Below are 144,179 nucleotides of genomic sequence, written 5' to 3' on the forward strand. Positions count from 1 at the left end.
TTGCAAGATACAAAAAACACAGATATGAAATACTATTTCTCTGAAGTTTTTTTTTTTTTTTTAATCTTCCTGCATCAGCAGCACCAAACACAGATCTGATAGACCTACAGAGGCACTGTAATTCATTGTTGATTTCTTAAGATTACATAAATTTGTATGCATTGTAAATTACATATTAGTTCCTGAGATACCTCCTCTTTCTGGTAATTAGCATTCTTTTAAAACTTGAAATACGCTGTAAAAATGAACTGATGGAACATTACATGGTAGCCTATTTAATCTTCCATTCTTTGTCTAGTAAATTTGGCCAAGTTATTTAATCTCTTTGGGCTTCAGTTAACTCACTGAGGTAATATAATCTGAATATTAATCCTTAGATCCCATCTCTACAATTCTGTGACTTTATAATTTTCTAAGTTGACTATTTCTTCTCTGTCTCATCTTGTTTTTAGGAAATGTTGACACTCAATTGGTAATCTCATGCAGACTCTTATGCCTAGATTTTCACCAGCACACACCGTACAATGCTTCCTCAGCCAATTCTACCTCCCCAGCAACTTCGGCAGCCTGAGCCTGTCCAGTTCTAAAGGACAAATCGAATGTCAAACACTGACCTCTCCCTCCTTGCTCTGCTTCTCTGAGATTATACTCTCAGATCAAAATAAATTCTGGTCTATTAACCTAAATGTCATGGAATAGTACCTTGTTAAGTATGGAAGGCAACAAAGACACTTTCCTTGACCAAATTTTAATCGGGCTTCTCTGAGCCCTATTTTCAACTATGCCTAGACTTTGGCCATCATGGCCCTGCTGGGCCTGCCTACCTCAGTTTTAACAGGAAGCCTGCCAAGTCAGTTTAATGAGAATTCACCCCCCTACACACACTCTTGATATCTGGTCATCCTGGCCTGCCTTCAGTAAAATGCCGTTAAGTTTATTTCAGCAAGAATCTCCTATCCTTTGGGGATATTTCTCTTAGTAATTTTTCATCCACTGACCCAGCCCCTCATTCTGCTTATTGGCTTTATATCCCACCTGTCCTTCATGTACATAGAATTAAACCCATTTCCATACTGAGGTCTCTTTTTTTCCTGTTGAAATATCTTCTGAATAAAATCTGTGTCTATTGCTTTAACTACAGTCTGGTTCTGGTTATATTTGACAAAGAGATATTAATTATCTGACAATCAAATTATTTTACAGATGAAGAAATCAAAACCCAGAAAACATTAATGATTGTCCAATGCTTTTAATACAATTAAAGATATACCCAAGATTAAATAAGGCCTCCTGATTACTGTCCGATGTTTCTTCTCTTAGAGTACGTACCTTATCCATTTCTTAACTTCTATCCTGGGTATATTCTTGATGTTCCTTTTGTCTCTAATAGGTAAAAATTCCTCAAGGCATACTATCTCCAAATATACTTACATTTTGGTTGATACACAAACTCTTTCAATAGAATAGAGTGGTGAAAACTGGTCTTTGAGAGCCCTGCCACCCTTTTTCTATGATAGTGAGAGTGTCACCTAGAATATGACCACATGATTGGCCAGGCATTAAGCACTGTCAGCTAGGTGCCCTTTATTTCTCCAATAATATTTATGTTTTTATAATGCTGAGAGCATTTGGGTTGCTTACCTAATTCTCTCACATTTTGTTTCACCACGTATATAGAGGAAGAATATTTTAGTAATCTATTTATGGTTTAGTAAGAGTATTAGTCATCGGACTACAATCAATCATTTTATTGCTTGGAATGTTACATGTTAGAGATAAAATGGACTTTGGTGAACATGACTTCTGGCTACCTCTTTTTATATAAATGAATCCTGAATCTTAGGTAACTCCCTTCATTCACTCTCCAGCTACCTATATGCAGCACTCTGTTTTCCATGTGAAGGCAACCATGCAAGCAAATGATCTAGAAGGGCTGACTGGTTGAGTGGATGGATGGGTGAAGCTTATGCCTTGCATCTTTCATTTTCCCTATAGTAGAAATATTAATTTATGCTAACAGACTCCTTTAATGAAAACTCAACATATTCTGAAATGACCAGCCAGTTAGGTTTAGAGATTCAGTCTGTGCAGGGTAAACAAAGGTGAATTTTCAACTTCTCTAACTGGCCTGATGTTAAAAAAAAAAAAAAAAAAATGAGTGTGCTAAATGTGGAGATAAGATGAAAAAACTGACAGGAATAACTAACAACATATATGTGATGAACATAAAGTAAAGGTCAGAGGTGAAAATCAAAATTAAATATAGGAATAATTAAAGGAAAGATAAAACATAATAAATATACCCATGACTTAGGGTTGGATTACATTGTAAACAAAGAGCAGTTTACTTTTAGTCAAGGTATCTGTCAAATGCATTTTATTGTTTATAACTGATGATTGCCACTTCCTCCAAAATTTCTCCAGTTCCATACATTTAAGTTGAAAGCAAGGCATTAATCCAGTGCCTGCTAAATGTGCCCCCATGGTCTGAAACTCTTGAGGCTGTACATTCATTACTCCACACCTGGGTGTGGAGGAAATTCTCCTGCATTTCCTAGGCCGTGTTGGTCACTGGATCCACTGTTCCTCACTGCACTCTATGCAAACCTCTAAATTTTTACTGTATTATATAATTTTCTCATAAACTCCTATATTTCTTATATACTATATTGCAATAATATTTTACATGCTTTTCTCTTTTACTATACTATAATTTATTCATGGGTAAGTCTAGATTTTATTTGTATTTTTTTATCCACATGACGTCAAGGAATAGTTCTGGTTATTTGGTCCTTCACCACCTGCAGAGTCCCCACAACAATCTCCAAATATGATTTCTACAAATCCAACAGATCTTAATATTAGCCCATCTGAAAGAGAGAATAAGCCAGAGAGAAGATAATCATATCGAAATAATAGAACATAAGAATTCAAGTTCAATGAAACAGATATCATGAAGAAAATATAAAATAATTTATTTTTTTAAAAAAATCTTCAGAATATATTGAAAACCTACCTATTGGAAAACACCCGGGTGTTGGAGGAACCATTAAAAAATATCCTTTTGAATGCATTAATTATATTAAGATACAGTTCATAAAACTACTTAGGCTAAAATAAAAAGTTTTCCTATTGTATTGAAGCCAGAGTGGTAAGTGATCAGAGAGCCCGGGAATACTATTGGAGCAAGTATTGTTTCCTGACACCTGGAGATTTGGGGATTAATAACACTTTGATAAAACTAAATTAGGCTTTATGTCCATAAGAGTGGGTTGAACCTGATGTATACTCTCTGTCGTGCACAAATCCAGAATTTTGAAGGAGTTACACTTTCAGTGACACTATAAGCTAGAAAAAAATCCACATGTTAGGAAAATATGTCAGAAGTAAAGCCTACCTATTTCCATGGCGCTTCTAGATGAAAAAGTTTTAAGAATAATAAAATAATTATTATATTAATAAAATATAATCATAGAAGACTCATAATTTATTATATTAAAATTTAATATATAAATTATATAAATTTTATCTAGTAATTTGTAATAATACAACTCTATTGGCATAGAGTTGCTTGTAGTAATCTCTCATGATCTTTTGTATTTCTGCAGTGTCAGCTGTTACTTCTCCTTTCTCATTTCTAATTCTATTGATTTGAGTCTTTTCCCCTTTTTCTTGATGAGTCTGGCTAATGGTTTATCAATTTTGTTTATCTTTTCAAAGAACCAGCTTTTAGTTTTATTGATCTTTGCTATCATTCAAAATAGAAAATATTAACAGACCAATCATAAGCACTGAAACTGAAACTGTGATTAAAAATCTTCCAACAAACAAAAGCCCAGGACCAGATGGCTTCACAGGCGAATTCTATCAAACATTTAGAAAAGAGCTAACACCTATCCTTCTCAAACTCTTCCAAAATATAGCAGAGAGGGGAACACTCCCAAACTCATTCTACGAGGCTACCATCACCGTGATACCAAAATCAGACAAAGATGTCACAAAGAAAGAAAATTATAGGCCAATATCACTGATGAACATAGATGCAAAAATCCTCAACAAAATACTAGCAAACAGAATCCAACAGCACATTAAACGGATCATACACCATGATCAAGTGGGGTTTATTCCAGGAATGCAAGGATTCTTCAATATACACAAATCTGGCTTCCCTGGTGGCACAGTGGTTGAGAGTCTGCCTGCCGATGCAGGGGACACGGGTTTGTGCTCCAGTCCAGGAAGATCCCACATGCTGCCAAGCAGCTGGGCCCTTGAGCCATGGCCGCTGAGCCTGCGCGTCCAGAGCCTGTGGTACACAACCAGAAGAGGCCACAACAGTGAGAGGCCTGTGTAACACACACACACACACACACACACACACACACACACAAAATATATATATATATACGCAAATCCATCAACGTGATACACCATATTAACAAATTGAAGGGGAAATACCATATGATCATATCAATAGATGCAGGGAAAGCTTTCAACAAAATTCAATATCCATATATAATAAAAACCCTGCTGAAAGTAGACATAGAGGGAAATTTCCTCAACATAATAAAGGCCATATATGACAAGCCCACAGCCAACATTGTCCTCAAAGGTGAATAACTGAAACCGTTTCCACTAAGATCAAGAAAAAGACAAGGTTGACCACTCTCACCACTCTTATTCAACATAGTTTTTGAAGTTTTATCCACAGCAATCAGAGAAGAAAAGGAAATAAAAGGAATCCAAATCAGAAAAGAAGAAGTAAAACTGTCACTGTTTGCAGATGACATGATACTATACATAGAGAATCCTAAAGATGCTATCAGAAAACTACTAGAGCTAATCAATGAATTTGGTAAAGTAGCAGGATATAAAATTAGTGCACAGAAATCTCTTGCATTTCTATACACTAATGATGAAAAATCTGAAACTGAAATTAAGGAAACACTCCCATTTACCATTGCAACGAAAATAATAAAATATCTAGGAATAAACCTATCTAAGGAGACAAAAGACCTGTATGAAGAAAATTATAAGACACTGATGAAAGAAATTAAAGATGACACAAACAGATGGAGAGATATACCACGTTCTTGGATTGGAAGAATCAACATTGTGAAAATGACTCTACTACCCAAAGCAATCTACAGATTCAATGCAATCCCTATCAAACTACCACTGGCATTTTTCACAGAACTAGAACAAAAAATTTCACAATTTGTATGGAAACACAAAAGACCCCGAATAACCAAAGCAATCTTGAGAACGAAAAATGGAGCTGGAGGTATCAGGCTCCGTGACCTCAGACTATACTACAAAGCTACAGTAATCAAGGCAGTATGGTACTGACACAAAAACATAAATATAGATCAATGGAACAGGATAGAAAGCCAAGAGATAAACCCACACACATATGGTCACCTTATTTTTGATAAAGGAGGCAAGAACATACAGTGGAGAAAGGACAGCCTCTTCAATAAGTGGTGCTGGGAAAACTGGACAGGTACATGTAAAAGTATGAGATTAGATCACTCCCTAACACCATACACAAAAATAAGCTCAAAATGGATTAAAGACCTACATGTAAGGCCAGAAACTATAAAACTCATAGAGGAAAACATAGGCAGAACACTCTATGACATAAATCACAGCAAGATCCTTTTTGACCCAACTCCTAGAGAAGTGAAAATAAAAACAAAAATAAACAAATGGGACCTAATGAAACTTAAAAGCTTTTGCACAGCAAAGGAAACCATAAACAAGACCAAAAGACATCATTCAGAATGGGAGAAAGTATTTGCAAATGAAGCAACTGACAAAGGGTTAACCTCCCAAATTTAAAAGCAGCTATGCAGCTCAATAACAAAAAAACAGAAATCCCAATCCAAAAATGGGCAGAAGACCTAAAATGACATTCCTCCAAAGAAGATATACAGACTGCCAACAAACACATGAAAGAATGCTCAACATCATTAATCATTAGAGAAATGCAAATCAAAACTACAATTAGAAATCATCTCACACAGGTCAGAATGGCCATCATCAAAAAATCTAGAAGCAATAAATGCTGGAGAGGGTGTGGAGAAAAGGGAATACTCTTGCACTGCTGGTGGGAATATAAATTGATACAACCACTATGGAGAACAGTATGGAGGTTCCTTAAAAAAATACAAATAGAACTACCATATAACCCAGCAATCCTACTGCTGGGCATATACGCTGAGAAAACAATAATTCAAAAAGTGTCATGTACCAAAATGTTCATTGCAGCTCTATTTACAATAGCCAGGACATGGAAGCAACCTAAGTGTCCATCAACAGATGAATGGATAAAGAAGACGTGGCACATATATACAATGGAATATTACTCAGCCATAAAAAGAAATGAAATTGAGTTATTTGTAGTGAGGTGGATGGACCTAGAGTCTGTCATACAGAGTGAAGTAAGTCAGAAAGAGAAAGACAAATACCGTATGCTAACACATATATATGGAATCTAAGAAAAAAGTAAAACGTCATGAAGAACCTAGGGTTAAGATGGGAATAAAGACTACAGACCTACTAGAGAATGGACTTGAGGATATGGGGAGGGGGAAGGGTAAGCTGTGACAAAGTGAGAGAGTGGCATGGACATATTTACACTACCAAACGTAAAATAAATAGGTAGTGGGAAGCAGCTGCATAGCACAGGGAGATCAGCTCGGTGCTTTGTGACCACCTAGAGGGGTGGGATAGGGAGGGTGGGAGAGAGGGAGATGCAAGAGGGAAGAGATATGGGAACATATGTATATGTATAACTGATTCACTTTTTTATAAAGCAGAAACTAACACATCGTTGTAAAGCAATTATACTCCAATAAAGATGTAAAAAAATAAAAAAAATAAAAAAATAATAAAACTGCTCTAAACAAAAAGACATATATAGAAACACACATAGACATAAAACATAAATATATATATGTGTGTGTATCTATATATACCTTCTTTATGTATATAAAAATGTTATTCCACACTAACACTCATCTAAAGAAACCTGGAATGTTCATTTTGATATCACACAAAGTATATTTCAAAGCAATAATGTTACCAGAGATAAACATAATGATAAATGAGTTGATCAAGAGGACATAAACCAAAGTTGATTCTTTGAGACAATCAATAAAATGGATAACATTCTAGTTTTATTAGGAAAAAAACAAGATGGAGAGGGGAGACACAAATTACCAATATCAGGAGTAAGAGAGGTAACATCACTATACATTTTACAGATATTTAAAGGATAATAAAGATATGTTGTAAACAACTTCATGCCTGTGAACTGGACAACTCAGATTAAGTGGAAAATTTCATTGAAAAACAAGAACTACCAAAAGTGTTCTCTATAGCTAATAAACTAAATAATCTTATTTATAATAAAAATATTAATTTTGTATTTTGAAACTTTCCAACAAAGAAACCTACAGGCCCAGATAACTACTTTGGTAAATTCTACAAAATATTTAAGAAAGAATTAATGCTAATTTTAAACAACTCATGTAAAAACTTGAGCATGACTTCTGCTCAGCAAGGTTAACATTACTTTGATGCTAAAACGAGACTAAGACTTACAAAGTAGAAAACTACAAATAAATATCTCTCAATGCAAAGATTCAAGATAAACTTTTAGTAATTCCTACAATATATGATATGAGAATGAAAATATACCATGATCAAGCGTATTTTATCTCATGTATTGATGGTTACTTTAATATTTGAAAATAAATCATTCAATTCACAAAATTAAGAAAATAAAAAGTAAACTCATATAAGCATCTAAGTAGACACACCTGAAAATTTTCAACATCTATTCTTGATAAAGTCTGTGAGAAAACTAGGAATAGAAGGAAACTTCCTCAACCTAATAAAGGGTATCTATGAAAAATTGCATATTTAACAGTAAAAGACTGAATACTTTTCTCTTAGGATAAAAAAACAAAATAGGGATGCCACCTCTCAGAATTTCTATTCCACATTGTACCGGAAGTTCTAGTCAGTACAATAGCACAAGTAAAATAAATAAATGCACCTGATTAAAAAGAAAAAAAAGTTAAACCTTTTTTTATTTGCAGATGAAATATAAATATGGAAAAAGTCTGATAATATCTACAAAATGTTACTAAAACAAATATGTATATTTAGTAAGGTTGCCATGCAGAAGAATCATGTCCAAGAAACAATTTTACTTTTACATACTGGCAACAAAAATTGAGAAATTTAAAATTTAAATTATCATTTACTATATTGCCAAAAATGTAAAATACTTAGGGTTAAATCTGGCAAAAGATTTATAACACCTGTATGCTAAAAACTAAAAATCCTGAGTAAAATTAAAGAACACATAGACAAAAGGAGAGATGCTTTGCCAATAAGTCAGAAAACTTCCCACAAATTAGTGTATAGATTCAGTACAATCCAAATAAAAATTCCAGAATTGCTGTAATAATTGACAAGCAAAACCTAAAATTTCATAGAAATGCAAAAGCCCTAGAACACCCAAAACAACTTTCAAAAAGAAGAGTAAATTTAAAGGACTAAAACTACCTGAATTCAAGGCTTATTATAAATCTACAATTATCAAGATAGTGTGGTCTTGATGAAGAGATAGACACATAGATTTAATGATCAAAAGAGAGTCTGGAAGTAGACCCACACGTATATGGAGAACTAATTTTCATACAAGGCACAAAGGCAATTCAGTGGAGAACGGATAGCTTTTTCAACAAATTGTGCTGGAAAAATTGGATATTACTTACAAAGAATTGAACGTTGATTATTATCTTATACCATATACAAAAGCTAACTCAAAATTAATCATAGAGTTAAAAAAAAACCCAGCAAAGTATGAAACGTTTACAACATAGAGCTCCTTTGTGATCTGAGATTAGGCAAACAGTTAGATTCAATACAAAAGAACAAAATATAAAAGACAAATTGGTAAATTGGAACTGATCAAAATTAGGAACCTAGGCTCCTTGATACATACTGCTAAGAGAATTAAAACACAAGCCTAATTTTCTGTTGGCAGAAAATAATTGCAAGACATATCTCTAGTACAAGACTTTTATTTAAAATACAAAAAGAAATCTTGGAATTCAATAATAAGAATGGGAACAATCAAATAAAAATATGGACAAATGATTTGAACACGAACTTCACCAAAAAAGATGCACAGATGACAAATGAGTACAGGAAAAAAATGCTTAATACCATTTGCCACTAGGAAAATGCAATTTAAAACCACAATGAGAAACCTCTATACACCTGTATTAGAATGTCTAAAATTAGGAAGAGGTTGATCATGTGATAGAACTGAACTCTCATACACTGCTTGTGGGGATATGGAACAATACAACTATTTGGGAAATTGTTTGGCAGTTTTCTAAAGTGTTAAACATTCATCTACCATATGACCAAGACATTCCAATCCCAGGTATCTACCCACAAGAAGTGATGAAATCATATGTCCACACAGGGACTTTACATGAATATTCATATCATCTTTATTTGTAACAAACAAAAAACTTATGCAATCCATATGTACCTCAAAAGGTGAATGGTGAAACAAATTGTGGTATCTCTACACAGTGGTATACCACTTGGGAATAAAAAAGGATGAGGTATTGATGCAGACAACAACATCAGTGGATCTCAAAATAATTGTGCTGAGTGAAAGAAGCCAAATAATAAAGAATACTTTATTCTTTATTTATACATTTATATTCTTTATTCTGAAGAATAGATGAACTCAGTGGGGCAGGAAAAAGGAATTACATATGAGCACAAGGAAATTTGAGGGAGTGATGTATCTTGATTGTGGTGATAATTTTGCTTTTGGATATGTATTTTAAAACATCAAATAGTACATTTTAAATATGTGCAGATTGTTGTATGCCAATTATACCTCTATAGAGTTGTTTAAAAAAAGTGGCTACTTCTTAAATCATTTTAAAATTTAGTGTTATCTCTTACTTAAATCAGAAAAGGATAGATGATAATTTAAAAAAAAAAAAAAGGCATATCTATCTAAAGTCCCCCCAAATATTGTTTACTTTTACATAAGAAATAATTATATGTTAATTATTACGCAGGTCATCTTCTAAGGTACGAAATATTGTCACATGAATCATATTACTCTTATGAAAGATGGACTATTATTTTCATCATACTTACTTTTATACATGAGGAAACTGAAATATGGAGTGGTTAAGAAACTGACTCAAGGTCAGTTAGCTGGTAAGTGATAAATCTCTTATTGAAACATGATATTTGGACTTTAGAGTACTTTTATATAACCACTAAAGTATATAGCCTGTGTTAGAGAAAATGGAATCCTGCAGCGTGTTCATACATACACATATGTCACTTTGAGAATATCCCAAGAATATGAGGATATTTTACAAATTAAAAATCTATTAATGAAATTCACTACTTAGCATATCAAGGGAAAAAATCCTATATAATCATCTGAAATAATAAAAGCATTTGATATTATTAAACAATGTTTCACGATTGAAAAAAATCTATGATCTTTTAACAAACCCATTCCTCATGAAGAGTATCTACCAAAAAAATTTAAAAAAATATTAAACTTAAGGGTGAAAAATGGGGGGAAAGTGGCAGAACTGGGTGGTGATGGTGGGTTGAATTGGGAGATTGGGATTGACATATGTACATCAATATGTATAAAACAGATAACTAATAAGAACCTGCTGTATAAAAAAATACATAAAATAAAATTCAAAAAAATAAAACAAAAAATGGTGAAAAGTTTAAAAATCTTACCATTACTTTCAAAAGCAAAAAGAATGTCCACTATTAGTACTTCAATGGTGTACTAAAGGCTTTGGGTAGTGCAGTCATGTAATAAAAATATCAATAAACAAAGCATAAAAGAATCAAAGAGATAGAAAGAAAAGTATCACTATGATTGTTTATATAAAAAAATCTATGATAATCAATAGACACTCTATTAGTAAGAGAATTCATCAAAACTGCTTGTTTCTGGTTAAAGACCTAAATGTAAGTCCAGAAACTATAAAACTCTTAGAGGAAAACATAAGCTGAACACTCCATGACATAAATCACAGCAAGGTCCTTTTTGACACACCTCCTAGAGAAATGGAAATAAAAACACAAATAAACAAATGGGACTTACTGAAACTTAAAAGCTTTTGCACAGCAAAGGAAACCATAAATAAGATGAAAAGACAACCCTCAGAATGGGAGAAAATATTTGCAAATGACACAACTGACAATGATTAATCTCCAAAATATACAAGCAGCACATGCAGCTCAATATCAAAAAAACAAACAACTGAATCCAAAAATGGGCAGAAGACCTCAGTAGACATTTCTCCAAAGAAGATATACAGATTACCAACAAACACATGAAAGGTTGCTCAACATCACTAATCATTAGAGAAATTCAAATCGAAACTACAATGAGGTATCACTGCACACCAGTTAGAATGGGCATCATCAGAAAATCTAGAAACAACAAATGCTGGAGAGGGTGTGGAGAAAAGGGAACCCTCTTGCACTGTTGGTGGGAATGTAAATTGATACAGCCACTATGGAGAACAGTATGGAGGTTCCTTAAAAAAATAAAACTAGAACCACCATATGATCCAGCAATCCCACTACTGGGCATATACCCAGAGAAAACCATAATTCAGAAAGACACATGCACCCCAATGTTCATTGCAGCATTATTTACAATAGCCAGGACATGGAAGCAACCTAAGGGTCCATTGACAGATGAATGGATAAAGAAGATGTGGCACATATATACAATGGAATATTACTCAGCCATAAAAGAAACAAAATTGAGTTATTTGTAGTCAGGTGGATGGACCTAGAGTCTGTCATACAGAGTGAAGTCAGAAAGAGAAAAATAAATAACATATGCTAACATATATATATGGAATCTAAAAAAAAAAAAAGATTCTGAAGAACCTAGGGGCAAGACATGAATAAAGACGCAGATGTAGAGAATGGACTTGAGGACGCAGGAAGGGGGAAGGGTAAGCAGGGACGAAGTGAGAGAGTGGCATGGACATATATACACTACCAAATTTAAAATAGCTAGTGGGAAGCAGCCATATAGCACAGGGAAACCAGCTCTGTGCTTTGTGTCCACCTAGAGGGGTGGGATAGGGAGGGTGGGAGGGAGATGCAAAAGGGAGGAGATATGAAGATATAAGTACACATATAGCTGATTCACTTTGTTATACAGCAGAAACCAACACACCATTGTAAAGCAATTATACTCCAATAAAGATGTTAAAAAAAAAATTGTTCCAGAAGAAATAACATAGCTGCTATTGTCAAAATTATAAAATTTGTTTAGGAAATAATACAGAATTATATGGGGGAGGTCATTAATAAATTTCTGTATAGCATTTAATAAATGAAACAATAAATAATAAATAAATCTGAAAATATAAAGAAGACTGCTTGTTTCTGACTCAATATATAAAAATCAGTCATTTATATATACCATCCATTAGAAAATATAATTTTAAATTGATGGCTTTTAAAATAAAAAAAAGTATGATAACAATGATTAAACTTATCTGAAAATATGTCAGAACTTCATAGAGAAAATTATAAAGCTTTATTGAAGAAAGCATATGTTGTAAGGTTGAATTTCCCCCATAACTATGTATTGATAGACTTCCAAAAGAAATACAACAAGATTGTAAATTTATCATAAAATTCATGTGGTAAAACTAAGGGCCTTGAATACACAAGACAATTTTGAAGAACAAGGCTGATACCAGATATCAACACTTATAATCATATACCCAATTTCATTACATCTAAAATATATGACTGTCAATTAAACTATATACCTGAATGTTTACTAATATCAAACGTGCATAAACAGTTACTTTTATACTTATTAAAAGAACTCTTAGGCTTACATGTACATGTGTATGTGTGTATGTATATACATATATACATACACACATACAAACATATACCTGTGCATACATAAAAAGAAAATTATAAGTGCAATAAATTGACTAAGATATTATGGAAATATTTTCTCATTCAGAGTCTTAATCTTCTGAATTATTTTTCCATTCAGAGTTATCAATGCTTATGTTTTTTTTTCTTATATTACCATTCTTTGTTTCATTAAAAGTGCTGGTGATTCTCATTTCCTTAAAAAGTGCTTCACTATTATCTCCAGAATTTTCACCCAAGCTGCAGATACCTGTTCTTTAAGTTTTAATGCTGGCACTTTTTTGATGCTACCAAAAGGTATCAGTAAAACATTTCAGACAACTTCTGGGACACATATTTTTTCCTTAAATAATTCTTAAATGATTTATTGACTGAAACATTGAGGAATTATGATTATCCTTTCATGCCACCAGGAATAACAACTAAATTAATGCATAAGTAGGCACATAGCATATTTTCCATCACAAATGTCCTCTGGCTTAGAGTGATTGTAAGATGCCATCAATTTTAAGGTGTGTCCTAATTGTAGAGATGTTAAAATATGAAATATATATATATTATGAGTGTTGAAATATGGCACTGTAGAAAAAATTTAATTCACATTAATCAGTAGAGAATGGATTTGTGTTATTCAATAAATAAGATGTGTTCATGTGTGGTTATTGCATCATGATTAGTAATAATAAAAATTAAATTAAAAACCTGTAAACAATAAAAATACCCAATATCTGCATGATGGATAAGTAAATTGTTGACCATTTCTAAATAAAATAATTTACAGAGGTGAAACCAAATGAACTCTAGTTTGTTTTTGTTTTTGTTTTGTTTTTTCCTTTAGCGGTACGCGGGCCTCTCACTGTTGTGGCCTCTCCCGTTGCGAAGCACAGGCCCAGCGGCCATGGCTCATGGGCCTAGCCACTCCGCGGCATGTGGGATCCTCCCGGATCAGGGCACGAACCAGCGTCCCCTGCATCGGCAGGCGGACTCTCAACCACTGCGCCACCAGGGAAGCCCTCTAGTCATATTTTTGAACGTAGATGTAACAGAAACAAAAGCAAGACAGATAAATAAATTATGTAAATTAAAATGACAGAATAAACAGTTAAAATGAATACAGCTATATATAAAACATGGTTAAATCTCAAGCATATAACACTGAGTGAAAATATTATGTAAAATATTTTGAAAAAATATATATTTTAATAAATTATGATAACATAATTATAAAATTAAAAAAAAAGACAATGCCATAAATCGCACAAAGTACTTAAAGTTCTATATAATGGTATAGAAAATGAGGGCTTGATAGAAAGGAAGGAGGAAGAGATCTCAGGCAAAGGGAATAGAAAGAGAGAGAAAGGCCACCTGTACTAGGAAAAGAGGGAACTGTGGTGATCCTCTGAGGGAGATAGATTAGTTTCATGCAAGTATAGAGATAAGAAGAAATATTGCCATATCCATGTAACTACATACTTGAATTTCCAACACCAATGTTTTGCATGATCTCTTTTCCAATGGCTTAACTGATTCCAAGGAATATATGACCAATATTTAGATGGAAAACACCATTGGTGCATTTTTTATGGCATTTTCTTATTTCATAAAAGTTGAATAATTTTATTTCAAGTCCCACATTGAAGACACAATTGTGCTGGGCATTGTGACTTAATCTTGGTATAACAGAATCTTGTTTAGCCATTTATCTCAATAATATGTATTTACCTCAATAATATCTCATTTATCTCAATAATACCCCAAATTCTCAAGTTGAATGTCTTAAGTTGAGTAGTCCCTTTCATCCTCATTATTGTGTTTATATGCCCGTGTAGCAAAGAAGTAGATCCTAAAGATTTTGTTCATTCATCCTTGAAGGTTGAATTAATATTAGTTCCTTTAAAGAACAGAGAGCAAGAAGAATTCCAGCAATAGCAGCCTGTTTGTCTCTTTAAAGACTTTCTTCTGTTGAAGCAGAACTTGCAAGGACTGAGTTCAATGTTTGCCTTAAAAAAAACATAATATTCTTTTCTCATTCCTTTTGCCCTTACTGTACAAAATTTGAATCACACATGAACCAATTAAATTATAAAACAAAAACATACTATAAGCAATTTCACCCTCACATACTTTAGTAGATACTAAAATATGTAAACTACTTCATAGTTTAAAATATACTTTCAGTTATACTGTCCTATTTGGCCCACAAAACAACTCAGTGACAGAAACTAGACTGGTATTATGTTTCTTGTGCTAAATATTATAAAAATGAGCTCTTGAAAGTTATTATTATTTTTTTTAATTTGACATGAGGGAGTAATGTCACAAACCATATAAAACTGGGAGATCTTGCAAATATGTGAGGATATTAGCCAGGAAAAAGTACATTTCATTTGTTTCGGTTTTTTTTTGTTCAACAATTCTTCAGGATTCCGAATATAATCTAGTGGCTAAATCCAAGGAAATAGCAAGTAACCACTAACATTACCTCTTGGTTTGCAAACAGGCCCCAAATACAGAGGCAGCCACTCCAGATTGGTAGCTGGCGGTATTAAGAAGAAGGGAACTTACACTGGAGGCTTGTCTTGTGTGCCTCAAGACTAGTAGACCATGCCCCCACCTGCCAGATCCTTAAGAGTTTATAGAGAGACCTTAATGGGGTTCAGTCTCCTACACTGTGTAGATGATCTCACCAAACCATTACTCTCTCAAGGCTGCATCCTTGAAGCCATCTCCCACTGTGGGAATGGTAGGCAGAAGGTGCATTCCAAGTATGGGGGAGAGGCGAGGGTTCTCCTTTTGCCCAGGTCCAGTTCTGGGGCCAACAGGCAGCCATGTCCATTTGATGACTTCCTCCAGCATTACCAATGACTCAAATAATTTGAAACACTTCTCTCTGGAAGACTGTCTTCCATTAATTGTTCTCTAAACCTTTCATTATTTATATATCTCAAATGTCTTTCTTTAAAGAGGGCTTTGGATTTTCCAGGGTAATTTCAGGATATCCTAAATTAATGAGTGTTGAACAAATCCAAATGATGCTTGAGTTGAATAGAGAAAAAGTTGAGAGAAAAGTTTTTTGATAGGTACAGGCTGTGTTGATGGCAGTAATTAGAGAGCCAGCTAATGTCCAGATCATACATCTTTTCTGGGAGCATCACTGACCTTTCAGAAGGGATGCCTTCAGAAGATCTAAGTGTGGGGCAATACTTTGGGGTCAGCTGAGTACTTGGCATAACTGCTCAAGATAAGGTACACAGATTGGTCGAGTGCCTCTCATCCCACTGGAGTAAAGGTGTGCATTCTGATATCCTCTACCTTTCATTTCAAAACAACTCAGAAAACTGCCTGGTGTCTAGCCCAGCTCCCATGTAGTTGGTATGGAAAGATCATTGGGATGAATAGAGAAACATGCTGAACTAGTTCCTCTTCTATTGATGCTTCAGGAGTTTTCCTGGAAGTGAACCTGTAGTCATTCAGCTTTGTGTGTATCTGCTGTGACAACTCTATCATAGGTATAACTGCCTCCTTTGGTAGTGCCCATGCCTGTGAGTAGCAGAGAGTACTAGAAGTGAGCTCTCAAAGAATCCTTCCCCCATTCTACTGAGGGATGGTATTCAGAAAGGGTTGAGGCTGATTCCAAAGCCTTGGTTCAAGATTTACACCTACATAAATAACTTTGGATGGACAAGAGATTTATATCTTTACTCTGTATATCCAATGCCTGCCCCCCTCCTGCTCAGCCCCCACACTCATAGCTCACCTCTCCCTTCTCCTGTAGCTGTCTCTAGATTGGAACTGTACTCTATGTGTTTGTTTCTTTTGTATTCTCAGCAGAGCTGTGTTTCAGTTTATTAAGAAGCTTCAGTTCAGTGGAGAGTAAATGTGAAGTGCTATTTTTCTCTAGTCACTGCTTTCTACTATATTCTGTCCACTGCCCCATCCCTTCCTAAGACCTCAGCTGGATCTCAGGGCTTTTGTTCAAACTTTGTCATCACTTTCAAACATTAAACATGCAGTCCAGTTAAAAGTTCCAAACTCCATTTCGTTCATTTCTTTTTCATTTATTTCTAATCTGATCTTTATGATTTCTTTCCTTCTGCTAACATTAGAGATTTTTTTGTTCTTCATTCTCTAATTGCTTTAGGTGTAAGATTATGTTGTCCATTTGAGAAGTTTCTTGAGGTAGGATTGCATTTATATAAAAAGAATGAAATTAGAACACTCCCTAACACCATACACAAAAATAAACTCAAAATGGATTAAAGTACTAAATGTAAGGCCAGGCACTATCAAACTCTTAGAGGAAAACATAGGCAGAACACTCTATGACATAAATCACAGCAAGATCCTTTTTGACCCACCACCTAGAGAAATGGAAATAAAAACAAAAATAAACACGTGGGACCTAATGAAATGTAAAAGCTTTTGCACAACAAGGGAAACCATAAGCAAGATGAAAAGACAACCCTCAGAATGGGAGAAAATATTTGCAAATGAAGCAACTGACAAAGGATTAATCTCCAAAATATACAGGCAGGTCATGCAACTCAATATCAGAAAACAAACAGCCCAATCCAAAAATGGCAGAAGACCTAAATAGACATTCCTCCAAAGAAGATATACAGTTTGCCAACAGACACATGTAAGGATGCTCAACATCACTAATCATTAGAGAAATGCAAGTCAAAATTACAATGAGGTATCACCTCACACCAGTCAGAATGGCCATTATCAAAAAATCTACAAACAATAAACACTGGAGAGGGTGTGGAGAGGGTGTTTGTGGGAATGTAAATTGATACAGCCACTATGGAGGACAGTATGGAGGTTCCGTAAAAAACTAAAAATAGAACCACCATATGACCCAGCAATCCCACTACTGGCCATATACCCTGAGAAAACCATAATTCAAAAAGAGTCATGTACCACAATGTTCATTGCAGCCCTATTTACAAAAGCCAGGACATGGAAACAACCTAAGTGTCCATTGACAGATGAATGGATAAAGAAGATGTGGCACATATATACAATGGAATATTACTCAGCCATAAAAAGAAACAAAATTGAGTTATTTGTAGTGAGTTGGATGGACGTAGAGTCTGTCATACAGAGTGAAGTAAGTCAGAGAGAGAAAAACAAATACCATATGCTAACATATATATATGGAATCTAAAAAAAAAAAAAAAATGGCTCTGAAGAACGTAGGGCCAAGACAGGAATAAAGATGCAGATGTAGAGAATGGACTTGAGGACCCAGGAAGGGATAAGGGTAAGCTGGGACGAAGTGATAGAGTGGCATTGACATATATATACTACCAAATTTAAAATAGATGGATAGTGGGAAGCTGCCGCAATGCACAGGGAGATCAGCTCGGTGCTTTGTGTACACCTAGAGGGGTGGGATAGGGAGGGTGGGAAGGGAGGGTGGGAAGGAGGTCCAAGAGGGTAGAGATATGGGAATATATGTACATATATAGCTGACTCACTTTGTTATACAGCAGAAAATAACACACCATTATAAAGCAATTATACTCCAGTAAAGGTGTTAAAAATGAATACAGACTCTGGAGCCAGACTGTCAAAAAAAAAAAAGTTCCAAACTCAGATCTGATTTAAATTATTCTCTTTCCCTCTTCCAGGCGCAGGTGGGTTTGTGACTCAAGGGAGTGGCAGTAGAGGTTGGTGTCTGTCTTTACACTCTTCTCACTCCAGATGGAGTCTGTGGAGTGGGGGCATGGTCTTAATCTGGGACACCCCTCTCCCTCCGTTTCAGGAACAAAATTTTATTGTGCTTGGATGCTGGAAGTAAGAATTAAGTAGAGATTTTTTTGTATACAATTTGATTTTTCATGCTCTTAGAAAGGAAGAGAGGCATTTGTGTCTTGCTTCAGCCAGAAATGGTTCTATCAATAGCTCCTAGCCTACAGCTATGCATTCCATGTAAATGTGGGTGGTCTGCTTGTGTTTTGGAATTGTGCTAGGCCTCATCCTGGTCCCCTTTGTCACCAAGGACACCCATCAAAGAGGGTCAGCCTTGGCACACTTTACTCTTGCTACCATGACTTCATGTCCTCCTCTAAGCTCTGTGATCCTTCACATGAAACCCTGTATGCTCTTGGGTTCTCTTCTGTATCTTCAGTGGTTTCAGGGAAAACTATGTTACACTTTCGAGTCATACTGCCATTGAAATTGCTCTAGTAAACCACTGCCTTCAGAAATCTGCAAATGAGAATCCAGCATCTGCCTCTATACGCTCATAGACCCCCAAACCCTGGGGATCACTTTAAAAGTTAAGAAATTTCTCATCACACTGCTCTGCACGAGGCATTTGGACTGCAGTTTCCATAGCTCAGAGAGGCCATTTCTAATTAAAATGTCAGTATTTCTTTCCAAGTAATACTTCTGAGGTTCCCCTTCACTTAGAATCTCTTCACCAAGAGTGGGGGCGTATAACCTCTCACCACAAATACTGCACTTCCAGCCCCTCCTACTTCCTTAACTTACTTCCACAATCTTGTGATGTTAACAGGAAATCAGGAGACTTGCTGAGAGGGTTGGTGGTAGCAGAATACACTCTGCCACCTTTTAATGAGCTCCAAAGAGCAATTGGCCCTGAATTTTTGCTGCAGCTCTTGTGAGATTAGTATTGACTAATCACCCCTATTTGTCCCCAGCTTTGGGGCCTACTTACAATTCTAGAACAATAAGAGAGATCCCAAATCATCACGCTATTTCACAATTGTACATAGAAAGAAGCAAGATCGGTTGTTTATTCTAAGGTTTCCTTGGATAAGAGAAATTTGGAGAAAGCCAAAAATTCTGATTCCTAAGACAAAGTCCAAAATTACCTAAAACCCAGGGGAAGCTGTGCTAGGGTTCCGCAAGTATGTTCTGAGTTGAGGACAAAGCATTGTGAGTTAGATTAGCCCTGATCAAAGAGCCAAGCCTTGTGGGTAAAAAACTATTGGCCAAGATGGAATCAGTCTACTTTCTCATTGCATGTATATTAGTACTGCTTAAAGAATTGTATTTCTTTATGTACTCTCCGATATTACATTTTTGTACATTGACTTCCTCATAAAGGAGGGTCTTTCTAGCCCTGAGCATTTATGCTTCTCATAGTTCTAGTATAGTCACTTGTATTTTGAAAAATTGTTTTGGTTTTTACATTTAATATACTAAATCTCAAATCTTATGTTATGCTAAAATGTTTACACTCTTCAAATAATAAAATATTTGTGTTGATAAACAATGGAAATTATTCTCATTACCTATATATCTTATATTGTACAAATAAAATCATTTAAAGGGTAATATGTCTAGCTTCTTTGTAATCATACAAATTTAATTATTAAATTGAAAAAAATGTATATTTCTGGAGACAGGAAAATAGTTATTCAGTCTGAATCTCTTTCTCTTTTTCTCGCTCCCTCTCCTCTCTCATGTTTTATATATTTATATATACTTTGTAAATATGGTTGTACATATATATATTTGATTCACATACAATATGTATAATTATATATAATATATAATTTGATAATACATAATATGATAGAGAGAAGATGGAGAGATCCCTCTCTCAACTCTAAAACATTGTAGTAGTTTTCAAATCCAATTAAGTGATAGATATATACAAATGTGGTTACAATAGTATTTGATTTATAAGAAATCAACTGGCATACAACTCCTGAGTAAAACCCCTCTTGCATTTGGGACAGTCACCTATTTTAACATCCTATGCAAGGATGTTCCAGTTATGAAAATATTTCCTCTTAGCTCCAAATTCACTCTTCAATACATGCTCTGCAACAATGAATGGAGCGCCTCAAGAATTTCTCCTTTACAGCAGGACAATGTTAAACTTTCTCCTGAACAGGTGCTAGAGGACTATCGAAGGAGAAAAGGGCTCTGCTGTGGATTTTTGGCAGACTAAGTTTGGTCAACAGTGTAGGTGTGAGGACAGCCTATGGTCCTCTGCCATGACCATGGACCTAGAAGGTGTAGTTTCTCAGCAACATTGCCGCTCCAGCCTGGACCAGTGATCACTCTCTCACAGACCTCCCTCAGTTCTAGGCCCTCCACTCTGGATGGAGGGCTGATGAACAGAAGCAGCACTGGGAATCAGGGTGGAGAAGAAAGCCAAGATTGAAGTTGGAAACCATAATAAAGGACATGAGCCAAAGAGGTAAGGTATAAGGAAAGAATGGAAGGTAGAGATAGGTTCAGAGAGGTCCAGTCAAGGATGGAGAGGAGACTGTTCAGGTAACTAAATCCTGCTTAAAGGACAAGGAGCAAATTGGACCTTTCAAATGCAATCAAAGCAAGAAAGGATTGCTCATCGAAGGAGCTACACCTCACTGAACCAACACATCCTTTACTGATGTTTCCTGAGCATACACTTTGAGCAAGCCATTACGCTAAGTACATCACAGGTTCCAAGTTAACAAGAAAATAGGCCAGCCAGGAAATCTCTTGAAGTTACATCCAATCTTAAGATTTATAATTCTACTTCGCATCAGTAATAATTAAATGAGATTAAAACATAAAGCAACTTCTTAAATAACATTTAAGATAAAATTTCATATACATTCACATCTGAATATAATTTATTTGAAGAATATAGCACAAAATAAAACTACTGTGGTAAGTTGCTAATAAATCACATTTTCTCTTTTTAATACACTGTTTCTGTGTCAAAGGTTTTACAAGGACTTACATAAGACATGGGTCTGGCCACCAAGGGACATAGAATTGGGTTGAGCAAAATATATGTTAATTTAATAATCAAGTGACTTGTTCTAATAATACATATCAAAGATATTCAAGAAAGAGGGCTATTATTGGCTGGTTTAATAAAGAACACTTCACTGAGGGGGCAGGGATTGGGTTGGATCTAAAAGAATTGGAACCTGGAGAGAAATTTAGTTTTTCTGAAGAGAACTAGTTAGACCTTATAGAGGGTTTATCAGAGTCTGTAGAGGAAACTATGGAAAATCAGATTGGAAATATATAACGGCTCCACACTGTGGAAGATATTTCTAATACTATTAGGAAAATTCAATTTGTCATTGTAGCTGACTTCAGTAGCTTGATAATATATGAATAGCTACTAAGAGCTTTCTGTGTTTTCTACAATTTCTCCCTCGTTTATTTGTTTTCCCCTTATCCCTGGATAGCACCTTTGCTACAGAGGGATATATAGCTCCAATAAGCACTGAGTGTTTACAATTCTCTCGAGTTTATTTGTGCATTGGCATCATTCCCTCTGTTTTACAAGCAGGACTTGTGGTGCAATGTTTGGCAGCCATCACATGGGCAATGAGTTCAGTCTGTGCCTATGTCTCCAGATCGCGTTTAGATTGCCTTGCCCTGAAACACATTCTACCCTTAACCTGGCTGAATGTGAGTTCCCTTGGCCTTTGATTTCACTTTCTCTACTTGAGACTCATGGCTGTGGGTTTGGCTGACTGTTTAGGACTTTGCCCTTGTCTATTAATCTTGCGCTGAAACAGGAGCTTTCCTCAGGGGTTGTATGCCAGTTGATTTCTTATAAATCAAATACTATTGTAACCACATTTGTGAATATCACTTAATTGGATTTGAAAACTTATAGAATGTTTTAGAGTTGAGAGAGGGATGTATCTCTCTGACCTCAGATGCAAGTCTTTCAAGGTGAGCCTGCCTCTTCCCTATTCAGGCGATATCTCTTTGCTTCACATGCCCATGAAGAAATCAATGTGACCTGCAGAACTGCTGAAGCTGGGAGATGGAAGGGGTCTTCATTAGGCCAATCCAATCTCTAATCGGATCTTCTCCAGTCGGCAGTAGGTGATGTGGAATTATTACTGGTCTGCTGATGGAGGAGGCCTAAGGAACCCTGAGGAAAGTGGATGCTTCTCTCCCTCCTCCAATTACCAAGGCAAGCCCCCCACCAAACACCTGGTTTCTCCCCCCCCTACTGCCAAGCCTCCTCTTTCTCTTCAGCACAGGCAACTTCTGAAAGCACCAATACTCTGGGAAAGCTTGTTTCTAAATCTCCAAAAATTTGGCTCTTTGTAGAGTGCTTTTAAAATTTCTCTCTGACCTATCCTTAAAGAAGTGAAGGTATTACAGCTATGCTCTGAATTGTTCTTAAATGTCTGGTTATATGTAAGTAAAGCAATCCCTGTCCTGATTGTACCACTGCAAAGGACACATGGTGTACAGGGCCTGCAGAATGTTCTTTTGAATATCCTACAATAATCTGAGGATGTATTTCACCTTTAGAACTGTTAAATAATTATGTATGGTCAAGCCTGGTATAAAGAATTTAGTGAAATAATGTAATTCTGAGTCAAAAACTGAGTTTACTTTTTAAAACATGGTTAGGATTTATAAATTGGCATTAATCTCTTACATGTCATCATTTCTGAGACTGGATCTCAACTCACATGGCAGCTTCAAGACCTACACTCCATAATGCACATAGTGTCCTGACAATGGGCATCCTTATATTATAACACTTATTATGTTGTATAATAATTGGTTATTTATATATCTTTCTCTCCATCTAGACATCTAAGTGACTCTGTCATAACCATCTTTGTGCAATGTTTGGCATGTATAATGTGAACAATAAATATTTAGTAAATGTATAAAATATTGACCAAGAATTACTTTAGTGAAAATGAGACAGTTAAATAGGTCTGTGGAAGTTTTTCAAAAATGTATTTATTTTTCCTTTGGCTGATATGATTGTATGCAATTTTCTTTGTTTCTCCTGATTACTGTCATTCTGTGCTTTCCAAATTTTCTAAAAGGAACATGTATTATTCTGTTAAATCAGAGAAAAGAAAGTTAAAAATTAAGAAATAACATGTCTGTAGTGATATAAACAGTTTTACAGCTGTAATTAAGAGAAAGCATCAAGTATAATCAAAAGTGTGGTCAGTTTGGAAATGTCAATGGGTCTGCTATTTCTTTTCTCTCTTGCAGGCATTATGTGTGTACAGTCTAGGAGATACATAATTCACAGATGGGGATCTTTGAGGGAGGATGATGAGTGCATGCTTTTTTTTATTCTTCAATGAAATTACAAATCTACTTACCTAAAAAGAGTTAATTTTTTGGATGCTAGACAGATTCTTCCATGTGCCATACAGGTGAAGTTCTTTCAGCTTGCTTACTAGTGACAATCCAAATGAGATCATTGGAAAGCTGACCCTTAATGGGAAAGATTTTAGCATCTTCCTTTGCCTTCAGTCAGTCTCTGCATGCAAATTCAATTTGAAAATGAAAATACAGAACTTTCTCCTTCATGGAATGAATGATCCTCCAGAAGTTCCCTCTATCTCAGTCACCCACACAGTGAGTCAAAGAAACAAAAACACACAAAAAAACTTTAATCTACTAATGCAATGGCAAGTCCTATTTTAATTATTCCTTGTGGCTTGATTTTTGATCTTTTATATAATTTAATGAACATCAATTCTGAGAGAGCACTAATAGTTCACTCAAGTCTTTTGCAAATGTTCTTTTAGCTCACATGCACAGGATTGAGACCAGTCAAAATGGTCAGCATTATAAGCAGAGTCCCACCAGCCTCCCTGCCTCTGTCATCTTTCACTGAATTGTTCCTTTCCTGGGCCTCTCCAGGAGCCCCATGCTGCCCCATTTCAGATATGATCAATGTATGCAGCCTTCCTTTCCAAAATTTTCTCCCATTCTATTTATGGGGTCTGATCTCAGCCTGTCATGTGATGAGAAATTCTTACACATTTGAGAATTAGTGAGCAAGGTTTAAAGTTCTAACCTTGTGGGCCCATTCTTTCCTGTGCCCTGAAGCTCCTAGTCCAAGGATAACCTCTGACTCAGTTTCTAATCCAAATGCAGAATGACATCCTTGTGCTCAAGGAATAAAGCCCAAAGCACTCAATAAATTGGCCCAAGGAAAGTTCTTCAGTCTTATCTCCCAAAATGCCTCTTTTACAACTCTACTGACCAAGCATCCTGTGCACTTCTCATTCCTTGAAAGAGATGGTTACCTCATGGGCACATGTTTTGATGTTTTATTCCTTCAGTGCTCACATTTCTACACTCACTCCTTCCTCAACATTAACACTTCTAAATTCAGCACAAATGCTTGCCCCTTTTAATAGACTTCCCTCCTCTTTCCTTAGGATCATAGAATGGTTCCCTTTTCTTCTCTCCCAAAGCACTTTCCTTTATGACACTCTTCATTTATTGACTTGAGTTATAGTTACGTAGATGTATAAACCCACTAGATTTTAAATTTACAGAAGATGGTACTACTTCTTTGTAGGTACTTGAAGATTAATATAGTGGCTTGACCATAGTTAGAGCTCGACTAAATTTTAGTGGAAATTCAGAATTATTTAAATATTATCTTAGATTAGTCAACACTTATTTGATAAATAAAATCCTAATAATAGAATTTCATATGTTTTAGGTAAGGGAAATATTTTGGGACTATTTATGTTTTTCCATTTTGGATTTGAGAAAGTCGTATTATGAGTGACTTCTTGCTCTTCCAAGATATGAGGCAAGTTCTACACTGTGTGCTATGGAGGTTCTCTTTATATGGACATTCAGTGAGAACACATGAAGGAAAAGCTGGTAAAGGGAATATTCCGTAGCTTTATGGTTCCACATAACTAATCATTAGGTAAGTACAAATGAAGACTTAAGGTTATGGAATTTACCAGTTACCTAACAAATCAGAGGTGTCCATCATCATGAAAGAGAATCTCCTTAGCGGAGGAACCATGTAGTCAGTGTGTTGAGAAATAAAATGAGGAAATTAATATTTGAAATATTCACAAATAGCTTATAACAGTACTTGATAGAGAGCAAACACTGTATAAGTGTTTGCAAAATAAAATAATTAATTCAAAAAATTTAAATAATTTTATTTATTTAACCACTTTAATGGCTATTATGTAACCATTCTTACAGGTAAGCTGGATGATATGTGTGATGACTGTTTCAGGGGACTGACCTAGCACTTGTTAAGGCTTCGGTGTAATGAAGTACTATACACATTTAGCTTAAGGATGGTAATAGAATGAAATTGACTGGAAACAGAATTTACAATGAAGACTAGGGATTCTAAGAAGAGGTAAAAATAGGCTAGAACCAGATTGTGAAGAACTGTGAATTGATTTCAATACTAAAGAGTTTAATTGTGTTATGTAGATTCAGCACACAAAAGATCAATATGGAAAACAAAGGGGGCATAACATGCTACAAAACTGCCCATATCATTTCCTGGTGAGAAAAAGGGCTCCTGAAACCACACTTATTTTTTATGGATTAATGGAATTGCTGAAATTGAAGGAATTGGGAGATATTTATTGGATCAAGTCTTTCCAAACACAATAAGGAAACTGCAGTTCAAAAAAGTTCAATGATTTCATGAAGATTCACACACTGGCCAAGTGACAGAGTAGGGACCACAACCCACATTTTACGTCCTATAGTCCAGGTCAGTATTCCCCAGTCCTCATCATCTGATGGAGGTTATTAAAGCCAGTGATAGTTTCATGAGCCCAACTCAAGCCACACAGATGACTCCTGAACTCTTTCCTTTATCAGAGATGGATATGATAATTAAGAAGAGCTTAGCAAAAGATATCATGGTAAGACAATAAAAACAACTGATGTATTTATCTTTATGTCTATGGACAAGATACCACATTAGTCATCAGAATAAGGGAAGAAACGAAGGATAAAAGACAAGTTTCTCATACATCCTAGTGTGTGTAATCACCCTGATTCAGCTTACTACACAGGCACACACACACATATCCACAGCCAAGCTCACCTCTTGTCTTCTGGACACTCACAATGATTATATGCTTCCTCCAACCCAGGAAGGGAAACACTATAACCAGAGAAACAATTCTATTCTCAAGATTAAAGACATATAGCCTAAGAAAAAGACTAAAGTCCATTTCTTGTCTTTCTTCATGAAATCTTGTCTCTAGCCTCTACATATTTTCATTGCTCTTTATATAATGTCAATTCCTGTCACAACCATCACTGATAATTGCTATACCCACTTGTAGATACTGCCCAAAGTTTAGGCCATCACTTTTTTTTCATCCTGTTCCCTACAATTTGCTAAGACTTGGAGGAGCAATTGCATATGTGTAGAGATCAGCCAATGACTGCTACCCCACTCTTATAAAAGCTATAAAATTTTACCTGCAGAACAACTTTTTCAGAAATAATTTCATTTTGGTACTCATTTTAAAAACTTTCCCAGCTATAATGAGGTATAGTTGACAACTAAAAATTATATATACTTAAGGTATATGACGTGATGTTTTGATATCCTTATACACTGTGAAATTACCCCATCAAGCTAATTAACGTATCCACCACCTTACATAGTTAACTTTTTATTTATTTTTTCTGTTTTTTGTGGTAAGAACATTTAAGATTTACCTTCCTCGCAAATTTCAAGTATACAATACACTATTAGCTATAGTCACCATGCTTTATGTTAGACCTCCAGAACTTATTCATCTTATAACTGAAAGCATGAACCCTTTCACCAGCATCTGTTAATTTACCTCAGTCAACAACAAACCCTGTAACTACCATTCTACTCTCTGTTTCTATGAGTTCAATCTTTTTTTTTTTTTTCTTTTTTTAGATTCCACATATAAGTGAGATCACACAGTAATTGTCTTTCTGTGTGTGGCTTATTTCACTCAGCATAATTCCCTCAAGCTTCACCCATGTGATTGCAAATGTCAAGATTTCCTTCTTGCTTATATCTGAATAATATCCCATTGTGTGTATATACCACATTTTTTTTTTATTCATCTGTTGGTGATCATTATAGGATGTTTCCATATCTTGGCTTTGTGAATACTGCTGCAATAAACATAGAAGTGCAGATATCTCTTAGAGATCTTGATTTCATTTCCTTTAGATATACACCCAGAAGTTGGACTGCTAAATTATATGATAGTTCTATTTTCAATTTTTTGAGGACTCTCCATACTATTTCCAATAATAGTAGTACCAAGTAACAATTTTAAGAGAGCTTTAATAGAGAGACTGTCCTTTTCCCATTGTGTACTTTTGGTGTCTTTGTCACTATTTTCTTTTTGTTTTTTTAATAAAAGATTGACTTCTAGTTAGGCTACAGTCTTTATTTATTTATTTTTATTTTTTATTTTTTGACACAGGCAGGAGAGGTTTATTCCACACACAACCACTTCCTGGCAAAATTACATGTTCCAGGGTGAGAGGGAGTGGGCCCCAACAAAACTCCAAATCCTTCAGACTTTCCATCAGTCAAATAATTGTAAGCATTAATAAACTTAAATAAACGATGTGTTTCACTTTTGTAGGGACTTAACCTATTTCATTAATTTATTTCAAGTTTCCCCTAGCTTTTTCATCCAGCAGATTCATCCAGGGATTCCATGATTTAAGTTCCTTATCACTCCTTAACCCATACATACCAGACCTCCCTGCTGTGTGGGAGGGACACAGGGGTGTGCTTCTTCATTTGTTCTTTTCACAAATGAACAAATTTTCACTTGAAAGAAATTTCTATTATACCAAACTCAGTGAGTCTTTAGAGATTCTCTTTGTCCCATTTGTTTTAAATACGCCTGGAGATAAGTGAGACTCCAGATTGAAAAGTCTCCAGAATATTTACAGACTGAAGCTTGATGTTGTTAGACAAATATTCCAAAAGAGAAAACAGGGAATGAAGTAATAAAAATAATTAAAATGAGGGTTAAGGGAAGAAAAGTGAAGATAAGTGAGTATAACAAAACATGTAGGATTTTGACACCCTCTCCCATCTTTAAAAGTCCATACAGAACATCTTCAAAGCTACTTCATCCCTTGAATTGGAGTAAGCTAGTATTTTTGAGTTGATTTTTTTGAGGCTGAGAGTTTAGGACAAAAAAATACTATATTTTACATAGAAGTTTAGAAAAGTAGCAGCTCAAGGAATTTATTTTCTAGTTTAAGGAAAAAAAAAGCTAAATATAAATTTACATGAAAAATTTAATGCCCAAGACAGTCAAGGGCAAATGAAGTTTTAGCAGCTAAATCATATAAAGCACGATGTTACCGTTTAGTTAATGTGAATGCCTATGCCTATCTTTGGCTCATTTAGTGAGCTGAAAATTTTTTTTTCAAACCCTTATATGCATTTCCTAAGTTTCTAGAATAACAGAATACTGACACATATGATTGTACCATTTCATATTTGTCAAAGATGATTCTGAATTTTGCTAAAAATCACAAAGGAAACCAACAGTCCCAACATTAATAGTTCTGATAACCCCACCAAAGAGGAAATACGAAGAGGAAATTAATCTGAGAGTCTGTCAGGGCAGAAGTGATTTCAACAGAAGACACTCAATATTCAGCCCTTCTGGACACTGGCTGATCCTCATTTTTTCCCAGCTCCTTCTGGACCTTCTGGACCCTCTTCCTTCTGCTTCAGTGACTGGCTGCAAGGCCAGTAGGAAAGGTGCTTGGATTCAGATGAGCAGGATTCTAGCTGTGGCTGCTCCACGTTCATTGGGGTGGCAGCCTCAGTTTCCACAGCTGTCAAATGGGACAATAATACCTGCCCCAGTTCCTCCACTGGGACGTTGCCAGCATCACCTAAGAACACGTTGTCCCAAGACAAGCCAAAGCCACCATTACTGGGCGAGTCACCAACAAAACTCAGCTTCCGTTCCCTCTCCCGGCAAGGCTGGTTCGACCTACAGTCAATAGGAAGCTCCTGGGGCTGGGACAGGATCCCTGGATCGGAAGGAGGCCAGACGCGAGAGTTTCTGGACAGCGATCAGGCTGGTGATGAGGATGTTAGTAACACCGCCCTGGCTGGGCTGAGATTTTACTATCCACGACAAAGGGTGCAGAAGCATAGTACTGAAGAGCAAATAGCCAACCCCCCAAACTCCTGTACACCCTCAGGAAAACAAAGCCCTCGGCACTACAGAGAGCGGGGTGAGGGGAAAGGAGAAAGGCCGAGGCACCCCACCCTATCTTCCACGGCAGCCGAGCCGCAGGTTCCGCGCGTGAGGAGGGTGCGCTGTGGGCCTGCTTTCCGTGTGGAGAAGCGCCTCCTCCTCACGCCCCCTCAGCCTGCGCCGCCTCGGGAATCGGCCCCGGACCCCGCCGCCATGTTGGGTCGGGTTTAGTGTCCTAGGCTACAGTCTTAAAAGATATAAATTGATTCAAATCTGTGACAAACAATGAAGTTTCTGGTAGGGAAATGCTTGTTTGTGTCAACTGATCGGGACAATTGAAATGCCAGAATTCTTTAATTGTCACTTATATACAGTATCCCAGACACAACAGTATTCCATCCTGATTAATTCAGCGATTAACCTTTTGCTTTAAGGACAGGCTTTGGAGACTTTTAGTTTTCAGCAACACACGTCATAGAATATGAAAGTTTGTACTTCATTTTAAATACTACAAAAGCCAGTGAACTAAGAGGTCTTATATATTTTAAACAATGATATGGTATAAAACCACATTAAAAGATGCTAACAATACAAAGAAACTCAGGGAGCGTGCCTGATGAGTGTTGAAAGCAATATGAAGTATAGCTAAGGCAAAGGAGGTTTCAGCTTGGGATAGAATTTTATAAGATAGAGATTAGAATTTGGAAAAGGAGGACTTCTAGATAAAGAAAAAGCATCATCCAAAGGTTAGAATTATGTTTTGGGGAGTGTGAATAAACTAGTGTAACTGATACAGCGTAGAAGGTAAGTTCAGATTCCCTGTGAAACAATATGCAAATATGACAAGGTCATATGTGGGGGCAATGATGGCATTCAAAAAAGCCAAGCTGTCAAACCATTTCTCTGTCCTTGCAAAAGAGTATGTCTGTCAGAGAGTTGTAAATGAGTTGAATTCATGTTAAGTCTAGGCAGACAGGAGGCTTGGAAACAATCCAATGCATGCGACTGAAGCTTGCCATCCATGGCTTTCTTGATGCTCTTTCTTTTTTTGGGAATTGTTTCCAACCTCTGCTCTGATTATCTACATCCTCTCTGCTCATACTTTAAGGCCTATCTCCTCAGCATCACCTTCCCTACCTGCTCGACCCTCAATGATCTCTCGATTGTCTGAATGTCACTAGTTATGATGCTTGATTAAAGAAGTTTTAAGATTAATTTAGCAGTGAGGAATCGCATGAAGTGAAGAGGGCAATGCAGAGTGACAGAAAGGCCATTTAGAAGGTTATTTCCATATCCACATTTGAGGTAATGAAAAGATGAACACAGGCAGAGAGACTGGAAATGGGAAAAAATATGTTAAAGAATCCACATGAATTAGCTATTGGAGAAGAAGAGGGCAAGAAAGGAAGAAATCCACAATTAGTTTTTAAGTTTGAAGAATTAAATTGACACTATGAAGAGATTCCTAAGGAAGCAGATATACGAAGGAATGAGTCACAAGAAGTGGCTGGAGGCAGACACCTGGAATCTTAAAAGAGGATGCACTCAGGGAAAGGTGTTGAAGCTGTGGTGGTAGATTGAGGTGGTGGCTGGGGTTGGGACCCTATAGTGCTTATATAGGTAAGGACCAGACTTTAAGATGTGAAGGTCATCAGGTTAATCAACCTGCCACTTAGTTAATATTAATCGATTGATAACTGTAATACTCCTTTCAATGTAGAGGGAAACCTAAGTCCACACCACAACATTTCAAAATATTACAAAAATGCAAGAACCACCACAAACACTGAAACTGAAAAATCCACACTGTGACATTAGTGGCAATAACATTTTTCTTTTCCTTCCTTTCTATTCAGTCATTATTGGGACTTTGAACTCAGAAAGTCCACTATCTAATTTTACTGTTTTCTGGAATTGAATCTATGCTCTTAAATAAACAGTTTCTCTTCTCTGTTATTTTCAGCTGATATGAAGGCTTATGGTTTAGACCAAACAAGGAAGCAAGGGCTGGTGACATTGTTATCAGTTTGTTTTTTTTTTAATTTAAGCAATTCTTTTTGATCTATGTACTTTCCTATCTTCTGCTCTAAATATTAATATAGTTTTCACATGCAAAATACCTACATACACATAATAAATAAGAAGTCCCAAACTTGAAGCTTTTGGGGATTTCAATTTGATTACTTTAAAAATAAAACTGCTGTCAGCTTTGTTTGTGGAGAGGGTTTAGCAGCTCTGTTTACTCTAAAAGTAATCACTTCTTGATTCAAACTGCTTCACTAGTAAATAGAATATCTTAGGACATTAATTATATGGGAGAGAAGTCAGCAAGAAGTAGCTGTTACAATTCATTACTGTACAAGAAATAGCAAGAGATGGGATAAAACGTAAAGACGGAGATAATTGTTATTGCTTGACCATGAATAGGATTGGGATAGATGGACTGGAATTCGTTTATCTTTCTCCTTCATAATAAACCTGAACATAGGCAAGAGAGGGAAGTTACGTAAAGGTTTAATGCTCTGGAATACTGCAGACAAAACAGACACCTGGTAGCACCTTTTGAAAAAATATATATAAATTAACATTTTTATATAAAATAATGTATTTCAGTTCATAAAGTTCGGCAAGACCCCATGAACTATTTTGCCTTAGGTGTACAAACTTTCCTTTATAGCAATCCTTCTCAAAGGAGATTTTATTGGGGACTAGAATATATAAAACCTGCTGTAGTGATGCTGTAGTGCAACTTGGTTTTTAGCTGTGTACCGCACCCTGTCTCCCTCCCTTCACTCACCCTGGCACCTTGAGTCACCCCTGAGGAACTCTGGCACCCTACAGAGCACAGTGCAAAGACCCCTGATCTTGTTATTTCATTTTATAGATGCTAAAATCAAAACCTAGAGAGAGGCAGCTACTTGCTATAACTTATATCATTAAATTGTGAGAAAGCTGACTAAAGAAAATGCCCCTTTGCTCAGGTGTGCTTTTCTTAGCCATATACCTTCTACTTCTTATTTGAGGACAACAACATCAGAGGGGTATTTCAGTGTCATTAACTCAGCATATTCCAGCTTCATCTTCAAGTAACTCTTTCTTCCTATTGGCCCAGCTTTAGACAATACTTTCCCTAATTTGACATAAATATTAGAATAGTTAGCTTATAGCAGGCAACACTCTGGAGAGAGAAGCACACGATAATTTAACCTGGAGCCCTGTGAGATTTTGTCTGTGACTAAACGGCAATGAGCATCAGGTTAGAAACAATTCCATACTAGGACATAATATACAGAAGATATACAAATGTTTTGTTTTTTCGTTTTCACTTGTTGTTCCAAAAGCTCCTGACCATGTGGAGAGAACCATATTCATTGGTGTATAAGTCCAGTGTAAAGGCTCAGAGCCTATGCAACCACACCAATATGCAAAGGTGAAAAAAGATCGATTGTCATGAGACACTGAATGACAGTTTAGAGTTAATGCTGAAAGTGCAACCTAGGCAAGATAGGGTTGCATGGCTTAGTGTCTGGTAGGGAGAAGGATAAAGGAATGAAATAAAACAGAGTGGCAGAAGATTACTGCTGGGGCTGCATGGTTGTAAGAGAAGATTTAGGAGAGTGAAAACAAGAAGAGGAAGGAGTCAAATATCAATGACACTGAAAAAGAGCAGCTGTTCCTACCTTTGTCAATCATTTGGGGTAACATGGAATCCTATCCAGTTGGGTTCTGGAAGTGTGATTTCATCACTGTCTCTGTTCCTTACCTTAGTGAATAGAGTAAGAGATAATGATGAGGTTCCTAAACCTCCATCCTGGAATTCAAGCCCTGGTACCTAGCTTTAAGTGATTTGACAGATTTCCCTACCTTAAACCCAAGAAACTGAAAACCATTTGTATAAATGCTCTTTGATTTCCCCAATGGGGATTATATTCACATCACTCTTTTATTTCCCCTATTCCTAGATATGCCTCAGGTCTCAAAGAGGAGAGTTAGACTGCTCAGGGGACACGAATTAATACCTCACTTTTCACTGTAATTGTTGCTAGCTGCAGAGAAGCCTGCTGTGTCTATGCTCCATACATGCTGTGTGCCATGGCCATCCCTTGATCATTCTCTTTCCTGATGGCTGCACAGGTCATTCATAAGGTATCTCCGCAGAGAGAGGGTACACATGCACAGCAACATCTTCCATCTCACAGCAACTTTCTCAACAGAAACGCTCCAGCACGTCTGTTGAAGTACAGAAACTCTCAGCACGTTATCTTAATGTCAACTATATGAGTTCTTGCCCTACCTCTGCCATTAATTCACTGGATGAATTTGATAAATCACTAAATTTATTTTCACTTTAGTTCACTCCTTTTATGGATGGATGTAATATCTCATAATCTACTAATCCAATGGAGTTATTTGTAGGATTGAATTAGATAAATATGTGAAAGTTTCTTATAGCAAAGTATAGAAAATACATTAGTATAGGGTCTCGTGATTAATATGATCAGATTAAGAATCTTTATATATTAATATCTCTATTGTTTGGTTGTAGAATATACATATTACATAATATTGCAAATTATCACAGTATAATTTAACTTGCAAATATGTTAGGTAAGGCAAATATGCAAAGCACATGGTGTCAGATTCAGTCTTTGGAATGGTAGATACCAGCCATCCATATAGTCCTACCCACTTTGCTTCAGTAGAAATATCTTCATTTCCACACAATGAGAGTCATTCATTTATTTAACAACTAGGCAGTCACTAATTTACATTTACCCAATTCAGGACCTTCCTGGAACCAGCTACTTTCTAAGGTTCTTGTTATCAAGGAGTATCTAGTCTGTAAAGTAGAAAATTATTACAATTAAATCTAATAAGTAATTGAATTTAAATACACGTATAAAACAGTGGAAGCAGGGTGAAGTAAAGGAATAGACATTTCTATTTTTAGCACCACTTAAATTAAGAGACAGATTTAGAAACATTCATGGTTATTCTTCAAGTCTAAGCCTGGGCAGAATTTTAGAGGCTATCATGCTCCCCCTATCTCTTACTTTTTAAACTGTGATAAAATATATATAAGAAAAAAATATATTTTAACTATTTTAAATGTTTAATTCAGTGCCATTAATTACATTTGTAATGTTAATCCAGCACTAATAATATCTAATTCCAGACTTTTTCATCCCCCCAAACAAAACCTATTTCCTTTCCCCACACCCCATCCCTGGTAACCTCTAATCCAATTTTTGTATCTATGAATTTGGCTATATAAGTGGAATCATACAACATTTTTCCTTTGTGTCTGCTTTTTTTTCACATAGTATAAGAGCAAAATTTTTTTTTTTTTTTTTTTTTTTTTTGCTGTACACGGGCCTCTCACAGTTGCGGCCTCTCCCATTGCGGAGCACAGGCTCCGGAAGCGCAGGCTCAGTGGCCATGGCTCACGGGCCCAGCCACTCCGCGGCACGTGGGATCTTCCTAGACCGGGGCACAAACCTGTGGCCCCTACATCGGCAGGCAGACTCTCAACCACTGCGTCACCAGAGGAGCCCAGCAAAGTTCATCAATGTTGTAGCATGTATCCAAATTTAATTTCTTTCTATGAATGAATAATATTTTATTGTATTTATATACTACATTTTGCTTATCCATTCATCTGTTGATGAACCCTTAGGTGGTTTTGATTTTTTGACTATTGTGCAGTGGACACTGATGTACAAGTATCTGTTTGAATCGCTGTTTACAATTCTTTGGGGTATATATAAAGTGAAACTGTTGGCTCACATGAGAATTCTATGATTCTTTTTTATTTTTTTTAACATCTTTATTGGAGTATAATTGCTTTACAATGGTGTGTTAGTTTCTGCTTTACAACAAAATGCATCAGTTATATATACACATATGCTCCCATATCTCATCCCTCTTGAATCTCCCTCCCACCCTCCCTATCCCACCCCTCCAGGCGATCACAAAGCACCGAGCTGATCTCCCTGTGCTATGCGGCTGCTTCCCACTAGCTATTTACCTTACGTTTGGTAGTGTATATATGTCCATGCCTCTCTCTCACTTTGTCACAGCTTACCCTTCCCCCTCCCCATATCCTCAAGTCCATTCTCTAGTAGGCCTGTGTCTTTATTCCTGTCTTACCCCTAGGCTCTTCATGACATTTTTTTTTCTTAAATTCCATATATATGTGTTAGCATACGGTCTTTGTCTCTCTCTTTCTGACTTACTTCACTCTGTATGACAGACTCTAGGTCTATCCACCTCATTACAAATAGCTCCATTTCGTTTCTTTTTATGGCTGAGTAATATTCCATTGTATATATGTGCCACATCTTCTTTATCCATTCATCTGATGATGGACACTTAGGTTGTTTCCATCTCCAGTCTATTGTAAATAGAGCTGCAATGAACATTTTGGTACATGACTTTTTTTGAATTATGGTTTTCTCAGGGTATATGCCCAGTAGTGGGATGGCTGGGTCATATGGTAGTTCTATTTGTAGTTTTTTGAGGAACCTCCATACTGTTCTCCACAGTGGCTGTATCAATTTACACTCCCACCAATAATGCAAGAGGGTTCCCTTTTCTCCACACCCTCTCCAGCAGTTATTGTTTCTACATTTTTTGATGATGGCCATTCTGACTGGTGTGAGATGATATCTCATTGTAGTTTTGATTTGCATTTCTCTAATGATTAGTGATGTTGAGCATTCTTTCATATGTTTGTTGGCAGTCTATATATCTTCTTTGGAGAAATGTCTATTTAGGACTTCTGCCTATTTTTGGACTGGGTTGTTGGATTTTTGTTATTAAGCTGCATGAGCTGCTTATAAATTTTGGAGATTAATTCTTTGTCAGTTGCTTCATTTGCAAACATTTTCTCCCATTCTGAGGGTTGTCATTTGGTCTTGTGTATGGTTTCCTTTGCTGTGCAAAAGCTTTGAAGTTTCATTAGGTCTCATTTGTTTATTTTTGTTTTTATTTCCATTTCTCTAGGAGGGGGTCAAAAATGTTCTTGCTGTGATTTATGTCATAGAGTGTCCTGCCTATGTTTTCCTCTAAGAGGTTGATAGTTTCTGGTCTTATATTTAGGTCTTTAATCCATTTTGAGCTTACTTTTGTGTATGATGTTAAGGAGTGATCTAATTTCATACTTTTACATGTACCTGTCCAGTTTTCCCGGCACCACTTATTGAAGAGGGTGTCCTTTCTCCACTGTACATTCCTGCCTCCTTTATCAAAGATAAGGTGACCAAATGTGCGTGGGTTTATCTCTGGGCTTTCTATCCTGTTCCATTGATCTATCTTTCTGTTTTTGTGCTAGTACCATACTGTCTTGATTACTGTAGCTTTGTAGTATAGTCTGATGTCAGGGAGCCTGATTCCCCCAGCTCCATTTTTTGTTCTCAAGATTGCTTTGGCTATTCAGGGTCTTTTGTGTTTCCATACAAATTGTGAATTTTTTTGTTCTAGTTCTGTGAAAAATGCCAGTTGTAGTTTGATAGGGATTGCATTGAATCTGTAGATTGCTTTGGGTAATAGAGTCATTTTCACAATGTTGTTTCTTCCAGTCCAAGAACATGGTATATCTCTCCATCTATTTGTATCGTCTTTAATTTCCTTCATCAGTGTCTTATAATTTTCTGTGTACAGGTCTTTTGTCTCCTTAGGTAGGTTTATTCCTAGATATTTTATTCTTTTTGTTGCAGTGGTAAATGGGAGTGTTTTCTTGGTTTCACTTTCAGATTTTTCATCTTTAATGTATAGGAATGCCAGAGATTTTTGTGCATTAAATTTGTATCCTGCTACTTTACCAAATTCATTCAAACTTTTATTCAGTGGTGGCATCATTTTACATTCCCATCAGCAATGCACAAATATTCCAATATCTCCATATCCTTGCCAACACTTGTTATTTTCTTTTTTAGTTCCTTTATTATAGTCATCCTAGTAAATGTAAAATGGTATCTCATTGCACTTTTTATCTGCATTTCTCTGGTAATTAGTGATCTTGAGCATCTTTGTAATTTGTATATTTTATTTGGAGAAATACCTACTCAAGTCATTTTTCTATTTTTTAATTGCACTCTTAGTTTCTTTTGTTGTTCAGTTGTAAGATTTCTTTATATATTTTGAACACTAAATCCTTATCAAATATATGATTTGCAGCTATTTTCTCTCATTCTGTTAGTTGTCCTTTCCTTTTCTTGATAAAGTCTTTGGTGAATAAATTTTTGGCTTTAATGAAGTCCAAATGATGAAGTTTACTTTATCTATTTTTCTTCTGTTGCTTATGGTTTTGACATCATATCTAACAATACATTACCTAATCCAAGACCATGAAGATTTACTGCTTTAAAAGCACAAGTCATGGAAAACAAAAGAGCAAGTGATAATGTGATGAGCATGAAGCATAGAGAAGTGATAGACATATATTACGTTCTAGAAGATGTGTCCCTAAACACAGTTTAGGAGGAGAGCAAGAGAGAAAGTCCCTGAGTCAGAGTATTCTGAGTACTGCAATATCTCATGAACCCCATCTACCCTAAAAGACAAAGAACCAGGTAATAGAAGGATGGGGATCATTGCTATTCAGTTCCACAAAACCACATTACATACATGCCTGATAGACACCAGGAATTGACTTAGAGACTGTAGCATGCAATCTGAAATCCTTCAATAGGTAAAAGAAGGGTATTATACCAACAAACAAATTGACATAATCATAGTTAAGGCAAATTCATACAATCTATCTGTTGAAAATCACTGACACTCTTTATATTGTAATTTGCTCAAATGTGAGTTAAATAAGAAAAAAAAAGAGCAATAGAAGATGTGCTGTACTATAAGGATAGAGGAACCACATACAAACACTTAGAAAATAGCAGACCCTTGGTGGATTGTATTATAGGCCCCAGTTTTTCACCTCTACTTTTATACATGCCCTTCGCAGTATGATTTTAGAATTCCTTTCACTAAGGCAGAATATACTTCCCTACTCCTTGACTTTGGTCTGGGTCAAAGTATATTTCCCCGTCCCTTGATTTGGCTAGTAGAATGAGGTAAACTCAATGGTGTGCCAGTTCTGAGCCTACACCTATAAGGGCTTTCATGCTTTGGCTTAACCTCATGCATATCCATCATCATCAGGAGAAAAGAATGTCTGAGCTAGCCAGTTGGTCAGAAATAGGATAAAGGACAAGTAGGATAGAGCCTCTCTGTCCAATCTAACCCAGTTGAACCTAGTCTAGATCAGCCAATACCCACAGGCAACCCACAGACACATGAGTGATGATGAACAATTTTTGTTTGATTCATTAAGTTTTGGGGTAGTTTGAATATACAGTTGTTAACTAAAGCAGACCCCTAAACTGATCTATTACAGGAATCAGAAAAAAGTGTAGAAAACTGAAAATTTCAAAAGATTGTAAGGATTATTTGGCCTCCATGAAATGTAAACAAAATGTATAAGAAAATAACTCTTGAGATTAAAAAAACTGGAATAAAATTAAAAGTAAGAAAAAGGTGTTTTAAAGATGTAAACAAATAATTCAAGAAAAAATAAAAACATTCATAGAAGATACAAATATAACTCATGAATAGGATGAACTAGAAAATCTCACAATGTGTAATAAAATATAAAATAAAGAAGTAAATAGGTAAATATATATATATATTTCAAGTGAAAAAATTTCCCTGAATCAGAGGAAAGGGGTTATTTTTTAGATTTAGATCAAAGAGTTTTAACCATAGCTCCAAGAAATCAATGACAAGAAACCTCTCTTTCATAGATTCTGACAATAATTTTAGTTGAAAAAATACAAAAATGTTTGTACAAATAGACATGTAGAATTAAAAAAAAAAAGAATACCAAAGGGGAAAATGGTTTTGCCTCAGACTTCTCCTCTTCAATCTCAAATTCTGGAATACAACAGAATAAAGATTACACTTCATCAATTCATGACAACTTTATATTTCAAAATTATAAGATAATAGATAAATATTGTAAGATAATTAAAGGCTAAGAATAGAATGGTTTTTAAACTTTACTCAGTATTTATTAAGTTGACTGAAAATGAAACAAGATCAAGAGCTCAAGATCAAGGCTGTTGAGGTATAAAACTCTGCATGTCTATTTGTAATCTTTGAGATTCTCAACTTGGAATTTCACTTGAATTATACTATAGATTATAAGGCGGTTTCCATAGCCACAGGGAAAAGTGTGGTACTTCAGGTTAATCCTTTTGATACTTTCCCAGAATAAGAAATGTGTTTCTTTTACCAGGAAAATTCCAAAGAAAAAGAACATAATTTTTATATCCACACATGCTGAGGAACTTAAGAAATTATTTAGAGGTTTTCAAAATGAATACTGAATGACCTAAGACATTCTATGATTAAAAAATAAAATAGGATAATAACCATAGATGACATCTCATTCAAAATCTTATCTATAAATTTCTTGTTATCAAACAAAATAGTAAGTATACTATCAAGTGCAAACAATAAAGCATAGATATTATTGTAATGAAGTGTACCAATTTTTTTAACATTCATTGCTTCTGGATTTTTTTTCTTTCTTCATTTGTAAATTTTTCCAGGTTTCCTAGGAAAAGAGATTATTTTTATAATAGAAAAATATTTTACAAGGAGGAATGCAATTTCTGTATACTTCCTACTAGTTAGTTTTATGTGTGATCTAGAGACTACCATATTTGTATTTTAGTGGTAAAGGTTACATAACTATTTTGGAGAAATGATGTGAGAAGAAACAGGTGTTTCTTTAATTTTGCTACACGTCCTGTATTTTAATATACAAAGTGACAGCTGTGCTACTGATTGTAAATCACGCAAAGTTTAGTATTCATTGTCAAAGATAAGACATACAAATCAACAATATGATAAAATTTTATGATATAGTAATAATGTCACATTGTATTATGATTATTTGTAACTGCTCATCATGTTACTATGAGTTTTTCCATGAATAACATGCAAATATATATAAATAGTTACTATTTCCAGTGTCATTATAATACTATTTCCAGAGCCATTTAGCCCATTGTCTAGAAATAGGAAGTTAAGAGAGTTTGAACCTCCAAAAATTATGAATTGTAACTAGAAACTACAGAGCAGCATTTGACCTACAGTGATTGCCTTGGAGAAAACTCACCTGCACATTCATTTCCCTATCTGTGTTATTCATGAGCCTGTGGCTCCACGGTTCACTGCCTACATCAATTACTTTTAAATAGTTTGATACTTCAAATGTAGTCTAAGATAAGGTTTCTTCCTGGAACATTTTAGGATTCGGCTCTGGTCAGTACCTTATTGTTAATTTGCAATTGGGTTCTTGGAATAATACCATGTCAATGGTGGCTGTGAAATGGGGAAATCATTGGTGGTGTATTTGAAATTATAGTCTCCTTGGAGATCATCTTCAGGAATAATACCTAAAATCACTGTAGCAAACACTTGAAAGTAATTTAGAATAAAACAAAATATTATTTTCAACTTTCTCCCACATCTAGCAAAATTGGAAATCTTATTTTCATATGTGTTAAACATTAGACTGACACTTCTATGTTCTCCTTTTCTCAGTGTTTCAGATCTGTAGTTGATTGTCTCTCCCTGCTAAACACAGGTTATAGTATTTTAATGGGACCTTATAACTAAATCTGAACTCTGATGTTTTGGAAAGCTTATGATCTGAACTGGCAGAGAGGTGGTCAGTTAATGTGGGGCTAAAATTGCTATTTAAAACTGTAGCAATTTTAGTTCCTCTGTATAAGAGTTTAGAGTCATTTGTGAACTTGAGTTATTCCCCTGATAAGGTGAATGGTAAGTAACTTAAATGAGTCCTTTATTTATGCAAGAAAGAAGGAACTTCTCTTTCAAATTGGGAAATTCTAGAAAAGAAGTAGTAAAATTTCTCTGTAAAAAATATACAGAAAATTGGATGAAGGTATTCAAAATGTACAAATCTCCAGTTATAAGATAAATAAGTATGAGGCATGTAATGTACAACATGTTAAATACAATTAACATAGCTGTATGCTATATGTGAAAGTTGTTAAGAAAGTAAACCCTAAGAGTTATCATCACAAGAAATTTTCTTTAAAAATTTTGTACCTATTTGAGATGATGGATGTTCACTAAACTTATTGTGGTAATTATTTCATGATGTAGGTAAGTCAAATCATTATGCAGTATACCTTAGACTTATACAGTGCTGTATGACAATTATATCTGAATAAACCTGGAAGAAAAATAAAAGAGAGAACAGAATAAAGCAGAGTGTATCACTGATAGTAAGCATAAAAAATGTAAAAGATTTTCTTCTCCTTGTGAGAGACTGAGAAAGAGATTGAGAGAAAAACAGGAGGTCAAAGTGTATTTTTCTCCCTTCTCAATGGTCCTCAGAGAAGTGGGAGAGGGGAAGTTCAAACTCTGGGAAAGGGAACATAGTTGGAGGCACACATGTTAGGAGAAGGTATACCTCCCTACCAGACATGGAAACAACTAGGCAAAGCAGAGGAGTAGCTGGTAAGGGACATATCTGTTTGGAGTATGGCTGTGACTCTAGCAATAGTTATATCTAGTAGTAACTATTGACAGTAGGTTTGATTTCTTGCCTTCTAATTTTCTTCCATCATCCTCAGATCATCAGTGAAACTGCCTTGAATTTTCTTGCCTTTGATGACCTGGTCTTAATTTTGTCTTGGAATGTTCATATAATATAGAAACAGATTTGGGGAGAAGTGAGCCAAGTAAACAGAATGAAGAAACCAAGTAAAAGATGATTATACAATGATCTTCAGGGAGTAGAAGAGTTACAGGCAGCAAAACAGCTACCAGTCTGGATCCATCTGACAGGCAGATTTGCAGGATATGTAAACATTGCATATTAAATATGGGATACAAGATAGGTATGTAAGATTGTGCTTTCAATACAAGCCATGCGGCTGTGATAGAAGCACTTTAACGCATTACTGGTATATAGCAGAGAAAGTGGCAAATCTACCATGTAGGCAAAAGAGAAATATTTTAGGAGAGATTCACAAAGGAAATGTTGCTTGAGCAAATTATTTTTCAAAAAAGGGAGTAGGTTAGTTGATGTTATGAGAATACAACAAGCATCCTAGGCAAAGAAAGAAATTTTAAAAATTAGGAAGAAGTGTATGTAATTCAGTATGATCAAGAGTATAAACAGGTAGGACTATTAGCAATATGGTAGTCTGGGGCTAGATCACGAAGAGTCTTATATTCCAAGAGAATATCTTTGCAAACCACACATAGTGGTCCAAATTCAGATAACAGATGTATTTTTTATTGCCCACACAGTATTTTTTTAATTAAAATTGGTTGCAAAAAAATTGAGGTTTCACATAAAATTCAGATTTCTGCCTCTTTTGAAAAATCAGGAGAGTTGTCAATATTGGGCATGGATTGCTGGATGGCAAGAATTGATAGAAGCTGAAGAACAGTTCTCTTCTTGACATGCACATACTTACTCCCCAAACTGCTTCTTTCTTTTATGTTAACTGACTGGTCTCTGTTGACTTTGTGTTTGCCAAACTTGATCAAGGCCCTGGGTTCATTTCAGGATCACCCACATTTCTTTCCATCTGGCTCCAAAATCCTCTTATATCTGCTTAGAAACCATTCATTCTTGCTGAGGTTCATCATAACTTTTGCCAGCCCAGGTATTTTGAAGTTGATTTTCTAAGGAAGAGCCAAGACCTCACTTTAAAAGTAGAAATTGAAGCAGGCAGAGGGGCTCTTCTTGGATGGTAAATTAGAACAATAAAAATCACTTGCATTTAAATTTTTTATTCCTCTCACTCTGCTCTACTTACAGTGTCTGACACAAAGGTAGACACAGAATACAGTACTGGATATGTTAAAGCTGTACCTATAAAATTATTTTCTAAGTATGTTTCAAGCATTATAAGGCCCTGTGATGTTCTCCCCAAGTAAAGAATCTTAGAGCAAAACAATAATTTTGGAAATTGAGTGTCCTTCTCATGATGATTTTGAATACATTTTAACATATCTTAAAAGATACACCTTTTCCAACAACAGTCAATTCTCTTACGCCAACTGGGCGTCCTACACTTCAACTCAGTTCTAATACTAAACACCTGGAGTGAGTGCAGACCCCTTGAGTTAAGGGCTTAGTCCCACAAGACTTTCCTTACTTCAGACACTAGCCACAAGTCTTGGGTACCCTCAGGTTACTTGTACTTCTGCCCAACAGGCTACAAATTTGGGGGTTCCCATGACACTCCACACTCAAGTTCAATAATTCTCTAGAGCCACTCACAGAATTCAGGAATGTGTTATACTTAAATTAAAATTTTATTCTAAATGATGCAACTCTTCAACAGCCAAATGGAAGAAATAAATAGCACAATGTAAGGGAGAAGGGCACGGAGCTTCATGCCCTCTCCACAAGTTCCATCATCCAAGGACATTGATATTCACCAATGCAGAAGCTCCCAAACCTCGCTGTTCAAGAGTTTTTATTGAGGCTTCATTATGTAGGCATGATTGATTAAATCATTGGCTATTGGCGACTGGGCTCAGTCTCCAGCCCTTTTGCCCTCCCTACAGATCTGGGGTAGGGCTGAAAGTTCTAACCATCTAATCAAGTAGTTGTTTTATCTGCAACCAGCCCTCATACTGCAGCCATCTAGGGACATCAAGAGTCATCTCATTAGCATAATGACACTCCTATCACTGAGAAAATTCCAAGGGCTTTTGAAACTCTGGGCCAAAAATTGGGGACAAAGACCCCATATTTTTTATTATACCACAGAAGCCCTTTAGTAAACAGATCTACTTATTTTTGTTTAATTTGGTTATAACCATACAAATTTGTTATAGAAATATTTGATAACCAACTTATATTACATGAAATGAAATTTTGGAAATTTTAATTTACAAAATAGCAAAACAATCAATGGGAACACCCAGAAAGTGTATTATCTTTTTTAAAATTAAGCAAAGAGACAACAAAATAAAAACGAAACCTGCTTGTGTCACCAAATTGTTCAGCTGAAAGTGTGTGCTTCCAGTGCTTTCTGATTTCCAGCCATACCTAAAAGAAAAATAGAGATAACAACACATTTTTTAGCCTTCCCAGTTGTGTTTCCAAATTCTAATTCCTGAGTGCAGACCCCGGGGCAGAGCAGGGGATGACTGAGAAGGGGATCCGAGCTGGCTCTCCATTGTGGATTGCCCTCTAGGCTGGCCTGTGCATGCTAGCCAGGGGTGAAGTTCTCTTTTTATTAGTGCAGTTTTACCCAAAGAACAGTAACCTTTCAGGAGGGTTCAGGACACACACACATATCACACCTACACTATCAGAGCCAATGCTCATTGTCCTGAGAACCCGTCCTGCCTCCCAGGTAGCAGTGAGCTGGGCTGAGGGGCATTCTGTGGAGCTGTGCTGAGCTTGGGGCTGTGCTTAGCCTCAACCTTCCAGCTGTGACAGCTCTCACTAGACAAGTGGAGGCTAACAATTCTAAGATGTAGAGTAGGTGGCTTGATTTTTAAATCCAATGAGTTAGCAACTTGATTTATCTGTAGATATTATAACTTCAACATAAATGGAGATGCCTTAGCTTCTTCCTTTTTGCATTTCAAATTCTTTCTTATAAGTTGCTCACTTTTTCATTCCTAACCCATATAGTCATATATTGTCAAGTGACCAAGGACTTAATAACTGGCTTCCAATCAGGCTTTTTATTAATAAAACCAGAACAATAATGTCATACCTATCTATCATAGCAAGTTATAGCAGCTAATAGGCAATGTTTATTGAATTAATGCTTACTTAGATCTTTATAGACAACCTTATTTTGAGCACTTTATATACATTAGCTAATTACATGGCTACTTTTATTATTGCTGCTTCACAGTTAGGAAACTGAGGGACAAATGTCAAGTCACTTGCCCAAGGTCACAGTATTAATAGCTAAGTTAGAATTCACACTCAGGCAGTCTGCTCCATCGCCCACACTTTGCCACTCCATTCATACAGCTTCTTTATTGAGGAATAATCATGGGAAGAAGTAAAGCACTTTGGAAAAAGCAATTCACTTCATCAATATGTTTTTGACATGTATAATCAAATGCAGTGCAAAGCATCCCATGTGTGTTTGTGTGTGTGTATATACACATATTCATATATTTGTATACATGTGTATATGCACACACATGCATGCATAAGGGGTGTCTGCATGTGTGTATGTCTGTATATATGTGTATTCGTGTAACTTCAGGAAAAGAGCAATAAGGCTGAAAGATCTATCATTAGTCTAAAATAGAATCATTTTATATTGAGGTAAGATACTACAGGATTATACCAATTTGAATATTTTAATTAAATTAATGGAACTATTTAGCTTTTAAAAATAACCTAAATTCTAACTGAAATAAATAATTACATCAAAGTGTCCTTTCTTAAGTTATTTTCTTCTTAGCCCTCATGTCTGTTCCTCACATGCATAGCTGACTAACTGCTTTCTCCTCAGTGACTGTGCACCAGGGCCCTCAGGCCCCTTTGACCAAATTGAGGGAGGTAATCCAGTGTCCACTCAGCATCTGAAACCTCCTGTCTATCCCTGTGGTCGACTCCAGCCTCTGGACTCCCTTCCTCCAGAGATTTCCTGGACTGAAGCCCCGCTGGTTTGCATTTTAAGTGCACTTACCTAAGATGCCTAACTCTTTATACCTTGCTTCTCTTTCAAATCCCGAGTTGCTTGAGGACTGAGACTCTTTCTTCATCCCGAAAGCTACAGCATACCTCATATAAATAAAAGGCTGTCAGTAAACTGTGAGCTTATTTCTGATCTTCCACTTCCCTATTGTAACACTTTAAGCAAGTCCGCTACTTGCTTTTCTATCATAGCTTTGCTGATCTCCTCTGGAAAATGAAAGAGCAAAACTAGAAGCCTGGACAGCTCTGAGGGACTGTGCTTGGAGTACAGAGCAAGTGATGGCAAAGCAGAGGAAGCATCAGGATGGTTGGTTGGACTGCAACATGTGGACTTGCTATGTTCAGATGTGTTATATTCAGGTGTCGAACCTCCTTGAAGGAGTTGCTCTTCTTTGGGTAAAACTGTTCTAATAGTGAGAGCACCAGCACTGCTGTAAGGACACAGCAATGGCACAGATCTCATCAGCAGATCTGTGATGATTTCATCTGGATTTTATCTGGTCTGAAGCTCTTCCATTATGGGGCAAGGTCAGGAAGGCAACTAGCAATTATTAAGTGCCCCCTGTGGTTGGGACACTATGCTAGAAGCTTTTAATTGTTATGTAATATAAGCCTCACAACAACTACAATATTACATATAACAAATTATCCATATTTTATGGATAATAAAACAGAAGCTTATTTAGAATTAACTTAGTCAAAGTCAGCCAATAAGCATTAAAACTGACACCCAAACTCAGGTTTATGTGACTTGCAAACCTGTATTCTGATTTTGAACTAATGGTTCATAGTCTTAGCCACTGCATTTGGTTTTCTAAAAGCTGGCTTAGCCTGTGGCCTTCTTGCTTTCCTTTGATAAATAGATTGACCCATTAGTCAAATAAACAGTTCATAGATATGGAGAAAATTTTTAAACAAAGGCTTAAACACTCAGGAAAGTTGGTGTTACAAAATTTCATTTTATTTCACCAAAGTACTTCTTTTTGTCTGTAGTACTTGGAAATGTTCTGGCTCTTTCACTTATGCTTTTGAGCAAAAATGTTCACGTTCCTTTCTCTTTATACAATCTAAAATGCAGTAAAATTAGGTTTAAAAAGAGTGTATTCTTTTAGGCAAAATAACTTACAAGCAAGTCTCGCAGATAGTTGCTGGGTAAATTGATTTCTGTGTACAAAATGTCCTTTCCCTGATTTGTTGATAAAATTTTAATGTTATACATGTTAGAACTATTAAACATATCCTCCAAGCATGGAGCTTTTATTAGTGTTATGGTTTTTCCTTTTACCAGTTGCTTTGTTAAGACTTTCACATTATGCTGAACATTGGGCAGATCATAGTGATACAAAATAGGATGCTAACTATTACCAAATGTACTCTTTGCATTATCTTTACTTGCTGCTCTGAGCATTAGGTCAGATCATGGAAAATAATAAGGTATACTTTAAGGAAAATTGATGAATAGAACTTTAGAACCTATTACAGTTTAAATTTAATACGAGGCATGGTCTTTCTGTGAATCTGTAGGCTTACCAAAAATAAAGAAAGAAATGCGGAAAAGCCTGCTTCAGCAGAAGCACTAAAATTATATTAAAATGTAAGTGGTGGTCAAGTGAGGCCTGCTGTCAATGGTAGTCTCGGTGGATCATGACTGGGCAGAATGTGTGTGATGAGGTTAAGGGGAAGTCCAATGGAAAGCAACATGCACGGAGCAAGTTATTCAGAGCTGCTAGTTAGATATTTAGATTTATTTCCTGCCATTCTTTTAAGAACATGACGCACCAGGTTATTTGTGGTTGTTGCACCACACTCAACTCAGAATGTTATCTGGACCTTGGATGTTCCCCTTTCACCGATCTGCAATGCCCTGCTCTCTACTCCCCAGCATCTAAGTCCTTGTCACTTTGACTACGTAGGTTAATTGTTACCTCAGTCAATCAATATATATCAAATGAACATCTATATCATTTGCTAGTCACTATTAGGAGGATATATTAAAAGGCTAAGAAGAATGTTAGTGGTAAGGAGGCCAACTGAGGCTCCATATTATCAAAGGAAACCTCCAGAGCAGGTGTTACTTGAGTTGTAGGGGATTTGGGTTGGTGTGAGGTTTTCCAAATTTCAACTGCCACCTACAGGTCTATTTATTTTCTATTAATAAAAACAATATTTTTAACTTAAGCCAATTTATTCAGGAAACTTCATATCCCTGAAATAAATCATATACATGTATATATTTTAATAAATAAGTCACATATATATATATACAAGTATATATTTTTATTTTTATTATGTTTAAAATTTTTTATTATTTTTTTGCAGTATGCGGGCCTCTCACTGTTGTGGCCTCTCCTGTTGCAGAGCACAGGCTCTGGATGCGCAGGCTCAGCGGCCATGGCTCATGGGCCCAGCCGCTCCACGGCATGTGGGATCTTCCCGGACCAGGGCACGAACCTGTGTCCCCTGCATCGGCAGGTGGACTCTCAACCACTGTGCCACCAGGGAAGCCCTTACAAGTGTATATATATATATATATATATACACTTTTTTCCTGAATTTAAGTCATTAAAGCAACAAGAGCTAAGAAAAAGACAACAAAATTGAAGCAATATTTTGAAACTGGAGCTCTTACCTATTGCCAGCCTAAGGCCCTGAATCTAATGTCTACTCCAATTTTGTTAAATATTTGATATTAGCTCAGATATAGGGACCTACTAACCCCCAAATGAGACTTTCATCTTAACACAATCAGTAGCATTGAAATAGAATTGAAAAGGGAATAAATCTCTCATTATGTGATTCAGTGACATTTAATGCTTCATGCACAAGCTATTGGAATGAGTACGAATCTTGCACTGGAAGTCACCTTGTATAGTGTTAGTGTTACACATCCTACACTTTGAAAAGACTGAATTATTGGAAAGATGAAAAAGAGGAAGTTAAATTAAAAAAAAAAAAGAAAGCAAGGGTAGTGGGTGTCCATGACTAAGGTGTTTCAGAAGACCGTTAAGCCACTCTAAGCAGGATTCTTTTTTCCTTCCCTAAACTCTATTGCACAATCATCTACACATAATTTAGATATGACTTATTTCCTTCCTGATAATATAGTCTCATTTTATGCAGGAAACATGTCCAACACCTCTTTGTTACTCCCTCAGCAACCAACACAAAAGACATAATAACAAACAGGAAATGTTACTTCATTGGAGTGTTTGCTGAGTAAGTGGTTGCACTCAAATATAACTAAAGAAAAACGTTGGAAATAATAATTTAGTTGCTGATTAGTCATCACACCATTGGTGACGGTGTCTGAATAAGTGCACATGTGTGGGACTGAATCCACAACTGAGTTGGCTCCCAGTCCCAGATGTGATAAAAGCCTCCATCTGCACCAGGAAGGAGAATTAGCGCAAGAACTAACCTGAGTCCATTTCACAGTACCCTTTTTAACCTATTCACCTGATGTACTAGGAATAAATTATGTGTCTTCAACAGTCTTTTCTGTCACTAAATAAATAGTAATATTCTTGAATTTCTAAAATACTATAAAGTTATTGACATGTAATTTTGTATAAAAGAACCAAGGTCGGGGCTTCCCTTGTGGCGCAGTGGTTGAGAGTCTGCTTGCTAATGCAGGGGACACGGGTTCGAGCCCTGGTCTGGGAGGATCCCATATTCCGTGGAGCGACTAGGCCCGTGACCCACAGCTACTGAGCCTGCGCATCTGGAGCCTGTGCTCTGCAACAAGAGAGGACGTGATAGTGAGAGGCCTGTGCACCACGATGAAGAGTGGCCCCCACTTGCCACAACTAGAGAAAGCCCTTGCACAGAAACGAAGACCCAACACAGCAAAAATAAATACATAAAATTAATAAACTCCTACCCCCAACATCTAAAAACAAAACAAAACAAAAAACTATTAAAAAATATATTAAAAAAAAAAAAAGAACCAAGGTCATTCAACATTTGGAATGTCCTAAATAAACCAAAGAGACTTGTGCACCTTAGGATGAGATTATTGTTCTTATAGAACCACCTCAGAAAGAAATAAAGGAATGAGAACCAACCTCATTGATGAGGAATATATATATATATATATATATATATATATATATTTAACTATTTAACTATATATATAGTTAACATATATAGTATATATTATGTATAATGATTATATTATATATACTACTACATATTATATTACATATAATAATGATAGTATATATAGTCATTCAATTGGAAAAAGTTGTGCTTTAAAGGAAATAAACTATAGAATAAAAATAAAAATTAACAGCCTGAGCCCAGCCAAACCCAGACTGCTGTTTTCTGCTCTGTACATTCCTGTGAGGGACACTGTGATATACATCTGGTTTGCATGACTTTCTAGAAAATGTAATACTAAATACTACTCAATATAATATAAGCTCACATATATACACGAGCACACACACACACACCCTCACTAACTTAGGCTGAAAAAACTTTCGTGGAGACCCTAACAGTGAAAACCTTTCTGCAGCCTTGAACCCACCCCCAACTATTTCTGCAGTTCAACCCCAACTCTATGTAGTGGAAAAGGGAAGGCAGTCTGCTTCCATTGCTCTTCTCTTTAAGTGAGATAAGATCCTGTACTTATACTCTGTACATATTTTCCCTTTATCTCCACAGTCCTTGTGTCTTAGCTTGTTCTTTGAGTTTAATGACTTTATTTTTTGCTTTGTTTTGCTTCTTCGTATTTCTTTGGGTTATGAGATCTTTACTGATTTCAGGAGTTCGTCCTTTTTTTCTTCTTTGAGTCCTTTTTTGTTCACTGTTAACTGGTTGACTTAAAAAATGTGTCAGAAACATATGGAAATTTTCTTTCCCTCCTTTGTTAGTTCAACATTCCTTTAGAAACTAAGAACAGTTGAAATTTATATTCATAGTGTGTTTTGGCCATTTAGTGATACCCTTACATTCATTCTCCTTCCAAAATGCAGCTTCTTTCAACAAAGACTAATTGATAGGTCTCTTTTGTATAAGATAGTTTTGAATTAATCTGGCAGCATGTGATGCGCCTGTAACTGCCTTACATCTTGTTTCCTCACCTGTAAGATTATACATCCTTCATCCTTGTTTATACACCACAAGTGTTACTACTTCATATGAAGAAATGCTTTTTTGGAATAAAGTTGACTTATCTGTTTCAGAATTTGCAGCTCTTTTCATATCACAAGTTAGTGTGTCAGCCACATCTCTAAGGCCAGTTCTAACAATATTACCATCAACCAGGAAAATAACAATAAAGGGAAAGAAGTACAAGGATGGATTATAATACCAAGGTTAGAAGATAGCTGAAGTGATGGCCAACCTATATGAAGTCACTGTGTAATTGTTTTTAAATCAAAGACCTTGCCTAGATAAGAATTTGAATGAAGAATCAACTCTTAAATATGATTCTATGAATAAAATGAATCCAAATGCAAAAACATGCAGAACATATACCATATGCCCAGAAATGTGCTAAATATATCAAAGGATAAAATATAATCAACATTTATTATCCTTGCCCTTAAAAGATCTTATATTCCAGGTAGAGAACCAAGATTTAAAAACATGAATCAAGAAGAGAAGTAGTCTCAGAGGAATGTAATTAAGTTAGAAATGTGCAGTGGAGGTTATTTATGTTATGGAAGTGAGGGAGGACAGAGATTATCTCATGAGGCAGCACTGCCAGGAAAGGCATTGTGGAAAGTTAAGGAGACGTGTGGAGCATGATTCTATGGCGAAGGTATTCTATGGATACCTCTAGCCTGGAGATTCCTTTTATAGACATAATTGGTAGGGAAAAAATTAATAGTTACAGCTAAACTATAACACTGGACTTCAATACCCATATAAGGCCAAAATCAAGAAACTTAACGCTCATAAATTCTCTTACAATTAAACACATTGAAATCACAATTAATGTTGTTTTTTTAAAAGGTTAGGTAGATAAGATCAAACAAATATACATCATGTCCATTTCATCTACGCTAATATAAATATATTCTCTTCCTACCTCATACAGACCATCCCGGAGGAAGAGAGCAGCCACTTTTGTAGGCTCATGGAGTATCTAGACTACCCATATAGAGTAAGGGCTCCATTGACACCCTGTTTAACTGATAATGTGATGTTTTAAAAATGTATATTTCTAATATCCTCCCACTCCAATAAAACATCTTCATAATCTCCTCAGATTAAGAATAATATAAATAAATATAAGTAAATACATTGAGTGCTGGATCAAGTGCTCTATACATTTGTGTATATGAATTTGAATTGTAAAGTAAAGGTTTTTAGTTTTTAAAAATGCTAGAAATCATGGTATTACCTTGGAGAAATGCACTTCTATATCAAGGATGATGAAATTATATAATAATGTCAGAAAAGATTTGAGCAAAAGCTAATTGTCAGTGAGCCCCTGCACTGGGATTCAGTGAAGCTGCTCTTATTGATGTATGGCAATACTCTTCAAATGCTCAAGTGACACAAGCCTGGCAGGGATATTGACCATCACAGTAGCCTAAAATGATAAATGAAAATCAAGAAGATGAAATTTGGCAAGCATAGCTGTAAAAAGTTAGTGGGTTCTTAACAGGTCTAAAATTATGGCTCAAAATAGTCACAAAGTTTCAAAAAATCTATGATATCAAAAATTGTTAATTATGAGCTCCACATCTCTGAGAATATCCAAACATGTTGGAAGATACTTAAAGGCTTTTGTGCTAAGAATCTAGAATTTGGTGGGAAATCAACTATGACTGAATACTGAAGCCATTAACATCACTAATATTTCTTTTGTGCCCACATACACAGAGATGTGACCTACATCTCTTCCAGGTCACCAAACTACCCAACCCTGGGGCTGAAAAATTTGGAACACTTTGGCTATGCAACTGAGATTACCAAAAAACAAACAAAAAACAAATGAAAACAAACGAAAGCTTAATAAAAACTTTCCCCAGTGAATTTCCAATGAACTTCTCCCTCCATTTCCTAGGACAACCAGCCACAGTTGCCTTAGTCCCACAGACACGCTTTAGTCCTGTTGTGGTTGGGAACTTCAGTAGTCAATTTCTTATTTATCACCAGGTTTGTACAAAAGTAACCACATCCAAACCACCTACCCAACCAATATTAGTAATGCCCTTTTACTTCCTGATTAAAATGTAAAGTGCTTTAAACATTCAGTGTAAACACATTTGTTTATTTCTTTCTTAATTTGTGAGGCCACTTTGCTGGCAGAGATCAGAGTAGAGGAATCCAAGATGTATTGATTTCTTTCTTCATGACTATTTAATCGGTTAAAGTGTACACCACTTGCAAGTGTCAAGATGCTGGTTACATTTTAATAAATGTCCTCTCTGGTAGATCAATACTTCTCAGCCCCCAAATAAATAAATAAGTAAAAGCACTGTTCTCTCATAAGTTAATGGGGAGAAAATCTTTTTACTATCGTCAGTCATCATGACAAACAAGAATATGAAAAGTGTTAATGAAATGACCAACTGTCTATAAAATAAAAGACTTGTAAGACAGTCTCCTTTCTTCCCTTAATTTGATGAAACAAAATGGAAAATTACACTAGTACCTATCCAGCATGAAATGATGTTAACAAGCAGAAAAAAATGCTATAATGAAGGACTTCTAGGATGTACTATGTATAGTCTTACTTGTAAAGAGGGAATTACTGGGCAGAGCTCTAGCCCTGAGCAACATCCCACCCCCTACTGAGGAGAATCACAGCTATCATCACGTCCCTCGGGAAGTAGCAGCCATTCGGCACAATACAACAAATTGATGTTCACAGCATAATAATTATCCATGTGCTGCAAACAATAGGCCACACAATTACCAACCAGGGCAATGCCATACACAGGCAAAGTGAAGTTGCAAAATGAAGTGATTGTACACATAATTGAGGCAATAGCCCCACAAAAAAGAGATGTGCACAACTTGTTATTTATTGAGCATTGTTTGGGAAGGAAGGGTTGCAAATATGTGAATTTTCCAGAACACTGAAACTTACCATTTAAACATAAAATGTTTCATTTTTAAAATGCATTCATTGTGAATGGATATCCTACTTAAAATATGTTACTAATTTCTTTATTAGTATATATATATATATATGTGTGTATTTGTATAGGTATATATATACAAAGTGTGTAAATGTGATTATATTTTCATATCTCTCTTCATTAAACAAACAAGCAAGTGAATTTTTTGCTAAGGAAAGGTGACCCAGAAAACACTACCTGGGCTGTCAACCACATTCAGGTAACACTTCCCAGTTTTCTGCGTAAGTATGACAGGGGACACCTAAATATACTGTAAGCCACCAATTGAAAGACTTATCAGGTTCTTATGCAAACACCACAGATGCAAAGCAACATAAACAAAATGGCATTCCTAAAATTAAATGGTATACAGTTGTAGATGGTTTAAATAGTTTGATGTCATTTTTTATGAACTTTTGTTTTTGTCTTTCTAGAGAGTTGAGCATAGTGGGATTGTGGGATTGAAGAAGCAGCCTGATGTAGTGGTCATGTCTTTGTTGTGAAGCTCAAACTGCCTGGGCTCAAATCTTACCTCACACTTAATATCTATATGTTGTTGCAAATCTTATCTGAATCTTTCTGAAATCCTGGATTCTGTCCACAAATTAAAAATAGTTAGGACCCTTATACTACTTGTGATTTTTAAATAAGATCATTCATACAAAAAATATTTAGCCCTTTCATTGACACTTATTAAGTGTTCTATAAATGTTAGCAATTTATGTAAGAAAAAGATGAGAAAATTGATTAAATAGGAATCTGACAATGCAGATACAAATGATAAGCATGAGAAAGACTATAAAAGGAAGAGGAAAGATTGCAAAAACTATAGGAATGAAGAAAGGAGTAAATGAAGAGAATCCAGGGGACACCATGCTCTTGAACATTCACAGAAAAATCACTATTTCAGTATTAATAAATATTTATCAAGCAATATCACAGACTAGACACAATGCCAGAAAAATTAAATTACATCAGATAATCTATTTTGTACCAACATCATTGAGGTGGACTTTGTCATTGCCATTGTGTAGATGAGAAAAACAAAACCTAGAGTAAAGGAATACTGTAGGAAATATGGTAAGATTCAAACATATTATTTAAATACATTATCTTTGGCTCTAAATCTAATGTGCTTTCACCCTATCACAGAGTCTACATATATCATTTTTTTCTTCTTCCTTGTCTCTCCTCATTCTGATCCACTTTATCCTTCTCCTTATGTGTTTTCTGAGCACTTAAGTGTGAAGCACTGTAATGAGAGGATAATTAAAATTAGGTCTCTACCCTTAGAAATTTCAGAGTCCATTTGAGGACAAAAATATATGAAAATATGCATAAAACTTAACAGATGACTTCTCCAACAGGGATATGAGTGAAGTTCTATTGTTTCTCACTTCTACCTCTGCTTGGAATGCTTTCTCTTCATTTCCAGGTTCCTAAATCCTGTTATCCATCTTTCAAACTTCAAGTCAAATTTATCCTTCTCCTCCATAACTCTACATGCACAGTGACCCCCTCTTATTTAGATCTTTCCATGATTTATAAGCTATACTTGAAGAACCTGTTGAGACACATAGTACAAAGACCCATTCCCAGAGTTTAAGATTTAGTATCTCAGTTGGGTCCTGGGAATTTGTACTTTACCAAGTTCCTAGATGATCCCGACACTGCCGATCCAGGGACCTTACTGGGCACCTCTGGCCATCCCATAGCACTCTTTCAGAACTTGGCAAACATAGCCCCCTGGTCTTAGCTAATGTTCTCACTTCATATGCTCAGTTCCGTACTTAGTCATTTTGTCCCTTGAATCCAAGGGATATTTCTTGTTATTCTTTGCACCTACTCACAGCTAGTAGCACATTATGACAGTCAATAGTATACATCTAGAAAATGTGTTTTACTTTCCTCATTGATTGTTAGACTGCTTTACTGATGACTCAGTGGCTGATTTTCTCCATCACTTCCACCTCTTATGACAACTCCACCCAGAGCAGCTAGTATGTGTGAACTCAGAGTACTATGTGGAAACGGAGGTGAGCATATGTAAATATTCGTATTATCGTATCTAACAAAAAAGATCTCTCAAGTAATGATACTTATAACTTTTCTTCATGCTTACTTGCAGGGTAATACATTGACAGTTACCTCGGAAACACTGAATATTCTTCTTTTCTATAATGGAAAATCTTGCCTTTGCCTTATCATTTACACAATCTCCCTCATTTTTGTATTTTTCTGAAAATACATAATGAGATCTGAATGTTGATAAATGTCGTTTTTGAGGACATAATTATTGTATTCATGTATTACTCTCTTCATAAACCTATTTTTGTCAGTCAAGCTTCAGAAGGGCAATTATCTAATAAAAAATAAATTTTTAACTAATGCTATTTAAAATTGTTTTAACTGACCTCTCTCTAGTGTCCATTCCTTTTTCACTAGTGCATTTTAAAATTGTTTTTATTATCCCTTCCCTCTATAAATCAGAGTTAAAGTTGGCATTTCCATGTTTGATTTTGAAAAACAGAAGTAGAATTAGTCAACTTTTTCAGAGTATATATCATTGGACACAGACTACCCTTAACAATTCTGAATATCTGGTTCCAAAAACCCAATTTCTGGGTATAGCCACAACAAGTTGTATCTTCTACTAGAGTCAGCAGAGTCTCCATTAGTTATTGTTACTCTTTACTCAGTTTTGAGCTAGACTCTCCCAGAGTGCCAATTACGTCCTGAGAGCAAGTCCACACACCACAAGCTAAAGAATGAGTTTGACAATTATCCTATTAATTTGATCTATGTTTACAGATAGACAGTCAAACCAGATAATTCAGTACAAATAACTCACCCAAAGGACTTATTATCTGGACTGGTTATCTACATAGATCAAATTAGACCCTAATAACTCCCAAATCTCCACTTTATTTTATGTCCTATAGACATAACCAAAGGTGATTCTACCTGTTATGGCCCATGCACGCCAACCTATCTATTTGTAGAAAAGCAGATTCAACTTTCAAAGTTATCACATATTTACGGAAATGTTCCTGAAGTCTGGAAGTGTCAAAATAGCTGCTCATGGATTATCATTACATGTATTCTCCTTAAATCAACCAGAATATACATTTCCTTGGTATTACCGTTATCTTTGTTTTGTATAGTATGAACTCCAAGATTGGTTTAAATATCTCAGTCAGGGTCCACCTGACCACTTATATATAGATACCTCTACTTGTCAATGAAAAGTGTTTTACACTTGATCTTGTCTTAGCTATGAGAATCTGATGGCAAAAATGTTAAATTAATCTAAGCATATACTGTCAAAAGTAATTATTCAGGCATCTCTTCTTTTAGAACTCATAATACATGACTACTGCACTCGTCAAAGATAAAGAAGGTAATATTCATGTGTGTATCACAAGAACCTTTCTGAAGCATAGTAGATATTCAATAACTGATTGAATAAACATGAATATTATGGAAAAAATAACAATAAGGAAAGAAATATGGTAATGAGATCACTAATCTCATGAGACTAAGATAACCACTAGGATATTTTGGTACATTCTTCCAGAAAGGGTTCAATGCACACTTTATGTACTTTTAATATTACATCATATTATGGAAAGAGCTTTGTAAACCTTTTTTACTAACTAGTATATCAAACTGTTCTTCACATAAATAAATATACTTCTGTGTCTGTGAGAGACCTGGTTGTATATCTTTTCAACGCTGCCATTCTCCCCACCTTGTACTGAAACCCACCTCATCCCATTCAGGCTCTGACACCTTATATGGACCTACCTTCATGGTTCCTCCTGCTTGGGTTTCAAAACCTGTGCCAGGCTGCCCCACCTTGAGCCCTGCTTGGACTCCAACACTGAAGATTATTTCAACACCACACTTGGGCTCTGACACACTTTCTGGGATGTTCCTCTCTGTAGGTGTCCTTCCCACTGGCTAATTCTCTGACACCCACATCAGGGCACCAGCACATGCCGACATCCTTCTCTCTTCACTGGGGCTCTGACTCCCCATAGTGAACTTTCCTCCTTTGTGGATGTACCACTCATCCTATTTGACCCATCAATGGCTTTTCTCAGCCCCCATATTTATGTTTACTTCGTTCTGTCCACCTAATGGCTTTAGGACTGAGTTGTTGGAAGGGAAGGGGAGGGGAATGGAGAGGAGTGAGAAAGAAGAAAAGATCTCTTTTTTATAAAAAGAAAGTAATAATACTTAGGTGTTTAGTAAGAGTCTGGCTCTGTGCTAAATGTTTTGCCATGTTACCGCATTCAAATCAAGAAATGCTCCTCTAGAATGTGTACCACAATTATTGATGCCATATCAATTATGTAAATGATCTAAGATACATTGAAAGAAACTCTCCTATTATCAGAGTATAAGTCGTGAAGGCAGTATTTGAACACGTACTTATCTAATACCAAACCATGTTCTTAACTATAAGCTATAATGCTTCTCTGCCTGTAGTTTTTAACTCTTGGTTTTTATATTGATACTATAAAAGAAAAGTAATATCAGCTTTCCTATTTTAAATGTGTGATTTTGCTAAATTAATGCAGGTTAACAATTCTCCTTTATTTTTTATTGTACTATGATTATCTCACTTAATTATTTTCCTTTTTATTTTTATTGTCTTACCTTGTCTCTTAATGTATCTTATTTACTTTTAATTTTCATTTTTCCAATTAATCTTATTTATTTTTACCCCTTTCTTTATCTTGATTTTGTCTTTTTATAATGTTTTCTCAAGCAGTTGTTACTTGTTTGTTACTTGTTTTTTTCTTAATACATTTTTAACATATTTCTATAAATATGAAACAAAACAAACAAAAAATCACACAGAAAGAGAGTGACCATGAGGGTATAATGGGAACTAAACAAGAAGACCTCCTCTTGGTCAACTCTTCCTGCTTTCTACCATAGTACCTGCTTTCTTTCCATATGTAAAACACATGACTGGTTCAAAAATATATCTGAAAAGACAGAAGATCCTATAATCACTAAAACCATCCACAAAATGAGAAGGTCAACTTTTTTTTTTTTCCTTTTTAGCATAGGAGCTCACATTCAAAGCAAATCCTATTTAGAGATTACTTGTGTAGCATATTGGGCAGGTAAGGGAATGTATGTAATCTGGAGCCCTACCCACTCTAGAGTTCTGCCTGAGCATGCATCACCACCAGCTGGAGCACTCATTAAAATCCAAATTCCTGGACCTCACCTCCAGAGATTCTGGTTAAGTATATCTGAGGTGAAGCTGGAAAATGTGTACTTCTAACAAGCTCGCAGATGCTTCTGATGCTATTGTCCAAGGACCACACATTGAGTAACACTGAATTAGCCTATTATCTACTATACTCACAGCCACAAAATACTGTGACATATCTCCAGTTTTTCTCTACTATCCTCCATAATTCAAACATAAAAATGTTTATTATCAACTTGTCTTCCATGCCCTGGTCTTTAAAGCATTTCTGCCAGGGTCTTTTGTTATGTAGATGGAAGAATAAAGTTGCCTGACTTCCATACCCAGAGATTAAAGAAAAAATGTTGACTTGATTCCAAACTTGATTTAGTGTCATTTCACAATTTTTTTCTAGACTTTGTATAGCTAAGAGAGGAGTCAAAATGCATATAAGCCACTAATGGTCCTATTTCTTACTCCTGATGAGCCCAAGGAGGCAAAATTTCAAAACATATGGAGCTTATGCTAAAAATATTTTTAAAAAATGGACTGTATACATTCCACATTCTTCCCCTACAGAATTGTAAAATAACTTCTTAAACAGAAAGACAATCAAAAATGCATGCTCCTATAGGTTCATCTGAACACCTGAAGCTTCTGCTAAACAATGTCCAGCAGCCCATTGAAATAAAATACAGTAGGAAGTTCTTTCATCCATTTCTAAATCTTGGACAATTTTTTTCTGTCAGTAGACATTTTAGAAGTCTCTTCTTAAGTCAGAAAAAGAAAGACAAACACCATATGATATCACTTATATGTGGAATCTAAAATATGACACAAATGAACTTATTTACAAAACAGAAACAGGCTCACAGACAGAGAAAGCAAACTTATGTTACCAAGGTGGGGGTTGGGGGAGGGATAAATTAGGGGTTTGGGATTAGTAGATACAAACTACTATATACAAAATAGGTAAACAACAAGGTCCTACTGTATAGCACAGGAAACTATATTCAATATCCTGTAATAAACCATAATGGAAAAGAATATGAAAAATTATATATATATATATATATATATATATATATAAAACTGAATTCCTTTGATGTCCACCAGAAAGTAACAGAACACTGTAAATCAACTATACTTCAATTTAAAAAAAATAATAATTAATTAAATTCTCTTCCTCACAGATTTTAATTTCTTTTAGTTGCAATGTCTTTATCTTTCATTAAAGGCTGCTATACCCATGCAGTTTTATATGGAGTCTATAAAGGAAAATGCGGGAGGGGGGTGGAGCGGCAGGGGCGGGAGGAAGGTAGGGGTTGTCACACGGGGAAATGAATCCTGCCTCACCTCTTCACCACTCACCAGGGGACCTTCCTTACAGCAGGCGCAGTGGAGACAAACTGAAACCAGACTTCATGAGTTCAGACCACTGCAAGCAGCTAGTTCCTGGTTATCAGAAAAAGTAGATCAGTGGGTACTCCTTGGCAAGGAAGTTAACTTTTTTATAGAGAATATAGTTCCACTTAAAGGAATGAATGACTAATGATTGGATTTCAGATGGGGATATACATTAGGGCTGGAAAAGTTTTAGAGCAGAAGGAAAATGGATGAGGATATTAAGGTAAAGCCAACTACAGAGCTATTTAATCCTTTATTGCCTCACAAGTCAACACACCTAACTGACCTTCCTGAGGGATTATGGGAGTCCAGTGCCTGCTGGTGAATTCCAATCCCCATTGAATGAAAACCTGCCTTGATTTTACAACCACCTGATAAAAGATGTTATCACCCTGCCAGCTCTCAGAAGGAGATAGTCCAGAAGGAGAGTAGGCTGACAGCCCTGAAATGTGCCCTGGGTTTTGCAGCTGGAGAATATAAGCACAGAATATAAGCACATAGATCAGAGTGGTGATTCAAGAAAATTCTGTCCCACATGGATTCTGATAAATATGCAAGCACTAAAACATTAAGCTACCTTTGTCAGCAATCTTAGATCCATTTTTTTTCTTTCCTGCTAAGTTATTTTATTAGCCACAACGATAATGATGCTAATAATAATCTACTTATTCCAGCTTCTGGAATGATTCTTAATAATTTATGATCTCCATTTTTGTCTAAAATTCAGCACAATTCAGCCTAAGAAAAGAAAAAAATGAAGTTACACACGGAAAATGAATTATGCACCAAATTGTAAATATTCCATTTCTTTTGCTGATCTGAAAATCCCCAAAGAAATATGAACACTTGATTTAAAATTCAGCTGCAGTGACATTTCCTAGCTGGAAAGAATACTTGCACAAATTCCCAAGAATTTGCAAAAAATAACTTTTTTGGTGGAGGATACTAGTACATTCTAATGTGTTTTTAAAAACTATCCTGTGCTTATATTCTCAAACATGAATAAAATATTTCTTAGTGGAAGCTTGTTCTCTGAAGAGATTTTTGCGACATTTCCTCCAGAAGGGACTTTACGTTGCTAGGGATAATTTTGCTATAATAAAGAGACATATGACAGCAACTTCCTGCCTAAAGAGTAGCAAAAGTCATATAAATGCCTGCAATTACACTACAGACTTGACTATTAGATATCTTGGCCAACAGATAAGTCACAACTGAAAACGAGGTACCCACTAAAGTCTAAGAGGATATGGAAGTCTACCTGCTGTGTTTTCACTGGCATTTTCAAACATAAAGATTCAAATAAATTAAGCTTAGAGAAATGTCTTCTTTTTTCCTAGTGACTTTTGGTTCCCTTATTTTATGTTTTTACAGTTGTTATTTCTTTAAAATAAAACTATGACCAGATTGGTTTCCATTCCTGACAGGCTATGTTAAACAATTTATGTTAAATCAAATATACCAATTGTCCAAGTACTTGAGGCATGTGGGAGAATAAGCAGAAAATATAAGTTACCGAACATCTTTCTTTATATTGATGATTTTCTCGGAACACACAGACACATAAAATCATTATTGCACCCTAAATATTTTAACACTGCAGTGAATAGTTGATATAAACAATTTCATTTTTTGCATATTAGCTATAATAGGTACATCAGTAATAACAGCGTCCTGTGATATTAATTCGTATAACATTCACTCAACACATATATAGTGACTATATACTTTAAAGCTTTTTTGTGTCCTTTAATTAATCACCCAACCCTGAAAAATGGCAAGACAAGGATAGTTTACCCTATTTTTTCTATGGATAAACTGAGAATTATAGAGTTTATAAATTAGAATTCTAGGTTTCTGCCTCCTACCATGAATCATAATTAATTGTCACTCAAGAGGAAGTCTACAGATTCTTGGTGTCAGCATCACTGAGGGCTTATGAACAATGTACAGTCTAAAGCTCTAACACAGGAAAGCTCTACAGAAGCAGAATATCAGGACCTTATAATTACATTTAACAGGCACCTCAAATGACCTGCTTCTAGTAACTTCTTCCCTAAATATCTGCTATTTATTTGTTATTATTTGTTATTTATTCTGTTATTTATTTGTTGGTGTCATCAATATTACCTGGTACTTGCATAAGCGTGCTTTTAATCTGGAACAATGACAACAGAAGCAGACATCCTGTCAGACAGACCAAATTAAAGAAAAAGATGATGGCAGGGGGTGCCACTTCACAGAAAGGCCTCTGTGTCTGACAGAAATGGGAAGTTAGAAAGTAAACACTGCAACAGAGTGGCCACTGTAGGGGGCAGCCAGGTGTGCACAATCCAGGTCTCATCTTTCTCCCAGCTGCACAAAACACTATTACCAAAGAATTTCAAATTAAGCAACAGTTAGTGGAATACAAATGGGTAGATTTTTTTTAATCAATTAATTAACTAATTAATTAGTAACTTGTTCTCACAAGGCAGGTACGTGAAATGTGAGTAATAAGATTTACTTTTGCTTTAAATTTTATTGGAGTATAGTTGATTTACAATGTTGTGTTAGTTTCAGGTGTACAGCAAAGTGATTCAGTTATACATATACATATATTCATTCTTTTTCAGATTCTTTTCTCATATAGGTTATCACAGAACACTGAGTAGAGGTCCTGGTGCTATACAGTCGATCTTTGTTGGTTATCTATCGTATACATAATACTATGTGTATGTTAATCCCAAGCTCCTGATTTATCCTTCCCCTACCACATTTCCCATAAGTTTGTTTTAGAAAATAAGATTTACTTTTAATGTCCTCCCATTCCCCTTTCAAAACCCTTCTTCTTTCTATACCTGTGCACTCCAGTCCCAGACACTTTCCAACTTCTCTGACAGCCTTTAAAAACCCAAATGATATGGTCTCTAATGATGGAGTGTGAACCCAGCAATGGCCGCTGAAGGATTACATATCAGCTCTCCAACCCTCTCAAATCACTCAGCACAGATGCTGGGAAGACAACATCCTGATCCTGAGATTGGTGGCCAAACCAATTCTGTTTATATTCCAGCTTACTTCAACTCAGATTGCCCTCGGGTTCACAGCAACTCATCTATAAGTCCAGGCCGGGACAGGATTGAAACAATCCTCATCTCTGGTCCTTTCTTTCTATACTTTGAGTGAGATTTGTCCCATAGGAGCTGCCGAGTCAAGCTTTTCAGTTCTGTGTTGTTCACCACAGTCAGGCAGCAAGTTGCAGAGAACCTAAAGAGCCAATCGATTCCTGCAGGGGGAAAAAAATTCAATCATACCCTGTTTTTGTCATTGTTTATAAAACAAACAAACAAACAAACAAAACTAGTAATTGACCTTTTTTCACTTTTTCTATAGTTTCATTGTCCTTAAGGAAATAATGTTGTTGAAAAGCAAAAAGTGATCAATCACAATAAAATTCACATGCAGGTTTTAATTGTATCTTCCTATTAATATTTTACACATGTCTTTGTTAGATACCGCAAAGAGTTTATCACATGCTATTATAAAATGATATGCAACACACACACACACACACACACACACACACACACAGTTTCCAGTAAAATGCTGGCATTATTGCAATTTGCAAAATAACCAAATACCACATTGTGGTATTGCTAAAATCAATAAAGCTTTTGCTTTTCCCATAAGGTATATCTAATAACAATTCTCTTTCTCTCTCTCTCTCTCCCACCCCCCATTTCCTCCAGTCACCCTCCGTTTTTGATCTTTTGGCTCATCAATATATCATAAAGCAAATGTGATGACTCCTCCATATATCTGCTTTTCAGATTTCATTCACCTCTGACCTGTAATGTTCCAATTTAGCTAAAGTGCTTTTATTTATGCTACTCCTTAGACCTATACATTTTGATCAAAGAAATGACACTCGCTGTTCAGTGCCTTCAGAGAGCACTTTGCAGGTACCATCCGTTCAGAAAAAGCAGTCACCCAATACATGAGATTGTGACAAGGTATAATGTAATGGTAGTTATGCGAACCTCCAATAAACCAGTGCTACTTCACAGATTACTTGGAGAGAAAGTCTCTTAGCGTGCTTGAAGAAGTATGAAATGAATTTCATTTCCTTCTCATTTGCCTTGCTTCTGAAAGGTTTCATGCAAGATATGTGACCAACTATTATAGTACTAATCCATCCATGACAGAGCTCAATTTTCTTTGAGAATTTACTTCTGAATGGGCTTCGGAAATACTTGAAAGCTCAAAATTAAAGTATACTGAACAGAGCAGCCACTGAGCTGTGGACAACTGTCAGTCAAGAAAACCAGTCGGAACAAAATGTAAATTAGATTTTATTTATTTTATTTTATTTTTGTAAAGTGATCTATAATGATGAGGTGGTAAAGTTTTATAGCCCATTTCCAAACAAGAACAATAAGGAGGGAAGTGGCGAGAACTGTTGTTAGCTTTTCTCATTACTGCAAATGAAAACAGGGATATTGTGTTATGGAAACTCTGGAAGTGATGTGCAAACACTGGGGCTTGTTGCATGCACTCTTTGTCCTGGTGGGTGAGAAAGTGGGAGGAGGGGAACTGCCTGCCAGTCACAGGAGATAATGTCCATAAAGCAACCCACAGTCTTGGTGAGGACTGGTGGTCAGGGATGGCCCCACTGATTTTACCTGTGCCAAGGGCAGTTTTGATCCATTGAGAGGCAGGATTTTTTAAATCCAACACTGTTTGAGTCCATAACGTTGGGAGGTGAGGAATCCATTGGACAAAGTGGAAAACATGATTGGCAGAATTTCCATTCTAATTTGTGAATGGAAATTTCCCCGTGTACTGGGCTCAAAAGCTCATATTCAGGGCCGAGCATAGACCCAGGTCTGCTCAGAGTAGAGTGGAGATACAAGAACAAATAAAGCTTCTTTATTGATTTGGAAACCTAATGTTTCTAGTAACAACATGGAGGGGAGGGGAAGAGGATGAAGATTGACGCTTCCAGAAAGTTCCCAATTTATAATATAAGCCACAAACTCAGGGTTAGGCAAATGTTAAAAATGGAATGTACTTTTTCGCTGAAATGAGAGAAATTCAGTGACCAGACCAATGTGCACAATAAACACATGCTATTCTAGTTGAATTAGATACTTCCAGAATATTTTTCTTTCTTTTTGAGAGGCATGGGTGCATTTTAAGAAGGCATTGACAATTAGGGGGCAAACAGGCATGTGCATACCTGATGATGACTTTACATGAGACTTCACTCTCCATCCTTACAAGAAGAAATAATTCTCAAGAGAGAGTTACATCATTAAAATAGAAGTCCACCCGGGTGTGATGATGCCAAACAGGGGAGTGAAATGAAGGTGGAGTGTAAGATTTCTGATACCTTACAGGGACTGCCAACAAAACCCATTCCACAAAACTTTCCAGTGTTTTTGCTTATTTGTTTGTGTTTTATAAATAGAGGGATTTTGTTTCCCCAGGCAGGAATTCAACTTTGTAACTGTAATCCAATCAAAACAAAGTTTAGATAGTGATTATAAAGGGTTTCACAGAGATCCAATGGGCTCCATCTACCAGGGCTTTTTTCATTGATGAACATTACAATCGTTTAACACATTTCAGAAACCACATTACCTCCCACCTGAGTGACAAAGGAGTAAGCCAGGGTGCCATGGAACCAGATGTTCTAGCCTCTCTCTGTGATGGCATTTCAGGACACTTAATTTAAAATGCCAGTTTAGTCTGAGGCCTGGAATAATGGAAAATTGGCAGATTGTCTTCTTTTTTGTCTTTTTTTTAAAGGCCAAATTTAACATGTTTAAAACATCTTTCTAATTTTGGCTGTTGAAAATAAGCTTGGGCTCAACATTGTATTTGAGTACAATAATTAAAAGAAGGTTGTTTAAACCGATTTTAATAAACTAAAAGCTTAGAAAGATCTTTGCAGTAAATGAAATATTTAGGCATTTATTTAAGCATAAGGTATAATGCTTAAATAAAGCCTGGCATGGAAGGCCTTCTTTCCAATGTTAAAATTTTAAATCTGATGTGTTTCTTCAGTGAAATAAATGTTTGAACTAAGAGTGGATAAGAGAGGACTGGAAGGGGAGAGGATAAGAATGATGCCTCCAGAAAGTTCTCAGACTATAAAAGAAACCACAAATTCAGTGACCCTTAGTTGCTGGAAAGAACTACACTATGAAGCTTAAGAGAAGGGGATTTAGTGAACAGATCTATAAAGACAAGAGTCTCATGTCATTATGGTCTGACTAGACTACAGAATTTTCTTTTTCTTCTTCCATTTTTGGAACAACCTTTCAAGAGGCATTCACAACTAGGGAGTTAGAGTATGGAGAGAGCATGATGGTGATCTCCTTTGAAATGTGGTTGAAAGACTTGGGGAATTTGAGCTGGAGAAGAGAAGACTAGGAGGAGAAAGGCAAGGTATAGGGATTCAAGAGAACTATCACGTGAAAAACTCTCTATTTACTTTTACTTAACATGGATTTTGAAATAATTTATGGGAGCGAGCAATGAAAAAGCCTCTTTTTTTTTTCTGTCTATATTCTAAGATCCTAACGAGGATAAATAGTTGATGTTACCATGAGGCAGTATGTGGTAGGGGAATCAAGAGCATGGGCTGCCTAATTCCCTAAGTTCTCTGTAGCTCTGGATACATTAATATATCTCTCTAGCCAATATTTTCTGTAAAATAGGTATGCATGTGATAGTACCACCTTAAACTGCTGTCCTGAGCACCGACTAGGCTAATACTTCTAAAGTACTTAGAGGACGTGCAGTACATATAAACCACTATCACCATACCCATGTGAAAAGATGGCCTAGCAATGAGCTGTTGCAAGATGAAAGGGCAAACCTGAATGCCTATCTGTCATGGTGGCTGCAGCAGGGTGTTTGGTTTATGGGTCCTTCCAACTGTAGTGGTTTAATTGAACATTACCTCAAAGAAGAATTCTTAGAAGTGGTTAAAAATCATTCTTCCTCCAAGAAGAATGTCTAGCATGCCTTGTCTAGCATGACTGGGCTAAGGAAAAGCTAACATAAAGCTTTCCAGAGTTTATCTTTTCCCCCTTATTTTTATTGTGGTCCTAAGAACCCCAGAGCCATAGAGACCAATATGGATGTTGGGTTGAGCTTGTGTCTCAGCCATATGGAGAAGATGTGGAACCCTTCTTTTCTGAGTTCTGTTTGTCCACAACCTATGCTACAAAATTCCCCAACAAATCCATCTGTACATTTCCTTGTTCCTGCCCATGGACAGAACTGAGAGGATTTGGAAACCATGAAGCCAGGCAGAACCAGAGGATGGAGGGATCTTGGGCCAGGGATCACAGCAAGGAAAGCTTCCCATCACACACCTTCACTGAACTCATAGGAGCAAGAAATGAACATGTATTGTGTTAAACCCCTAAGGCTTGGGGATTAACACAATATTTGCATTGTCTACCTTGACTAATAGGCCAAGAAAATAAATATTAATCCTATTTTGGTAATGGATGAGGAAACAGAGACTTAGAAGGTCTCAGGTTTCTTTACTCCAATCCCATTCTCTTCTTGATGCAACAGGTGTCTTCAAAAGAGCAATCTAATAGAAACAGCATGAAATACATAGCACTGTTATGGTTGTGCATGTATCACATCCTTTATATCCTTAAACATCCCTACAACATGAGCATTGTAATTATTCCCAATTAACTGCTGAGAAAATTGAAGCACAGAGATGTAAAATAATTTTTCCAATGTCACCATTTAGATAGGTGGTGATGCCAGGATTAGAACTCAGATAACATAATTCTGATTCTGAATGTATACCCAGCATACACCACAGGCTCTAGATAACAGGAGATTTCACTTAACTAAAAGACTTATGCCTTATGGGGAGCTGATCAACATGAAGAAAGGGAAGAAGTGAGAATTATATACAATCTGTGCTATGTGCCTCCTGCTTTTGATTTTGTTTCATTTCCAGTGTTTCTATGTAGGAATTGAAATCATCCAGGGACTTTGCAAGAGATCTGTCCATTTGCAGTAAGCAGAGGACCACTTTGCACAAGAACGCAGGAGCCTGAATGGTTGATATGCAACAGCAGTTGACTTACCTCCTGCTGGTTTGGGGTCGTGGCCAAAATAACTGATTTATCATCTTGTTAGTCACATTATAAGTGTGACCCCTCAGTGGCAATGACTGAGAGCTACTTCTCATTTATTCCTAGCCAAGGTAATGAAAGACAGTGGACCAAAGATATTCTGGCATCACATCTAGTCAAAAGAGCTAACACCAGCAATACAAGTCTTTGAAACCAGAAATAGGAAAAAAAAAAAACAACTAATAAATAGATATATTCTGCTTGGTTCTTTTTTTACTGTGATCTCCTCTGCAATTTCACTGTAGCTAATGAATTTTGACATTATTTGGTGTCCATAAATTGGACTCTTCCTCCCCGTGCCCCTCTCCTTCTCCATCCCATTTTTCTTCTTCCCCTTCTCCTTCTGCTTCTCCTTCTTCTTATTTGTCTTCTTCCTCCCCCTCCTCCTCCTGTTATTATTATCATAATTTGTTCTTAATATAGAACAGCTCTGTATTAGGCACAAAGAAAAATCATATTATGTCTTCTAGAGCAAGTGTTACCACCATTTGTATTGTTGGCAAATTTCCTTAAATTACCTTAGCCTCAGGTTTCCAGTGATAATTAAATCAATAATGTTTAAATCAGTCCTATTCAGTCTCCATGGATATCATGAATAATAATAATTTTAAAAGACATTGAATTTATATATACTTTAGTTTTAGTGAAAAAAGGATATTAGCAGTCACAATTTTTGTCATCTCAAGCTGACCACTGTACCGTTATGCTTTCCTATGCTTTGGGTGTCCTCAGTGGCTCATCAGGAATGGTCACCTCATATATATATATATATATATATATATATATATATATATATATATAATCTTCGAATCTTGTAATTTAACTATTCTTTTTTTTTTAAAAAAGTCATCAGACTTCCACAGATAAATTATAGGCCACAGCCATCTTACTTAACACCAAACTCACAGAACACATTTATACAATCCATTCGGCAGTGTGTAACACATTTAATATTTTGTTTTGAATTGTTATACAATTTTGAAATGTGTATACATTTTTGGTGTATTAAATTTTATTTAATTTTTTTGGTATCAGCTTCCTCAAAGCAGGGATGTCTTTTTACATCCACAGTAGTGTCCTGCACTGGGATTTGAACATAATAGCTGTCCAAAAATGTCTAGTTCAAGGAGCTTCAAGATGGCAGAAGAGTAAGACGTGAAAATCACCGTCCTCCCCACAAATACATCAGAAATACATCTACATGTGGAACAACTCCTACAGAACACACACTGAACGCTGGCAGAAGATCTCAGACCCCCCAAAAGGCAAGGAATTCCCCACGTATCTTGGTAGGGTAAAAGAAAAAAGAATAAACACAGACAAAAGAATAGGGATGGGTCTGTGTCAGACCAACTAGAGCATGGACTTGAGGATATGGGGAAGGAGAAGGATAATCTGTGACAAAGTGAGAGAGTGGCATGGGCATATATACACTACCAAACGTAAAATAGATAGCTAGTGGGAAGCAGCCATATAGCACAGGGAGATCAGCTAGGTGCTTTGTGACCACCTAGAGGGGTGGGATAGGGAGAGTGGAAGGGAGGGAGAGGCAAGAGGGAAGAGATATGGGAGCATATGTATATGTATAACTGATTCACTTTGTTATCAAGCAGAAACTAACACACCATTGTAAAGCAATTAAAAAAAAAAAGAAAAAAAAAGAATAGGGATGGGACCTGCACAACTGGGAGGGAGCTGTGAAGGAGGAAAGGTTTCCACACACTAGGAAGCCCCTTCATGGGCGGAGACTCCAGGTGGCGGAGGGGGGAAGCTTCGGAGCCACGGAGGAGAGTGCAGCAACAGGTGTGCGGAGGGCAAAGCGGAGAGATTCCCGCACAGAGGAGTGGTGCCAACCAGCACTCACCAGCCCGAGAGGCTTGTCTACCCACCCGCTGGGATGGATGGGGGCTGGGAGCTGAGGCTCGGGCTTCAGTCGGATCCCAGGGAGAGGACTGGTGTTGGTTGCGTGAACACAGCCTGAAGGGGGCTAGTGTGCCACGGCTAGCCGGGAGGGAGTCCAGAAAAAGGTCTGGAACTGCCGAAGAGGCAAGAGACCTTTTCTTGCCTCTTTGTTTCACGATGCGGAGGGGATTAAGAAGGCTGCTTAAAGGAGCTCCAGGGACAGGTGCAAGCCACGGCTATCAGCGCGGACCCCAGAGATGGGCTTGAGATGCTAAAACTGCAGCTGCAGCCACCAAGAATACTGTGTGCAAGCACAGGTTACAATTCACACCTCCCTTCTCAGGAGCCTGCGCAGCCCACCACTGCCAGGGTCCCATGATCCAGGGACAACTTCCTCGGGAGAACACAAGGCACGCCTCAGGCTGGTGCAATGTCACGCTGGCCTCTGGCGCCGCAGGTTCGCCCCACATCCGTACCCCTCCTTGCACCCGGCCTGAGTGAGCCAGAGCCACCTAATCAGCTGCTCCTTTAACCCCGTCCTGTCTGAGCAAAGAACACATGCCCTCAGGGGACCTACATGCAGAGGCAGGGACAAATACAAAGCTGAATCCCAGGAGCTGTGCGAACAAAGAAGAGAAAGGCAAATCTCTCTAAGCAGCCTCAGGAGCAGCGGATTAAATCTCCACAGTCAACTTGATGTACCCTGCATCTGTGGAATACCTGAAAAGATAACGAATCATCCAAAATTGAGGAGGTGGACTGTGGGAGCAATGATATATATATATATATATATATATATATATATATATATATTTTCCCCTATTTCTCTTTTTCTCAATGTGTATGCATATGCTTCTATGTGTGATTTTGTCTCTATAGCTTTGCTTTGACCATTTGTCCTAGGGTTCTGTTTTTAGGTGTTTATTTTATTTTATTTTATTTTATTTTTTGGTAGAGTTTTCAGCCCTTGTTATCATTTATGGATATGTTTTTTTTTTTTTGGTTTGGTTGCTCTCTTCTTTCTTTCTTTCAAATAACTTTTTAAAAAAATAATTATCTTTTGTTTTTTATTTTAATAACTTTTAAATTTTATTTTATTGCATTTTATATTTTTCTTTCTTTCTTTCTTTCTTTCTTTCTTTCTTTCTTTCTTTCTTTCTTTCTTTCTTTCTTTCTTTCTTTCTTTTTTCTCCCTTTTATTCTGAGCCATGTGGATGATAGGCTCTTGGTGCTCCAGCCAGGCATCAGTTCAGGACATTGGTCCACCAGAGGCCTCCAGGCTCCATGTAATATCAAACGGCGAAAATCTTCCAGAGATCTCCATCTCAATGCCAAGACCCAGCTCCACTCAATGACCAGCAAGCAACAGTGGTGGACATTCTATGCCAAACAACTAGCAAGACAGGAACACAACCCCATCCATTAGCAGAAAGGCTGCCTAAAATAATAATAAGGTCACAGACTTCCCAAAACAAACCACCAGATGTGGACCTGTCACCAGAAAGACAAGATCCAGCCTTATCCACCAGAACACAGTCACTAGTCCCTTCCACCAGGAAGCCTACACCAACCCACTGAAACAACCTTAGCCACTGGAGACGGACACACAAAAAATGGGAACTACGAACCTGCAGCCTGTGAAAAGGAGACCCCAGACACAGTAAGTTAAGCAAAATGAGAAGACAGAGAAACACACAGCAGATGAAGGAGCAAGGTCAAAACCCACCAGACCTAACAAATGAAGAGGAAATAAGCAGTCTACCTGAAAAAGAATTCAGAATAATGAGAGTAAAGATGATCCAAAATCTTGGAAATAGAATGGAGAAAACACAAGAAATGTTTAACAAGGACCTAGGAGAACTAAAGAGCAAACAAACTATCATGAACAACACTATAAATGAAATAAAAAATTCTCTAGAAAGAATAAATAGCAGAATAACTGAGGCACAAGAATGGATAAGGGACCTGGAAGATAAAAGAGTGCAACTAACTACTGCAGAACAGAATAAAGAAAAAAACAATGAAAAGAATTCAGGTCAGTCTCTGAGACTTCAGGGACAATATGAAATGCATCAACATTCGAATTATAGGGGTCCCAGCAGAATAAGAGTAAAAGAAAGGGACTGAGAAAATATTTGAAGAGATTATAGTTGAAAATTTCAGTAATATGGGGAACAAAATACTTAGGCAACTCCAGGAAGCACAGAGAGGCTCATACAGGATACATCCAAGGAGAAACACACCAAAAAACTTATTAAACAAACCCTCAAAAATTAAATACAAAGAAACAATATTAAAGGCAGCAAGGGAAAAACAACTAATAACGTACAAGGGAATACCCATAAGGTTAACAGCTGACCTTTCAGCAGAAACTCTGCAAGCCAGAAGGGAGTGGCAGGACATATTTAAAGTGATGAAAGGGAAAAGCCTACAACCAAGATTACTCTATCCAGCAAGGATCTCATTCAGATTTGATGGAGTAATTAAAACCTTTACAGAAAGGCAAAACTAAGAGAATTCAGCACAACCAAACCAGCTTTACAACAAATGCTAAAGGAACTTCTCTAGGCAAGAAACACAAGAGAAGGAAAAGATCTACACAAACCACAAAAAAATAAGAAAATTGTAATAGGAAAATACATATCGATAATTACCTTAAATGAAAATGGATTAAATGTTCCAACCAAAATACATAGACTGGCAGAATGGATACAAAAACAAGACCCATATATATGCTGTCTACAGGATACCTACTGCAGACCTAGGGACACATACAGACTGAAAGTGAGGGGATGGAAAAAGATATTCTCTGCAAATGGAAATCAAAAGAAAGCTGGAGTAGCAATTCTCATATCACACAAAATACACTTTAAAAGAAAGACTATTACAAGAGAGAAAGCAGGACGCTATGTAATGATCAAGGTATCAATCCAAGAAGATATAACAATTGTAAATATTTATGCACCCAACATAGGAGCATCTCAATATATAAGACAAATAATAACAGCCATAAAAGGCTAAATCAAAAGTAACACAATCATAGTAGGGGACTTTAACACCCCAATTACACTGATGGACAAATCATCCAAAATGAAAATAAATAACGAAACACAAGCTTAAATGATACATTAAACAAAATGGACTTAATTGATATTTATAGGACATTCCATCCAAAAACAACAGAATACACATTTTATTCTCAAGTGCCCATGGAACATTCTCCAGGTTAGATCATATCTTGGGCCACAAATCAAGATTTGGTAAATTTAAGAAAATTAAAATCATATCAAGTATCTTTTCTGACCACAAAGATATGAGACTAGATACCAACTATAGGGAAGAAAAACCTCTAAAAAACACAAACACATGGAGGCTAAACATTACACTACTTAATAACCAAGAGATCACTGAAAAAATCAAGGAGGAAATCAAAAAATACCTAGAAACAAATGACAATGAAAACATGACAGCCCAAAACCAACGGGATGCAGTAAAAACAGTGCTAAGATGGAAGTTTATAGTAATAAAATCCTACCTTAAGAAACAAGAAACATCTCAAATAAACAACCTAAACTTACACCTAAAGCAATTGAGAAAGAAGAACAAAGAAACCCCAAAGTTAGCAGAAGGAAAGAAATCATAAAGATCAGATCAGAAATAAATGAAAAAGAAATGAAATAAACATAGCAAAGATCAATAAAACTAAAAGATGGTTCTTTGAGAAGATAAACAAAATTGATAAACCATCTGCCAGACTCATCAAGAAAAAAAGGGAGAAAACTCAAATCAATTGAATTAGAAATGAAAAAGTAGAAGTAACAACTGACACTGCAGAAATCCAAAGGATCATGAGAGATTACTATAAGCAACTACATGCCAATAAAGTGGACAACCTGGAAGAAATGGAAAAATTCTTAGAAATTCACAATTTTCAGAGACTGAAACAGGAAAAAAAAAAAAAAAGAACAGACTAATCACAAGCACTGAAATCGAAAGTGTGACTAAAAATCTTTCAGCAAACAAAAGCCAAAGAACAGATTGCTTCACAGGCGAATTCTATCAAACATTTAGAGAAGAGCTAACACCTATCCTTCTCAAACTCTTCCAAAATATAGCAGGGGAGGAACACTCCCAAAATTATTCTACAGGACCACCATCACCCTGATACCAAAACCAGAAAAAGATGTCACAAAAAAGGAAAACTACACACCAATATCACTGATGAATACACATGCAAAAGTCCTCAACAAAATACTAGCAAACAGTATCCAATAGCACATTAAAAGCATCATACACCATGATCAAGTGGGGCTTACCCCAGGAATGAAAGGATTCTTCAATATACGCAAATCAATCAATGTGATACACCATATTAGCAAATTGCAGGAGAAAAAACATATGATCATCTCAATAGATGCAGAGAAAGCTTTCATCAAAATTCAACATCCATTTATGATTAAAAAAACCCTCCAGAAAGTAGGCATAGAGGGAACTTACCTCAACATAATAAAGGCCACATGACAAACCCACAGCCAACATCATCCTCAATGGTGCAAAACAAACCATTTCCACTAAGATTAGGAACAAGACAAGGTTGCCCACTCTCATCACTCTTATTCAACATAGTTTTGGAAGTTTTAGCCACAGCAATCAGAGAAGAAAAAGAAATAAAAGGAATCCAAATCAGAAAAGAAGAAGTAAAGCTGTCACTGTTTGCAGATGACATGATACTATACATAGAGAATCCTAAAGATGCTACCAGAAAACTACTAGAGCTAATCAATGAATTTGGTAAAGTAGCAGGATACAAAATTAATGCACAGAAATCTCTTGCATTCTTATACATTAATGATGAAAAATCTGAAAGAGAAATTATGGAAACACTCCCATTTACCACTGCAAGTAAAAGAATAAAATACCTAAGGATAAACCTACCTAAGGAGACAAAAGACCTGTATGTAGAAAATTATAAGACACTGAAGAAAGAAATTAAAGATGATACAAGCAGATGGAGAGATATACCATGTTCTTGGATTGGAAAAATCAACATTGTGAAAATGACAATACTTCCCAAAGCAATCTACAGATTCAATTCAACCATATCAAACTACCACTGGCATTTTTCACAGAACTAGAACAAAAACTTTCACAATTTGTATTGAAACACAAAAGACTCCAAATAGCCAAAACAATCTTGAGACAGAAAAATGGAGCTAGAGGAATCAGGCTCCTGGCTTTAGACTATACTACAAAACTACAGTCCTCCAGAGAGTATGGTACTGGTACAAAAACAGAAATATAGATCAATGGAACAGGATACAAAGCCCAGATATAAACCCACTCACATATGGTCACCTTCTCTTTGCTAAAGGAGGCAAGAATATACAATGGACAAAAGATGACCTCTTCAATAAGTGGTGCTGGGAAAACTGGACAGCTACATGGAAAAGAATGAAACTAGAACACTTCCTAACACCATACACAAAAATAAACTCAAAATGGATTAAAGACTTAAATGTAAGGCCAGACATTATCAAACTCTTAGAGGAAAACTTAGGCAGAACATTCTATGACATAAGTCACAGCATGATCCTTTTTGACCCACCTCCTAGAGAAATGGAAATAAAATAAAATAATGGCACCTAACGAAACTTCAAAGCTTTTGCACAGCAAAGGAAACCATAGACAAGATGAAAAGGTAACCCTGAGAATGGGAGAAAATATTTGCAAATGAAGCAACTGACAAAGGATTAATCTCCAAAATTTACAAGCAGCTCATGCAGCTCAATATTAAAAAAAAAACAACCCAATCCAAAAATGGGCAGAAGACCTAAATAGACATTTCTCCAAAGAAGATATACAGATTGCCAACAAACACATGAAGGGATGCTCAACCTCATTTATTGTTAGAGAAATGCAAATCACAACTACAATGAGATATCATCTCACACTGGTCAGAATGGCCATCATCAAAATATCTAGAAACAATAAATGCTGGAGAGGGTGTGGAGAAAAGGGAACATTCTAGAACTTCTGGTGGGAATGTGAATTACAGCCCCTATGGAGAACAGTATGGAGGTTCCTTAAAAAACTACAAATAGAACTACCATATGACCCAGCAATCCCAGTACTGGGCATATACCCTGAGAAAACCATAATTCAAAAAGAGTCATGTGACAAAATGTTCATTGCAGCTCTATTTAAAATAGCCCAGAGATGGAAACAACCTAAGTGTCCATCATCAGATGAATGGATAAAGAAAATGTGGCACGTATATACAATGGAATATTACTCAGCCATAAAAAGAAACGAAATTGAGCTATTTGTAATGAGGTGGATAGATGTAGAGTCTGTCATACAGAGTGAAGTAAGTCAGAAAGAGAAAGACAAATACCATATGCTAACACATATATATGGAATTTAAGAAAGAAAAATGTCATGAAGAACCTAGGGGTAAGACAGGAATAAAGACACAGTCCTACTAGAGAATGGCCTTGAGGATATGGGGAGGGGGAAGGGTAAGCTGTGACAAAGTGAGAGAGAGGCATGGACATATATACACTACCAAATGTAAGGTAAATAGCTAGTGGGAAGCAGCCGCATAGCACAGGGAGATCAGCTCGGTTCTTTGTGACCACCTAGAGGGGTGGGATAGTGAGGGTAGGAGGGAGGGAGATGCAAGAGGGAAGAGATATGGGAACATATGTATATGTATAGCTGATTCACTTTGTTATAAAGCAGAAACTAGCACACCATTGTAAAGTGATTATACTCCAATAAAGATTTTAAAAAAATAAAAAATTAAAAAAATTAAATTAAACTACAATGGGATATCCTCTCACACCGGTCAGAATGGCCATTTTCAAAAAATCTACAGACAATAAATGCTGGAGAGGGTGTGGAGAAAAGGGTACCCTCTTGCACTGTTGGTGCGAATGTTAATTGATACAGCCACTATGGAGAACAGTACGGAGGTTCCTTAGAAAACTAAAAATAGAACTTCCATATGATCCAGCAATCCCACTACTCGGCATTTACCCTGAGAAAACCATAATTCAAAAAGAGTCATGTACCAAAATATTCATTGCAGCTCTATTTACAATAACCAGAACATGGAAGCCACCTAAGTGTCTATTGACAGATGAATGGATAAAGAAGATGTGGCACATATATACAATGGAATATTACTCAGCCATAAAAAGAAATGTAATTGAGTTATCTGTAGTGAGGTGGATGGACGTAGAGTCTGTCATACAGAGTGAAGTAAGTCAGAAAGAGAAAAACAAATACTGTATGGTAACACATATATATGGAATCTAAAAAAAAAAAAAAATGGTCATGAAGCATCTAGGGGCAAGACGGGAATAAAGACCCAGACCTACTAGAGAATGGACTTGAGGACATGGGGAAGGGGAAGCGTAAGCTGGGACAAAGTGAGAGAGTGGTAGTGTATATATGGACATATATACACTACCAAATGTAAAATAGCTAGTGGGAAGCAGTCGCATAGCACAGGGAGATCAGTTCGGTGCTTTGTGAGCAGACAGAGGGGTGTGATAGGGAGGTTGGGAGGCAGGGAGACGCAAGAGGGAAGAGATATGAGGATGTATGTATATGTATAAATGATTCACTTTGTTATAAAGCAGAAACTAACAAAGCATTGTAAAGCAATTATACTCCAATAAATATGTTAAAAATAATTTTCTAGTTCTTAATAGTGGCCAAATTACCCAAAGTTTACAATTCCAAACCCAGCAAAGACTGTAGTCAGTAGAAATTTATTACCTTTTTCAGGAGTCTTCTGTGTTTTGTACGAAGGATTCTACTCCTGAATAGAAATATTCTAAAAGACAAAGTGAGCTAAGTCATAATCCTACTGATGTTTCTTATGATTTTCATGATTACTTGGAACTTCCTGGACAACTTTAGTATTTCTAGAAGAATCCAGCCATGTTACACTCATCAATGGAGATGACCCAAGACTAAAGAGTTGAGGTACACCAAAAGCTTCTGGCCCTGAGATTTACCATCAATGGACTGGCCACCACCTAATTATGATTTGGCTATGCCTTACCTTCTCCTTTATTCCCTGTGGTTATGGCAGGGCAGAACAACAAAGAATTCTGTACTATCAGCCACAGGAAATAAAAGTGGAACATAAATATTTTTCATCTGCCAAGTAAGTATTTTTATTCCATGGGCATAGTGTTTTTTTGTATTTAAAATGACAGATCCTGTCACAAAGGGTCTTAATATTCTATTGAAAACATATCTGTACTACAGCAGAGGTTAAAAAACTCATTTATTTATAAGACTCTCAGGTCTTATAGAGGTCTTCTGCCTCTTTCTCCCTGCAGACAGTTAATATCATCAAAAATAAAAAGCTGTTATATTATATGACAAGGCACAATAGTATTAAAAAGAAACACAGCCTGGCTGTTGCCAGGAATGTGCTCTGATGCAAGTAAACTTTTGGCTCTAATTGGAAAAAAGTAGGCGCTGTTTTTTGTTTTTTTTTATTTCCATTTTTTTTCTTCCAGCTATTTTTACATTTTTTCATGCAGAACTGGATTCATTAAAAGTTACACAATTAAGTTACACAAAATAAAGTAAGCTTTATTTCTTGGAGTTTTCAGGTTAAGAAAAAAAAAAAAAAACACCCAAGGAGTAGATGAAAGATGAGAACGGATCCTGGAGCTGGCTGAGGCACAGCATGTCTAACCTAAGCTACAGAGAAGCTTGCAACTTTAACAAAGCAAGGGGCAACAACCCACAAGGGCTGGCTAAAAGGAAAAGGGATGTTCACTCACTCCCCTGCAGCCAGTGTGGCCTTTTACTGCCTTCATCCCTGAAGCTTTGGAGCTTAGCTGAAAGATGGAGAGAACTCAGAGACTGACATTCTCCACCTGCTCAACACACAGTCAATGGGATACAAGAGCATTTTCACCACACACCAGACACCCACTGGGCTTCCTCCAGGATTCCACAAATCTCATGTCTGAGCACCAGCTGACCCAGTGAGGCCAGTGGCAGCTGTGCTGCTGAAGTGAAGACCACAGAGAAAACAGGCCTCACAAGTCTGGCGGGACTACAACCAGCTGCCACAGACTGGGGGATTACTGTAAGAGCCACTTGGAAACCTGTCTGGAAGAAAACAAATGCAGAGCCAGAGAGCAATTCAGTGAGACACTAGTTTGCCCATTCTACTTGAGCATATGAACTGGAAAGAGAAAATAATATGGCTGAGCCCTTATGCACAGAAAAGCTTCCATTTAACTTTTCTTCTCTAAGCCAAGGTTCATAACAGGTGAGGAAGAAACAGCTGGAAGGAGGTGATAATTTCATTTTTTAATTTGTCTTCTCTGTTCTAGGCATTCTTCAGCTCAAAGCAATGCTTTCAGCTTCCTTCATTCTGCTTGTTGTGTTTGAAGAAAAACCAAATTAGATCAAGGACTTTATCAGTCAAGGCCACAGTCCACCTTGGATCAGTTAGTTCAGCTAGGATTTACCTAGTACTGCTATGGTGATGGCATTGCATAAAGTGTTATAGGGAATCCACAGTCCTCACCTTAAAGCACCTACAATCAAGGAAGGAGGATAGACATGTCTTAAAAGCAGTGCCAGTGACAGGGATGCAAAACATGACAAACATTTGTAAGAGGAAGACATATATTAATTTTACTTAAAATACAATTGTGTTTTTATCTGATTATCTGAAAAATAATGCAGCCTGTATATATTCTACTTGAAAGGCAAACTTAATTTATAAATACGTTATTGTAAGCACAAGCATTTTTTCCTAATTATAAAGAGAAATTGTGATTTAAATAGATTTTGTTCATTTTTAGAAAATTTGGGGCATGGAGTACAATATTTATCATTCCAATCATTCTAAAATGTATTCTATAAACTATGGTAATACTGCCTCAAAATGCAATGTCAGCACTCTGTTAACCATGTGACACTATGATGAGAAGTCAACAATCTGGGACTAGAAAGAGGGTCTTCACTGGAACTGGACCAGGCTGGCACCCTGACTTTGGACTTCCAGTCTCAAGAACTATGAGAAATAAATTTCCATTGTCTATAAGCCAAACAAACAAAATACAGTGGTAAAAAAAAAAAAAGAAAAATGTTACAGCAAAGGTGAAAAATGTTTATTTTCAAAGACCTGAGATGATGCATCACAGAAGGTTAGAACTTCTACCATTTACAGTTCACTAGGTCACATCATGGAAGAAGAAGATTCAACTGATATAGGATATGTGGTTTAGGCTGTGATAACCATTTCTAACAGTTTTCCTTCTCTAGACTTCTTGGCCATAGCAGAGATTTCTTGAGCTCCTTTGCATACATTTACATATCATTTAGAGTCTGAATTCCTGGCAAAAACTAGTTATAAGCAACCATGTGGCATGAAGTAGCACATGAAATTATGGAACAAACCTCTGCTTTCTTCTCTCGATGCCACTACTAAAGATACAATCTTAACAAAACAAGTTATTTTCTTCCTTCATAGTTGGATACTATCACTATCACGGATGTTATTTTTGACATATGTGGGTGTGGCTAGACAGTGACATTCAACTATGAACATGTGTCTGAAATCAGTTTATAATTGGGGGTTTTACTGGCAAGAATTCTAGTTTCCTGTTCAGCTCACAGGGATTTCTTCCTTGAGTAACCTTACATAATGTTTGTGATATGGTATGAACCACACATTTTGCTGCTTTTAAAATTTCATCTTTCCTGTTTGTAATTTTTTCTGCATGTGAAAACTTTCCTGTTCAACCTACAGAGCAGGGGCTGAGATTTCCACATTTGTTTCTCTGTGGGCTCTATTTTAGAAATGAGCCTAAAACAGTTGCTTCAGGTGTACGTAGAAGGAGAAAATGATCTCTCTTATGGGGAGAAGGAGGTTAGAAGGTGGTGTGTATATGATATGAGAATATTAGAATGTGGCTTTGTGCACAAAAAGCTCAACTTTTCAACTTTTACAACCAGCTTTTATGGAGTGCCTATGATGTAGAAGGCATTGTGTTAGGTACTGTATCTGGGATAGGGCACAAACATGAAGAAAACATGCTTCTTACAAACCAGGTTTTTCTGCTCCATTGAGAAAGAGCCATTCACTAAAACAAGCTATCACAAAATACCCTTAAATTCAAAGGAAGCTATGATTAGTATCCAAACACAATAAATTGTTATGGCTCTAAGCAGAGGAAGACGAAAATGCGGAAGAACGTAATTTTATCAAGACAGTCAAACATTATTAGGCAAACCCACTTTCTACAAAGTGGAAGCCAACATATCTGGTTAAAAAGAGGAGTAATGCAGGCAACAACTGGGATGATAAGCTTAAATGGTGCCAAAAATCTGTATGTTTTGAAATATCCTAAAGTCTCATACGTTTTTATTCCACAATTTGGTGACCTATAAGCAACACCATTCATGCCTGACTTGGCCATAGAAATAATCTGTATGTTTAGATTAATCACTTTGTCAAGTTTGTTTCCTAGGGATACACACTTTTGTTTTTAATACTCTATATGTAAGCTATTCCAGGGTCAATATATTGTGACACAATAGCCTAACAGAATGGTCTTCACTCCTCTCCGGATATTCTTTCAGACCAAATTTACATATATAGAAATGTCTTTAACATTTAAAAGAGACAAAAAGTGTTCAATCAAGCTAATGGTGAGAGATCAGAATTCAGATGTTTGGATAACAAAGCTGGCAATTTCGTGGTCTCTCTCTCTCTCTCTCTCTAAGTTTCTTTAGAGACTAAATGAGATAAATTGCTATCTGACCCATTTCCTGGGGATAAACATTAAATACTTTATCTGGGCAACCCAATCACCTCCAGCCAGAGTGAAGAATTGGCCTAAATAATGAAGGTGTGTGTCATTCTTCTCTTTGTCTGGCTCCTGGTAACCTTGACAGGAATGAGAGGAGACATGCTGATTTGTATACACTCAATAATTCAAGGTGTTTGCTTATCTTTCCTTGTCAGAGGCTGCTCATCCCAAGTCTATGTTACCATCTAATTAGCCATTTTTTTAACTTTGCTTTTCCACATAAAGCCTTCTTTTTTTTTCCATGAATTTAATTTGCAACCAGCCTTGCTTTTTATCAAATGTCACACTTACTTCATTTGTTAACACGTTTTTTAGTTTTTTTATTCATATCTTTGATATGTCTTCCCCCATTTTTGATTCACCCTCAGTGTAATAATCCATTTGATTTTGCTTTCTGAAATAGAAATAAAACATTTGTACTAAAAATATTATTCCTCAAGTGTGCTTTCTGAAATCAGATGATGCATATTTTTGTCTCTGAATTCTTTCTCTGGTATATTTTCATCAGTTTTCCTGGCTTTTAGTGCTCTTTATAGAATACTGTGCTTTTTCTGCTACTTGGGGTCTGATAGTGGTTCTTACCAATATAAATATTACAGCTGCTTCTCAATATTTCTGGTTCTCTTTTTTCTGAGTTTTCAAGGGTTCAGCCACTCCCTAACCCTAGGTCTTGGCATCTCCCAGTGACTTGTATTGACCAATGAAATATAAGCAATAGTGGCAGAAATATATATTTGTTTTTGTGAGACTCTACTGTGTAGTTCTTTCCCCTGCCTCAGTGGTCCTGGAGACAGTGCAAAGCTGAGCTAATCCTGGAGGACAGCTGCCCTGGGGACAGCAGAATTTGCCAGAAACCTTGGGTGAGTGAAGAATACATCTTTGCAATTTTTTAAAAAATAAATTTATTTATTTATTATTTATTTATTTTTGGCTGTGTTAGGTCTTTGTTACTGCGCGCAGGCTTTCTCTAGTTGCAGTGAGCGAGGGCTACTCTTCTTTGCGGTACGTGGGCTTCTCATTGCAGTGGCTTTTCTTGCTGCGGAGCACAGGCTGTAGGTGCATGAGCTTCACTAGTTGTGGCATGCATGCTCAGTAGTTGTGGCACATGGGCTTAATTGCTCTGTGGCATGTGGGATCTTCTCGGACCAGGAGTAGAACCCATGTCCCCTACATTGTCAGGTGGATTCTTAACCACTGCACCACCAAGGAAGTCCCTATAATTTTTAGTCTTTAACACTTACGGAGCTGTTTGCTGTTTCAGTATAGCCTAGCATAACCTAATTGATACTCTTTATTTGCAATTATTCTGCAAAAATATTTAGTCAGTGACACTCTGTCAGTCATAAACACTGAATGTCCAATACAAGGGAATTATAAAAGAAACTCTACCATAAATGAGATTTTAACCGCATCAGGGAGATGAGTTGACAGACACAAAAGAAACTGAAGGCAAGCAAGGCAAATGTTTGACTAAAATGCTTAGTTGTGACCTATGAATTCTAAGTGCTACAGAAGCTTCAAGAAAGCAAGTCTTCCCAGTAGGATGAAATGGACCAGAAGAGAGTAGAAAATAAAGAATTCCAGGATATGGAAAAGGCAAGGCTAAACACAAATAAGACAATAGGCAAGATACATGGTGAGAAGGGTTTTCAGTGAGGCTTGGTGAAGGAGAGAATCCAAGTGAATGGACAAGGGCTTCTACCCCATCTTCATGGCTCTCCATTTCTTTCAGGTATCTTTTCCCCTCAAATAAACTGAATAATTTCAGATCAAGGAATGGGTTTTCTTCACTCTACCACCAGTAGTAGTGATAGTTCTGTGTAAAAAAATGGTTCATTTTACCTCAGAGACATTGCGGGTTCAGTTCCATACCACTGCAGTAAAGAAAATACTGTAATAAATTGAGTCACACAATGTTTTTTTGGTTTTCCCGTGCATATAAAAGTTGTGTTTACATTTTCCTGTAGTCTGTTAAGTTGTAATACCATTATGTCTGAAAACAATGTACATACTTTTATTCAAAAATACTTGATTGTAAAAAAAGTAAAAAGAAGAACGTTAACCATGATCTAATGATGAACAATTGCCACCAAACTTTAATTTGTAAAAATTGCAATATCCGTGAAGCACAGTAAAATGAAGTACAATAACATAAGGTATGTCTGCATATAGAGCCAGACATGGTGCAATGCCTGGGGCTCCTGCAAGTATTCAAGGGATGTACCTAAGCACCGCACACAAACAACTCCATAGATATGCCTCTGCCTCCTAGGAACTTGTGATTGACAAAGTCTCTCCTGGACCAAACTCTAGCCAAGCTCCTCCGAACCCTTTTCTCAACTAGGCCTCAAGCTTGGCCTATAAAGACTTGAACAAACACTAACATAGTTCCTAACAGCTCAAGGCCACATCCCTAGGATAACTCAAGATCCCCCCGCCACTTAAAGTATCTGCCTGAGAAAACTCAAGGCTGCCAAAAGAATTTACTGTCTTTTCAGCCAACATCTGAAGATAGGGCTCAGTCTCCAGCCTCTGTGGGAGGGTAGGAGCCTAACTTGAATAAGCGCCAGTTTGAAAACCCAGAAGGGTTTCACATGCACCAACCCTACTTCCTGCTTTTTTGTAATGTTTCACCTCCCTCATTCCAGGGAGCCTGGGTTCAGCCCTTCCCTATCCCCTCACTCTTTAAACCATCCAATTACCTCTGTCCAATCTGAAGTTGAACACAGTTCACATAGGACCTATTACAGTATTACTGATTAAAATTTGCCCTTACCACTTCAACTAGCGTCAGGCTTTATTTATCTTTGACATGATCTAAGCAGAAAAGCACACAAGCAGGTGGTATGCTAAGGATGAACCAGTGAGGGCACCCCACTTGCCCATCCCACCTGCTATGCCCTGACTCCTTCCCAGCCATCCTGACTGAGAACTGAGGATGAGACACAACACCTCCTTGACTTGGATTCTTTCCTCTTGAAATCTAAGACTGCTTCCTCTACAGCCTAGTCATCTTTTCGATAACTGTTAACAACATTTAAAGTGCAGAAAGCAATTACCTAAAATCTACCAGAGTTATAACTTTGGGGGTCTTAGTTGAAAAGTTCCTATTTCTCTTCAAAACTATAGAAAGTGGTTCTAGAAGTGCATTTTCTTTCTCATGTTGCATAGCATAATGAAAATTGTAATTGTATACATAATGGTTTGGACTGGTTAATTCAGAATAAAAAAAAATAAAAATCAGAAAAGTTTAAGCACAAACTTCACCACTTGACACTGAAGGTAGTTTATGTGTTATCTTATCTCATTACTTCCATGTACATTTTTTTGAGAATGACATTGGTCCCTTCTCATCGTTTCTTCTCATATCTTATGTGTTTCACATTTATTTTGGGACATTAATATTTTTAGAGGAAATCCATTCATTTCCTCTTTCAGAAACATCACCACTATGCATGGTCTTTTAAAAAATGGTAGAAATAGTGTTTGGGGGCATTTGAGTTCTCTTTCTTTCTTAAGTCAGTGTCTCCTAAGGGCCACCATGATTTAATCATATTTTCCAACAGAGTGAAAGGAATTGACTACTGACTATCTCTCTTTTATTTCTCACTATGATTACTCCCTACCCCAGCATATATGCCTCCTGTGCATGTGCCCAAATTCCCATGAACAAGAAAGAAAGTAAACCATGCTTGACCTCTATTAAATTTGTCTTTAATCAGAATGATGAGTTTGCCTGTCCAGCATTCAAAACTTCAAAATTCACTGGAAGCCCTGACTTTATTTTGCAGATACTTTTGGTCAGCTGGACACAGGCTCACCATTTGGTTCAAACCAGTGACCCAAGTCTCAAGTACTCCATCTATTAGACCTGCATAATCATCCAGCTTAGCTGCACATTGTCAATTTTAATTAAGGGTGTGCTATACCCATTAGAGAAAGTTTATGAGCCAGAGGCTGAACTTGTTTGTGTGTGTACCAATCCCACAAATGGAGCTTTAGCACCTCCAAAAGAGTAAGAATAATAATAACAATAATAATAATGACAGTTGTGTCTCCTTGAATACTAACCTCCTGCTAAGTGCCCTTTCTCTGTTTGAATTTCTTATTAATTCAGTGCCATTAAAATAGATTCTCTTAAAGACTCTTCTGTCAAACACAAAAAAGAGAGATATATAGAGTGTGGGATTTAATTATCACTGCTCTGTATCTCCAAATGTGAGTTTTTCTGAGTAATAATTGCCCAAGTTTGTCTTCAAAAGGCATTTTAATAGTGCTAATACTAGTAAATGTTGCTCATTTTGATACTGATGTGCTGTTTTAATGGTTCCCACGGTTTCTAAAAGTCATTTCTTATCATTTTAGTGTAGAAAGAATCTTACTTTAATTATGTCATAATTGTTTGGAAGCCATAGAATCTTAATTAATGCCAATGGCTTCAAGGCACAAACCAAATGTAGAGTTCATATTCATGTTTGTTTCTTAGTCTCTCCCTTCCCAAGAAGATGTCCCCCATGAGCTTTTTCAAACTACAGACATTCACAGATGTTTTTAAAATATTCTGGTGATGTCATTTCTTTATTTTTTAAGTCAGATTTTTTTTCAGCTTTACCTCAGATTTTAAAGGTTAATAAAGAATCAGCATTCTATCTTCACAGAGAAATCTTTATCTCGAGAATACAGTTGTTCACTCTCTCTGGTAAAAGAAGAAACCTCCAATTGCTCATTAGGTGGAATGGGATAAATTCCAAATGTCTCCCCTTGGAATTCCATGATTGTCACAAGCCAACGGCACTCACTTCTCTTAAAAAATCACCTCCAGTTAACAAACCACAAACGTGTTCTATTAATATTTTCCAACAAATATATGTGGTCATTCTCTCTCTCTACCCAGAATCCCATTGCATCCCATTTCAGATCCCAGAAACCCTCCTGACACATCACATCTGAGTACAGGTGCTTGTGCACCCCACATTTGGTTTCAGAAATCATATGTTAGCTTCATTTACATTCTCAACTTTTTTATCTCTTAAAATCCCTTTACAGAGAAGACCATGCCTTAAAAGCCTTTGGATATTTCACGGTGTTTTACATAAGGTCTTGCTTAAAACAGATATTCCTTAAATATTGAGTTAGTGATTGCTTATGAACCCCCCAATTAGGACCTAGCAAAATTTCAAAGATACATCTAGAAAATATACCCTTACTTGGTACCAAAGAACCAGAATAGAAGTTCATTCTCCTAGGAGGAGAAAGTTAGAACTGACTTAGAGATTACACTTCCCTACATTTAATAGAAAGAATAAACTCGTTCCCAGAAAATTAAATGATGTTTCCCAGTTAGAAACAGACCTGCAGCTAGACCATAGGTTTCCTGACTCTAAAGGTAACATTTTCCTTTGTAATTTTCACAAGTATAACATCAATCACTTTCGTTTAACTATTCCAGGTATCCACCTGATTGTCTTAGTCAAATCCTCATTATGCATCCTAACTGGTAAGCAACAAATAGCTATATGGAAACCACTGCTAATCTAACAACTCATTTTCTTTTTAGTTTCAGTCTCCTACACAAACTGTGATTCCAATAACAACAATTCATTTATCTGAATTGATTTGCAAAAGGATTTAGGTTTTGTCTGAAACAGGGAGAGAATTTGCACATTGGCCCCTGAGGAGTAAGGGAAGTGATTGCAGTAAAGGAGCAGGGGAAATGGAAAACAGGGCAGCATGACTCTGAACTTGGTTCAGCTCCATGACCTGAGGCCTGAGTGCAGCCAATAAACTTATTGATGTCACATGAGGAACCAGCAATCCTGTGGGGGTCAAAATGAGAAATGTTGGTAAAGTGTGGCAGAGAAGGACAATCTCTTCATTCTCTTGAAACGTAGTCCAGATTAAGAACCGTACAATTTAGTGACTTTGGAAGTGGCAGGGGCTAGCCCTACCATCACAATTGTGTTGTCATTGTTGGCAAGAGTAAAGCTATTGAGTCTTCTTCAGACATGCAACATAACTAAGGTGAGATACACTAAGAAAGGCAGAAAGAACATGGCAGACAACACACAGTAGACTGAGCGACCAGTGAAATATCCTAAGCAGAAGTGCAGATGTAACTGAGGAGACATTTTCAGGGGTTTGGAGTTGGGGAAATTTCTGATACATCCATTCTAATGACTATTTTCTATGTACATAGGGAATTTGCAGTACACCCTATAATTAATATTCAGAAAGTACTAAAGACTGTGCTAGACACTGTGAACAGAGCTACAGAAGTGGTCAGGTTTTTCCTCTTAAGTGATCCCAATTACATTTGTTACTCTTATGGCAAAATCAATCATTATCTGAATATGCCTCCTGAGGATATGTCAGCCTGACCATTCTGTGGGTGTGCAGTGGTGCTAAAATGAATGAGATTCCTGAAGTTCTAAAGTGTCCTTCTATCATCATGCCCCAGGCCTCAACCACTATATTTGTGTTCCTGGAACAAATATTTCCTTAAGATGAATTAAAGATTTTTCAGACAGAAAGCCTATAATCATAATTGCTATAGTAAATGTAAGTCACTGACTAGGATCACTCTTGGAAACTGTTGGTATATAGGCTGGCATTTGAAACAAATGGTATCTGAATCAACTTTAGGGAGCAGGTATATGAGAATTATTATGAGCACATTTCTGGACTGTTACCTTTCCTCTTGTTTATCACTCATTATCTGCCTTTGTTCTGGTTCATGCTAGTCTTTTTATAATCCTTTTTTAAAAATACAAAATCAATACAACTTTAATTGCAAAAAGTCCGTGGTGCCTCTTGAAAAACAGGACAAACAAAAAAAAGGACATTTTGAAACGGGGCTACTGATCTAAGAAGCATGACCTCAGGCCATCTTATTTCTAAGGGGTGATGTTGTTGATCTGTTGGTCCCATTATAATGATTTACACATCTCTATCTGGCCCCTTTTGTTCTCCAGCAGGCTTTGTGTATGGTAAATGGAGAATTGCATATCAACCAGGGGTTTGACATTTACAATGCTTTGTAGCATAAGATAGAGCCACATCTGGGCAAACATTGTCCCTGGTGGTTAGCAGTGCATATCATCTCTGCATAGTCTGGCTGCCAAAATGGTGAGCATTCATTAGAAATGTCCCATTTACTCTCAGAGCCAAATAAAAAGCACAACTAATCTAAAATGAACATTTGCAGGGTGTGTGTATGTGTGTGTTCAATTGGTACTGGTTTCTTCCAGGGGTAGAAGGCAGCTTGTTTTGTCCTTTGAATATTGTTTGTATCAATGGTTTGAAGCAATGTGAGTGTAACAATGTAGAAAACCTAATTCCTGATCATGCGGCCTCAGTCTGAGCTGTTGGACATTATACCAAATTGCCAGATGAAACTCTTTTGCTCATATTCATTGTGTAGATGCTACATAATAAATTAAAAACTCCGTTTACTACTTGACACAGCCTCAGGATTATAAAGACCCCTGGAAACGCTTTTTCCAACAAGTAGGCTTTTCTTGAGTAACTGGACTTTATGTTTGTTTGGTTATTTGTTTGTCTATGTTATATCTACTATAAATTAAGTACTTGATCATGATTCTATCTTTGCGTTCACTGTTAGAAAGATAAGACACACAACAATCCATCTAAAGCGCTGTAGAGAACATCACAGCAAACATATGTGTGCATTAATATCATCCTTGAATTCATCTTATTTTCTACTAAGATTTCATGTCTTAATTTTTCACTTCTTTATCCATTTATCTTGTGTAATTTTGTTAGTCACTTAAAACCTTTTTTGGAACAAGGTAGATATAAATACCTAAAATAAATAAAGCCAAACAAATGAAAGACAACTTGTGTCTGACCTCAAGGAGCCCATGAATTACTGGGGGTTGGGGAACTGTATAAATTTAGAGAAAGATAAATATATAAGGAGTTCTATACTAAGTACCAATACATTGGAGACATTTAAAACATAGTACCTGAGAGGATGGGAGAATAACTGGGTTGTAGGACTCAGGGGAAATTAATAGTTAGGAGGGAATCTAAATACTGGATATCCAGTCAGTTATACGATACTGAGTGGAACAGGAACACCTAGGCATGAAGGTACACATGACACAAATGAGGAAGGGGGTGTGATTCTAGTGAGACAGACTGAGAAATTTAGGTCTTAAATATGCAAAATTTCTCATGTCATTCTCACGCACTTCACTCAGACCCTCTCTGGTCTTATTTTAGATACAATTTCAGCACACTTGTTTTTGTTTTCTCAGTTCACAGCAGATTAGAAGCAGTAGGAAAGCTGACAACATGAAGTGGCAGCCTGATAAGAGTGGTGGAGAGGAAGCAGAGAGCAGAGAGATGACAGAATTTTGCAGCCTAGGACCATCCTTGTGGGGCAACACACCTCACAACCCAGCGGCCCTGCAAACCACATTCTCCATGTGCCAATACCTGATTTTGCAAGAAATGGGTTTATATGTTATTCAGTCAGCTTTGAATAAGAAATAGGTCATATATACTATTTGAAAAGCATATATAAAATAATTGCAAAATTGCTGTAGGCAGATCACCAATATCCCCAATCCAATTCTACCAGCACTTCTGTGACCATGTTCAACCATCACCAATATAATGATGCCACCTTGATGCCATCATTAGTATTATAAAATGTTTCTAATGCAACTTCTCCACATTGTATCCCTAATATCCCATTGTAATATCATATAAATGGTTCTTTTAGCTTCTGATTCTTTCAACTTTATGATCTGCAGCTCTGGTGTCATCAACTCACCTCATGCCACAAGTGCTGACAAATTATTGTTGAATCAAATCTTCTTTCCCAAGAAAAGTTTTATTCCTTATGTCATCAGTCTACAGTTGTCCACCCTGTACCACATTTCTACAGATAGTCAAAGACTTAAGTATTGACCTTGGGACTTACAACTTGACAGTCATCTGCAACTTTGACAAGAATAGTTTTGGGTGTGTTGGATGGCTATCTACTTAGAATACCATAAAAGTGCATGCATAAAGGACATACAAGTGGCAATACAGACAATGCTTTCAGAAGGGGGAAGAGAAATAGGACTATAGCTAAGGTGGTTAATGGGTAAACAGAAGGCTTGTTTTGTTGTTCTTGCTCTTACTATTTGTTTTCTTTTAAGATTACCACATATCATGCGTCTTGAGACTGATGGAAATGATCCAAAAGCAAGGAGAAAATTGGTGATAAAGGAATGGAACCTTTGAGTTAGTGAAAGATCTAGTGACAATGGGGAAGTCAAAATATGAAGTCACAGAAACATAGGGGTAGAACTAGCTAAGGTAGAGGTCTACCTCTCCAAGGGCTGTCCCTGCAAAGTTCCCCTCTCATCTTCCCAGAGGTCCTCACCTGTAAGAGAAATGCCAGAGTGGTCTCCTAACAGGGATAGGGGTGATAATTGGACTCTGCACATCTTAGGATTCCAGTTGACACAACTTGATCAGATTAATTTTATTGGTACCAAAGTGTATTTTCAAAGTCTATTTCAGAGAAAGGGAAAAAAAAAAGTTTGAAGAAAGAGAGAAAGCTGGAATGAGAAAGCAAAGGAGATTAATGGGCTCATGTTCCTCCTTCTTGTAAATACAGTTTGAAATCCTACCCAAAACAACCCAGACTGAAAATAAACTGGAGCCCTGGACACTCACACAAGCAATTCAGTTGTCAGTTAAAGGACAGTCCCCTGGCATTATGGATGAGGCCACAGCACTAGCACCCTGAAGGAAAGGGTGAAGGGAGGAGAAAGGGAAGAGAAGGAGGGAAGAGGGGACTGGGAGGAGAGGGAGAATAAGGTAGGGAAGAAAGACAAGGAAGATAAGACAAACAGTAAGAAATGGAGAGAAAAGAGAAAGGGTAAATAGCCAAGAGGGGTAAGGACAAGATTTTCAGCTGTAAACAGTTAATCTTCTTTCCTCACACAAATGCCAATCATAGCAGCAGTGGGCTGTTAGATTAAAATGTGGCAGCAGCCCTGCCTCAAAGAGTAACGTGATGTTTTGGTCTGCTGTCTCGCTCCCCAGATATAATCACTACACAAAATAAAGACAAATGAATAATGTTAGTAGTTTTTAATGGAGAGTCCCTTTGAGTTTGGCTCAGAGACATTGGCCTGTGGTTGCATCTGATTATAACTCATCTCTATGGGGGCAGAGAGAGCTGTGGTAAATGTCTGAGAAATTATGAGCTTCTTTAGCAAAATGAACTCTGTGATTATAAAGACACTTGGCATTTGCACATTTTGTAGCCTTTCTCATCGGAAAATCATGGAGTTATTTTTATATTATAACTATATTCAAGTGTGTTGTCCCTTTTGGGTCCATACCAGTAAAATGTTTCTTTTCTCTCTGTCCTTTCCTTCTCCCTTCCTTCCTTTCTTCCTTTCTTTCCTTTCTTTTCAGGAGGGGGTGGTGGTGGAGACAGCTATTTGTAATATTGTCACCTGGATAGGCAGTAACAGAATTTGAGAAAATGTGTGAGACAAGAGCTTATAAAGCAGGTCAAAGGATCAGAGTAACATGGCTATGTGTTATATCTTTAGGAAAACAGAAACTCCTGTTTGGAAGTTAGCCTAAATTTAATTCCAGATTCCAGAGATTTTCATATTTCCTGAAGGCAGAGCCATCCCTGCTTCCAAGCAATATCCAATATGGCCTGATTTGAGAAACAATGAAAGTCTCCCTAATCTGAAAGCATCATCTCACTGGCTACTAGTGATTTACACTTTGCCCATCACTTCAAGATCACCCTCTGCGTGGCCTCATTCTTGTGCATTGGCAATTTAAACTATCATCGTCCGTTAAGAAAGCACAACTTAGTCTAGTCTACAGAATTTGCTTCAGCCACATTATAAGGAACACTGAGCAGATTTCAAAAGTGTGTGTGTGTGTGTGTGTGTGTGTGTGTGTGTAGAGGAATGCCCAAAACGTATTTGAGGGAGTGGAAGCCAAAGGAACTATGAGGGCTCTGGACCTGAGAGGAAGAAGTGAAATAAACAGGAAGTAGAAAGATGCTGTAAACTGCTTGGACCACCTATGAAGTCAAGTGGCTTCCATATCAATACTAGTCTGGTTGTATTTTTCTATACACTGTTTACTAAGAAGAAAACAGAATAAGCGAAAAGTAAAATACTGTGTGACTGAGCAGAGTTAGAAGTTTCAGAGTCTCCATTTATCCAGATCCTGGTTTCCACTCACTCTCCACCACTGACTGAGACTTTTACCGGTTGGTGTCAGAACCCTTCCAGCTCTGGCACCTACCCCAGTGTGGGCCTAAAATACAGGACACCAAATTAAATTTGCATTTCAGGTAAATAAAAAAAATATATATATATATATATGTATATATATGTATACATATATATATGTATATGTATGTATGTATATATATACATATATACGTCTCATGCAATATTGGGGGCATACTAAATTCTTTTGTTGTCTGACATTCAAACTTAACTGATGGCCTATATTTTTATTTGCTAAATCTGTCAATCCTACCAGAACCACATCCCAGTAGGATAAAACAGATCACAAAAATAGTCTGTTTACAGGTTAAACATTCGTCTTTGGACTGTTCCTTGACTTGTATGAGCTGAAGGTCTCTGATCTTCTGTATGCAAGACTCTGATCATCAGAGCAGCCTCCTGCCTGATTCTCTCATGGCTACCTGCCTTGCTGGTACCTTGTCCTCTCAATCAGGATCATCCATCTCCTCATCCTGAACTCACTGGACTGGCCCTGTCATCTTGCCAACTAACCAAAGCAAAGAATACACAGGACTATGGGCTTCTAACAGTCTTATTTTGCTTCATCAGATACTTGCAGACAATTAATCTCCTTAACTCACCAAGGTTGCTAGAATGGCAAAACACTTTGCAAATTTTAAAGAGGCATAAAATAAGATTCCATGACTGTTACCCATGATGTAAAACAAATATTGGCAAAATGTTTAGTGGAATAGGAAGTTGAAAGAAAACAATTGTATGTGCCTATTCACTTACCGTAGAGTTTTATTCCCCCAGTCCCTAAAACATTGAAAGCTGTCTTTTCTTTCCTGGTCGTCTTGCCTTCATCTCCCCTTGAGAATGACCCGGTTTACCTTGTCACAGGGTAAAGCTCAGTTTTGGCAATCAGCAAATGTCTTTACTATTCAAAATTGCTGGAGCAGCTGCACTTCAGTCCCCTGCTCCACAAGCAGGTTCCTGGTCAAGTTCAAAAAAGGAGCCATACCTTCATTTGTGGGATGCTGTGTTGAAGTCATACTTCAGAGACATGGCTTTGTGCAGCCTCCCGGGAGTGAGCAAGGCTTGAATCTCCATGACCTCTGCGCCCTTCGAACATCACAGAAAACACCATCATGGTGCCCACTAATTGGTCACCTTGATGTCAGTTACAGCACGGAGATCAAGGACGGAGCCGGTCCCGGAAAGTGAACTACACATGCTCTCCGAGGTGGTCTCTACAGGTCAGGCTAGCGTCCTGCTGAGAGCACAGTGCGAGGGAACCTTACCCCAGGACTACTTGAAACATGGCTGTGCTGCACACGAACAAAGGATAGGTGGCCTCACCAGTGACCCTTTCCTCACCACCTACAAAGTCCAAATTGTCAGCCTTTCACACCTATTATGCTTCAATTATCTGTGGAAAATACTAAGTGCCATGGCCAGGATCTAACGTGCACAAAGCAGGCTCTTGAAATTAGCTTCTGCTTATTGGCTTTAAAAACTATTAAGTTTATTTTATACTGAAGGTAGCAAATCAGTCAAGGATTGCTGGGGCGTTACATGCAGGGTGCATTAAAGAAGCTCACTGTAATAGTAATCACATATTTTTTAGAATCCAAATGCAGTGTGTGTTTTTTTTTTTTTTTTTGAAGAACTTACACAGTGGTAGGGAGAATTGGAAGAAACATAGGGAATGCATTGTTCTATTATTTCCCTTGGGTTGAGTATGTGGGTTACCATTCTCACCCCTTCAAACCAGGCATTTTAGATGGTATGAGTGACTGGGATTAAATAGAAATTCAAAATTCTAATCAAAAATGGAAAAAAAAACAGTCATAACTACTGAAGAGGGTGAGGTTTATTAAAAAGTGCTTTATTCTGTCATTCAATTTACCAAATGAAATATTGCATGGAGTCAGTTTAGGTAATATAAGATATTTCTCTATGTGTACTGATCTTCCTCTGATCCCAGTGCTAGGCCTAGGAGCCTCTAGAAAGATTGGTTTCTGCCTGAACGTGGGGACTCGTGCTGCAGGAGTGTAAGACAAATATTATAATTAAGAAGACACATTGGTCAATTAATGGTCTAGAAAACCATGATCATAATAAGAAACTACTTAGAACTCCTGGGACTCTGGAGGATAGAATTCACTGAACTCCTGAGGGTAGAATCCACTGGAATTAGTGAGGACAAACATCTTGGATGACATGTCAAATAAATGTGGAAAATGTTGTGAGTTTTTAATACATAGGCATAAGAGGGGCCCATAGGGGCTCTATTAGCCTTTTGAGGCAAAAACAGTTAAACATCTTTTGAGTAACTTAATGAAGGCAAAACCTTTTGGGAGGTGTCTGGGTATGTTAAGATTCTCCTTCAGGGGTTCCATATGCTGGGAGTGGATGAGAACCAGATTGAGGGGTGGAAGAGCCACTCATTGGACAAAAGCAGCTGTAGGCGACAGAAAACCCAGCCTGTCAGATGGCACTGACAAGGCCATCCAGGTAGGAATTGAGGCTACTCAATTGGATTGTTGATTTCTGAGATAACCTTGACATTTTAAGAAATATTGTCTTCCACAGAAATCTTGAAGGATATCCAACCAAGCAGAGGGTTAGGGAGTTCATTAACACAAAATAAGGAAAAATAAATAGAAACTAGGAGGAAGGATCAGGTCAGTTAATGGTATTCTAAAATATCAGACTAAATGGAAAAATTAACTTTTCTGCTTTTCCATCTTCTTTCTGTTGTTAATTTAAAAAAAAGAAGGTAGTGGTCCAGGCAAAAATAACTAGACAAGGGGGTAGAAATAGCAATCAGAGAGCAGTTTGTGCCTGCCTTTGTCAACCCAGGACTGCAGAAAAGAGTCAGGGACAGTGCATACTATTCTGCTCATAACTTAATAAAAACTGGGCTGGGATCAAGGGGACGGGGAACAGTCTGGAAGGCTCCCTCCCTGAATCTAGGATATGAAACAGACTGCAATGGTATCTAGTTAGTTAACTTGCTTAACTTGTTTAGCTTTTTAAGTACATTTTTATCTCTACCATTCTGTGGTAGTAGATTAAAGAAGGGGCCTGAGAAAGGGGAATAAAGAGACACTTGAGAAATTGTTTTGCAGGATACCTCTATTCAAAAAGGGGCTGGAGTTCCAACCTTAATAAGAGCTTAGGTAACTTCCTAATATTGTGGGAATGAAATAATAGGGCCTGAGGGCTAAGTCCTTGTTTTTCGTGCAAGAGGACTGTTGAGGGTTCATCTTCTCAAATCTGAACTCTGCTGGGTAATCAGTCATCCCCATGGTAACCCAGCAACTTTTAATTGTCTTTAATTAAGGGGTCACAGAGGCAATCAGCTACATTTCGAGACATTAATGAAGCATGAAGTGCAAATGGCTGCCAGAGGTAGACAGTGCTTATATAATCTAAGACTCCTCACAGAATTTCTCAGGGAAAGTGTGGTAGGTGGTCCATCCTTGAATTTGCAGGATCTCAGAAACCCAGTTAAAGAGGAGAAAAATAAAGAAAATTTAAGACTGTTTAGGAAAAAAAAGAAGAAATATGAGAGGTAAGTAAAAAAAAAAAACAAATAGGATCTTCTTATCTAAATTAATTTTAAAATAGGATGTAATGTATACCTGGAATTTTAAAAGATAAAGACCAAGAAAGAAGGCAAAGTGAGCAAGTTAAATGAAGCTAAACAGTGACTTCACCAGAAGCCTGACATTGAATTACAAGGTAAAATTGGAAAATTGTAACTTTTCAATCCATCTTAAAGCTCACCTGCTTCAAGTAGCTTTCTCTGATTGCTACAGTGCATATTAATCACTCTTTTTAAAAAGTTTACTATGGTATTTACTACCTGCACATTTGTTTGCCTAATCCTAAATGCCCCTATAGGCTTTATTTGGGGAATGCTGCACCCTGACTCCTTAAAGCAATTTAAGAAGTGATTTTATATATATTTTCATGCTTGGTTATCACCACATCCCTGAGATTTTTTACACAGCATATGTCTGCACCTGCATTTGTAATTGAAGAAACTGGACAATAAAGCCCAGCCTGGGTCCTATTGCCCCAAGTAGCAAAGGTCAGCCAAGGATCTGTGTCCTCTGACAACGATTCAGTGTTTTGTCCACAATCACATGTGGCCCCAGGCAGAGGTACAACTTTGCCTGCTGCATCCCCTGAGGCCTTTTACACATTATGGATGGTCAACACATATTTTACTCTAATACAGAAAGAGTAACTTCAAATCAGACTGTAGTTCTGAAATGGGACAGGAGAAAGTACATTTTCACCAAGCTTATAAAATGTAAATATGTACTGTGGGATTATTTCTTTTCATTCACAGTCTCATTAAACAATCTTAAAACGTATTGTTCAAAATTATATCCAATTCTTTGCTAGATACTTTGAGGGAAATTTGGAAAGAAAGACTTTCAGGAACAAGGTCTGAGTGAATAATTACTGGAGGATAGACCGCTCTCATTCTTCACAAGGAGATTTTTCCTAGCCTTGCCTTGTACATTCCTTCCAACCAAACATAAGATTTGCTTGCACTGGGAGTTGATGCCTACCAGACAGTTTTACTAATACTGATAGCAACCAATGAATCCACAAAAACTTAAGTCAGCCACTATGTGCAAATCTAGATTCTTTAACAGAAAGAAAGGTACAAAATGGTCCTGTTTTCAAGGAGCTAACAGGCTAGTTGTGTGGCAAAGCCCACACAGGAGAGAACATTGATGACGAAGCCGATGAGCCCATGGAATAGGCTCTACAATTTGTATATTTAGACTTAGCAGGCACTGATCAAGCCCAATAACAACTTTTATGTTCTGGCTTTTCAGGCCTTATCTCATTTTATTTTCATAATAGTACAAGATATCAATATGATATAATTCACATTCACATCAGATGTGAATATTATCAAGTCCAAAACTCACCAATAGTTTCTCTCCTCAGGCACAGTAAGAGCAGAATTCTTACAATGGCTATGAAGCCCATTGGATGGGATCCAGTCTTCCTCTTCCACATCCTTCCTAAGCCCCTACCTCCTGGTCCTCTCCTCCTCCCATCCCTCACCTCACTCCTGTGCTCTGGATGTGACTGTTTCCTAAGTACACTCAGAGAATATATAGCCCGTTCCCACCGCAGGGCTCACCCACACTGGATTTCTTCCAAGTCTTCAATTCACTTCCCAGATCAAACCTTATTAGAAAGACCTTAGTAAACTTCCCTAAAGGAAACTTTAGGCCCCACCCTAGCAGCCAAACCCTTCATGTAGCTTTTCTTTTCTCCCAAACCTCCTCATGTTGACATATCTTTACATGTTGATCCATTTGTTGTCTCTCCCTGATCAGCTGAGGCTTCCTTTGTTCACTGGTATAGTCCCAGTGTCTGAGGTGGTACCAGCTCTAAAAGGGCTGGATAAATATTTGTGGAGTCATCTAAATAAGGTAAGTAAGGCTTAGAGAGCTTAGGTAATACCCAGTTACAGCTCCATGGCAGAAATGGAGCAGAATCCCCATCTTTGAATACTACCTTTCTGGATGGTCTTGGGGGAAGAGAGACCACCACAGGCTGTGGGCCCTGAAAACACAACTTCTCATAACAGAACTTAGAGATGTTGACTTCTGTCTTTAAACTGAAATTCTGACAAATGTAAAAGAAGGTATGAGGTTTTTGAGAGTGGGTCCACATTTTTTTCTTTATTATTAATCTCTAATTACATCAATTCATCAACCATGGTTTCTTTATGTGTTCTGTGCCCAGCATTGCAGACAAAGTTTCTTTTTTTTCTTTTTTCAGGGAGAAAGGTAGATACATGATTAAGTGATCCATTGATCAATAGATAGATAGGCAAGTAGATAGAAACTTTCAAATATGCTCTTTCTGGTTTCCTTACCTCTAACTGCAAACACCTCTGCCCCATGCCCCCTTCCAGTAGCCTAAAAACATCAACATACCTTCCAGATATTTATCCAATTAAAACCCTGAAAAACAAAACTCTTTCCTCAGCTACCCATTATACTCTAGGTACTCAAAAAATTAAATCAAAGTTAAGTTATTACTACTTCACATTTCTGGGAAGACTTTTACATTTAGAAAGCTTCTAAAAAGACAGCAGGAATGGTAGAAATTATGGTACTATTTGTTTTAGGCCAAAGAAGATATCTGGAACACTCATGTATTTGGTTGGTCTGAATTCTCTACCTAAACATAAAGCTGGCTTTGGCCCAGAGGGAAAGCAAATGTTAAAAGAAAGGAAGAAAATGAGCTGTATGGCTTAAAGGAAAATAATTTTCTGAATTTGTTTCCTTCTCCTTTCTTGCACTTCACTTTCTATCAACAGAGGAATATTCTTTCTTCTACAACGAACAGTCTCTCTTTCATGCACTGAAAACTGTTATTTTTGAGCTTCTCTCTGGGATAGTTTGATAGATTTTGATCTCTATCTTTCCTGGTGGTTTCAAACTTGAGCAAGAAAGAAAATAGAGTGAGAACCATTCTCACAGAGGCTTTTGTTTGGGTTTGTAGCAAAATATAATACAAATTTGTAATAATGGCAATGGTAATGGTCCCATGTCAGTGGTATCTGCTTTGTTATTGGTTTTTGATGTTCAATTCTTGTTCATCTAGAAAAGAAATGTCTTTTAAAAAATATGGAAATACAAGTACAAAATATAAAAGTGCAAGGTTTTTGTTTCTCTAACTCCCTCTCCCAGTTAATTAAATTGAAATGGGATTCTGCTGTTTGCAGCTTTAAAAAATAGCCAATTTAAATTTAATTGGTATCTTTTTTCTTTAGTATTCATTCCCTGAAACTAAATTAATAATCAGTTGTATGCACTTCAGCTGAGACTATTATGACTTTTAAATGAAATTAATTTTAGGACCATATAGTGGATAAAATAACTGCTAAGATAAGAATGACAACAGTACTATACAAAGGGTTAAATTGTTCCCCTGTGTTCTCTCTCTTGCTTTCTCTTTCTTTTTAACAATTACAGGGAGACAGGAGGCTCAAATCTATTCTAGGACCAGTAGCTGTTGTAAATCAAATTTATTACTTTTGTCCAAAACTGTCCTCAGTGGATGATTTTTGGCCACTGGTCTGTTAAAACCTCTTTACTTGATCACTGTCCTATAATGTCCCCCTGACAGAAGGGGTGAACTGGAGCAACGGCAGTCTTTTCACCTTTCTCAAGTCCTCACAAGACCCTGATTTACAGGAGGAAAGTATTATATATCATTTAGCCAAAGACTGCCGACTCCTCAGAAGCCCCTCTTTCCTTTGGGAGCAGAATAGAACCTGGAGAAGTTGATGTGGGATGTAGCTTTTTATCTTCCTCTCTGTCTCACAGCTGTACCTCTGTTTTTAATACCTTGTGAATTTCTTTCTCTGACTGGATTTTGAAACATCTTTGATGGACATTATATCTATCAAGACTTTTGACATTCCCATCTCTTTAATCAAGAAGAATTCATCACCTTGATGGTTTACACCAAACACCATACCAGATGAGTCCAGCTCACAAGGACATGCACATTCAAGGACAAGGCTACGTGGAAGACGGTGCACTGAGTCAGGGGAATTTGCTTGTTATAACTCGACGGTGAAGCCATCTCAGTCTTCACATTACAAGGCCATCATTTCTGAAGGCAAATGGAGAATGCCAGAAGAGGGCCCAGACAAAAAATAAATCATGGAGTTATTTACTATTGACATTTGCATTTATATTACACGTTATTTATTCACTTTTAAGTGAAAAGTCTTATTTTTCTCATTAAGAAATGCTAAAGCTAATTTAATTTTAAAAAAGAACCTTCTCTGATGAAATGCCAACTGATTGTGGGGGGTAACTAAGACATATTTTGAATTAAAGGAGTACCCCGTATTTGAATACAGAATATTCCATACCCCATTCATACATACACACTTGAAATATGGGTATATTGAAACAGCATTTGTCAAACTTGATTCCCAGAAGCAAGTAATGTTCTTTGACCTCAGGGACTTTCAGATAGAGTTACTGTCCAAGCCCTATGATTTTAGATCTTTTCCTCCAAACAGATTTTAGAGGAGAGCTCACTAGGTGTTTCAAGAAGTGGAATCCTAAGGACCTAGGAGAGTGGCTGTGGAGAGGAATAGGTTCTAATGATTTCACTGATTTGTGGGAGAATGCTATGACTATTAGGGCCTCGATTTGGATTCCCTCAATACTAGCATCATTCTGTAACTTCTAATTTCTCTTCTATTAAGAAGCTTGTAGTTAATAATCAGAAATTGCAGGGCCAAAGGCATGACCTTACATGTAGAAAGGTGTAAAAAATGACCTCACACTATGCCATCAAATGTAGCATACAAACTAATAAAAATTATTTAACAGGAATTCTTATGACGGAACTTGGTCTTAGGTCCTGTGTTCATTGTTGTCTTTCTTTGTTCTAAAGGGTTAATGTCTGGAACATGGATGATGAAACAAAGGAAAACTTTTTTGCTTAACAGTATATAATTTAAAACCCTAGCAATTGTTTTTGGTCACTTTCTTGCAATCTGCTAGGTAATTTTTTTCAATTTATTTGGAATTAGTCAAGTGTATTGTTGAAAAGGCAGAGTGAATTGATGCTAAATAATTTTTGGAAGATGTAATTGTCTGATGATTTGTAAATGGCCAAGCTTATCAAAAAAGTAATTTAAATGTTATGCTGAAATGTTGTTCAGTTCGGTATACTCTGTAAACTGGGGAATCCAATTTTTTGCCCTCATTAACATGAGATTTCTCTTTGCTTGGTTAAGTGATTTGAGGGCCTAAGAATATCCAGAATTTTGGAATCTGAATTTTTAATGACCCAGCATAAATATTACTCATAGGGTAATAATACCAAAGCTTTTTGTTTTGATAACTAAGTTGCATGCATCATTTGATTAGTTGAAATGTGGTCCATGTAGTCTATCAATGTTTATCTTGGAAGAAAATGGCGCCCTGCTGAGTCTCTCACCATTTCTCTCCTTTCCCCACCACACCATTTGTGCTCTCTTCCACGTAAGTGCTCTAAACTCCAAAGTGTTGATTGTTCATCAGATGAAAGAACTCTGACCAACTCATTCATTTAAACATATTACGGGTTTGATCATTTTAATTATTTCATTTATAAAAAGAGTTAAATAATTTTTTAAAATAGGTATTAACAAGGTGAGATATTTGCTAAGTACTTTAATTGCTTTACATACATCATTTTTCCCCCAGCTCTACAGCAACTCTGAAGTAAGCATTTATCCCTAAAAACCATAAAGTACCTAGAGACTTGGTAAATGAAACAACTAAGCCATAATGTCAACTAGCCATGGTCACACTTCTGATAAGTCACCAAACGGACTCTAAACTTACATGCTGACCGACCTCAGGCAATACGGCCTTAAAAAAAAAAAGGTCATAACCAATTCTGACAATTGTGTATTTTCAGGTTCTAGAAGGGAGACATCTGGACATACCCAGCGGTGGTTTCAATTTTATTTAGATCAGACTTAAGGACACCAATCTGTTTGGATGGAGGATTTGAAGCTGCATTTGCACATTACTTACATAAAAATTGAGGAATGCCAGATAAAAAATGGAAGTTCAGAGGTGATATAGTTTGTGAATTGACTGAACCTCCACCTGCCCACCGACAATACCCCTTCTCAACCCCACTTATAGATGAAAGAATGAACCAAAATTCCATTGCCAAACATCTTTGAGTCAGGCTTATAGAAGGATGGAAGAGATTGTTCCATTTTCCTAAACCTTTTGTAAGAGGTACTCATTAAGAATAAGATGATGATCTTCTAATGTGCAAGAGTATCTGGAAGGGATAAGCCATTACCCCAGTATTTGCAAGAACATCTGAGCCTAGGTATGATATGATTTTAATTACCTAGGATGGATCATGGGACTGGTACCAGGACAAGGACAGCAGAAGGAATGGGATGACCCCAGGTCAGGGCTTCTTACAAAGGGCAGGCTAGCATGGAGCATATTATGACAGAGGGTTTGGAGAAGCTTGGTTTAGAGACCACAACCAGGATGGAATGGGAGAAGTAGTGCTGAGAAATAGAAGGAAGGTTACAAAGCAAAACATATGCCTGCTTTTTCTGCTACATTTTTTCAATGGCCCTGCTTCTGAGGTTTCCATATATTTCAATTAGACCAGGTTGTATAGTGGGGACTGGAATGCATCTGCAACAGAGAGAAGGAAGGGTACAAGCCGGAGGTGGAGCAGACTCACTGCTCTGCTCTTTTGTTCTACTGCATTGAATAAAATGAATCTTTCAAACAGGTGAATTTTCCAACAGAAATGGCCCAAACAGCCTCAGCTCATTGAATAGAAAGTGTAATGGTGATCTAAACCTATTACCTTCAATGGAGTCTGTGACATTTTCTTCCAGCATATTGATTGGTGAGAGAGAGGGAGAGGGAGGCAGAACTTTTTCCTCTACACATTGTGTTGCATCAGTCATTGTAATGCTAGTCACAATGCATTAAAAAGCATTGAGAATCAACAGGGCTGGCTCTTTTGTAGCAGGAGTAATAAATGATCTTACTGAACAGAATTAAAATGCTCTTTAGAATCTAACCTGTATACATCTTTCAAATTTCTCACCAAAAGGACCTCTCTCTCTCCTCCCCTACAGATCCAGATATCAAAAATTCTTATTAATTAACAGTTTTCATCAAGAGTACATATTTTCACAAAAGATTCCGGCATATTTTTACAGAGAAATACCATTAATACCATCTCTCAAAAATGTCCTCCTTTACACCAATGTTTATCTCAGATAATCTGCAACTGTGGTTGAGAAATTTCGATCTTAGTTAAACTAATGTGGACAACAAAAACTTCTGGAGGGAAGAAATGCTTATTTTGTTGTTTTTGTTTTTTTTGTTTTCAAGCAGCCATTGCATTATTGTTGCTGTTTTTATTGCATAACACATCTCTGAAGAGAAATCAAATGGAATCAAATCCAGCCTCATTATATGGACATGTCACTTGTATGAAGGTGGCACTCCTGTTTCCATTAGAATATGATTGAAAAATCTTTGTTTCACTGACTGCAATAACCAGCTTATTCATAGAATTAGAGGGAATATGGAGCTTTTTATAATCCCCTATTTTCTAGGTAAATTTTATTCATCATTTTCTATGAATTGCTAATTTTCTATATATGATAAATGCATTTATATGTAGGAAACACTATCATGAATTTCAAAGAAATATATAATAGCAAACATCTCAAAAATGGATGAGAGGAACATGGGAGTTCCCTGACAGGAAGATACCTACTGAATTATCATTATTATTAATGATATTAACTTATATTGAATCCATTTGTTTTGGTTTTATCTTAATTTAGCCTATTCGACATCTTGTCTCTAATATTTATATGTATTTTTCTTTGTCTCAGTATAAACCTATTGCATTTCATGTTATCTGAATTTTATAATCTTGCCTATTACTTACAAGCAATCTGCTGCTACAGTTGTTCCTAGGTGTTTTTATAAACTAATTTAACATCTGTTAGTACTATATAACTGTATCAACCTGCAAATAGACAATAGAACTTAGAATTGTTGAGAATTACTATGTAAATAAATGGAGTTACATTAATTGTAGGATCTACTCCATATTTCATGATAACTCGATGAATAATCAGTGTTATCTGGGTGATTTTCTTTTCAGTATTGCATGCAATATATGTTTGAATGTAATTGCATTTAATGCAAAGGATCATGTAAACTACCTTTTTAGTAAATTAACTGATAATTGTGCTGAATTAAGGAATTTGTATAGGTAATTCGGGAAAATGAGTTTTCTAATATAGAAATAAAGACTCAACTAGTCAATAGAATACAAGTTGAAAGGAGTTTTCAGAAGTTGCTTTATCATTTTGGTCTACATAGACAATGGTAAAGTAGTAGCTTTAAGACAGATAATACATCCAAAAGTGGAATAGCAAAAACTGCACAGAACCAATCAGGGAAAACTTAATTTCAGTTCCAGTTTTGCTGCTTATTTGTTCTATCAATTTTAAACAAGTCATTCCACCTTACTTACTTTTCTGTAAAATGGGAATGATCTTGACTATACACAGAATTGTTGTGTGGATCCAACAAATTCATCATGGTAAAACTCTCTTGAAAGACATATAGGGATCCTTTGCTGCCGAAGACACAAAACTAATTTCTATGAAGGAACACAGATAAACAGTCCTTGCTCTCAAGTAGGCTACAATGCTTAAAACACAGTAAGAAACTGTCACAGAGAAATTGCCAAATCATCCTCCATCTAAGATCGCCTCTTGTCCTGAAAGAACTAGGCACAGAAGCACTCCGAGCATCCCCTACATTCAGATAGGCTCAACCAAGATGTTCTAAGGAGAATGGATAGAAGGGATGCTGCACAGTCTCACGAGATTCTTGTTCCCTACTGTGGACAACCGACTGTCCCTGCCTGAAGACCAAGGGTGGAATCCCAACCATGCGTACTAGAAAGTGAAATGGAAAAGAATATGCATTTCAAGGCTCAATTAACTTCTATTTGATAGTCAGTATTCTTAAAGTATACCTTCCAATAGGAGGGAAGACTTCATCAGCTTGAATGTGCTTTTCAACACTAAGATTCTAATTATCTAACGACCTGAACAGCTGCTCATGACTATCTTTACAAAGAATGGTAAATAAGGAAGAAAAAGTTAGATCTCCAGTCCCCAAATCAGAATGGTTACAACATCAGGATTTCTGGCCTAAAGGTTTCTTAACAGTCCATTGTGAAAGCCTAAATTGTTAAGCTACAAACAGTAATGGATCCAGTCTCTCTATAATTATATATATAAAATTAGATTCAGGAAATTCATATATATATATATAAAACCATAGCATGCTAAGAGACCTCCATCAATTACCTTATTTTATTCTTCAGCAAACTTGTGAGGCTGCTTCTGCAAATAAGTCTCAAAGACAACCCATTTCATGGCAGTCAGAATAGGAACCTAAATTTCCTGGCTTCCATATTAGAAAAGGTTTAATATGAGATTGTCTTTTATAATTTTAGAATGAAAAGGCCTGATAGTCAATCTCTAATAATCCAAACCACACATAATAGCAATTGTAGCAACAATTTTAGAAGGCCTTATTTCTGAAGTGGGTTCTTTCTTGCTCTCTCTTCCTAAGCTGTAAGGCTTGGCATTCTATCTCCATTTTACAGATGAAACCGACTCTCACAGAAGGATCTAGAATGGAAACACTGAAATACCTTCCGAATCTTCAAAATTAAATGTTCTTTTCCATACCAAGATAGATTCTAGATTCCATGCCCTGGTATAAATGTCCCATATAATCATCTCCAATTGAGTGTGGTGTGACTTAGGAATATGATGGTATAGCCACTTCTTTGATGAAGTCATATTATATCAGAAAAGTTCATAGAACATTCCTAATTTGTTAATTTTGTCATTGTTGTCAAATAATTCAAATTGCTTGAAAATAATATAGGGGGTAAAAGGGCAGACAAATCACATCTGTGAAGAACATCTCTTCCACAGGCTATCTGTTTGCTATTTTTGGCTCAGATCCTGATAGTCAAAAATTTTATGCAAAACAATAAAGTATTAGAGTTGACAGACTCTTAATGATCATTATAATCCCATATTCTTATAGAAGTCACATTATTTCTCTTTTTTTTATTGGAGTATAATTGCTTTACAATGTTGTGTTAGTTTTTCCTGTACAACAAAACAAATAAGCTATATGTATACATACATCCCCTCACTCTTGAGCCTCCCTCCCACTCCCTCCATCCCACACCTCTAGGTCATTACAGGGCACTGAGCTGAGCTCCCTTTTCTATACAGCAGCTTCCCACTAACTATCTTACACATGGTAATGTATATATGTCAATGCTACTCTCTCAATTTGTCCTACCTTCCCGTTCCCCCGCTCTGTCCACAAGTCCATTCTCTACATCTGTGTCTCTTTTTCTGCCCTGTAAATAGGTTCACCAGCACCATTTTTCTAGATTCCATATATATGTATTAATATACGCTATTTGTTTTTCTCTTTCTGACTTACTTCACTCTGTATAACAGACTCTAATTCCATCCACCTCACTACAAATAACTCAATTTCATTTATTTTTATGGCTGAGTAATATTCCATTGTATATATGTGCCATATCTTCTTTATCCATTCATCTGTCGATGGACACATAGGTTGCTTTCATGTCTTGGTTATTGTAAATAGTGTTGCCATGAACATTGGGATACATGTATCTTTTTTTTTTCTTTTTTGAATTTCTGAATTTTATTTTATTTATTTTTTTATACAGCAGGTTCGTATTAGTTATCCATTTTATACATATTTGTGTATATATGTGAATCCCAATCTCCCAATTCATCACAACACCACCCTCCCCCACCACTTTCTCCCCTTGGTGTCCATACATTTGTTCTCTACAACTGTGTCACAATTTCTTCCCTGCAAACCAGTTCATCTGTACCATTTTTCTAGGTTCCACATATATGCATTAATATACAATATTTGTTTTTCTCTTTCTGATTTACTTCACTCTGTATGACATTCTCTAGATCCATCCACGTCTCTACAAATGACCGAATTTTGTTCCTTTTTATGACTGGGTAGTATTCCATTGTACATATGTGCCACATCTTCTTTATCCATTAGTCTGCTGATGGGCATTTAGGTTGCTTCCATGTCCTGGCTATTGTAAATAATGCTGCAATGAACATTGAGGTGCATGTGTCTTTTTGAATTATGGTTTTCTCAGGGTATATGCCCAGTAGTGGGATTACTGGGTCATAGGGTAGTTGTATTTTTAGTTTTTCAAGGAAGCTCCATACTGTTCTCCGTAGTTTCTGTATCAATTTACATTCCCACCAACAGTGCCAGAGGGTTCCCTTTTCTCCACACCCTCTCCAGCATTTATTGTTTGTAGATTTTTTGATGATACCCCTTCTGACCAGTGTGAGGTGATACCTCATTGTGGTTTTGATTTACATTTCTCTAATAATTAGTGATGTTGAGCACCTTTTCATCTGTTTCTTGGCCATCTATATGTCTTCTTTGGAGAAATGTCTATTTAGGTCTTCTGCCCATTTTTTGATTGGGTCGTTTGTTTTGTTTTGTTTTGTTTTGTTTTTTTGATATTGAACTGCATGAGCTGCTTGTATATTTTGGTGATTAGTCCTTTGTCCATTGCTTCATTTGCAAATATCTTCTCCCACTCTGAGAGCTGTCTTTTCATCCTGTTCATGGTTTCCTTTGCTGTGCAGAAGCTTTTAAGTTTCATTAGGTCCCATTTATATATTTTTGTTTTTATTTTCATTACTGTAGCAGGTGGATCAGAATGGATCTTGCTGTGATTTGTGTCAAAGAGCCTTCTGCCTATATTTTCTTTTAAGAGTTTTATAGTATCTAGACCTTACATCTAGGTCTTTAATCCATTTTGAGTTTATTTTTGTGTATGGTGTTAGGAAGTATTCTAATTTCATTCTTTTACATGTAGCTGTCCAGTTTTCCCAGTACCACTTATTGAATAGGCTGCTTTTTCTCCATTGTATATTTCTGCCTCCTTTGTCAAAGATAAGGTGACCACAAGTGTGTGGGTTTACCTCTAGGCTTTCTATCCTGTTCCATTGATCTATATTTATGTTTTTGTGTCAATACCATACTGTCTTGATTACTGTAGCTTGTAGTATAGTCTGAAGTCAGGGAGCCTGATTCCTCCAGCTCTGTTTTTCTTTCTCAAGATTGCTTTGGGTATTTGGTGTCTTTTGTGTTTCCATACAAATTGTAAAATTTTTTATACTAATTCTGTGAGAAATGGCATTGGTAGTTTGATAGGGATTGTATTGAATCTGTAGATTGCTTTGGGTAGTAGAGTCACTTTTAGAATGTTGATTCTTCCAATCCAAGAACATGGTATATCTCTCCATCTGTTGGTATCATTTTTAATTTCTTTCATCGGTGTCTTATAGTTTTCTGCATACAGGTCTTTTACCTCCTTAGGTAGGTTTTTTCCCAGGTATTTTATTCTTTTTGTTGCAATGGTGAATGGGAGCGTCTACTTCATTTCTCTTTCTGATCTTTCATTGTTAGTGTAGAAGAATGCAAGAGATTTCTGTGCATTCATTTTATATTCTGCAACTTTACCAAATTCATTGATTAGCTCTAGTAGTTTTCTGGTGGAATCTTTAAGACTTTCTATGTATAGTATCGTGTCATGTGCAAACAGTGACAGTTTTACTTCTTTTCCAATTTGTATTCCTTTTATTTCTTTTTCTTCTCTGATTGCTGTGGCTAGGACTTCCAAAATTTTGTTGAATAATAGTGGTGAGAATGAGCACTCTTGTCTTCTTCCTGATCTTAGAAGGAATGCTTTCAGTTTTTCATCATTAAGAATAATGTTTGCTGTGGGTTTTTCATATATGGCCTTTATTATGTTGAGGTAATTAAGAATGTGGTAATAGGAGTGTACATATGCATAATTACCTTAGATTTATTTTTTTAATTGAAGTATAGTTGATTTACAATATTATATTAATTTCAGGTGTACAGCATAGTCATTCAATATTTTATATATTCTACTTCATTTAAAGCTATAAAAAATATTGCCTATAGTTCCCTTTGCTGAACATACATCCTTGTTGCTTACCTATTTTATACATAGTACTTTGTTTCTCTTAATTCCATACCTCTCCCGTGTCCCTCCTCACTTTCCTCTCCCCTCTGATAAACACTATTTTGTTCTCTCTATCTGTGAATCTGATTCTTTTCTGTTTTATAAATTTATTTGTTTTATTTTTTTTAGATTCCACATGTAAGTGATAACATACAGTATTTGTCTTTCTCTGTCTGACTTATTTAACTAAGCATAACACACTCTACATCCATCCATGTTGCTACAAATGGCAGAGTTTCATTCTCTTCTATGGCTGAGTAATATTTCATTGTATAAATGTATACTATATCTTCTTTATTCATTCATCTGTTGAGGGACACTTAGGTTGCTTCCATATCTTAGCTATTGTAAATAATGCTGATGTGAACATTTGGGTGCTTATATTTTTCCAAATTAGTGTTTTTGTTTTTTTTGTGTACATACCTAGGAGTGGAATTGTTGGATGATATGGCAGTTCTATTTTAGTTTTTGAAGGAATCTGCTTTCCACAGTGGCTGCAGCAATTTACATTCCCAGAACCAGTGAACAAGTGTTACCTTTTCTCTGCATCTTGGCCAATATTTGGTATTTGTGATCTTTTTGATCATAGCCATTTTGACAAGTGTGAGGTGATATCACATTATAGTCTTGATTTGCATTTCCCTGAGGATTAGTGATGTTGAGAATATTTCCATATGCCCATTAGCCATCTGTATATCTTCTTTGGAAAAATGTCTATTCAGGTCTTCTGTCTATTTTTAATGAGTTTTTTTTTTAATTGAGTTGTATAAGTTGCTTATATATTTTGTATAAAAACCCTTTATCAGTTATATTATTTGCAAATATTTTCTCCTATTCAGTATGTTATCTTTTGTTTTGTCAGTTGATAATTTCCTTTGCTGTGCAAAAGCTCTTAAGTATAATTAGGTCCCATTTGTTTATTTTTTCTTTTATTTCTTTTTCCTGAGACAGAGCCAAAAATTATTCCTGCAATTTATGTCAAAGAATGTAAGTAGTTTTATGGTTTGGGACCTTATATTTAAATTCCTAATCCATTTTGTGCTTATTTTTGTATACGGTATCAGAGAATGTTCTAACTTCATTCTTTTACATGTAGCTGTCCAGTTTTCTTAGCACCAATTATTGAAAAAGACTGTCTTCTCTCCATTGTATATTCTTGTCTACTTTTTCATAGATTAATTGAGCATAAGTGCATGGATTCATTTCTGGGCTCTCAATTCAATTCCATTGATCAATGTATCTGTTTTTGTTCTAGTACCATGCTGTCTTGATTACTGTAGCTTCATAGTATATTATGAAGTCAGGGAGCATGATGCCTTCAGCTTTGTATTTTTTTTTCTCAAGATTTCTTTGTCAATTCAAGGTATTTTGTGGTTCCATATCAGAAGAGAAAGCAAGAAAACAATCCCATTTGAAATTGCATCAAAAAGAACCAAATACCTAGGAATAAACTTATCCAAGGAAGTGAAAGACCTATACTATGAAAGCTATAAAATATGGATGAAGAAATTTGAAAATGACCCATTATTCTTCATGAGACTTCAACTTGTTTGTTATTGGCCAAAGGCAAGACTGAACTTCTCCAGATTGCTAAACCACTTCAGGTTTGTTCTAGACTAGAATGTCCCCATTTATGCCCATATAATTTTATAATTTCATATTCAGAAGTTGCACCACCCCTAGAACACTGACAAGTTTCCAGTTATTTTACAGAGAAATATGTTTTATTGGAAATAGAATCCAAGTATACAGAAAATCCCACCAACCTAGAAGACTAGTTGAAGAATTAAAGTCCAGTGTAAGAGTCACTATTTACTTCCTAGTTTATTAGATTTTATAGGGAAAATAAGGTTTATATTTCAAAGAGAAATCAGATGTATTTGTTCAACAGTTCAGAAGTTTCCTTTATAGATTCCAAGTCATAGCCATATTCCTTAAGTTAAAAATTGGCTATACAAAGGAATCAAATCCAATTTTTGTCTTACACTTGCATAATCTACCCTTTGCTATCTATTACTCAATCTTTAGAATTCTCTTATTACAGTTATGAAACAATAATACTAAGCCTCTACATCTTTTCTCAAATTTTTCTAACTGAGCTCCTTAGGAGAAAAACTGTAAAACTTCTAATAACGGTGTCACAGGATTGGGGGATGTTTCAGAAGTTATCTGTGCCAAGTTATGTTGCTACCCTATTACTTCTACCATATTAAATGTTTAAGGTTCCCCTTTTCTTTATTTTACTTTTAAAATACAATTATAATCATGTATTACTTGAGTAAACCAGTAAGCATAAATCAAACAACAATATAAAGAACATGAAAAAAGAAAAATAAGCCAGAGGAATGAAACGTTTTATTTCTTAGAAGTTAGTTTTATCAGCAGTTTTTTTTTTTTCCTATCACATTCCTTGTTTTATTATGGATAATCTGTTCTCTGTAGTAGCAGGTGTCTGAGAAAAATTATCTTTTTAAAAATTTAATTACTATTTATGGAGGTATAATTGACGTGTAGTATTATATTGTTTTCAGGTGTACAACATAGTGATTAGACAATGTTATATTGTGAAATGATCACCAGAATAAGTCTAGGTAACATCCGTCCACATACAGAGTTATAATTTTTTTCTTATTATGAGAAATTTTAAGATGTATTCTGTTAGCAATTTTCAAATATGCAACACAGTATTATTAACTATAGTCACCATGTTGTAAATTACATCCTTAGTAATGTAAGTTCTTCTTCAACATCATTGACAAACTGCATTCAGACTTCATAAAACATGAAGATATTAAAAATAGTATTCTCTTTTAAGAAACCTGATTCCATTTTAGACATTAATTTTTGAATATTTCTCCTTTGCTTGAATCAGAATCATATTCTTTTTGTGATTCTAACTCATTGATCTTAGATATGCCCGTAGAAGCTACATTTCATGTACATTATGGTTCTTCAAATAATTTTAGATCACCATTTTTGTACTCTCATCAGAAACTCTGATTCTCCAGTGTAAACACCTCTCTTCCCTCTAATATATTATCATAGAATATGAGGCTGAGATACTCCCAATCTTCATGATATTTAGACCTTCTTGCCCAGAAGTGTAGTACTTAAAAACGGAATATTCTGGTTCCAGCTGACCAATAACAAAAAATGTAAAGTATGAACTAAGTGATCATTTTTATGAAATTACAACACCAAATTTTTTAAATCACCATGTACTATGTTGTCACCTCATATTTGACTTTCTTCCTTTAAAATGTTATGACACTTTCAAAACTCTACAGGTTTCAAGATAGTGCTAAGGATGGATATGGCATGGGATTTGACCATAAAGACATTTATTTTCATTAAATACACCTAATCAAATCCAACCAATCATATTTGGATTGGATTTTGCCATATAATATTCTCTACCTATTTTTAGCTTTTAGCTACCTGTGGACTGGCCTTTTTCAGTGCATTAATATAAATACACAAAAGGTTAAGACTGAGCATTGAGATCTAGAATATACTGGGAAAGATTCTACCAATTTGGAATTAACACTTTAATCAACATGCAGTCAGCTAGTTTTAATTGAGTTTCAAAATAATCCAATTCACACTTTTATATTTGTCTAAAATGATGTCACTTGGGGCCTGGAGCTGACAAATGCCATGTTAAAGTACATACAAAAGTCTTCTACCATTTCCCTGATCTGTTCATCAAGTAAAAGTAGCATTTAAGGAAGTAGAGCAACTTTGTAGCTAGTTGTTTTTTATTAAGCTTAATGATTTATTTTAATAATTGTGCCTAAAAATTAAAAATATGATGATGGTAATAAATATTAATTGAGATCAACATCAGACTCACTTATTTATAGCTTGTAAATTCAAAATCTTTTTTATAATTATAATGTTGGATAGGAGAAGATGAACAAATAAGAATGAGTCTCAAAAAAAAAAAAAAAAGGAATGAGTCTCACTCCCCTCATGTCCATTTTTAAGATCTTGATATCCCAAAACGCATACAATGATAATGGAACAAAAAATATTATAGCACATGGAATTGGCATAGCCAATTTTGCAGTCATAAATTTTTTATCAAAATTTAGAGAAGCAAACTAACAAAAAATCAATAAATGTTACGAGATCCAACATTGCTCTGTGATATTTTGCCCTACTCACAAACCACCTTAGTCATACTGTTTGCTTCCTTTTGTGAAAATTAGATTGATGTGATCACATTAATTCCTCTGTTCCTCTTCATCCTCCAAAACTCTTAGTAGATGACCAATATTGACTCTACAGCCCTATCTGCAAGTTCTCTCAGTACTCTGAAGTGCAATAATTAATGAGAAAAAGTTTATGGTAGTTTGGCAAATTTGGAATTTTTTGGTTTTAAGATTTTCTTGCAAATATGTTTTGTCCTTTCATATTTAAAAATAATTATCCTTATTGAAAATAATGAATCAATATAGAATGCGACTAGTTTTTTTTAATGCTGTTTTCTCTTAATATTAAGTTAAGCCACCCATTCCAGGCACAACTATAAGAGGTCTTTATGTTTCCCTAATAAGTCTTTATTGTACGTGTTATTTTACTTTTTTTAGTTATTCCATTATAGGACTAAGCATCTATCATTTTATATTAATCCTGTGTTGGGATCTTCCTTCATATCTAAGTAATTATTCCAAGTTAATACACTTAAAAATATTATCTCTCCATTAGAGCTGTTATGAGGGGGGAGGAAAAAAATGTGTGTATTTCTTATTAAAAATAATAGTTTATGCAAAATGAATTTATTTATACAAAATTTAGAGAAAAATAATAGGCAGGATGGAAAAGAAATCATCCTCATTCTTCCTCACATGGTTTCCAACCTGGTCTACGCTGTGGCATCTTACCAGAGTCAAAATTATTTGGTTTTATTTTTTAATTTTTTATTTTTTGCAGTATGCCAGCCTCTCACAGTTGTGGCTTCTCCTGCTGGGGAGCAGAGGCTCTGTATGTGCAGGCTCAGTGGCCATGGCTCATGGGCCCAGCCGCTCTGTGGCATGTGGGATCCTCCCGGACTGGGGCACGAACCCGTGCTCCCTGCATCAGCAGGTGGACTCTCAACCACTGCGCCACCAGGGAAGCCCGGTTTTGTTTATTTATTTATTTTTTTTTGTTATTTATTTGTTTGTTTGTCATTAAGAATAAATACTCATGCATCTTTTACTTTACAAATGAAGAACATCTTTCCGTCCTGGAAATCACTATCTCTGATCATTTAATATGTTCAGTTCTCTTTCTTTGGCTCCCATGTGACTTGCTTTGACCACACCTTTTAGAAAAGATTGCCCATGCTTTTCTGAGGTAGAGCCTACCTGTCACAGTGTTCCAGATGGTGGAGTCCCTGCGGTTCAGCATAAAGAGAGAATGAAGTTTGACTGTTGAGAACCAGAGCTAAGGAGCTTCATCAAGAAATACTGAGGGCACTATGTGGTGTGTGGGTCATTGGAAGGGGAATCAGGTCATATTACAGTGTTTAGAGATCAAAAGAATTGTAGAGTCAAGCAAAATGTTTAATCATGACCAGAAGATTTTATGTTCTGGAGGGTCATACAGAAGTCTATATTGGTAACTCTCAAGGATATGTGGGTTGCTATCTGGAATCTGAGCATTCAATTCAGACTGGAACCAGATCTCACAATGTGCGTGGAACAGCCATAGATGAGTACCCCTGGGTAAAACAAGCCCCCAAGAGTTTCAAGACTTAGATGAAAAATCTGGGATTCAGGCAAAGTTTAGAGTGAGGAAAGGGAATAGACATGTGACATAAATTAAGGCAGAAGTCTAATCTTTCAACCTGGACCAAAAGAATACAGAGAATGAAAGGCAGTATTTGATTGGGGCATATCCCAGACCCATAGCAGGTATAATTGTTTTCAACTGGACTCAATCATTTTAGCTTAGAAGAACTGACATGGGGAGAGGTGGACATTTGTAATATAGCTCTCCAGTGCAAACATGCTCATTCAATTATGTAAAATACCTCCCTTCTTAGTTGCATGGAAATCTAAGGAGGTATTTTCCCAAGTCTTTCATTAAACTGATATTTATTGAATAGAAACTGTGCTGAGTATTGGAAAGATAACAGGAAATAAGACTTCCATTTCATCAATGAAAAAACCAAGAATAGTATATCAGTTGCCATGGTTACTCCCTTCTCTTTTGAAAAAAATGCTTTGCATATTATCTATATATTGAATATTAGTGTAGAACTATCTGAAGGTTTGAGTACTATATTTTCTCCAATAGAGTACAAGTTCCATAATTCAGTATTTTGTTTTGTTCATCATTGTAATTGCAGAACCTAGAATACTGTTTAGTATATAATAGATTCCTAATAAATAATAAAATTAATGATAACTAATTCTATTTCCATGATTCTCCCCACCCCATACTTTTCTTAAATTCTTCCTCTCTGGGGGCTAAACTAACATAAAATAAACAAACTGCTTTTATAGCTTAAACTGAGACCTTTTTTCATTCTTTTTTCATTTCTTCATACTTCAATAGAACCTGATACATAAAATCTTGAGCTCTCCCTTCTCCCCTGCTATAAACTAGCTCTCCCCTAGTTTAACTAGGCCTTAAACTAGTTGCTTTCACATACACTCTTCCTACTACCAACTCTGTAACCTAGACATATCATTTCTTTTGTATATGAAATAAGGGAGGTTAAGATAAATGGAGCAACATACCACAGTCACAGTTCTTTAATTAAGGGAGACTTAATTAAAGTTTGATTCCAAATTTCTTTCATAACACTGGGAAACATAATTCTCCATCTTTTGAAAACTACTCCACCCTCCACTTTATTTATCACCTGAACAACTAGTTTGGGGAGGGACTCTCATTATTTTATTACTATGCATATAAAATTAGTTACTCATTTCCTCAGAACCTATAAAACTTTCTCTTAAATCTTTCAAAAGCATGGATTACCTTCATTGTACAATAGAATATAAGATGTTACTACAGTTTAACCTTCCTTCAGAAAAGGCTTATTTCAATTATAGATCTCTATTGGTTTTGGTACTTTTTCTTATTCTTTTTTTTTTTCATGTGTGATATTTGTTCATGAAAACATTTCTTTTAATCTTTAATTTTGGAAAATGTAAAATCTACCCCATGTCCTCACTTTATATTTTTAAGTTATTTTTATGTAAAATTTACATATGTTTACACAAAATTTTAACTGAACAGTTATGATGAAGGGAAATATCAGTATAACTCAGTTCATACGAGTCTCAAGAAAAAAAATATTTCTTTTAATTTTGTTTAGCAAAATATGTCCCCTCTAGGTCAAAGGTGCCATTGCCAGGAAGGGGGAGAACGCATACTTAGAGGGAATGAAACGCTCAAATCTGGCACTCAGGGCTTCTGTTTCAACACCTTTCTACCTAACCCCACCCCAAATAGGGTGCTGATGGCCACTGATCATAGGATAAGTCCTAGCTCACATCTGGCTGTGTCTCTAGCCACTCCATCTCCAAATTCGCCTCATGCCAAGGTGATAACTGCCAGTACACACTGGAGGAAGATGTGACCTGTGCTCAATTCAGATCCAGCTCTCCCGTCAAAGCTGGTGGGCACATGCATACTGCATAGATGTACTCCCACACAAAGACACCCTTTCAGGACCAAAATAGGTAACTGTTTCACCTTATTTCATTGAAACAGAGTTAAAATGAGAAGACATGGTAATTTGTTTCAAATCAAAGAAGAACAACAAAAAATAAAAACCTTAAAAACAAATAAAACTGAAGAAAACAGAGATAAATAATTTACCAGAAAAAGATCTCAAAGCATTAGTAATAAGAAAGATAACTGACTGAACTTGGGAAAAGACTAGATGAACACAGTGAGAATTTTAACCGGGAACTAAAAAATATTACAAATAACCAGTCAGAGCTGAAAAATACAATAACTGAAATGAAAAACACACTAGAAGGAATTAACAGCATACTAAGCGATAGAGAAGAGCACATAAGTGATCTGGAAGATGGAATAATGAAAATATGCAATCAGAACAGCAAAAATAAAAACAGATTAAAAATTGAGAACAGTTTAAGGGACCTCTGGGACAACATCAAGTGTACTAACATCCACATTATAAGTGTGCCAGAAAAAGAAGGAGAGAGAAAAGAGTCAAAAATGTATTTGATGAAACTATGCAGAAAACTTCCCGAACGTGAATAAAGAAACAGATATACAGGCACAGCAATCACAGAGTCCCAAACAAGAGAACTCAAAGAGACCCACACCAAGATGTATCATAATTAAAATGGTAAAAGTTAAAGATAAAGAGACAATTCTAAAGACAGAAAGAGAATAACAGTCACATATAAGGGAATCCCCAAAAGGCTATCAGCTGATTTTTCAGTAGAAACTTTGCAGGTCAGAAGGGAGAGGTGTGATATATTTAAAGTGCTGAAAGAGAAAACTCTAAAAGTGGAGATATTATAAACAACAAGGCTATCATTCAGAATTGAAGGAGAAACAAATAAGTTCTCTGATAAGCAAAAACTAAGACAGTTCATTAATACTAAACTTACCATAAAAAGAGTCTTCTCTATGTGGAAAAGAAAAGGCTATAACAAGAAGTAAGAATCTATAGGAAAGGAATCCCACTAATAAAGGCAAATATATTGTAAAGACTGTGGATCAACCACTTAAATAATCTAGCATGAAGATCAAAAGACAAAAAATTGTAAAATGAACTATAATATAACAAACAGTGAAGGGATAAATGTGAAGTTGTAAAATATGACATCAAAAACACAAAACATGGTGGAGGAAGGTAAAAAATGAAAAGCTTTTAGAATGTGCTAGAACTTAAATGACTATCAGTTTTAAAAAAGTAGATATAGGTCAACATATATAAAACCTATGATAACCAAAAATCAAAAACCTAATAAATAGATGTACAAAAATGGAGGGAAATGAACACAAACATTCCACAAATAAATAAATAAATAAAGCATCAAACCTCAACAGAGGAACTAAAATGAACAAAACAGAGAAAAACTACAAAAATGACCAGAGAATAATTTAAAGGATGGCAATAAATATATACCTAGCAATAATCACTTTACATGTTAATGGACTAAATGTCCCAATCAAAAGACATAGGATAGCTGATTGGATAAAAAAGCAAGAGCCATCTATATGTTGCTTACAAAAGGCTCACTTTAGACTAAAAGACATAACCAGACTGAAAGTTAGAGAATGAAAAATATGTTTTATGCAAATACAATAGACAAGAAAGCTGGGGTATCAATACTCACAGCAGACAAAGTGGACTTTAAAACAAAGTCTATAACAAAAGACAAATAAGGGCATAATATAATGATAAAGGGATCTACACAAGAATGAGATATAACATTTGTTAACATATGCACCTAATATAGAAGCACCTAAATCTATAAAGCAAATAATAATAAACATAGAGGGAGAATTTGACAATAATTCAATAATATTAGAAGAATTTTACACTCCCCTTACATCAATGGAATCAATGCTCCTATAATCCAGACAGAAAATCAATAAGGAAACTGTGGTTGTAAATAACACATTACAAAAACTCTACTTTAGATATCTATAGGACATTCCAGCCCAAAATAGCTGAATACACATTCTTTTCAAGTGCACATGGAACATTCTACAGGACAGATCACATGATGATAGGCCACAAAAATCTCAACAAATTTAAGAGAATAGAAAGTATATCAAGCATTTTCCCCAAGCACAACAATATAAAAATAGAAATCAATTAGAGGAAGAAAAATGGGAAAACATACACATGTGGAGACTAAAAATACATGCTACTAAAAACGAGTGAGTCATTGAAGAAATCAAAGAGAAAAGTAGAAAATAACTCTTGACAAATGAAAATAAAAACATAAATTTCCAAAATCTATGGAATGCAGCAAAAATAGTTCTAAGAGTGGTTTATGGGCTTTCCTGGTGGCACAGTGGTTGAGAGTCCACCTGCCGATGCAGGGGACACAGGTTCATGCCCCAGTCTGCGAAGATCCCACATGCCATGGAGCAGCTAGGCCTGTGAGCCATGGCTGCTGAGCCTGCGCATCCAGAGCCTGTGCTCTGCAATGGGAGAGGCCACAACAGTGAGAAGCCCACGTACCGCAAAAAAAAAAAAAAAAAAAAAAAGAGTGGTTTATAATGAAAGACGTCTTCCTCAAGAAACAAGAATAATCTCAAATAAACATCCTAACCTGTCATCTAAAGTATTTAGAAAAAGAAGAACAAATAAAGCCCAAAGTCAGCAGAAGGAAGGAAATAATAAAGCTCAGAAAGGAAATAAGTAAAATAGAGACAAAAAAAAAAAAAAGGTCAATGAAACCAAATATCATTTTTTAAAAAGGTAAACAAGATTGATAAACCATTAGCCAGCTTCACTTTTTAAAAAATGAGAGAGAAAACAAATAAAATAAGAACTTAAAGAGGAGAAATTGCAACCAATATTATAGAAATAGAAAAAAAATCTTAAGAGAATACTATGAACAGTTTTATGCTAGCAAATTTCACAGCCTAAAGAAATGGATAAATTTCTACAAATATTCTAAAACTGAGTCAGGAAGAAATAGACAATCTGAACAGATGAATCACTAGTAGTGAAATTGGATTAGTAATCAGGAATTAGAAGTCCAGGGTCAGATAGCTTCACAGGGGAATTCTACCAAACATATAAAGAAGAGCTAAAACCTATCCTATGAAAACGATTCAAAAACACTGAAAAAGAGAAAAACATCCAAAATTTATTCTTTGAGGCCACACTACCCTGATACCAAAACCACAAAAGACAGTACCAAAAAAATAGAGATCAATATTTCTGATGAATATACAGGTAAAATTCCTCAACAAAATATTAGCAAACAGAATTCAACAATATATAAAAAGGATCATACATTATGTTCAACTGGGATTTGCTCCAGGGATACAATGATGGTTCAATATCAGAAAGAAAATCAATATGATATATCACATTAACAATAACAACAAAAAAGGATTAAACAAACAAAGGATTAAATGCAAACAAAGCATTTGACAAAATTCAGCATCCATTCATGATAAAAACTGTCATCAAAATTGTTATAGAGGGAAACTATCTCAACAATTAGAAGGCCATTTATGACAAACCCACAGCTAATATCATACTTAATGGTGAAAAATTGAAACCTTTTTCATCTAAAATCAGGAAAATGACAAGCATGCCCATTCTCACCACTTCTATTTAGCATATTATTGGAAGTCCTAGCCACAACAGACAAGAAAAAGAAATAAAACATATCCAAATTATAAGGGAAGAAGTAAAACTATACCTATTTGCAGATGACATAACATTATATATAGAAAACCACCAAGTCTCCATCAAAAAACTATTAGAATTAATAAATGAATTCAGTAAATTTGCAGGATACAAGATTAACATAAAATATCTGTTTTTTTTATACAATAATAATAAGCTATCAGAAAGTGAAAGCAAGAAAACAATCCCATTTAAAATTACATCAGAAAGAATAAAATACCTAGGAATAAACTTAATCAAAGAGGTGAAAAAAATCTATATTCTGAAAACTATGAAACACTGATGAAGGAAACTGAAGATTATATGAACAAATGGAAATGTATCTGTGTTCATGGATTGGAAAAATTAATATTGTTAAATTGTCCATATTCTCCAAAGAAATCTACAGACTTAATGCAAATCCTATCAAAATACCCATAACATTTTCAAAGAACTAGAACAAATAATGCTAAAATCTATATGGAACCCCAAAAGACCCCAAATTGCCAAAGCAATCTTGAGAAAAAAGAACAAAGCTAAAGGTACCATGCGCTCTGACTTCTGACTATAATCCAAAGCTACAGTAATCAAAACAGCATGGTCCTGGCACAAAAACAGACAAATAAATCAATGGAAGAGAAGAGAGAGCCCCCAAATAAACTCACACACTTATGGTCAATTAATCTACAGCAAAGGAGACAAGAATAGACTGTGTTCTTCAATAAATGGTGTTGAGAAAACTGGAGAGCTACATGTAGAAGAATGAAATTAGATCACATTACCACACCATACAGAAAAATAAACTCAAAATGAATTAAAAACCTAAATATAAGACTGGAAACCATAAAACACCTAGAAGAGAGCATAGACACAACATTCTTTGACATAAATTGTAGCAATATTTTCTCGGATCTGTCTCCTAAGGCAAAAGAACTAAAAGCATAAATAAACAAAGTAATTAAATATAGAAGATTTTACACAACAAAGGAAACCACTGACAAAACAAAAAGGCAAACAACTGAATGGGAGAAAGTACTTGCAAATGATATGACTAATAAGGGTTTAATATCCAAAATATATAAACAACTTATATAACACAATATCAAAAAAAAAGAAACAGCCTGATTAAAAACTAGGCAGAAGACATGAATCGACATTTTTCCAAAGACATACCAATGGCTAACAGAGACACAAAAAGATACTCAGCATTGTTAACCATCAGAGAAATTCAGATCAAAACCATAATGAGATATTACCTCATGCCTACCAGAATGGCTATCATCAAAATAGACCACAAAAAATAAATGTTGGTGAGGATGCAGAGAAAAGCAAACATTTGTATACTGTTGATGGAAATGGAAACTGGTGTGTCCACTATAGAAAACAGTATGGAAGTTTCTCAATAAACTAGAAGTAGAACCACTATATGATCCATCAATTTCACTGCTGGGTATATATCCAAAGAAAACAAAAATACTAATTTGAAGAGATACATGCGCCCTGATTTTCAGAGTGGCATTATTTGCAATAGGCAAGATATGTAAGCAACCTAAGTGTCCTTCAAGAGATGAATGAATAAAGAAGATGTGAAAAATGTGAGATATATATGTGTGTGTGTGTGTGTATATATATATATATACACACACACACACACACACACACACACACAATAGAATGTTACTCTGCCATAAAAAAGGAAATTTTTGCATTTACAACATGGTTGGACTTGGAGAGTATTATGCTTAGTTAAATAAGTATGACAGAGAAGGACAAATAGTATATATTATCCCTTATATGTGGAATCTAAGAAATAAAACAAATGAATATAACAAAACAGAATCAGGTTTTTACAGATATAGAGAAAAAACTAGTGGTTATTATTGGGGAGAGTGAAAGGGGGAAGGGCCACATAGAGGTAAGGGAATAAGAGGTACAAACTCCTATGTATAAAATAAATAATCTACAAGGATATACTCTGCAGCATAGGGAATAAATCCAATACATTATAATAACTTTAAATGGAGTATAATCTGTAAAAATATTGGATTATTGTGTTGTACATTTGAAACTAATACAATATTGTAAATCAGCTATACTTCAATAAAAAATTATGTTAGCAAAATGAAAACAACTTAGCAAAATTTGTGAGTTGCAACATAGGATTTTTAGAGACAAATTTATGGCATTGGATTCACATATCAGAAGGAGATCTAAATTCAGTGGTCTATGATTCTTTCTTAGGAAACTAAAGAATGAACAACGACTTAAGTATAAAATAAGCAGGAGAAAAGAAATAAGAATTAGAGAAAACATCACTACAATTAAAAACATGAAATCAACAGAAAAAATTAAATGAAACCAAAATCTGGTCATTTGCAAAGATCAGTGAAATTGATAAAGCTCTAGGTAGGCTAGCCAGGAGAAAAAGAGAGAACACACTATTTACTAATATCAGAAATAAAAAAAAAATAGGACTATCACTACTGAACTCATGGGCATTTAAAGAATAATAAAGAAATATTATGAACTCTATGCTCACAAATTGAGTAGTTTGTATGAAATAGACCAATTCCTTTGGACAATATCTATCAAAATTTATAAAAGTAGAACTATATAACATGAATAGGCCCATACTTATTACAGAAATTGAATTAATAACCAATAACCTTCTAAAACAAAAGCAATCAGGTGCAGATGGTTTCACTGGTGAATTCCACAAAACATTTGACGAAGATTTGATGCCAATTCTTATACTATCTTAAGGGAACTAGAGGCAGAGTGAATACTGTCTCACTCTATGAGGCTAGGACTACTCTAATACCGAAAGCAGAAAAAAAATTATAATCACAAAATTTGTTTATTTCATCTAAATTGTTGAATTTCGTGGCATAAAACTGTTAATAGTGGTCCCTAATTGACCTCCTTGATATTTGGAGTATTTATAGTGATAGTCTTTTTTATTCTTCATATTCATAATTTGGTTTTGTATCCTTTTTGTCTAAATTAGTTTTAATAGTGATTTATTAATTGTATTGGTATTTTCAAATAACTAACTTTAGCTGTCTTAATTTTCTCTATTTTTTTCCTACTCCAGTGATTTATGTGCTTACCTTTATTATCTTCTGTCTCAGCTTTCAGTTTAATTTACTCTTTTAGTCATTGATTTTAAATATTTTTTTCCTTTCTAATGAATTTTTTCAAAGGTATGATTTTCCTTTATCTGCTAATTTAGTTGTATCCCGTACTTTTCAATATGTTGTATTTTTCATTATTTTGAAGTTAGAAATATTTTCTAATTTTCCTTCACATTGTTTCTTGGATAAAAATTGTATTCTGTGTTGTTGAGTGTAGAGGTATACAAACGTAGACTTGATCAATGGTTGAGTTGAGAGTTGATTTTTGTTTAGTTCTACCAATGCTTGTGATTGAATTTTAAAATCTTCAACTATGATTGTTGATTTGTCTGTTTTTCCCTTTTGAATTGTCAATTATTTCTCCTTGAAATATGAAGTTCTGATATTGAATATGTACATATTTGGCATCATTATACTTTCTGATGAACTGGTATTTTTCATTATGACACATCCCTCTTTATTTAAAACTCCTTTCCTTTGTTTTTCTTGATGAGTGTTTGACTGTTTTATATTTCCACCCATTTCTTTTCACCTCACCTTTGTTTTTGGCCTTAAAATGTTCCTTTTACAGACAGCATAAAGTTGGGTCTTTTAAATTAATTATTTAATTTCTCATTTTTTAATTGAAGTATAGTTGATGTAAAATATTACATAAGTTACAAGTGTACAACATAGTGATTCACAATTTTTAAAGGTTATATTCCATTCATAGTTACTACAAAATACTGTCTATATACCCTGAGTTGTACAATTCATCCTTGTAGCTTATTTATTTTATACATAATAGTTTGTACCTCTTAATCCCCTGCCCCTATCTTGCCCCTCTGTACTCCCCTCTCCCCACTGGTTACCACTAGTTTGTTCTTTATATATGTGAGTCTATTTCTTTCTTGACTAGTTTGTTTTATTTTTTAGATTCCGCATATAAGTGATATCATACAGTATTTGTCTTTCTCTGTCTAACTTATTTCACTTAGCATAATACCCTCCAAGCCCATTCACGTTATTACAAATGGCAAAAACTCACGCTTTTTTATGGCTTAGTAGTGTTTGATTGTATATATACACCACATCTTTATCCATTTTTTTGTTGATGGACATTTAGATAGCTTCCATATCTTTAAATATGAAATAATGATGCTATGAACATTGGGGTACATGTATCTTTTCAAATGAGTGTTTTTTGTTCTATTTATCACTTCTATTCTTTATGCTGCTGTTATCATATATAATTAATCTACATTATTTAAACTCTCTAATTAAAGTATAATTATATAAAACTCTATATACTTTTGCTTTATGTAGTCATATTCTTTCAAATAAATCAGAAAGATATTTGAAAATATTCTACTACGTTTATCCCTTACTTGTCATTTCTAGTGATCACTATTGCTTCCTTTAGATTTGGTGCTATTTTTCCTCTATCTTGCAGAATCATGTTTAGCATTTTTCTGCATGTATGTGCACAGCAGCTGATAAAGAATTCTCTTAATAAGAAGTTTTGCTTATTTAGAATGGCCCTGATTTCACTTTTATCAGGGCTAGTTTCACTTTTATTTGAAACTCTTTTTATTTCACCCTAACTTTAGAAGGTTGATTTCTCTTTACATATCTGGATTGAGAGCTTTCCCCTTTCCTCTGCTACAATACTTTAAAGCTATCTGTGATTTCCTTCATTTCCTATTACTGATTTCAAGATTTTTCTGTTTATTTTTGGATTTCACAAATTTGACTTTGATGTAACTAAGTGTGACTATATTTGTAGTTCTCTTACTAGGAATTTATTAAGCATCTTAGATCTAGGAGTTTTAAATTTCACCAAGTTTGTTAAGCTTTTAGCCATTATCTATTGAAATGTTTTTTGCTGCCCCTTTTGGGATCTCTTCTTTTAGAGCTTCAATTGCACATATTTTAGACCATTTAATATTTATTGTTCAGCAAATTTCTGCACATCTGATCTTTTTCTTAAATCTTTTTTCTCTTTCTTTTTTAAAATGTATGCTTTAATAATCTATTTTCAAGTAAATGTATTTTCTTCTTTTTTCATTTCAAATCTGCTTTTAAAGTCATCCAGTTAATTTTACAATTTAGTTATTATATTTTCAATGTAAGATTTTCTATTTGATTCTTCTTTGTACTTTTTATTTCCATTCTAAGAATTTTCATTCTTTCTTTCATTATGCATTTATTTTATTAAGATTTTAAACATATTTATAATAGCTGATTTAATGTACTTTTCTGTTAATTTTAGCATCTGGGTGGTATTGGACTCAATTTCCATTGATAACATTTTTTTTCTTGAATATGGTTCACATTTTCCTATTTTCTTTACATGTCTAATGTGTGTGTGTGTGTGTGTGTGTGTGTGTTTTGTTTGATTTTATTATTGGATCCTGGATGTAGAGGCTCTGAATTCTGTAATGTTCCTCTGAAGAATGATTTCTGTGTTAGAAAAAAGTTAACCTAGCTAGATTTAAACTCCAAACTCTGTATACTGAATCTGTGCTTAGTTGTCTTACCTTTCACCTTGTGCTTTATCCTTAAGGCCCCTGGAAATTCCCCTCCTCAACTACATGTAGAGTTTAATGGTCAACCAAGGATTTGGATGGATTTTTATATTCATATTTTGGGAGTCATCTCTTCAGCTACCTGCATTGAAGGATTCTACTCCTACCTTTCTGAGTGTTCTGCCAGCCACAGCATCTGCCCTCTGATACCTCCAATCTGTCAGGCTATAGCTTTATGTAGCTTGAGGTACTTGCTGACTGAGGAGTGTCCTCAGGCCCAGTGCTGCAAATTCACAACTTTTAACCTGCTGCAATCACTCTTGCATGAGTAAATGATACTTCAAAGTTCTGCATTCAAACAGTTTTTTTTCTTTCTTTTTTTTTTTTTTGGGGTACGCGGGCCTCTCACTGCTGTGGCCTCTCCCATTGCGGAGCACAGGCTCCAGACGTGCAGGCTCAGCGGCATGTGGGATCCTCCCAGACCGGGGCACAAACCCGCGTCCCCCGCATCGGCAGGCGGACTCTCAACCACTGCGCCACCAGGGAAGCCCTCAAACAGTTTTCTTAAATATTTTTTTCAGATTTTATAATTGTCATCTATCGGTGGTGGGGTTGTCTGACCAGGTTACTGCGTCATTACCTGAAGTTGGAACAGTCCCTAACTTTTAAAACTGTCATTGTCTTGTGCCTCAATCTTTGGAATTTTACTTTACTCTCTTGTTTCCTTATTGTTTTTTTTTCCCCCTACCTATTAAGACCTCCTCATCAGCCTTCAAAAACTTGACTTTTAAAAAGTATTCTTCTAACACAACATTGTAAATCAACTATACTTCAATAAAATACAATTAAAAAAAAAGTATTCTCGCTGTCTCACCTTCTTTGGCAGGTAAAGCAGATTACATTCAAATACACTGGACTTATCTCTTGCTGTTAAAATGAATAACTGGTTTAGTGGTAATATTTCCTGTTTTCATATCTCCATTTCCATATCTCCATTCTGTTTCCATATCTCCAAGATGAAGTCCACTGAGGGCTCCTACTATAACAGAGGTATTTACACTTATATTTTACTTTTAAACAAGATTATAAAATGATTATAGTCTCCATTTTACAATGAGGAAACTGAAGCTCAAAAAGTAAAGCTCAAAAGTAAATGAAGGTCTTAGAGTAAAAAAGTCCTCACTCAGAGGCCTCAGGCAGAGGGCCTGAGTCTGAAAAACAGCTTTTTTCCATGATTACCATGCTCTTCCCACATCTTTTATAAACTATAAATATATCTGTTTCTGTGGCTACTTTCCAAAAGAAACTGTATTTCCCAATCATGTAAAGTTGAGTTTTAGTATCAGTTTGAAACTTAGGCATCCCTAATTATCAGCTGTGAATTAGCATGCATCTTTTCATCAGGATGCTCTATTTGGCCTCACTTCCTAATCCATCTATCTAGTTTGAACAAGATCTATCTTCCCCATTGCCATATTCTAGTGCTGACAGGCACATCTCTATGTAGCCTAGGTTACAAACACTCTCCAAGAGGAAGAAAGAGGGAGAGAAACAGCAGTTTACTACGGGCGCAGTTAAGGAATCTTTCATCCTGTTTAGGTATTGATCATCTACCTTAATTGTTTATTAAATAAGGTCCTAGGTATGGGGATGTGGCAAGCATATGCGGAGAGAGAGAGAATACTGCAGAGTTCTCACAATTCAGTGTGGTCACCAGAATAATAAACTACACTGATGCTGTCTTTCCTACAGGCCCAAATGAGGGGCATTTTTTAGTGTGTTCAGCAGGCCTCAGGCAATGAAGAGTCCCTGGAAATGTTTGTGGAAAACAGTGTATGGAAGATGAGGAATTTGGGGAAGATTAAATGATATAATGACAACAATTTGCTGTATTCTTTCCTCTGATGGTTGCTCAAACTAGTGTATTCAGGCTGTGAGCAACTGGAAGGAAAAGCCCTTGCAGGCACTTGCCATTGAAATATGGTTGGAGAGCAATCCAGCATGTAAGTATCACCCTGCTATTTTCTTTAGGGCTTTCAACCTGAATCCTAATTGAAGAAGACATCTTTACAGTCACAAAATGTGAGAAATTTGTTAAGTTAATCTAAATTGCTTTGGGTAGGAATAAAAAGAGGAAAAAGGAAAAAAACAAAACAAAACACAACAGAACTTGGAGCAGTGGGAATGAACAGAAGCGGAGCTGACTGCATACAGCATGTTTGCAGTAATAAACAACAGTGTTATTAGCAAATATAAAGCCCATGATAAACAATGCCATGATGTTCCATTCACCCTAATAGGCAGGAGCAGATAATTGGGACAAATAAAGTGCTAAAACAGTCTCTAACCACCCTTCCAAGAGTGTCTCTCCAAATGAGTGAATTGCTCTGCATGCTGCAAGGCACAGCGGTAGCCTGGGATACCAGCTTTTGCGTTTCACTAAAAGAATATGCTCCCCTTGCTAATGGAAAACAACAGAAGCTAAAGAAAATTGCTGGAATTGTCAGATCTCTTTTTTTTTTTTTTTTTTAAGTGGTAACAAGTAGACAAGGAGACAATTCCACACATTCATCAAAGCCAGCAGAGAACTCTTCAGAATGCATTGCCAGTTGAAGTCCCCAACACTTCTAACGGTGGGGACTTTCAAATCTAAACTCAGAACTCAGTCTTTTCATGTGGCAATTTCTCCTTTTCCACCCTACCTGAACAAAATGTCTTGTCCCAGAAATGGGCTTTTTTTAAGCGAACTTTTCTTTTTCCTTATCAGAACATCATTCTGATGGTTCTGCTCTTTCCTTTGGTTGGTTTAGCTTATCCAGTAGATGGGAGTTTGGCACAACTGAGGATGTGATGTTCTTTCCATGGGAGTAAAGACAGGTAATTGTCATCAAACCATTTCTTCTTTCAGCTTCAGTTTCTCCATTTGTCCCTTTAGAGACTGTCTTGATTTACAACTCCAGATACTGACTGAAGTTATAAAAAATGCTGAAGTCACATTTCTGTTGAAAAGCTCTGAAGTTATTTAGGCCCATGAGGCAGGGAAAACTAATTGGAATTGGACTATCCATGAATTTTATTTATACATTCAACAAATATTGTTAGAGTATCTACAACATACCAGGCACTGTTTATTCTGGTTTTACCCTTTGTAGTTAGACCATATACCCATTTGCTGCAGCAGCAATCATAGTTAAATTAGCCTATCTCAAAGAAAAATAATTTATATTCCTCACTATTGAATTAAATGTTTCTCAACTCAAACTACCCTGTCCAAAAATGCATCCTTGAATGGCATAGATCAGAATGTGGAATAGTAGAGAGAAGGGGAAACAGCTTGGAATAAAAACATATTTTATATTTATGCTTATTATATATATAATATATATTTATATTTTATAATATATATATAAAACTGAATCACTGTTGTGTAGCAGAAATTAACACAACATTGTAAACCAACTATACTTCAATAAAATAAATTAAAACCAATTCAATGGTATAAAGCACTGTCTTTAAAACGTAAACACTTAAACAAATGTGGTGACTAATTCATTCAACACGACTATTACTGCTAGTAGTACACTGTGTTAAAGAAGGGGAAGGTGGTTTTGGATAATTGTTTGCTATGACAGTGCATTAATTTCACTGCATTACAACCACATTGAAGGTAGGTGAAAGATGAAAAATAGAAGTGTGAGAATTTGTCAGATTTGTTTAATATATCCAAAATATTGTTATTATTTTATTATTGGAATTTTTATATACTGCATTGCTAAACTTTTCCCTAAGACCCAAATCCCTTTAGCAAAATCTATTTATACCATTGGGAATATTCACATATCGCAAGTGGTCTACGTAGATTTCAGTGCACTTTATCTCCATTAATAATATTTAAAGCTATAATTCTGTTTTATCTAATGAAATATTAAATATCTCTTTAAAAGTACATAAAATCAGAATATTTAACTTTACATATTTATTCAAATTTTCAGACATATTCTTAGAAAATAAAAAGACACAAAAATACAATATAGCACCTGGCTTACATAGTCAAATAAAATAAATATTAGAGTGAAATTCAACAGGGTAGACCTCCAGTTCAGATAACTGAGGTTTAAAAACTCACTTTCATTGTAAGGGATGCTTTATGATATACATTATTGTCATATAGCTTAACTGAACGTGGAAATACATAGAGTAGGGATGGGTGGGAGCACTTTGATGATATAGGACTATAGCATTTTGTCTAGTCAGATTGGTCATGTGACTTCATTGTCTCCATTGTACTGCTGATCTGTTTGCTCTCACTTGTGCCACTTCATTAACCCAGGCATGCCTTTCCTCCCGAATCCCACCTGTCTAATCCTTAGCCATTCTTCAAGGCACTGAGGCCTCTCCTAACCACCTCAGGGTACACGCTGGGCTCTCCATTCTCTAAACCTCCTATAGCTTTTACTTGTCGGTATCACCCATTTTATGCTGAGAATATATGGCTTTATGTTTTCTTTACATAAGTTGATCCCCAATTAAACTGTAAATTTTCCCCCTTGGTTTTTCTACTGGGCACTGCATTTGGTACAATGGCACAATCACAGAAAGTTCCCAATAAATGCTTAATGCTACTCATCATATCATTGCAGGATAGACTGCCTGTACCAACCAAATGCACCCGTTCATTTCTCACCACCCTCTGGCCAGATGTGACCTAAACCTGTAGGTAATGGGAATGGGATTTCTCATTGCATTTCTGGCTCAGTTGTTTGAATCAGATACAAATTGATTGTGAGTAGAAGTTATTCCAGTCTGACAGCTGTCCAGTGTCTTGTTTGTGGAGAGAAAAAATGAGAACATGTGGACTGAATTCCTTTTTCTGATGGGCCGCAGGATAAAGAGAGAGGAAAAATAGGAAGAGCCTAACGTCATCATGACAATCAAGAGTGTGCCCACACTGAGCTTGGCCCTGCACTCAGCCTTGTCAAGGAAACAAGGTGGCACACTGACAGTCCCCTGAAAACAAGTGTGGTGACTAATTCTGACAGAGTAGCAGAAAACCTAATGGTATTTTTGCTCCTTCTTTTCATTAATGGACTATATTGGTCTCCACAGCTGTCATTGTACCAGCACTTTTCATTGACACTAAAATTCATCTTTCAATATGAAATCAGTGTCAAAACAGTCTACAAATGGGATATTTCTAGCTGAGTTCGTGGATTTTTCTCAACATGAAAATTTATTATTTCACTTTATTTTCAGGAATGGAAAACATGACCTTTCTACCTCTCACTTCATCTTAGCATCATGGATTGGTAAGTACATTCTGACTTTCTATAGATATTTTATTATTATTATCAAATTTCCACAGTAGAAAATATGAAGGGGGAGAAAGAGCAAAAAATATATATATATATATATATATATATATATATATATATATATATATATATATATATATAAAATAGGGAAAAGAAAGAAAAATGCAGAATATCAGTCAGGCTTGACGAGGTTCCCCTAAGAATAGATTACCTAGTCTAATGTTGTGGAAAAATGACTGCTATACATCAGCAAAAGAGGTCAGGAAATTAAATTTTATGTGTCCTGCCTGGAAAAAAAAAGAGAGTTTGGCTGAAAAATAGAATTCTTCATGGCCTGGTGGGAATTTTGAACATTTCAATTCGTTTTAAGGAAAAGAAAGAAAAAGTCAATGGTGGAAGAACCCACAAGTCAAGGAACAATGTCTTCTAAATTGTAATGAAAGAATGTCTATCAGAGGCCACATGGCTGCCAGGTCCTATCCTATGAGGTGATAGGAAGGATGGCAGCAATGTTTTGGAGAGTTCATGAATTCTGTGAGGTTCAGGAAAAACAATACACCAAAAACGCTGGCAACCTCTATAATTATTTGTAGTTTCCCTAAAAAATGCAGCATCTTGGATTGGATGGCTTATGAAACTGAAGGAATATTGTCTACCATAAATTTAAGTAGAATTTTTTTCAATATACTCTTCTTATGAAGAGACAGTGCTCTTTCCCTCTTCTAGTGACCTTGTCTGCTTCTTAAGTCATGTTCTGAACCTTTTAATTATATTCTATATTTTTTTCACCTTTCTGACTCCTTTCCATATAATTCATATGAAGCCATGCCACTTCTCTTTTCACCAATGGTAACTAATTCACTCATATCACTGATATACTTTTACTAATACCTTATCTGTTCTATCAAAAACTTCCGTACCATTTTATGATCTTTGTTTTTTCATTCCCATCAATAGTTTTCCATGTATTCATAAATATCTATTCACTAATCTCTTAATAGTAGCAAAAAGAACCCCCACAAAACCTCTTTTTGACCCAATTCTCATTCATTTTGCCTCTTTTAATCTTCCTAACTTTTTATGACCTAACTTGGTGAATGAGAAGTGAAGTCTCTGGCATCATCTTTCTTATCAGATCTTTTTTGTCTGACTTCTTCCCCCACCTAACTTAGAAGACAGAAATACATAGTTTGTCTTTTCAAGAAGAGAAATAACTCCTTAATAATCAGTGTTAGCATTATTTTCTCATCTTCTTTGCCTCTCAGCATTACGGCCCCTTTCTACTACCTTTCCAATATTTCCTTCCCTTCTCTTATCTTTTAAACAAATGCACTCCCCATGGTCAAATGCTAGATTAAGTTTAGCACTTTTCTTCTAGTCCCTTTGTCTCCTTTTTCTACTCTTTCTATATCCCTTTCTTATGATAACATTTCTAATAGATTCTGTCTCTTGAAAGGTGGTGAAACAAAAATGTTTTGCATGGATATGGAAGATGGTCTGGTTCAAGTCCTAGTTTGACCTGTTTCAGCTTTGGAGCTTTAAGTAATTCACTTAACCTTTATAGCCTCATTTCTAATTTTCAGAAAAATAATAACTATATCAAAAGGATATTGAGAAGAATAAATAAGAAAATACATGGAAAACACTTATCGTTGAGACTGACATGTAGTAAATTCATAATAAATTATTTTATCTTTTCAGTTCACACCACCACCCATTCTGGTTCATGCCCTCATTACATTTCCCATAATACATTACAATGAACTCTTTCATGTGTGAACTTTTTCAGCCTTTGCATTCCCTTGCTCTCTGTGCCCATATCATCCCAGTTCTCTGTCATCTTGAACTTGGTAGGTTGAAATTTTCTTCCTGAAGTACTGCTCAAATCATGTCCTACACTGATCCCACTCTCCCTTTTATTTAAAAATCTGTTTTTTTAATTCTCAACTGCTTATAGAATACAGTTTAAGTCACTTAGCTTAGTCTTGAATGCCATCCCCAGTGTGGCACCAGGTTCCATTTTCTATTTTTTTTACTTCCACTTTGATGCATCCAATGTTGTAGTAGAATTCATTTACCTAATGTCCTCTGAACATACCATGAAATTTTTGGTGTCCATGGTCTTGTTCTTGCTCTGCTTTCTACAGACAATGCCCTCTTCTCATCACATTTACACCTCTAGAAATATCAGGAGTGTTTAGTGCTCATCCCAAAAGTCACCTACTGAATGATTTCATTATCCAGATAACATCTCTTCCTACTCAATCCAGCATCTTCCCCGATAAATCATAAATCTTTTTGAAGGCAGAGATTGATGTTTACTTCTTTGGTATGAACACATCATTGAAACTTCCTCCGAGTTTTCTGAATTAACAAAAACTTGTATTCTACAGGGCAAATTATCTCTCTCTCTCTCTTTATTTTTTTGAACACCCCATGCAGGATGCAGGATCTTAGATACCTGACTAGGAATCATGACTGAACCCATGCCCTCTGCAATGAAAGTGTAAAGTCTTAACCACTGGACTGCCAGAGTAGTCCCAAATTACCCCTGTTTTTTGAAGAACTTTTGTTGGGTAAGCAGTTTCAAACTTTTTTCCAACATGTAATGCCATCTGCTGAAAGCCCTATAATTGGTTCCTTATTTTCATCTTGCCATCTACATACTGTTCACAACGTAGCATTCAGAGTAGTTCAGTAAAACAGGAAGGGCAAATAATGTACTTCTTTGCTTAAAGCTTTTCAATAGCTCACTGTATTTTTTCAGCTTTACTGAGATATAATTGACACAGAGTACTGTGTAAGTTATACAATGTTGATTTTATATTTATAAATTGCAAAATGATTATCACCATAGTATTAATTTCCCTATTTCTCTTAAAATAAAATCTGAATTTCATATATGACCCACAAATTTTTACCTGAACTTGCCCTTCATTAAATTTCTGAACTCACTTTCTAATGCTTCCCTCGTTGTTCACTTACTCCAGCCAGGTGTAGAGATAGATTTCCCAGAACTCACATAGAGCCAGGAATGGTACCTGCCTGCAAAATCCAGACTGTTGATTCACATGACAAGGAACAGAGTACACAGAAAGGGTTTTCATAAATAGTGGAAAATAATTAGCCCTAGACTAAGCACTACTCTGATCCAACCTAACAAATATTAAAAGCAAGACCAAAAAAAGTCAAACTATTTTCAGATAACTTACATGTGTCCCAAACCAAAGCTCAACAGAGTAATAGGTACAGAATCTAGCATCTTTAAGCTAAAATTCATGATGCTTACATCCATTCAGAACTTACCAAATATGCAAAGAAGCAGGAAAATACATCATGTAGCAAGGACAAAATTTACCAATCAACACCAACCCAGAACTGTTACAGATATTAGAACTGATAGACAAGGATATTACAACTATATCCCATACATGCAGAAAGTTAAATGGATCAAGTTAAGACATTTAATAGAAGACTCAAACTAAACTTGTAGAGATTTTATTTATAATGTGTGAAATGAAAAATACACTGGATATGATTAACAATAGAGTAGACATGGCAAAGAAAAGATTAGTGAATTGGAATTTGAAGACAAAATGAAGCACAGTGAGAAAAGAAAGTTTAAAAGTTGAGCAGAGCATCACTGTACTGTGGAATAATTTCAGGGGACCTGAAAGAACTTTTCAAATTAGTGCTTTCATTTTCTTCAGATAAATATCTGGAACTGGAATTGCTGGATCATATGATATATCTAGTTTTTTTTTTTTTGCGGTACATGGGCCTCTCACTGTTGTGGCCTCTCCCGTTGTGGAGCACAGGCTCCAGACGCGCAGGCTCAGTAGCCATGGCTCACAGGCCTAGCCGCTCCATGGCATGTGGGATCCTTCCGGACCGGGGTATTAACCTGTGTCCCCTGCATCAGCAGGTGGACTCTCAACCACTGTGCCACCAGGGAAGCCCAATATATCTAGTTTAAAAATATATATATATATATTATGTAAGTTACAGGTGTACAATATAGTGAGTCACAATTTTTAAAGGTTATACTGCATTTATAGCTATTATAAAATATTGGCTATATGTCCCATGTTGTACAGTATATCTTTGTAGCTTATTTTATACTTAATAGTTTGTACCTCTTACTACCCCTATATTGATCCTATCCCTAACCACCCCCCCGACTGGTTACCAATAGTTCGTCCTCTATAAGTCTGCTTCTTTTTTGTTATATTCACTAGTTTGTTGTATTTTTGAGATTCCACATATAAGTGATATCATACAGTATTTGTCTTTCCCTGCCTGACTTATTTCACTTAGCATAATGTCCTACAAGTCTATCCGCATTGCTGCAAATGGCAAAATTTATTCTTTTTTATGGCTGAGTATTATTCCATTGTGTGTGTATGTGTATGTGTGTGTGTGTGTGTATTTATCCATTCTTCTGTGGATGGACACATTGAACTTAAATCCATACCTCAACCATATATAAAAAATAATTTAAATTAGATCTTAGCACTAAATAAATGATTTAAACATCTGGAAGAAAACATATAGAAAACTTTTGTAAATCTGATTTAAGCAAAAGTGCCCTGAATATATCATAAAGCAAAAAGATTGATAAACTGACTTCATCTAAATTAAATTATACTTTGATATTCACTAAAACAATAAAAAATAAAACAATCCAGCATCTGAAAAAGATATTTGCAAACCATATATCTTTATAATACTTGTATAAATAATACATAAAGACTGTCAAAAGTCAATAAGGAAACAAAAGCCCAATAAAAATTGGAAAATGTTTACTAAATAAGATATACACATTGCAAATAAGTGCATGAGAAGATACTCAACATCATTAGTCATTAGGGAAATACAAATTAAAACCACAGTGAACTATGCTATTCACCCGTAGAATGGCTAACATTGTAAAAAGTGGCAATAACGTCAATGGGAAAATACATGTACAACTGGAGCTGTTTTACACTGTTGCAGGGGGATGTAAAATGATACAATCACATTGAAAAACTGTTTTGCAATTTCTTAAAAAGTTGCACATACACATTCTATATGATCCTGCCATTCCACTCCTATATATTTACCCAAGAGAAATAAAAGAATACATTTATTCTAGACATGCACATTAATGTTCATAGTAACTTTATTTTAATAGTGAAAAATCTAGAAAAAAACAAATGCCCATCAACAGGCGAATGGATAAGCAAACTGTGGGACATTAATCAGTAATAAAAAGGGATGAACTATTGATATACTCAACAGCATGGATGAATCTTAAAATAATTCTGTTGATCAAAAGAAGCCAGACTAAAAAAGAGTATGTATAGTATGACTTTATTTATATAATAATCTCAGAAAAGTCAAATTTTCAATAGTGACAGAAGGCAGATTAGTGGTTGCCTAGAAGGAAAGACAAGGATGGATTACCAAGTAATATAAGGAAATGTTTAGGGATAACAGATATATTCATTATCCTTATTGTGTTATGGTGTACACATGGCAAGACATCAAATTGCACACATGATATGAATTTTACTGTGTTTTAATTGTAACTCAATATAACTTCACAAAAATGATAGGAATATAGATTATTTGATCAAGACAGATTAAAAATCTGACAACTTTCACATAAGATGAAGCATTCATCAAATTAAAAAAACACATTTATTTAAAACATACATAATGTATGTAAGAATTTAACACAAAAGATATAAAAGAAGTCTAAAAGTTTACCAGAGTTTAATATCAGACCAAATTTTCTGATCACAAAATAACATTGGAAATGCTTAACAAAAAGGACAAAGAAAATTAAAACTACTTTTCATATATTTGTTAAAAAATTACAGATTGCACACTAAATATGTGCCAGGCCCTGTGGTAGATTAATTGGTTCTAAGTATTCTCAACTACATTAGGTGTCTATTATAAACTTCCAAAACGCTATTAACATGATAAATATGTTGGCATTCCATAATCATTCTTTGATTATTTTTTACTTTTCATCTTATCTCCCAACCATAGTATAAATGTTCTTAATATCACTTACCGAGTCTTTTCTCTCTCAAGTAGGAAAAGAATTGAGATACTGTTAGGGTTTTCAAGGTCTATTCACTAAATCATGTTGAATTAAAACTATTTCTCAGATTATAAAGATATAAGTAAAGGTATAAGTAAAAAAAAGATGTCCATTCCTTCATTACTTTTTATTTTCTATACACAAAAACAATGCTCTATTAGTTTCTCTATGAGGTTTTATTGTTGTCATAAGGACTGTTGTAAGGGCATTTTCAAGCTATATCTATCCTAGAAAATCCAGAGCAAATAAAGAAAATTCACAATGATATTTAGTATTATGTAAATCTTCCTGCTCAAACCTTATTACTGTTGAGTTTCAATGAGCTTCTGCATATCAGAAACTCAGTCCCAGCATTTATGAAAAAAAAAAAACCCTGAAAATTGTTATATCCAAATACTGAAAAAAGTCTCATAAATCATATCTGTAACATTAAAAAATGTGCACTAGGTTCACATTTTAGTTCTTCAGTATAGTAACCATGAAAGATTTCTTAAGCACCACCTATGTTGTTCTCAAAACTTCACTGGCATTACAGGAGACACAAAGAAGTATAAAACATTGTCATTGCCCTTAGCAGCTTTCTAGTTGTTGAAGTAAAAATAAAAGACATGAAATAGGAAAAGAAAATAAAAGTGTCTACGTCTAATAAACCTCCTAAGAGAAACATCAATTCAGACGTGAAATCTTCCTTTAAGTGATGAGAACTTAGCTGGATTCTGAGTAATATTCAATAAGTAAAGATGAAGAAAGAAGACATTCTAAAAGAGGAAAAGATATCAAGAGCAAAAGAAGGAGTATATGTGTAGGCAGAGAGGGTCAGGGATCCCCGGAGAAAGAAGAACAAGACATAGCATTCTGGACATAAAAGAAGTCATTTTAGGCCCTATGCTATTCTATGATCTAAGCCTGATGGCAATGCTTAGCCCTGCAGAAGTTCAGGTCTCAGTAGATAATGATTTTAATGGAACAAAAGAATGTAAGAACAAACGACTATTACCAGACCAGGAAAATAACTTAACCATATTGCAGATAATCAGTCGTAAAGACCCCCAGATCTCTTACAAAGGTAAATACTACCCTGGTGTACATTCTTGAGCTGCTTTACAGGATCTCAACCCCTTGAGCATCCAACAACCAGATTGAAGCCTGAGAATTGATGATACTAACCCTTGCTGGAGCTCGTGACTTCAATCAAATAGATCCTGAACTGTGTTAACCTAGAATTACCTTTGCCCCAATTATATGATGAAATCTCCTGTCCATCATGCAAGTGCACCTAGGACTCCATCTCTACCTGGAAGACTATAACCCCTCTTCCTATATATGCACATAACCTTAACTTAAACTTCCCAATCCTGATATTTAGAGAGACACTGCTTTGGAAGATATCCCCAGCATTCTCCTTTCTTGTTGCAAGTATTAAAATCCTTTCTTCTTCCACTCTTTGGCTTGGTTGAGTCATTTGGCTGGACACCTACAAAGAGGCAATTCCAGTTTTTGGGCAACATATGGGCCCTGAATAAACCTGTAAGCACAGAGCTTATAATATGCTGGGAATAGTGATAAATAAGGTCTGTGTTGTAGATGCAGGCATTTTATGAAGTGGTTTAAACCCTAAGGCACAGAAGCAGAACTTGATGGGGTTGGAAATAGGGAGTTATCGAGGGTGCTCATGAAGAAGAAGAGGTTCGTTTTGCATGATAAAGATGGTGACTATAGTTGTTCACCTAGTATCCATTCTCTCCTTTCTTTTTAAGATATTTCCAAATCTGTTGGGGATAGCAAATATACAAAGCTAAAAATATTACATTTTTCAGACAATGGTGGCAATTTGGCATATTTCCATCTAATGAAATGGAAGCAGGTGCTGTTGAAGGAGCTTCTGTAATACAAAGCTTCAGGCCTTGGACTAACTGGTTTACAGAGAATCAATGGATTTATGAGAGGATATGAGAAGAACAACTAGAGTATTTGGTGTGACCAATATTTAAGGGTTCGGGAAAGGGAGAGGTGCTTGTGAAAGAACAAATAAGAAATATATGGAGGTAGAGAGACTAACCGTGTGTCAGGAAAGTGAACAGTGTTAAATGTTCAGGCAGGTCATGGGTCCAAGAAGACATTATATATTGCCAAATTCCATTGAGGACAGGAGACATATTCATCTGGACATGTAGTGTCAAGGCATCTAGATTCAGAAAAATAAATTAAAATTTCCTTTTATATTTACTCATAGATCAACATATAAAAACTAAACTGAACTTGATTAAAAAAAAATAGATGAATACCATACACAGAACTTGGTATGCATACCACTATAAAGAAATACTGGGGGTGACAGACTTAGCACCAAATTTCAGGTTTTGAGAATTAAGTGTTTTTTCTAGAAGGATGAGAGACAGATGTTTTATTTGCAAAGTAAAGTCAGCAGCTTCATGCAATACACATTTTTGATACCTACTTAGTTTGGGAAACTATTCTAGGAACTGGAGCTATAGAAATAAACCATTTTACTTCACATCAAGGAGCTTACAATCAGGGTTTATATATCATAAAAACTGATGTTTAAAATGAGTAATTACTATTTTAGAGGCAAGTAAAAATTATTGTTTGTTTTTATGTATACACAAATTTTATATTTTTATTGTGTGTATAAAATATATATGCAATTATTTATATCCTTAGAGACATATGTTGATATTTTATTTCCTCCAAAATGCTTTGTCCAACATAGATATACAAATAGCATACATTTTTGTATGTCCATAAGGACATACAAATTGAAAAGGTATAAATGTTTAATGTATAATTAATTCATCACAGAGGATAATTGATCTTCCCAGGGTAGGGTTTGGAGAGGTTTTATAACAGCTGTGATATGTGAATATGTAATAAAAGTTTGTCATATATAGAAATATTTGAGGAAAAAGTGAAAAACAGAAAGCCCATGTGAAATATTAGCATATATAAATATATCCAAGACTATATATAATTTTATATATATACATATGTATATATGTATATACACATACATACAGACACACATATGTATGAATTGGGATGTTTACCCTAATGGATACCTTGACTGATACAGACTCATATACTGAATGTAACAGTGTTTATATCTTGGATTGGAAGAATCAACATTGTGAATATGATTATACTACCCAAAGCAATCTACAGATTCAATGCATCTCTATCAAACTACCAATAGCATTTTTCGCAGAACTAGAACAAAAAATTGCACAGTTTGTATGGAAACACAAAAGAACCCAAATAGCCAAAGCAATCTTAAGAAAGAAAAATGGAGTTGGAGGAATTAGGCTCCCTGACTTCAGACTATACTACAAAGCTGCAGTAATCAAGACAGTATGATACTGGCACAGAAACAGAAATATAGATCAGTGGAACAGGATAGAAAGCCCAGAGATAAACTCACGCACATACCGCGACCTTATCTTTGATCAAGGAAGCAAGAATTTACAATGGAGAAAAGACATCCTCTTCAATAAGTGGTGCTGGGAAAACTGGACAGCTACATGTAAAAGAATGAAATTAGAACACTCCCTAACACCATACACAAAAATAAACTCAAAATGGATTAAAGACCTAAATGTAAGGCCAAGCACTGTAAAACTCTTAGAGGACAACATAGGAAGAACACTCTATGACATAAATCACAGCAAGATCATTTTTGATCCACCTCCTAGAGTAATGGAAATAAAACAAAACTAAACAAATGGGCCTAATAAAACTTAAAGGCTTTTGCACAGCAAAGGAAACCATGAACGGGACGAAAAGACAACCCTCAGAATGGGAGAAAATATTTGCAAATGAAGCAAATGACAAAGATTAATCTCCAAGATATACAAGCAGCACATGCAGCTCAATAACCCAAATAGAAAGAAATAGTAGAAAAAACAAATAACCCAATCCAAAAATGGGCAAAAGACCTAAATAGACATTTCTCCAAAGAAGATATACAGATTGCTAACAAATACATGAAAGGATGCACAACGCCACTAATCATTAGAGAAATGCAAATCAAAACTACAATGAGGCATCACCTCACACCAGTCAGAATGGCCATCATCAAAAAATCTACAAAAAATAAATGCTGGAGAAGGTGTGGACAAAAGGGACCCCTTTACACTGCTGGTGGGAATGTAAATTGATACAGCCAGTAAGGAGAACAGCCTGGAGGTTCCTTATAAAACAACTAAAAATAAAACTACCATATGGCCCAGCAATCCCACTACTGGGCATATACCCCGAGAAAACCATAATTTAAAAAGAGTCATGTACCACAATGTTCATTGTAACACTATTTACAATAGCCAGGACATGGAAGCCACCTAAGTGACCATCAACAGATGAATGGATAAAGAAGATGTGGCACATATATACAATGGAATATTACTCAACCATAATAAGAAACGAAATTGAATTATTTGTAGTGAGGTG

The sequence above is a fragment of the Delphinapterus leucas genome, chromosome 14 (assembly GCF_059928025.1).
Source record: "Delphinapterus leucas isolate spDelLeu-1000000601 "Yukka" chromosome 14, BTC_Dleu_Yukka2, whole genome shotgun sequence".
In the NCBI taxonomy this organism is placed as follows: Eukaryota; Metazoa; Chordata; class Mammalia; order Artiodactyla; family Monodontidae; genus Delphinapterus; species Delphinapterus leucas.